A 144,179-nucleotide genomic window follows, 5' to 3' on the forward strand; every position below is an offset into this window, starting at 1 on the left:
GATCCACTCAGATCACAAGCCTCTCGTGGACGCTATTCCTAATCTGGCTAAGGACCTTCCACTGAGACATTTCCTTCATATGGACTACATCTGTCAGCACTCTTCCGACGCATGCTATATCTGCAGTGTGGAGAATGTTGTGGCAGACTACCTGTCCTGCATCTGCATGCTAACTGCACTGTTAAACTTGGAAGAGCTCGCCTGACTTCAGGCTGAAGACAGTGAGTCATTATTCTCTGTCCAAACACACATCCTACATGGTTCGACAAGCTCGGTTCTTTGAGACATCTTTACGGGCACTCCCCACCCCTGGTCCAGCATGAAGCACTACTGCCACACTTGGACTCACATGTGTGTACCTTGCCAGCATAGCAAGATTGGCAGGCATGCTCAACCCCCATTAGGCAAGTTTGACATTCCAAAAAGATGCCTTCGGCATGTCCACATCGACATCATGAGCCCCCTGCCCCCTTCCAAGGGGTACAGATACATCTTATCAATCGACGACCGTGTAACCTGTTGAGTTGAGGCAGTCCCTTCTTGTAGAATCACAGCCGAGACCATCGCTCGTTCTTTCGTATCCACATGGGTCGAGTGATTTTCAGTTGTTCTCTTTCCCTCATAACTGACCAGGGACGACAGTTCGAGTCTGTCCTCTTTGCATGGCTGTGCGAAATCTGTGATGTTGCTAAATTCCACACCATAGCCTACCACCTGAAGGCAAACGGCCTGGTCGAACAGTGGCACCACACCATCAAGGCCGTGCTTATGTACCACGGCGGCATATGGTCCGAGGCCCTCTCTTGGATCCTGCTGGGCATCCACTCAGCACTTAAAGAAGACCTGAACACATCACTTGCTGAGATTCTATACGACGAGCCCCTCCTCCTTCGAGCAGAATTTGGGGAGGACTCACTATCAGCTGATACTATGGACAGTCCGATTCTGGTTGAAAGGGTTCATGCACACGCTGCATGCCTCTGCACCCCTTGCAATGCCCTCATTCCATCCCACCTGTGTTCGTTCACAAGGACCTTGCATCATGTGAATTTGTGATGCTGTTCAACGACTCTGTGCGAGCGGCCTTGCAACCATGTAATTCGGGGCTCACCAAGTGTTATGTCGAGGTGTGAACATATTCGTAATTCATCTACATGGAGGACCACAGACCATGTCCGTTAATCGCCTGAAACCAGCGTGGTCTATCTCCAACCTGTTTTCCAATGCTTCCCATCTACCTTCTTTCGCTACCACCCCACCTCCCAATGCAGACGACCTGAGCTTGACCAATGCCTCTCCAGATATGGAGCAGTTGGCCAAACAGGACTCTTGCAGCACCGTTTCCAATGCACCTTCCTCTCGCGCAGGCTGCCGCCTACAACAGCTGCTCTGGCATGAGGATTACGATTTCGAGTGATGAAGCTTCCCTCCACCGTGCTCCGCACTGCAGGGGCGGAGGTGGGGGGGCTCTATGGCGTCTTTGGCGCAGAGCTCCCTATCCTTGACTCTTACCTCTTTGAACTGCTTTGTTCTATGTCTCTCTAGGCGCGCAACTTGTGTACTGCCATACTTTGTTCGTCTTGCTTTGTGTCTAATAAAAGCATTTGCTATATTTAAAGTGTGTTTTTACCGACCAGCACAACATGATAACCACACTCTAAACAATTGTATTTCTGTAATAAACCAACGTGTCTTTCTGTGTAAAGTCAGGCATATTCATTCAAAGGCGCATTGAACAATTGGTGCCAGTCTTTACAGTGAAAGCAAATGATGACTACACAAACAATTTAAAAATGTGGTTCGAATGCTTAATACTTATTGCTGTTGAGGAGAATTACCTATATATAAGCAGGACTTCTTGTTGTTATAAAGTTATGTTGTTTTCATGTGGCTTTGGGCTATTTAATGAAAACCATGACTGTCATGTTTTATGTCACATTGCGTTAGGACATTTGTTTCTCAGAACAGAGCAGTTATGAAATCCCCTTTGGTCAATGAATTAAGGTCAGAATATGCATACAGTTGCGCAACCAGCTGCATCATTCAACGTTCTGTAGACCACCATAAATCTGTTATCAACCTGCTGCTTTCATTGTATAAAAGCAAATATTACTGTTTAACAAGCAATAGTATTGCTTTTACAGCAGCATGCTTTCAAGAACCGTTTGATAATGGATAAAATAGAACTGAATCATTTTATTGCATGTTTTGCACTCAGATAATAAACGAATTTCTACTGAAAATCTAATAGTTATGTTGTAAAGCTAATAGGAATAAATAGAAATGAATTTAAACAAGTGTATAGTATACAGTAATCGACAAGTATAATAATAAATAGTGCTTTGTTTAGACCTACAGCTATTCGATATTAAAATGTACCTGAGACTGTATTTCTACATTAAGTTAGCCGGTTTACAAAAAGGGCTATCTTTGCCCTATACATAATATTAACTTCATGTACATTCATCTGATCTATTTTCCTTTGTCCTTCATTGATTTAGTTATGCACAAAGGTCGTAATCTATAAGTGAAGTACTGTTTTATGTGAAGCCTTATCAGAATACTGACAATGTTCCTCTCCAAAATCAGAGGTAACTATTAGGTGATCAAAAGCAGTAAATAATGTCAGTCTGTGTCCCAACATTCTAAATAGATCGAGATATAAACATACGAGAAAATTATTCCCCTCCACTGATGTTTGACAATTCCTTAACACATGTTCTGCAACTTTGAACATACACTGGGCATGGTTTATGATTCAGAAAAAATACTTTTTTTAGTTTTCGACCACAAAATGAAGCTTCTGTTGCATGAAAGGAGTATATACTGTTTGTGTAGTTTGTTGTGTTGCATTTCTCATAGCTCACGCCTGCATAATTTATGGTCAGTTTGTGTGTTTTAAACTGAAATATACTTCTCGCAGGGTACTAGGTAACACGAAGACTTGGTTGGATAGGATGTCTTGCAGAATAGAGAATAAAAACTATGTGAGTGTGTGTGTGTGTGTGTGTGTGTGTGTGTGTGTGTGTGTGTGAGAGAGAGAGAGAGAGAGAGAGAGAGAGAGAGAGAGAGAGAGCGAGAGAGAGAGAGAATTGAAGGTAAACAGGAAGTTAAACGTGTACCAAACAATGTGAAATGAATATTTATGAAGTACGGTATAAGTAAGTTGCAAAATTTGGCATGTTGTACTCAGTGAAATTTCAGCATTTACCTTAAATACATTTTCTGGTACAGAACATTTCCTTTATTTACTTTTAACACAACACTATCATTCTCATACCTTGGTTGTATATTCTACCTTACAAACAAGTCAATAAGAAATCAACAGACTGAAGGTGAACCATAATGATGGGGACAAAAAATCACAGACACACATACACACACACATGCATGCACACACACACCAAAGTAAAAATTGAGCTGCCTTTTTGGAATTACCTTGAAATTATTGTCTTTATGATTTATTTAAAAGGCATAAAATATTAGTATCTAAGATGCCATCAAACTCCTGCATGTATTTTTTAAATGAACACACCACCATTTGAATGTTTTATAGTTTATTTAAGTTCAACCCAGGTTTCGGCCTTTTATGCCATTTTCAATTATTTGATAAAAGCAAAAATTGCATAAGGTAAGATCAAATACAATTTGAAAAGATGTTTAATGTCTTGAACAATAAATGTAAATTGTTGTATAATTACGAAATATGTACTTACTTTTTTATCTGTAACATATATTGCAGGGCACTTAACATAATGTGAAGCTTAAAGTTGGCCATAAATTAAAAAAATATGCCAGATGTAAAATTAGCATCATATAACAAATCAGTAAATAATCGTGTGAGCTCATCATATTTAGTAAAAATGGGGTTATATTGGTAAATAAAAGATCAGCGCATGTTCTTAAAACATAATGACAGTGAAATGAAAGAGTGTGATAAACAGAAGATCTGAATACTAAAATGACGAAGTGTCATAGATATAGGGCTATTAATGTTAAATACATTATCTTTGGAGTGGCACTGTGCACTTCTCATCTTTGCAATAAACATGTATAAATACGATCATCAACAACTATAAGTGGATTACGTTAAGTTGGATAAGGAACTGAAGTCTAAAAGGAACAAAACGAAATAAAACCCAAAGACATTGAATCACATATAAGAATATAGTAAGTGCCATTAATAACACAAAATACGAAAGTTAACAATAGGAGTCAGTAATTAAGAAAATTCAGACACTTAACAGTGTAATTAAGAGAGAAAGCGATCGGTATCAAATCAAATCAAAGAGGAGGGGCTGAATAAAATGACAGTAGGGATGTGAGTGCAGATCTGATTAAATACTGAAGCAGGAAAAATCAAAATGACACTGAAGAGGTAGGAAGAAGTTGGGGAGGTGGATTTGGGGGGGGGGGAGAAGAAACTTCAACAGACCCACCCATAGGCAAGTGCTTTAAGGCTCAAAGTAGAGGGGGAGAGGGGGGAAGCGACAAGATATTGTGATATATAATGACAAACAATATATTGTGTAACAAGGGGGGGGGGGGGGGGCAGTAGGTGGGTGAGGAAGGGTAGTGATCCATTAGATTAGGTTGGCATAGTAATGCTGGCAGGGTGGAGAGCAGGGGGTGAGAGAAAGGGAGAGAGACCAGAAGACATGGGGGAGGAGGGGGGATGGGGAGGAGGGGAATGGGTGGGGGTTCCAAGGTGGATAGAATTGATAGAAAACATGAGACTGCAGTTACAGTGGAACATCTATGAAATATAGAAAAAGTAGGAAAATATATAGTAATTATATTATACTTATGGGAATGTAAAAATCCATTAAACTTGTATAAAATAGAGTAGTTGCCCCTTAGGAGGAAAAAACACCTAATGAAAACCACTTTGGTGTTACCTAGCATAAAGAGATTAGTGTATGTGCAAAACCTATCTTAATCACAATAGATACAGGTCTTATTTGTTACATGATCCACACCCACAAGACTCATCTCAGTTTTGGGTCTTTGGAGCAAAAACTGAGTCTAATCTAATCTAACAAGGATGTTAACTAAACACAGAGAGATGACACAACAGTCAGCATATTTGGTTAACATTGACTTGACTTAGAGACTATTTATATAAAACTTGTTCCATATTTTGTTTTTGAATTTGAGAATAATAGTAAGCTGGAGGGGAGGGAAATGTAGTGTTAGAAGTAGGCATTAGAGGAAGGGGAGGGTGAACAGAAAATGTAAAATTATATGCTTCTAACATACTATGTCTGTTGACTTACATCATACACACAATATTTAACTGTTATGCTATTTGTTACAGTAAGTAACAGTATGAAGTATTTTACTTTTATGTTTGCCCATGGTTTTTCCAGACCAGTAGGTGTGATGAAGCTATTATTAATTAATGTACACTGTTTAAAAATCATGTAAATGATTTGTATGAATATTGTATATATTGGATCCTCCATTGTGGCTTGTGCGTACAAATGCATCTATTTTTCATGCTTCTGTCATTGGCAATATGAAGATTAAATCTTCTTTAAGTCACATCATATATACAATGTTTGATGGTTTTATGTTCATTGTTAATAAGATACAATGTAAATGTGTACTGATATATTACTGCTTAGATAAACCAGAATTATTTTGTTTAGGTGTTTTTTACCTGCTAATGAGCAGTTATTGAAGACTTCTGCTGGCATATCACAGCTGTTACATACTTTTTATTTGTGTATAGTGTTACATATGCACATATGCTGCACTGTTGTGGTGCAGTTACAGTCCCTTATTCTCTATTGCCATTTACCCCCCCCCCCCCCAAATCCTTCTTTGCTCCCCACCTTTCTTATTCCCCACACTGTTTTTTTTAATCCTCTATTCACCCCCTCCTCTAATACCTACCTCCTACTACATTTACTACCCCTCCACCTCAGTGTTACCCAAACATGAAATATGTTTTACATAAATAGCCTCTAAATCAAGTCAGGGTTAATTGAATATGATGGAAATTCTGTCACCTCCCTGTGCTTAGTTAACATCCTTATCTATTGTGTTTGAGATAGGTTGTACATGTTCACTAATATATTTATGCTATGTAACATCAAGGTGGCTTGGCTAGGTGCTTTTTCCTTCTATTGGGCAACTACTAAAATCTATTTTTGTGGCCTTTAAGGCCTAATCATCATTCTCTGGTTATCTGCAGTGTAATTTAAACCTGAAATGTATGTATGACTGTATATTCATTCAGAAGTCAAGTATGATAACTTATACATGAGGACATATGTTAACTTATCTGTTCCTCTTATTTATATGATAAGAATGATGCAGCTGTGCACTAAACAACAGTTTGTAAAAATTTGGATCATTCTATATCCAGAGATACAGTGTGTGTCACGAGGAAGGGTACATGATTTGAGGGGTGATAAAAATGGTTACTTTGAACAAGGAACTTCAAATGAACATATACTCTTTTCTTAAACATATCCAACATACAGCTGTTTAAAACTCTCTGGCATTATTAGCTTATCCAGCTTCACCATCACTGACATGCGAATACAATCGAAGCGAAATTAGGCTATATAGTGTTGTCTTTACTGATCATTTAAATGCACACTTCACTTGTGCATTGTGAGGTGATGAATCCTACAAGTGTCTACATTGCTCAAGTAAACAACCTTACGAATGAGCTCCAATCGAGAACACAGTAGCTGTCTACAAGAGATGCAAAATGCATTGCAGTTAACAGTGGACAGTTTGACTGTCTTTTGTGAGGAAATGTACAAAACTAAGCAAAACATTGCATCACAATGTTTCATTTACTGTCACCTGAATTTGTACTGTTGCCCATTGTTTTCATTAGTTTTCTCGGAGACTGTTAAGAACAGAGGCCAAATATCTCACGAAATAAGCGTCAAACGAAAAAACTACATAGAACGAAACTTGTCTAGCTTGAAGGGAGAAACCACATGAAGCTATGGTTGGCCCGCTAGATGGCGCTGCCATAGGTCAAACGAATATCAACTGCGTTTTTTTAAATAGGGACCTCCATTTATTATTACATATTCGTATAGTACGTAAAGAAATATGAATGGTTTAGCTGGACCACTTTTTTCACTTTGTGATAGATGGCACTGTAATAGTCACAAACATATGGCTCACAATTTTAGACGAACAGTTGGTAACAGGTAGGTTTTTTAAACTAAAATACAGAACGTAGGTACGTTTGAACATTTTATTTCGGTTGTTCCAATGTGATACATGTACCTTTGTGAACTCAAATCCTTCAACTTTCCCCACAGAAAGAAATCCGGGGACGTCAGATCCGGTGAACGTGCGGGCAATGGTATGGTGCTTCGACGACCAATCCACCTGTCATGAAATATGCTATTCAATATTGCTTCAACCGCATGCGACGTATGTGCCGGTCATCCATCATGCTGGAAGTACATCGCCATTCTGTCATGCAGTGAAACATCTTGTAGTAACATCGGTAGAATATTATGTAGGAAATCAGCATATGTTGCACCATTTAGATTGCCATCGATAAAATGGGGGCCAATTATCCTTTCTCCCATAATGCCGCACCATACATTAACCCACCAAGGTCGCTGATGTTCCACTTGTCGCAGCCATCATGGATTTTCTGTTGCCCAATAGTGCATATTATGCCGGTTTACGTTACCGCTGTTGGTGAATGACGCTTCGTCGCTAAATAGAACGCGTGCAAAAAATATGTCGACGTCTCGTAATTTATCTTGTAGCCAGTGGCAGAACTGTACACGACGTTCAAAGTCGTCGCCGTGCAATTCCTGGTGCATAGAAATATGGTACGGGTGCAATCGATGTTGATGTAGCATTCTCAACACTGACGTATTTTAGATTCCCGATTCACCCGCAATTTGTGTGTTACTGATGTGCGGATTAGCCGCGACAGCAGCTAAAATACCTACTTGGGCATCATCATTTGTTGCAGGTCGTGGTTGACGTTTCACATGTGGCTGAACACTTCCTGTTTCCTTAAATAACGTAACTATCCAGCGAACGGTCCGGACACTTGGATGATGTCGTCCAGGATACCGAACAGCATACATAAGCACACGCCCGTTGGGCATTTATATCACATATCACAATAGCCATACATCAACACGATATCGACCTTTTCCGCAATTGGTAAACGATCGATTTTAACACGGGTAATGTATCACGAAGCAAATGCCGTCCGCACTGGCAGAATGATACCAAATACCACGTACTTACACGTTTGTGACTATTACAGCGCCATCTGTCACAAAGCGAAAAAAGTGGTACAACTAAAACATTCATATTTCTTTACTTACTACACGAATATGTAATAAAAAATTAGGGTTCTTATTTATAAAAACGCAGTTGATATCCGTTTGACCTATGGCAGTGCGTTCTAACGGGCCAACCATGCGCCATCTGGTTTCCCCCTTCAAGCTAGACGAGTTTCGTTCTTTGTAATTTTTTCGTTTGAAGCTTATTTCGTGAGATATTTAGCCTGGTCACTATCAATGGACCACCCTGTATACTAGTGTAATGAATTTTTACATTTCTGTAAGCATATTATAATACTATATATTTTCCTACTTTCACTATATTTCATGAATACGCAGTTGACTGCATTCTCATGTTTTCTATCCACTTTGGGCCATTCCACACTCTTCCCACCTGCAAAATCCCCCCCCCCCTGAGTCTTCTGGTCTCTCTCCCATTCTCTCATCCCTTGCCAGCATTAATGTACTAGTCTAATCTGATGGATGACTACCTATTCCCACCCACCCACCTGCCTGCCTCCCATTGCTCAATGCTTTGTTTGTTGTTATATATCACAATCTCTTGTGACCTGCCCCCTATTTTGAGCCTGCAACCACACGCCTATGAGTAGGACTGTAGACGTTTCTTGCCCCCCACCTCACCCCCAATCCACCACCCCAACTTTCTTCCACCTCTTCACTCTCATTTTCCTGCTTGAACATTTAATCAAATGTGCACTCATATCACTACTGTCATTTTATTCGACCTCTCCCCGTCCCCAACATATAACCTCTTCTAATACTGCTTTTCCCACAGCTATTGTCTTTTACCATTGCCCCCCCCCCCCCCATGTATTTGATTTAAAGCCCATTTCTCTCTCTCAATTACGCTCTTAACCATCTGTAAGTCTTGGCTTAACAATGTATATTCCTGTATCTCTCCCATCCCTCTTCAGCCAGCATCCATTTACCCCTCCCTCTCTTGAATTTTTAACGCCTATTGTTAACTTCCGTATTTTGTATTACCACTGACACTTACTATATTCTTATATGTGATTCATTGTCTTTAAATTTTATTTCATTTTGTTCCTTTTAGACTTCAGTTCCTCATCCAACTTAATGTAATCCACTTACAGTTGTTGACGATCGTATTTATACATGTTTATTGCAAAGATAATAGTGCACAGTGCCACCCCAAAGATAATTATATATGTCTGAACATTATAACATTAATAGCCATATATCTATGACACTTTGTCATTTTAGTATTCAGATGTTCTATTTATCACACTCTTTCTTTTCACTGCCATTGTGTCTTAAGAACATGCGCTCATCATTTATTTACCGTTTCTACTAAATGTGATGTCATTATTTACTAATCCGTTACAAGATGGTGATTTTACATCTGTCATTTCGTTGGCAGCCAATATTTTTCTTAATTTTTTGCTAACTTTGAATTTGACAACATGTTAAGTGTCCTGCAATGTTTGTTAAAGACATAAAATGTAACTACATATTTCGTAATTATACACCAATTTACATTAACCATTCTGCCGCGCGCGATTAGCCAAGCGGTCAAAGGGGCTGCAGTCATGGACTGTGCGGCTGGTTCCGGCAGAGGTTCGAGTCCTCCCTCAGGCATGGGTGTGTGTGTTTGTCCTTAGGATAATTTAGTTTAAGTAGTGTGTAAGCTTAGAGACTGATGACCTTAGCAGTTAAGTCCCATAAGATTTCACCCACATTTGAACATTAACCACTTAAGACATTTTACATCTTTTGAAATTTTACATGGTGGCACTTTATGCTATTTTTGCTTTTAGCAAATACTTGAAAATGGCCGAAACCTGAATTGTACTTAAATAAACAATAAAACAGTCAAATGGCGCAGTATTCCTTTAAAAAATATTGTGTGATTGTTGCGCGGAAACATCAAAAACTGTTTCCTTCGTGTGTGTCATTGTCCATTTCCCTACATACTGTTACATGGTCCACAACTCAAAAGACGACACAGCTGAGCTGAAATAACTGTTTGCACTTCCTGTAATCCCCAGTGTGTTGTGTGTGTGTGGCGGAGGGGGGAGGGGGGGGGACGAGTGTAGAGTGAAATGTGTCAAATATGTTTTTAATATTTGGGATACATTTGGCTTTGTAGTTCATTTAATCAGAGATTGGATTTTTTTTTCCAGTTTCTATTTAGTCTGTAACATAGTTCGAAGATATGCATTAAATGCGATCATTATATACGTCAAAGTGTTACCACTAAGCAAAATGTGTTCTAGCCTACAAGAAAGAGGAAAATACATACACGAAAACTGGAGAAAAAACGACGAAGAAGTATGTAGTATAATCGCTGATGTGCAGAAGATTCAGTACTTTTTGGGACACTTTTAAAGTCACTGGCTTACTACGAGGGCGGTTCAGAAAGTAACCTCCGATTGGTCACAGTGCGGGTTGTGGGGGGAGTAGCGACGCCATCTGTGCGTTCACGCACTCAACAGGTCAGTCGGCATCAAGCCGTGGTCGAGTGAACGTCGTACATGTGCTAGTTTAGTTTTTGTGGCAGTTTGAAATGTGTGCTGCAATAGAAAACCCCGCCAAATGTGAAGTGCGTGCTGTCATAAGGTTTTTTACAGCCAAAGGATATTCTGCAGCAGCTATTCATCGTGAGCTTTGTGCCGTGTACGGACCAAGAGTTATGAGTGAAGGAGTTGTCCGTGAATGGGTACGTTTATTTAAAAGTGGACGAGAAAACGTTCATGATGAAGAGAGGAGTGGTAGACCATCATTGGTGACTGACGAATTCGTTCAGACAGTTGATGCAAAAGTTCGTGAAAATCGACGTTTCTCAATGTCGGAGTTGTCTACTGGTTTTCCACAGATTTCTTAAGACTCTCTTGTACGAGATAGTGACAGCAAGATTGGGTTACCGTAAGTTCTGTGCACGATGGGTGCCCAAAATTCTTACCGACCACCACAAAACTCAAAGAATGGCCTCTGCATTAGACTTTCTGTCATGTTATGAGGACGAAGGAGAACCATTGTTAAACAGAATCGTGACCGGTGACGAAACCTGGATTAAGTACGTGAACCCTGAGACAAAAGAACAATCAAAGATGTGGGCACATTCAAATTCGCCTACCAAACCAAGAAAAACCTCGCAAGATTTTTCTGCCAGAAAACTGATGGCAACGGTGTTTTGGGATGCCAAAGGAGTGTTGTTGGTTGAATTCATGGAACGTGGTACGACCATTAATCAAGACGTGTACTGTGCAACAATAAAAAAGTTACGACGGGCTATACAGAACAAACGCCGTGGTATGCTGACTTCCAGTATCGTTTTTTTGCACGATAACGCCCGTCCTCACTCTGCTCGCAGAACAACGGCCCTTCTTGAGTCCTTCAAGTGGGACGTTATCAACCATCCACCTTACAGCCCAGACCTGGCGCCAAGTGATTATCACCTCTTCATGCATTTGAAGAAATGGCTCGGGTCACAGCAGTTTGATGACGACGAAGAGCTCAAAGATGCGGTCACAGGCTGGCTCCAGGCACAAGCGGGTGATTTTTATGCAGAAGGAATTTCAAAGCTTGTGAAGAGATACGATAAGTGCCTCAATCGCTATGGAGACTATGTAGAAAAATAGTGCAAAGATGTAGTTGTAAGATGTATATATTAAAATATTTTTATTTAACTTGGTGTATTTTTTTAAATCAACCGGAGGTTACTTTCTGAACGGCCCTCGTATTAAGCCGTTCTAAGATGCTATCACAGCAAAGATTTGCCACAACGGACTCAACAAAAATATGATGAAGTTCCATATAAAACCCAAAGATAGCTGTGACTGTCCCAGATATTTAAAAAAAATGAGTGCATCTGTACTGTGACACTTTTCGCAAACGAGCAAAAATGCCTCTTCGTTTTACTCTTCAAATATAGTGCGTCCGTTTTATTCCAAGTATCAAATGCAGATTGTTACGATGTTTACGAAGTGTATAAACCAAATCAATGGCACCTACGAAGGGAATCTGTTTGTTCTAGCGATGTAATGACATTCTAAACATACAAATTGCTTTCGGGCAAACCTGTGGTGTCCCGAGATCAAATGATCATGGTGGCTATGTCTGTTGACCACATACAATTTGTTCTGCGTATCCGAATGCTCGCCCCAGAGGTATTTCCGCTCCATGGTATCTACCACAGTCTAACACAACAGTCACGACACTTCGCCTCGATTTTGTTACCTACTACGCCAGTAGCGCACCAAGCGGCCAGTAAGTAAAACTGTTGATTTCGGTGCGATCGTGAAAGCGAATAGTAGTTGTTTATTTTGATTTGTACAATGGTTTTTACAAACGGAAGCGTCTATAGTGCAATAACTTGCAGCAACATCAAGAAGGAGACACCACATCTTTCTTTTTTTTAGGTTTCCTAAGGACCCTCAGAGCTATATACTGTAGGAACCGCCTTATGACACAACGAAATCGCGCAGTGGACTTTGGCGTTTATTCTATGAACAATATTATTTACGATGTGTTTATTCTTTGGTTTTGTTCTAGCGCTATGCCATCTCTTTTTATATATCTTGGCTGTGGTATTGTTCCTATGTTCAACGACATGCAAAAATAAAGTTATATTCTTGAATGCATTACTCTCTCTCAAAAATAATTATTAATTAGCCTCAGTCTAGAACAGGTACATAAACAACTTGAAGCAGATGCTGAAGATGCCTGTTACTCCAACGTCAAACACGCGTGCGGCAGTACAAACCAACAGCCTGACGGAAAACATGCAGCACGTAAAACTTCGAACAACGCAGTTACTGCCTGACAAACTGTAACTATGGTTTGCAATGATTGAACTCACGTTTGCCCAATGCAAGATCCATGATGAGCAGACGAAGTTCGCGATAAAGTTGAATGCGCTGGATGCTAGAGCAACAACTGCAGCAGAAGATGTAATACTCCGACCTCCAGCATAATGACCATATGCGGTGTTTAAAAACTTATTACTCACCAGAATGCGTAAACTGTTAAATCAACGCATACGGCAGGTGCTTAAAGAAGAAACTGTAGGCGACAGGACACCGTCGGAATTTTGGAAGCATTTGCGCGGTATCGTCAACGCAGATGAATTGTCATATGCGACACTCAAACACACCTGGCTAGATCAATTATCAAGCACGGTAGAAGCCGCACTAAGGAACTCATGGAAAAGACAACATGCAGAACCTCTTGGAGATAGCAGACAAAGTCCACGCGACCATAGGCAGTCCACAGATGGCTTGCATGGCAATCTTTAACGGGGAAGAAGCGTCAGAAATGATAGCAGCAATACAGTAGACTCAGTATGCGGACGTCAACAAACAAATACAAGAACTAACACGACAGATGACATTATTGCAGCAACAGTGAGGCGTAGCGTCGTATAACGATCCTGCCTTGGAGGCGGTCAAGTGGGAGATGTGTCTCAGAGCTATATAGTGACAGATGGTGACGCGAGACTGGACGCGCGCGTAGTTTATGTATCAGCCGATAGAGAACAATATTGGATAGGGGACTGATTTAGTTTCTATTGTGCCCACTAGAGTGCACTAAAATAACAGAATGTTTTTCGTAAGCTATTCTAGTATTTTCATAAAGTGTTATTATGTCTTTTTGTGTATGTAAAATGTTATAAATCTGTTTTAGCAGTATGAATGATGCGTGAGTGTGGATTAATGTTCAACGAGTTATGTAGTAGGATTTAGTGTGGGAACATTTCGAAGTAGTATGGATATGAACAAAGGGGATTTTTGTAGAATAGATTTGTGTGTGTGTGTGTGTGTGTGTGTGTGTGTGTGTGTGTGTGTGTTGTTTGGGGAAGGAGACCAGACAGCGAGGTCATCGGTCTCATCGGATTAGGGAAGGATGTGGAAGGAAGTCGGCCGTGCCCTTTCAAAGGAACCATTCCGGCATTTGCCTGGAGCGATTTAGGGAAATCACGGAAAACCTAAATCAGGATGGCCGGACGCGGGATTGAACCGTCGTCCTCCCGAATGCGAGTCCAGTGTCTAACCACTGCGCCACCTCGATCGGTAATAGATTTGTAAAGGAAGTTTATGGTACAGGGAAAGTTAATTCAGGTATAAATAACAATAGTAAATAACTTTATGCATAAACAAAACTTCAGCATATTAGATAATTACATCGGTAAAAAGGTGCAGTCGTTAGGCTTACTATTTTGCCATTGGTTATTGATGGAAAGCGCGGACTGACGCGCGAGCATGTTGTTTTACTATTGGCTGTTGAGTAAACTGACCAATGGTAAAGCAATATTCTTCGCGCGCCTTTCTCTGCTGGAAGCCTAGCCATAAACAGATCGGACGTGTGTAGTAGTAGTTCCGATGGAAGTTGCCGGATGTAGCAGTGTTTCATACATCAAAAGTGTTGGAAAATGACGGCATAATTATTCCGATGTGTGTGTAGAAATTTCGGAATTTTTAAGTGGATTTTGTGACGAGATAAGACATATATTCCGCGTGGCGTATTGAGCAGGTTGGTGGCTAAAAACTGTGACTGCATTTGGTACTGACAGTCTTAATATTTGGCGAGCATTACCAATCAAAAACAATCAGTATTTTTGTAGCTATTACGTTTTCGGGAAATGCAACACCATAAACTTGCTAACGTGAGTGAAAGGGATTGTGAGTGACTGTGTTAAGACTAGCACGGGCTTGGCAGTGATACTTGTTCACCTAAGTTTCAGAATATATTAATTGAGGACAAAATTTACAAGCTTTCGTTTGTGTGAAAACTTTCACCCGAAATGTAGATTAGGGACTTTAATTGTAGCCTGGTTCACGTTGAAGTACAGTAGGTTTCACTCGGCTTTCCTACTGATGATCTGCTGAGACAATGTTCACAGGTAGGCGCAGGTCCGTCGTAAAGGGACGGAAAGAACCGCGGCGCCGCAACAGGTCTCACAATTGTTACTGAATGATAACAGCAAGGCCAACGGCGAAATTCAAAAGGACGGGTATGTTGGTACCACCAACACTTGCGCGGATAGAGCAACAAAGAGTTCGCAGCCATGTGCGTGAGCGGCGGCTAGCAGTAGGAGCAGCAGGCCGTGGTAGCACAGAAGAGCGCCTGCAGCAACGAGGTGAGACAGACGCAAACTACGAACGAGTGAGTAACATCAGTAATTTTCTTACTACCTTCAAATGGCTTTATGTCAGAGATGGCAAGTCGAACCGTTGCTACCTAATAGACTCGGGATCCGATGTGGGTGTGCTCCCCTTTACTGACTATTAAGTCCGCAGCTCGTGGTCGTGTGGTAGCGTTCTCGCTTCCCGAGCCCGGGTTCCCGGGTTCGAATCCCGGCGGGGTCAGGGATTTTCTGTGCCTCGTGATGACTGGGTGTTGTGTGATGTCCTTAGGTTAGTTTGGTTTAAGTAGTTCTAAGTTCTAGGGGACTGATGACCATAGATGTTGAGTCCCATAGTGCTCACAAGGGAACCTCCCCATCGCACCCCACAGTTGGCACAGTAGATAGGCCTTGAAAAACTGAACACAGATCAGTCAAGAAAAGAGGAAGAAGTTGTGTGGAACTATGAAAAAAATAAGCAAAATATACAAACTGAGTAGTCTGTGTGCGAGATAGGCAACATCAAGGAGAGTGTGAGGTCAGGAGCGCCGTGGTCCCGTGGTTACCGTGAGCAGCTGTGGAACGAGAGGTCATTGGTTCAACTCCTCTCTCGAGTGAAAAGTTTAATTTCTTTACTTTTGCAGTTATGATCTGTCCGTTCGTTCATTGACGTCTCTGTGCATTGTAATAAGTTTAGTGTCTGTGTTTTGCGACCGCACCGCAAAACCGTGCCTCTCCAATGGGAACCGAAAACATTTGATCGCAAGGTCATAGGTCAACCGATTCATCCACAGGAAAACACGTCTGATATATTCTATACGACACTGGTGACGGCATGCGCGTCACATGACAGGAATATGTTGTCGACCCACCTAACTTGTACACTTGGCGAATGGGTAAAAAGATTCTTCTACCTTGCCTGATTTAGGTTTTCTTGTGGATGTAATAATCACTCCAAAAAAAGTGATGAAAACATAAGAGTTTGTCACATAAACTGCAACAAATGAATGCAACAGCTTCACAGTCGCACAGTTTTCCCTGTGCTCTGTCAAAACATATGTTTTTAACGTTTTCAAATTTTTCCGTATGTAGAACGTCAAATGCTGCATATGTCCAAGCAAATCTGAATATGTCCTGGAATTTTGGAGAGCGAAGTCGATTGTGTGTGCCTGAACTTTGATAATTGTCTGAAAATAAAAAATTAAAATTTTCACTGGAGGGAAGATTTTAGCCAAGGACCTCTCATTCCACAGCTGCTCACGCTAGCCACAGGACCACAGCGCTACTGATCTGCTATGCTGCTTAATGTTGCCTATCTTAAGCATGGACTACTCACTTTGTATATTTTGCTTATTTTTTTTCATAGTTCCACACAACTTCTTCCTGTTTTCTCGATTGATCTGTGTTCAGTTTTTCAAGGCCTATCCACTGTGTCAACTTATAACTAAATCTGAGGGGGGTGCGATGGGGAGGTTCCCTTGTCAGAGCCATTTGAACTGACTATTAAGGAACGGATATAACTCCATTGATGCAATTAACCGCAGCAAATAAGTTTGTTGCTCATGGCACGCGTAAAATCGAAGTCGTTTTAGGTTTCTGACAAAGCAGACAGTGGATCTTCATTCTGGCAGAGGTGTCAGAGGCGATATTGGGTGCAGACTTTCTTTGTGACACGTACATCTCCGAAATTAAGAGACAGTAGATGGCATCACGGAACGTGGCACTTACCGCGCTGGCAAGCATAACTGTGACGCGGTGTCATATGCCGTAAATAATAACACAGTCGCAGAAAAATCTGCAGTAACTCACAAAACTGTTCACTACATTTAAACCACGCCCGGTCAGCCAATACATCAACAACCACGCAGGTTAGCACCCTTTCGGCTCATGGCAGCAAAAGCAGAATTCGAGGCATTACTGGCATCAGGTGTCGTAACGTAGATCAGACAGCCTGTGGGTGTCACCCATAAATTTGGTAAAGAAAAAAGATGGGTCGTGGAGACCATGTGGTGATTACAGGAAGTTAAACGCACGTACTACACCAGATCGTTACCCAGTGCCTAATATTCGCGATTTCGCAAATCAATTAGCTGGGGCAACGATCTTTAGCATTATTGATTGTAAAAAAGCTTATCACTAGATACCGGTCGCAGAAGAAGACATACCGAAAACAGCAGTAACAACACCTTTCGATTTATTTGAATATGTCCAATTGCCTTTCGGGTTAAAGAACGCAGCTCAAACATGGCAACGATTTATTGATGAAGTGTTGCGCGGGTTGAAAGGATGCTTCGCGTATCTTGATGACATATTAATCTCATCAACGATGGCAGAAGCACACGAGAAGCAACTGTCTGCAGTGTTCGCCCGCATAAACCAGTACGGAATAATAGTCAACAAAGCAAAATGAGAACTGCGAAAATGGTAAGTGACGGTTCTAGGATATGAAGTTCCGGCGGAGGGCATACGCCCGCGAGAGGACAAGGTAGCAGTAATCGACAACACGAACCGCTCCAAGACTTACCATCAACTCAAAAAATATTTGGGCGCGATAAATTTCTATATTTCCCCCATGAACCATGGACCTTGCCGTTGGTGGGGAGGCTTGCGCGCCTCAGCGATACAGATGGCCGTACCGTAGGTGCAACCACAACGGAGGGGTATCTGTTGAGAGGCCAGACAAACATGTGGTTCCTGAAGAGGGGCAGCAGCCTTTTCAGTAGCTGCAGGGGCAACAGTCTGGATGATTGACTGATCTGGCCTTGTAACATTAACCAAAACGGCCTTGCTGTGCTGGTACTGAGAACGGCTGAAAGCAAGGGGAAACTACAGCCGTAATTTATCCCGAGGGCATGCAGCTTTACTGTATGATTAAATGATGATGGCGTCCTCTTGGGTAAAATATTCCGGAGGTAAAATAGTCCCCCATTCGGATCTCCGGGCGGGGACTACTCAAGAGGACGTCGTTATCAGGAGAAAGAAAACTGGCATTCTACGGATCGGAGCGTGGAATGTCAGATCCCTTAATCGGACAGGTAGGTTAGAAAATTTAAAAAGGGAAATGGATGGGTTAAAGTTAGATATAGTGGGAATTAGTGAAGTTCGGTGGCAGGAGGAACAAGACTTTTGGTCAGGTGATTACACGGTTATAAATACAAAATCAAATAGGGGTAATGCAGGAGTAGGTTTAATAATGAATAAAAAAATAGGAGTGCGGGTTAGCTACTACAAACAGCATAGTGAACGCATTATTGTGGCCAAGATAGACACAAAGCCCATGCCTACTACAGTAGTACAAGTTTATATGCCAACTAGCTCTGCAGATGATGGATAAATTGATGAAATGTATGACGAGTTAAAAGAAATTATTCAGGTAGTGAAGGGAGACGAAAATTTAATAGTCATGGGTGACTGGAATTCGTCAGTAGGAAAAGGGAGAGAAAATGGTTCAAATGGCTCTGAGCACTATGGGACTTAACATCTGTGGTCATCAGTCCCCTAGAACTTAGAACTACTTAAACCTAACTAACCTAAGGACATCACACACACCCATGCCCGAGGCAGGATTCGAACCTGCGACCGTAGCAGTCGCGCGGTTCCGGACTGCGCGCCTAGAACCGCTAGACCACCGCGGCCGGCGAAAAGGGAGAGAAGGAAACATAGTAGGTGAATATGGATTGGGGGGAAGAAATGAAAGAGGAAGCCGCCTTGTAGAATTTTGCACAGAGCATAACTTAATCATAGCTAACACTTGGTTCAAGAATCATAAACGAAGGTTGTATACCTGGAAGAATCCTGGAGATACTAAAAGGTATCAGATACATTATATAATGGTAAGACAGAGATTTAGGAACCAGGTTTTAAATTGTAAGACATTTCCAGGGGCAGATGTGGATTCTGACCACAATCTATTGGTTATGAACTGTAGATTAAAACTGAAGAAACTGCAAAAAGGTGGGAATTTAAGGAGCTGGGACCTGGATAAACTGAAAGACCCAGAGGTTGTAGAGAGTTTCAGGGAGAGCATAAGGGAACAATTGACAGGAATGGGGGAAAGAAATACAGTAGAAGAAGAATGGGTAGCTCTGAGGGATGAAGTAGTGAAGGCAGCAGAGGATCAAGTAGGTAAAAAGACGAGGGCTAATAGAAATCCTTGGGTAACAGAAGAAATATTGAATTTAATTGATGAAAGGAGAAAATATAAAAATGCAGTAAATGAAGCAGGCAAAAAGGAATACAAACGTCTCAAAAATGAGATCAACAGGAAGTGCAAAATGGCTAAGCAGGGATGGCTAGAGGACAAATCTAAGGATGTAGAGGCTTGTCTCACTAGGGGTAAGATAGATACTGCCTACAGGAAAATTAAAGAGACCTTTGGAGATACGAGAACCACTTGTATGAATATCAAGAGCTCAGATGGCAACCCAGTTCTAAGCAAAGAAGGGAAGGCAGAAAGGTTGAAGGAGTATATAGAGGGTTTATACAAGGGCGATGTACTTGAGGACAATATTATGGAAATGGAAGAGGATGTAGATGAAGATGAAATGAGAGATACGATACTGCGTGAAGAGTTTGACAGAGCACTGAAAGACCTGAGTCGAAACAAGGCCCCAGGAGTAGACAACATTCCATTAGAACTACTGATGGCCTTGGGAGAGCCAGTCATGACAAAACTCTACCATCTGGTGAGCAAGATGTATGAGACAGGCGAAATACCCACAGACTTCAAGAAGAATATAATAATTCCAATCCCAAAGAAAGCAGGTGTTGACAGATGTGAAAATTACCGAACTATCAATTTAATAAGTCACAGCTGCAAAATACTAACACGAATTCCTTACAGACGAATGGAAAAAGTAGTAGAAGCGGACCTCGGGGAAGATCAGTTTGGATTCCGTAGAAATGTTGGAACACGTGAGGCAATACTAACCTTACGACTTATCTTAGAAGAAATATTAAGAAAAGGCAAACCTACGTTTCTAGCATTTGTAGACTTAGAGAAAGCTTTTGACAACGTTAACTGGAATACCCCCTTTCAAATTCTGAAGGTAGCAGGGGTAAAATACAAGGAGCGAAAGGCTATTTACAATTTGTACAGAAACCAGATGGCAGTTATAAGAGTCGAGGGGCATGAAAGGGAAGCAGTGGTTGGGAAAGGAGTGAGACAGGGTTGTAGCCTCTCCCCGATGTTATTCAATCTGTATATTGAGCAAGCAGTAAAGGAAACAAAAGAAAAATTCGGAGTAGGTATTAAAATTCATGGAGAAGAAGTAAAAACTTTGAGGTTCGCCGATGACATTGTAATTCTGTCAGAGACAGCAAAGGACTTGGATGAGCAGTTGAACGGAATGGACAGTGTCTTGAAAGGAGGATATAAGATGAACATCAACAAAAGCAAAACGAGGATAATGGAATGTAGTCAAATTAAATCGGGTGATGCTGAGGGGATTAGATTAGGAAATGAGACACTTAAAGTAGTAAAGGAGTTTTGCTATTTAGGGAGTAAAATAACTGATGATGGTCGAAGTAGAGAGGATATAAAATGTAGACTGGCAATGGCAAGGAAATCGTTTCTGAAGAAGAGAAATTTGTTAACATCTAGTATAGATTTAAGTCTCAGGAAGTCGTTTCTGAAAGTATTTGTATGGAGTGTAGCCATGTATGGAAGTGAAACATGGACGATAACCAGTTTGGACAAGAAGAGAATAGAAGCTTTCGAAATGTGGTGCTACAGAAGAATGCTGAAGATAAGGTGGGTAGATCACGTAACTAATGAGGAGGTACTGAATAGGATTGGGGAGAAGAGAAGTTTGTGGCACAACTTGACTAGATGAAGGGATCGGTTGGTAGGACATGTTTTGAGGCATCAAGGGATCACAAATTTAGCATTGGAGAGCAGCAGGTAAAAATGCAAATGGAAAACGACCGTTGCAATGGAACGTGGACATGGAGAGAGCACTTCAGCACATGAAGGCCCACTTACCAAAAGCACCTCTGTCAATAATAGTCGATGCAGGTCAAGACGCGTTGGGAGCCATACTGCACCAGAAAGTAAACGACAAATGGCAGCCTTTGGGTTTTTTCTCACGAAAACTTACAGACCCATAATGGAAATGGAGCACATATGACAGAGAACTATTAGCGATATATGAAACTATCTGGTACTTTCTCTCGTATGTAGAGGCAAGAGAAGTTGCAGGATAACTTTTCTCCACGTCAATTTCGCCTCTTAGAATACATCGGTCAATTTACGACAGATATCAAGCATATCAAGGGAGACGAAAACGTAGTCGCAGATTTCCTGTTGCAGGTCTCGGTTATTTCACAAACCACAGACTACGATAAATTAGCCGCAGCACAAGCTAATGACGCACAACTCCAACAGTACTTACAGGACGTAACAACCGGACTTCAGTTAAAATTAATCCAGCCGGCAGGCACGAATTTGAAGATATGGTGTGACATAGCTACTAACAAACCCAGACCTTTCATCCAAAGGCAACTACGGAATGAGGTCTTCGACAGCATACATGGACTCAGTCATCCGGGTAGCAGAGCAACTATCAAACTACTCACAGAACGTTTTGTCTGGTCGAGTATAAGGAAGGATTGCCACGGTTGGATGACAACTTGCATGCTGTGCCAAAGGAACAAGATTGGATGGCATGTACATAAAGCAGTTGGAGATTTTTCCCCAGTAACAAAGAGGTTCTCCCACGTTCATTTGGACATTGTGGGCCCTATACAAGATGGGCAGAAGCTTCTCCACTATCGGACATTTCAGCAGAGACAGTAGCTCGAGTATTATTGGCTTCTTGAATCTCCCGTTTTGGATGTCCACTATACGTGACAACCGATCAAGGAAGAAAATTTGAATCCACTTTATTCCAACAATTATCCAAGCTCTGTGGATTCCACCATCACCACACCATCACTCAGCGAGCTATGGCGTGGTTGAGCAGTGGCACGGTACATTAAAGACAGCATTGATGTGCCATAAGGAGAGCTGGACTTCAGCGTTGCCAGTGGTGCTGCTAGGTCTCCAAACCGCCTGTAAATCAGACCTAGGTGCATCCATGGCTGAACTGGTTTGTGGAGAGAACTTCAGGCTGCTGGCAGAATTTTTCGTTGAACCAACGGAAGCGACAGTGGGCAACATGCCTTACATCTTACAACAAGTCCACAGCCACATGGCACAGCTATGACTGACACCTAGTTCTGGACATGGCACCAACACTCAATTTGTTCACAAGCAGCTTAGCAATTGCACTTATGTGTGGCTGAGGACAGACGCTGTACGAACACCTCTTCAGCCGCCATGTACTGGGCCGTATAAAGTACTCACGAGAGATGAACATACGCTGCAAATAAATCATGACGGGAAGTGACAAACAGTTTCCAATTAGAGAGTTAAACCGGTGCACATGTGGCCACCAGCTGACGAAGAAAATCAAGATACCAGTATAGAACCGCCGCCTACACAATATGACAAAGAGGTGGTGAACATCAGACGAGAAGATCTTATGAAAAAAAGACCCTGTTTACCTTTACAATAACGTTAAGTTTTGTTCGCTAATTAGAACCGAACAAGTTGACAATAATAAAATGTTGTGAATGCAGTACCCACTCTGTTCGACGTCTTAAATAAGCCACTTCAAGTGATGATGAAAAGGAAACTGTCACAAAGTTTCGACAATCCGTCTAAAGCTGTAAAACAGTCCTATGGCACAGAAGTGGGCAGTTCAACTCTCCATATATCAGTGCCAGATTCATCTGAATCGTCAACACAGACCTGTTTGACGATGAAGTGGTTAGATTAAGTGCAGTTATTTGTGTCTTGCCAAAGCGTGTGAAGTGTTGGATTGTGTAGATCGCTAGACTTCGTGCAAAACTATTACGGGACAAGGAAAGTGCCTGTCATTTGAAGTACAGACAGCAACAGAAACTGTATCAGAAGGATCAAGTGAAGAAGGACAAACAAATTTTGAATATTATAGGATTGCAAGATGGGAAGACGAACAAAAATAAGCTGTTTGCTCTAAATTTATTATACACTGCTGGCCACCGTAAATGCAACACCCTGAAGGAAGCATCCGAATCAAGTGAAATTTACACCATGGGTTTGCAGCGATGAGATATGCAACTGATTAGAATTTCAGCGCAGACGCACATCACGCGCGCCTATGGCGCCACCTCATAGCGCCATTTAAGGCTTGGCGATTTCGACGAGTGTACGTTCGGCACGTGTGTTTACCTTGTGGTTGTTTCACAAGACGATCAGTTATGCCTCGTAGACAACAGCGAACATCGTTTGATCAAGTATCCGAGTTCGACAGAGGAAGGATAGTGGCTTACTGAGATTGTGGATTATCATACAGAGAAATCGCTAGTCGTGTTGGACGAAACCAAACAACTGTAATGCGGATATGTGACCGTTGGATGCAGGAGGGTACGACGGACCGACGTGGTCGATCGCATTCACCTCGGTGCACAACTGCACGTGCTGATAGGCAAATTGTGCGCATGGCAGTGACGGATCGCTCAGTAACATCCCGAACCATAGCACAGCACATTGCGTCTGTAACGCATCGTCCAGTGTCTGCGCGTACCATTCGACGCCGTTTACAGCAGAGTGGTCTGTCCGCAAGACGTCCATTGCTTCGTCTACCATTGACGCAGAACCATAGACGTCTCCGTCGCCAATGGTATGATGACAGACGGATGTGGGCGGCAGAATGGAATGACGTTGTCTTTACTGACGAGGCACGCTTCTGTCTGCAGCACCACGATGGTCGGATTCGAGTGTGGAGACACCGTGGAGAGAGGATGCTGGACAGCTGCATTATGCACCGCCACACTGGTCTTGCACCGGGTATTATGGTATGGGACGGTATTGGATATTACTCTCGCACGCCTCTAGTACGCATTGCCGGTACTTTAAATAGCCGGTGCTACATATCCGAGGTGCTGGAGCCAGTTGTCCTTCCTTACCTTCAGGGCTCGGCCACAGCCATATTTCAACAGGATAATGCGCGACCACACGTGGCACGCATTGTCCAAAGGTTCTTCGTCAATAACCATATTGAAGTGCTTCCCTGGCCGGCTCGCTCTCCGGATCTTTCGCCGATAGAAAACATGTGGTCCATGGTTGCTCAACGAGTGACCCAGATTACATCCCCAGCTGCCACACCAGATGATCTTTGGCAACGTGTGGAAGCTGCTTGGGCTGCTGTACCCCAGGAACACATCCAACGTCTCTTTGACTCAATGCCGAGACGTGTGGCAGCGGTGATCTCCAACAATGGCGGCTACTCTGGCTACTGATTCTGGCAGGAACCACATGTCACAGACGTCTGTAAACGTAATCATTTGATACTTGGTCAACATGTTATCTACAAAATAAATTTTGTTGTGCTACCTCTTGTCGTTCTTGGTGTTGCATTTATGGTGGCCAGCAGTGTATTACAGCACTTGGGCATACAGAGTTTGCCAGAATGTGTAATGCTTCCAGCGGTGCGTACATTACAGAGGTATGTGGGAGGTATACAAATAAAATGTGGGATAAGTAGCAATATTTCCACCTTTCAAAGCATAAGGTATAGCATTTCTCAGATACTAATAAACAAGTGAATACTGCATTGGATGAAATGTCTTTAATGGCGAATTTAACATATGACGGCACTTACGATGGCGTTATTAGTTTTGGGGTCTTGGGGTTTATACGCACAGCATACAGGGCTATTACAAATGATTGAAGCGATTTCATAAATTCACTGTATCTCCATTCATTGACATATGGTCATGACACACTACAGATACGTAGAAAAACTCATAAAGTTTTGTTCGGCTGAAGCCGCACTTCAGGTTTCTGCTGCCAGAGCGCTCGAGAGTGCAGTGAGACAAAATGGTGACAGGAGCCGAGAAAGCGTATGTCGTGCTTGAAATGCACTCACATCAGTCAGTCATAACAGTGCAACGACACTTCAGGACGAAGTTCAACAAAGATCCACCAACTGCTAACTCCATTCGGCGATGGTATGCGCAGTTTAAACCTTCTGGATGCCTCTGTAAGGGGAAATCAACGAGTCGGCCTGCAGTGAGCGAAGAAACGGTTGAACGCGTGCGGGCGTTTCACGCGTAGCCCGCGGAAGTCGACGAATAAAGCAAGCAGGAGGCTAAACGTACCACAGCCGACGGTTTGGAAAATCTTACGGAAAAGGCTAAAGCAGAAGCCTTACCGTTTACAATTGCTACAAGCCCTGACACCCGATGACAAAGTCAAACGCTTTGAATTTTCGGCGCGGTTGCAACAGCTCATGGAAGAGGATGCGTTCAGTGCGAAACTTGTTTTCAGTGATGAAGCAACATTTTTTCTTAATGGTGGTGTTTAAACCTCCTCTACCAAGAAACGTGCCAGAACTGCGAGCTCGCATCAACGATGCTTTCGAACTCATTGATGGGGACATGCTGCGCCGAGTGTGGGAAGAACTTGATTATCGGCTTGATGTCTGCCGAATCACTAAAGGGGCACATATCGAACATTTGTGAATGCCTAAAAAAACTTTTTGAGCTTTTGTATGTGTGTGCAAAGCATTGTGAAAATATCTCAAATAATAAAGTTGTTGTAGAGCTGTGAAATCGCTTCAATCATTTGTAATAACCCTGTATTTCTCCCACTATTTGGCAGTTGTTTGTCCCACTTAGAATTACAAATTATTTCAGCAAGAGTGCTGAGCAACCGAGCTGACATCTTTCCTTCATCCAGTCACGAATCGAAACACTTTTCTAATTTTTTTCTTATGCAGCAATTCTGCGCAACAGGCTTTAACTCCATCACAACTCGTGCGACGTGCAGCTGCCAAAACTTTCATTTCAGACACGACTCAGGAACCCACAAAACGACGAAACTGAAGTGTGTACTGGTTTCGCCATGTCGACAGTCAAATATGAAACCATTTGCGTCCAACTCATTCCACGCAACGAGTGGCGCAACCCAATATCGTCGTGTAAACTAGGCTTAACATGACAGTCGCAACACTTCACACATAAGAAGAACCTGTTGCCACATTATATTTAATGTATCTACAGGTGACAATGACTAAAACGCAGTATGCCTGCGGAACAACAAATGGGGTGGTGCCTTTTGCACGTAGAGGTACATGTTCGTGCTTCTTACGTGTGAATCTGTGTGTTTATATTCTTTTGATATCAAAGTGGTAAGCTGCAGTTCTAACGTCGCAAGTATTTCTTCACGAATGTGTTGTTGTTTGCCACTGGATTCACGATTTTTATCCCAACTCACGCTTATTTTAGAATAATTTTTAGAAACATCTATGTCTTCAGATATTAGACAATATCTTGCGGCAAAAAAATAATTCAAATATTTCGTATATCACGTACGAAACGGACACAAAACAAACATTATGCTTACGACGCATCTAAAGTTCTCCTTTCTCGCCCCTTTCAGCGCTAGTGTCAAACGGTAACAACTTTTACAGCAGTGAGTGTTGCTGACATCTTTCCTTCATCCAGTCACGAATCGAAACACTTTTCTAATTTTTTTCGGAAATACGGAAGCGTCCGATCTAACCCGTCGGCTTTGACCCATGACGTCACAAATATAGCGGAAACGACAATTCCAATATGGCGGATATAGAAACGTTGCATACGTATCACAAAGACGAAAACACATAGAAAAACAACACACACACAAAGGTTTCACAAGAACAATCTGCTAACATTGGTGCTTGTGTAATTTCAGTGATGCTCATTATAAAAATAAGCAATATATTGCTGCCCTGAGACTTTCACGTGCAATCAGAACACAGGAAGTTTGACAATATCTGAGCTGGAGGGCAAAATTTATTGAATTAGAAGCGCATATACAACTGAATTAAGAAAAATATAAGCAAATGTCATTCTAGCTGTGGAAATGCTGTCGTCTACAAGAAATGTTCTCATCGTTCGAGTTGGCCGACTTTTTTTTAAGGAATATTGTTGACAGGAGGGAAGGCTACACAAATCAAGAAGCGGCATTCTTTATTCAATATTCACCTATTTAAAACGTCGCAACAGTGCTCTCCATTCACATATGTTTGAATTTCGAAATATTGCCAGTGTGCAGATCTATCTTCTTCTTAATGCGGCCTGTTCGAATAATGACAGCTGATAATGTTAATAACTATTACTGTTAATGTTAATAATTATTAGTGTTAATGAAAAAGTGTCATCACCAACTAAATCCGCATCTTATACTATGCCGAGTGTTCTCGATTGTAACGCCCGCAATGTGCTTTGTAATTTCAGTTTGGAGAAGTGCTTCCTGCATTACAGTATCTTTATTCCTTATCGCAAAATTAACTCTATTTAGAAGAAACGTGAACAGTTCTGGTGACATTCTAAGATAAATAAAAAAAACTTCTTGGGTCTTCCATTACAAATTATTTCAGCAAGAGTGCTGAGCAATTGTGATGGAGTTAAAGCCTGTTGCGCAGAATTGCTGCATAAGAAAAAAAGGGTCAACAGAAACATCCGATCTCACGCGTCGGCTTTGACCCGTGACATAAGGGTGTTGTGGTGTGTGACGTCATTACGGTGCGGAGTTTGGTTTGTGAGTGTGGCGTGTTTGTAGATGTTGCCTCGTTGACGTTACCTTAGTAGGAGTTTTAGGGCCTGTAATGTATAGTTTACCTTTTTACTGTACTTTTTGTTTTAACGTCGTCTATGAGGCTTTTATCAGTTTGCCATTAGATTGTTCAATCTTTATGGTCTATATGTTTTGTCGCTACTCGTTATGTCTAATGAATCAATATTGTTTTTTTCTTTTTTTTTATTTTATTTGTTTCTTTTTTTTATCTTTTGATTGACCTACACATTGATCTGTAGCGTAGCCCTGAATACGAGGTTAGGTTGGGAGTTTTTTTTTGGCCCCCCCCCCTGCCTGGCCTTGAGTACCACTTGTTTATTATTATCTTTGTTTGCTATCAATGTTAGCAGATTGTTCTTGTGAAACCTTTGTGTGTGTTGTTTTTCTATGTGTTTTCGTCTTTGTGATACGTATGCAACGTTTCTATATCCGCCATATTAGAATTGTCGTTTCCGCTATATTTGTGACGTCATGGGTCAAAGCCGACGGGTTAGATCGGACGCTTCCGTATTTCCCATGCACTTACGAATTTGTCTCTCTCTTTGATCAGTAATTTAAATGCCATGATTTTATTAACGCCTGTATATGACACGGTGTATTTAAACTGAGTGATATGGTAGAAGCACCAGTTTTTAACAGTGCTTCAGTCTTTGATACGAGACAAGAAATACATTTAAATGAGACAAACACAAAGCCCAACGTTAAGGCTCCTCTTAAATGCATGACTTGTATCATTTGGAAGTTAAGTCTAATAATAATAATATTATATTGGACTGATCCATGATGATATAGGAAGTGAAGGAACTTGTTGAAAATAACTTCGAACACAGCTGTTAATTTTAAGGCTGGGGTGTCTTAAAACTGTAATTTTCCAGTCTGACACCCAAACAATTTTAAAATTGAATTCAAAACATGTCAGTGAGCAAAATTAATTACACTTTGAATTACAACCATAGAATTCTATTTCTGTGAATCTTGGTTCCAGTCTTTGACATGGTTTCAATCACTGGAATGACTGGTTGTCAGTATACGGCCCAAGCAAAAAACAAACCTGAAAGTGAAAGCTGCAGAAGCTGGCCAGACAGGCACCCCAATGGTTGCTACAATCTGTGTGAGACAAGGGTGACATTATATTGCAAATTTAGTGTAAAAAGTTCCATATTGTCTGAATTTGTCCTATACTGACAGGACAATCTAGTCCAGTCGATTTTCTTATCTGCAAAAGTACACTAGCCGATACCAGTGGCACAAAGGTAGTGCCACATTACAAACTATCTGGTAACAACAGAAGTATTGGTGGACAATGTACAGTAAATAATATGTAATAACCTGAGAAATTCAAAATTGGTTTGAAGAAATAGGACAGTATTTGGAAAGAGAGTAACATTTTGAAAATAACAAATGACGTAAGTAGAGTTTTCTGTTATGAAAGCTCGCTTAAATTTTTTTTTCCCCTCTCTCTTTTCGATTGTCAAGGGAAAAATGTGATAACATAAAAGTGCAAGAAAGTTGTGCACAATGTTGGAAATGATGAAAAAGAAAATCTCACTATGCTTCCTCCTCCATGTGAAGAGTATTCCTGTAATAATAGCTAATAGCATACCAAGAACATGAGGGTGTCACAGTGGAGATTTGTTTTCTGGTACAGACATCTGATACAACTATTCCACAACAAAACGTACTTTCAGTAGGTGTGGTACCAGTGCACTCCCATAGGATAACAGAATATTATGTCCTCCAGGAATCACATTGGGTACACCACATACAGCATAAACTGTACAGCAACTACAGTGTTTTGTGAGCAAGTAATAACAGTCAGTATCTTTAATTTTAACATAACTCTTGACTCCCGTAATTATCTGCTTATACGTGTGCTTGTACTACAGGTTATTGGTAAAGCAAATACTAATTGAATAGGTCTTCACACTTTTAATACTTAGCAGAAATTCTGAAAAAAGTAAATTGTTTTATTACTGTATCACCTCTATGGCGAATTAAGAGGTACTGACTGGTTTCTTTGAACATTTAATAGAAGCCTTCTTTTTTACCTGCTATTGATAAAGAGCCATTCCAAGTTCCGTACAGAACAATCTCTCGCATTTTTCATGAGGTTTGTTATGAATTTGAGTTACAAACTTTTTTAAGTAGAAATATGAAGATCACAATACTTTGAGTCTGCAATAACGCAAACGTAAAATACTTTAGTTCCCTATGGGAAACTTTGTTCTTTACGTGACTCGTGCAGCTGCTTTCACTCTTAATGGAAAACTAAATGGTTCATGTTAAAGTTAACTAGCAAAAAGTGTAACCATTGTTACATAATTTCTGTGAAGTAAGATTCCTTAATGTTATTTCCTTCCTTTGTCATCATAACTCGATAATTTCAGTTCCGTATGGCACATATGAACTAACAAAATGAAATGCTTTTATTACTATGACCAAACAAAATATTTTTAACATGTAGTACACAGTTCAAGAAGTCAGCAAAAAGTGTAACCGTATAATTAAGGTAAATGTTGTTGAAAATTAGGTATCTAACATGGATACTGAAATTTCCTAGATTTCCACGTGTACCTGTAATCACTGTATTCTGTACTTTGTAGTGCTAGAAAGATAATTCTATATGATTATTTGCATTCTCTCCCCCCCCCCCCTCAACACAGGAAAATGTAATAGAAAGACATCCTAGCAAAATGAAGACAAAATTCAGAAAATTAGGTTTTGCCTGACTCAGGTCCCCTTATTCTAGAACGGTTATAAAGTAATAAGAATGCTTATGATCAACTGGAACATTGTGTTCATTATAGGAAGTATTAAAACAAGAATTAACAGAGTAACATTTTTATTGCTCTTATGTTGCAGAGTATCCACAAACATTACTGTTTGAAACATAGGGCCACTGCATACTTCATTAGATCACACCCATCCTGTGATTAAACTGTTTTCTTAAAGTGAAAAATTCAAGTTAACATAGTTATTGAGGGAAATATTTTCTCACACTGAAAGCCATCTGTCAAATAAGTCTCAGAACATTTTTTTTCATTAATTTCACACAAATCACCCGTTTTTAATGCAAGTGCATATTTTGTAACACCAAACATCTTAAAATAAGCTTATATAATAAACAATTATAATTTTGTTACAATATCTACACAGGATGTAAAGACTTAATTTTACTTCAATGTGATTCATCTTTTGAAGTTCATCATTACACAACAACAAATCTATGGACAAAATAGTTTTAAAAAATCTGTCAAAATGTCACACCCATCTGCATGGAATGTCCCATTACATAATTTTTCCAATTTGAGCACTATACATGATTAAACAATATGAGTTTATTTAACTTCTGCCTTATACTTGATTTGTTGTTTAAAATTTTCTCAGCAGGCTTTTTTTTCCACATGTTTTTAAGCGTATGCAGGAGTATAGGGATGCAATCTTACAAACAAGTTGAGTCTGATGTAAGTCCTCAATCCTAATTTCATAATGGTAATCATGACCAAGAGCAGGAAATGGGTAATCTACAAATTTATTTTTAACACAATGCAAAATCTTGGCCTGTATATATTTCTGTCACATATCCCCAGCAATCACAAACATCTGAAACAGTTTCTGAGTATTCTACAACAGAGTACACACAGACACTTGTTTTAACCAGTTTTCCCCGGTTAACAAAGTTTACAAATGCATTTTTATTGGCCATATTGGGAAAAGCATAGAGAGAATCACATTCTAATGCAGATTTAACTACTGGTGGCTTCAGTATGTGAAGACAGTCTTTGCATGTGATCTGCCTTGAAAGGCGCAATGACACATACCCTGCAATATAATAGAGTATGTTTTACTTGTGAAATGAGAACTTAAGATTATCATCAAGAAGTGCACACCACTCCTCTACTTCATTTTCTGCAGCACTTTCATCACTTTCTACTACATGCTTTCTTGCATGAAAATCATAAACAGGTGGCAAACAACACACATTAAAATTTGAGCAATTCCCATTCATTGCAGTGACACTGTTACCCAAGAGCAACTTTCTCATGGCACATTTGAACTGGTATGCATTTGGATTGTTGTTCCAACCACATCTGGACCGAATGCAGGGGAAAAAAAGCTCTATGTGGTCTTGTGACAGTTTATATGTTAGCAAATACTTCAAAGGAGATTCAACACGAAGCATACTTGTCAGAGCTATGTGCCTTACTGATTGCATACTGAAAATTATCCCTAAAGCAAAAGTATTTCTTGCATGGAGCAGCAATGGAACACCAATGATTTTTAAGCTTTTGATATAATTTTCAGTGTGTCTGAAAATACCAACGTGTTGACTGGGTGTTGTGTGATGTCCTTAGGTTAGTTAGGTTTAAGTAGTTCTAAGTTCTAGGGGACTGATGACCATAGATGTTAATTCCAATAGTGCTCAGAGCCATTTGAACCATTTTTTTTCTTTTTTTTTAAAATACCAAGCCAATAAGATTTGTTGTCAAGTCTCAGGGGGCTCTTATACCCTTTACCTAATGGATTTCTGGAGTTCAGAATATCAAAAATCCTATCAATATTATACAAAAATTCTACTGTTGCTTCACTTTCTTTAATATTTGGATCACCAACCCTCCTCAAAAACTCTATACTATCTGCCACACTAGAACTCAAAGACTGTGGAGCGAATGAAACATTCATTTTTCTATTTACATAACTTATATGTTGTCCTGATAGTTTGTTGGCAAATGTCATACCTTCTTCTTGTTGTACCTTGTTCAATTGCTCAATGAAATGCCATCTAATAATGCCAGTTGGAGACTCAATAGCAGATACTTCTGCTAGAGCATTTCTGGAAAACTTAATCATATGACATGTCCAAGATACAATAAACATTGTAGCTCTTAAAATCACCCTTGGAAAAATTTAAAGTACAGCCAAGTGAACGTCAAGTGCTTATATTTACCTTGCAGCCATCACATGTAACACATCAAACCCTAATGCCAGAACTATGCAGCCTCTCTAAAGCGGATTTTATCAGTGCGGCCAGATTATTTGCCTGTACACCGTTGATAAAGAAATATCCAATCGGGCATATAAATTTGCCTTTAATAGAGACAAGCATGAAAACCAGAGCCTCGGATGCCTCTATTACTTCTTATGACTGAGGCACTTCCCCACCAAACTCTAAAAAACCTGTGTATTGAAACTTCCTGGCAGATTAAAACTGTGTGCCCGACCGGGACTCGAACTCGGGACCTTTGCCTATTGCGGGCAAGTGCTCTACCATCTGAGCTACCGAAGCACGACTCACGCCCGGTACTCACAGCTTTACTTCTGCCAGTACCTCGTCACCTACCTTCCAAACTTTACAGAAGCTCTCCTTGCAGAACTAGCACTCCTGAAAGAAAGGATATTGCGGAGACATGGCTTAGCCACAGCCTGGGGGATGTTTCCAGAATGAGACTTTCACTCTGCAGCGGAGTGTGCGCTGATATGAAACTTCCTGGCAGATTAAAACTGTGTGCCCGACCGAGACTCGAACTCGGGACCTTTGCCTTTCGCGGGCAAGTGCTCTACCATCTGAGCTACCGTAGCACAACTCACACCCGGTACTCACAGCTTTACTTCTGCCAGTACCTCATCTCCTACCTTCCAAACTTTACAGAAGCTCTCCTGCGAATCGGGCGTGAGTCGTCCTTCGGTTGCTCAGATGGTAGAGCACTTGCCCGCGAAAGGCAAAGGTCCCGAGTTCGAGTCTCGGTCGGGCACACAGTTTTAATCTGCCAGAAAGTTTCATATCAGTGCACACTCCGCTGCAGAGTGAAAGTCTCATTCTGGAAACATCCCCCAGGCTGTGGCTAAGCCATGTCTCCGCAATATCCTTTCTTTCAGGAGTGCTAGTTCTGCAAGGTTCGCAGCAGAGCTTCTGTAAAGTTTGGAAGGTAGGAGACGAGGTACTGGCAGAAGTAAAGCTGTGAGTACCGTGCATGAGTCGTGCTTCGGTACCTCAGATGGTAGAGCATTTGCCCGCGAAAGGCAAAGGTCCCAAGTTCGAGTCCCGGTCGGGCACACAGTTTTAATCCGCCAGGAAGTTTCATATCAGCGCACACTCTGCTGCAGAGTGAAAATCTCATTCTGGAAACCTGTGTATTGCTTAGTTCCTTGGTCCCAAACTACTTGCTTCCTAAGTGCCACACTGTCTACAATTAGACATGAATCGCTGAACTGGTCCCTTACAATTGGTTTCGAATCAACGTACTTAAAAACATCTTTTAAGAAGCCAGTTTCACAGTCGACACTTGCCACCCATTTGGAAATCAATGATTTATGGGTCAGAGGCATTACTTTTTGCAGGTATTCATATGCTGCTGGTGAATAAAAGTACACAGTCATCGCAAACATTTTCACATTTGTTGTGTATCTATTACCCTTTGACGAGAGAGAGTTGTCCACTAAATTGCACACTAATTCCACTTGTGTTCCTTTCTGACGATTGAGGAAGTTATGTAACTTCATAGGAAGATGCCCCTTCTCCTTCAATGAACTTATGATGTCATCCATGGAAAACACTTTCTTCTCTCTTCTTCGAAGTTTTTCACGGACACACTTCAGTTTACGTTTTAATTCGTGTACAATGTCTGAGAAAAAATTGCAAGTTCCGACGCCTTGTCTTCCATTTCTACTTTCGACTGTATACCACAATCAATTACTTGAGAACCAACTGCACTCTGAAATAAAGAAATAATTTCGTTATATATGCTTGAAATAACTCAAGGCTTGATGAAAAAATATTACAAGAAAACTTTGGGGGTGTGAAAACATCCTTATACTAACGCTTTCGACACAATTCGTAGTTTCTGCATTGGATAAATGGGACATTTTTTCCACGGAAGAATTCTCATTGACAACATTCTCCACGCAATCAGTAGCTTCTGCAGAGGGCAAATCAAGCACGGATTCCAGGACAGAACGCTAAAAACAAAAATATGGAACTGTATTACAACATTGCTTAGACTTATACAGCCCATTTGTGTCCGTACGAAATAAATTCACAAAAGTCAAAACCACACACATAGCAAGGGAATTAAGTAGCTACCTCAAATGGAGAAGCATCGTTGTCACTCAAAATCCTAACATGTCGTCGTGGCTGTTTATTTGGTGACATCAAATGTGTCGGAAAGTCAAAAACTGATGGCACTGTTTCGGGTCTGAGACGTTTCTTCCACGTTCCAGGGCTCACTACGTAATCATCTTATCGGAAAAGGTTTCCGCAAAGAAAACTGCAAGATGTAGGTTTAAAATCTTTCCGCTTCACGGAAGTAATCCACTTCTTTAGCAGCTCTGGGTGCTTTAGAGGAAACCTGTTCAAAAACACCGAATTAGCGAACGCACTAAGTCTGTATTGTTGTCGTATTGTATCGGTAGTTCTATTACCTGTGAAATGGTAAGTCACTTTCCTTACTCCATCGCTTCGTACAATTGAAAGCGGAACAAGAAATCACCATTTCGATAATCCTTAATTCCTTATACACCATACAGACCGAGAGAAACTTCTTGGCAAATTCAAATATGGCGGGCAATACAGACGATAGTAATCAGCTGGTAGAGCCATCTATCGGTAGGTCCCGTAGTTGAGAATCCCTCATTTCGCCTAGCTTTAGACGCCTGTGGAATTTAAAGTATGTCTGAGAGTTTATGACGTATATCTTTAGCGCTTTGACGTTTGCAGGAAATGTCAGTCGAATGTTTTGGTTATATGCCAGCCGTAGATTTTGAAAAGAAGTGAAGGATGTTGTTTTGTTAATAGCTCCCACTCGTGAACGCCTAAGGGTGTTCAGTTAATTAGATTTTGGGCTCTGAGATGCCTCAAGAGGTAGCAATCTCGTAAGCACGGGTGGTAAGAAACACAATTTTCTTAATACTTCCCGCGATCTGGATAAAACGTTTAATCGTTAGAGATTGTATGACTTAAAAATGGAAATACAGCCGCAAAGAGATTAGTTTTCACATGTTTGGATCCACCAGAAATGTGGATTCTTTTTAAAAGTTTATTAGTAAATGTGCATATTTTGTGTAAGTACTGCTTTGAAAGAATCGCCATTAGTTAAGGTTAATTGTTGGTATATTCTTTTGGGTATCGAAATAAAAGAAGCTTTCGTTGGTATTTACGTGGTTAGGGAAAAGCTACCGTTTCAAGTAACGCCTCAGTTGAAATGAAGGTAATATTGAGAAGAACGTTGTTAGAAAACTGCATGTTCAGTAACTTGTATACTTCAGGAAATCACGTGTTGTGGAATATGCTATACTTGCATAAATTTGTATTATTTGACAAGAGAAAGAATTAAATATATAAGAACATAGGTAAGCCACATGGTATTTAGTTTGATTGTCGCAAAAAATTGTCCATTAAGCTTCGGCATGTAAACGTAAGAAGTCAAATCGTTTTGACCGATGTTTAGGCATGTAAAAGCAGCGGATTGCCAGGTTCGTACGTGAAATTGAGTCGTCATAGCTGTGTGTCGAAAACTAATGTAGTCTGAGCTCGTGCATTTCATGACCTTATGTTGATTTAACCGCAGCAATCGAAGTGTTGAAGAGTCCATTCTTTCCTTTACTTGTAAGAAACAGCTAACTCATTTTAGTAACCACAATAGAAGGAAGCATTAAAAATGTTTTGAGATTAGGTGTTTTTGATTAGCAACAGTGACCATCTATATTTGAAAAATTTGCGTAAAAATACACACTTGAATCGTCGACATGTAGTTGTATGTTTCAAGTTAAGCTTTTTCTGTTTTGTAAGTATAGATTTTTGCTTCTGCTAAGAAACTGATATTGTTGACACAGGTGTGGGGAAGTGTGTTGTGCAAGGTGACATATTTCTTCAGGAAATCATAATGTAATGTTTTCCTATCTACAGCTTGTGAAATCCCCAACTGTGTGAAATGCTTTCTTAAGCCAGATTTGTAAGATATTTGAATGTTGTTTATGTAATAGATCGGGCAACAAGTTCACAAGAGATGCTGAAAGTGTACTAGTTTGTCTACACGTTTCACACAGCTTCACTTCTGTGGAGACTAGACAAGTGTGCAGACAACTCAAGGCATTCAGGAATACACTGACAACACAGAAGTAAAAGCGCAAGACAAAGTTAGTGGTAGTCAGAGGATTAAAAAGACCAAGTCAGTCCTGCTTGAGAGTTGTCATGTGGAAGGGGGAATGTTTGAATTAGTAGAGAAGTCCATAGTTAAGGAATACCAGCTATCTAACAATTTTATGCCAAGTGCAGGGCTCAGTGATGTCACCTGTGATTTAGGCTCCCTGGCAAGAGATCTTGATTGTATAGTGATCATTGCAAGTGTTCGGATCATAACCTCATCTGCACAATTCAGGATGACATCAGGTCCATCGCTGGGAATACTCCTTGTACTATGTGAAAATTTTGCAACTCTTTAAGCGATATTAAAAGTCCTGTATGAAGTGTTATGTAGAACATTTAAATACAGAGCTATAAGAGTCATTCAACCGTATGGAGGGGTCACACAAGGGTGAGAGTGATGCATCACCCCTCCTGTGATTGGACCACAAACGGTACGGTCTGCAGCAGAGTCTCTGGTTATTTGCATGACCAGTTTTCCCGAAGCATTCAATGTAACCAGAACAATATCTGCACAGTCCCCATGATTTCCGAAATTTTCACTAGGTAAATGTTTCCAAAAGATACAGTAGTTGAATAACATACTTGCAGTAAAAAAAAAGAGAAACAAAAAATGGCAGAATGTTTAATACAAAGTTTAATGTATGTAATATATAACTGAACTTTTCTGCCAAAATATAAGGTTGTTCGATTGTTATATGTTTTAGCGTTAATCATCCAAGGACCATCTCATAAGTATATAGGAATTTTTATGGCAATACAGTGCAAATCACTTGCTCAGAGTATACAACACACAAAATACATAACATGCTGTGCAAGGATAGGACAGGTAGCACCCAAGGCCTTCGTTAAGGATTCATCTCTGTGTTTATGTGATTTAGCGAAAACCCAATTCTGGATGACCAGACAGAAGAACTCCATCCTTCCAAATACAAAGTCAGTCTCTTAACAGCGGCAGTGCCTCATTTGGTAGGCCTGTGGTTTTGTTCATTGTCGCACACAGTAACATCTGCCGGTGACTCGTGGACCCTAAAGATCGCACTGTGCCCCTTGCACTAACTCCAGTCTATTTAGAAAGCTGACTTCACACCTGTGCTCATTCAACTATGCTCCTCTTAGTCTTTAATTGTGTGGTATGCATTACTTATGATAAATGTTGTAGCTACTCTTTTTGAATTGATATATTTTAGTAATCTTTATTTCCTATGGAAATTTATTTTTCAGTTTCATTTACTGATAAAAATGCTGTTTTGAGTTTTTTGTATGTTTTTCCAGTGGTAATTGTAAGTGCAAACTCCCTCTTGTTCCATGAAAATGTATAGAATTGTTAGTGAAATACCTGGTAATGTTGTCCTTGACATGCACTACAGATTGGTAGATGTACTCATTTGGTGCAGTAAGAATGCCCAGTTTTTTAAATAGCTCTTTACAATGAGCCCGACTACAACTTCTAATTATTATTCTTGTGACCCTTTTCTGCAGTTTAAAATTTGTCCATATTTTGTCCCTTTGATCCCCAGAAAAGAAACACACAACTATGAATTGAGTGTATTTTAGCAGGGTATGTCACCACACAAGACATTGGCTGTTACAAACCTGATATTGAAACCCTAAGATCATAACACGCTGCTGAAATTCTTTTTGGCAGTAGTGTTGTGTTCATCCCACATCACTTGCTATTCAATCTCCATTCCTAAAAACTTCGTGTTTGTTTCACAAGCTACAGATTTATCATCTGTGTTTAATGTTACAGAATTGTTGTCCCCCTTTATGCTGATGTGTACAAGATTCATTTTCTTAATGTTCAATGTATACCATGCCGAATTCTCAACAGCCTTGAGGGTTTCAAGTGTTTCCTCAAATAGGAGCTCTGGTGTTTTATCAATGGCTGGAGATGTTGCCGTCATCAGCAAAGAGATCATGCCTTAAATACTGTCTGGAAAATCATTGATATACAGAGTGAGTCGCATAAGATGTAACACTCCTTATATTTCATGAACAGTTTTAGATACCAAAGCGAGTTTTTCGGCAAATTATAGCACACTAAGGGACACATACTCTGGTATGGTGTGTAATAAAGAATTTTAACTCTTGTATAGGTTGAATACTGGAGCAAGTATGATTTTTTAAAATGGAATGTTATGGTTTTTTTCAGCATCCCAAAGCAAAGGCAAGTACAGTGATCTCATTCTTGTTAATTTTGAGGCTTAAGCTCTTCTCAAAAGAATGTGATAAATATTTTAAAATTGAAAAACAGGTCAGCCGAAATCAACTATTGCATTGTAAACCGCCAGATGAAATTGTTGTATAAAGTCTTTTGACTTGTTAATTGCATTCACTTTAGAACTAGCAGGAACTGTGTTGTCTATTAGTTGGTCATTTTTACTTCAACATTTCTTGAATGCGGAAATATACACCAATGAGGAGAAATTAGACAAGCTACTTTTGTATGGTGAACGTCAAACAAATGCTGTTGAAATGGTACTGGAAAATTGCATGATGCAACCATAGTTCGTTTCCACAAAATTCAGTTACGGATGCAGATATGGGATAGTTTTCCTAAGCCCCATTTGATGTGTCAGAAACAAGTATTTGCTGTAGTTCCATATACAAAAATCATAGCTGACCCCATATCTATGTCATACAGGAAATGAGGTTTTATCTTCATAGCACAGGCCTGTCTTGCTGTATTTTACACGGCATAACTGACTGGCTGCGTTGCTCTCCAGTTTTAGTTCATTTCTCAGACTCTTTTGCAGAAGGTTTCAATGTCAGTACTAACAAGTGCTGTATCATTGTAATTGTCTTACCAAGAGTTATGAAAAATATAAGATAAAAAAAATATTTTCAGCATCCCAGTTCATATCAGAGCTCAGAGCATTATCCATAAAAAATGTGGGGCCCCCATCAGCATACTATCAATTGCAGAAAACCTCATTTTGATATCTGGACCTGTTCAGGAAATAAAAAGGGACTTAAATCTTACGTGACTGACACTGTATATTAAGAACAGAATTGGCTCTAATACCCTAGTCTGAAGAACACCTATGTTTATATGTTTCTTGTCTGACAATTGTATCACTAAAAATTTATCAGCAGCAGATGTGTGAACTCCACCTTTTGCACCAGTTTTTCAGGTAAGGCTGGAACCACTCATTCATTGTTCCTTGTATAGCGGAATTTTTATTCTCTTTGTGTACTTCTTGATGACTCAATGCTTAATGTGTCTGCTACTCAGTGAGTGGCCTCCTTTAGTCCTGAATTATTTAGAGAGACCACAAACATTTTTAGGTCACTAAAAAGTAGTAACCTCTTTGGTGGTGATTGTATGTTGGCCAAAATACTAAACCTTGTTCTGACTTGATAGTGCCCTACCTTGAGTTACAGTTGTAATCACTATCTCCTGAGAGATTGAAGTATCTGATGTCAGTTGGTGGAGTAGGCATTACCTGTCAAAGTAAGTTCATTGCATCTGCTTTTTAACAGAAATTTTTTGTCTCCTTGCTTGCATCTACTGTAAGGAAGAATTCATTGAATTTAGTAGTAAATGATTTTAATTTCACATTATCTATACCTTTGGTGCTGTCATCTGGTAGGTTGGTATCATTTGCCTTGCCAAGTTTATTCATTTGTGCATCTTAATGCTCCTAATTGTCCTTTGCATGTTCTTGCAATTTTTAATGTTTTGTGTTAGATTATGATTTTTGTCTTCTTGGTGACATACTGAAAAATTCTTTGGTACTGCTTACAGTGCATTTTTGTCTCCATTAGAGCTATTCCTTCACATTACATAATGCTCTCCCTCTTGCTAGCACAAGATATTCTGATCTCAGATGTTGGTCACTCATTTTCTCAGCTTCCACTGTAAATGTCTGTGACTTTGTGTGAAAGAAACTGGACTCATAGTGTTGTTGTTGTTGTTGTTGTTGTTGTTGTTGTTGTTGTGGTCTTCAGTCCTGAGACTGGTTTGATGCAGCTCTCCATGCTACTCTATCCTGTGCAAGCTTCATCATCTCCCAGTACCTACTGCAACCTACATCCTTCTGAACCTGCTTAGTGTATTCATCTCTCTCTCTCCCCCTCTACGATTTTTACCCTCCACGCTGCCCTCCAATACTAAATTGGTGATCCCTTGATGCCTCAGAACATGTCCTACCAACGGATCCCTTCTTCTAGTCGAGTTGTGCCACAAACTTCTCTTCTCCCCAATCCTATTCAATACCTCCTCATTAGTTACGTGATCTACCCATCTAATCTTCAACATTCTTCTGTAGCACCACATTTCGAAAGCTTCTATTCTCTTCTTGTCCAAACTATTTATTGTCCATGTTTCACTTCCACACATGGCTACATTCGATACAAATACTTTCAAAAACGACTTCCTGACACTTAAATCTATACTCGATGTTAACAAATTTCTCTTCTTCAGAAACGCTTTCCTTGCCATTGCCAGTCTACATTTTATATCCTCTCTACTTCGACCATCATCAGTTATTTTGCTCCCCAAATAGCAAAACTCCTTTACTACATTAAGTGTCTCATTTCCTAATCTAATTCCCTCAGTATCACCCGATTTAATTCGACTACATTCCATTATCCTCGTTTTGCTTTTGTTGATGTGCATCTTATATCCTCCTTTCATGACACTGTCCACTCCGTTCAAGTCCTTTGCTGTCTCTGACAGAATTACAATGTCATTGGCGAACCTTAAAGTTTTTATTTCTTATCCCTGGATTTTAATACCTAACACGAATTTTTCTTTTGTTTCCTTTATTGCTTGCTCAATATACAGATTGAATAACATCGGGGACAGGCTACAACCCTGTCTTACTCCCTTCCCAACAACTGCTCCCCTTTCATGTCCCTCGACTCTTGTAACTGCCATCTGGTTTCTGTACAAATTGTAACTAGCCTTTCGCTCCCTGTATTTTACCCCTGCCACCTTCAGAATTTGAAAGAGAGTATTCCAGTCAACATTGTCAAAAGCTTTCTCTAAGTCTACAAATGCTAGAAACGTAGGTTTGCCTTTCCTTAATCTAGCTTCTAAGATAAGTCGTAAGGTCAGTATTGCCTCACGTGTTCCAGTATTTCTACGGAATCCAAACTGATCTTCCCCGAGGTCGGCTTCTACTACTTTTTCCATTCGTCTGTAAAGAATTCGTGTTAGTATTTTGCAGCTGTGACTTATTAAACTGACTGTTCGGTAATTTTCACATCTGTCAACGCCTGCTTTTTTTGGGATTGGAATTGTTATATTCTTCTTGAAGTCTGAGGGTATTTCGCCTGTCGCATACATTTTGCTCACCAGATGGTAGAGTTTTGTCAGGACTGGCTCTCCCAAGGCCGTCAGTAGTTCCAATGGAATGTTGTCTACTCCTGGGGCCTTGTTTCGACTCAGGTCTTTCAGTGCTCTGTCAAACTCTTCACGCAGTATCGTATCTCCCATTTCATCTTCATCTACATCCTCTTCCATTTCCATAATATTGTCCTCAAGTACATCGCCCTTGTATAGACCCTCTATATACTCCTTCCACCTTTCTGCTTTCCCTTCTTTGCTTAGAACTGGGTTTCCATCTGAGCTCTTGATGTTCATACAAGTGGCTCTTGTATCTCCAAAGGTCTCTTTAATTTTCCTGTAGGCTGTATCTATCTTACCCCTAGTGAGATAAGCCTCTACATACTTACATTTGTCCTCTAGCCATCCCTGCTTAGCCATTTTGCACTTTCTGTCGATCTCATTTTTCAGACGTTTGTATTCCTTTTTGCCTGCTTCATTTACTGCATTTTTATATTTTCTCCTTTCATCAATTAAATTCAATATTTCTTCTGTTACCCAAGGATTTCTACTAGCCCTCGTCTTTTTACCTACTTGATCCTCTGATGCCTTCACTACTTCATCCCTCAAAGCTACCCATTCTTCTTCTACTGTATTTCTTTCCCCCATTCCTGTCAATTGTTCCCTTATGCTCTCCCTGAAACTCTCTACAACCTCTGGGTCTTTCAGTTTATCCAGGTCCCATCTCCTTAAATTCCCACCTTTTTGCAGTTTCTTCAGTTTTAATCTACAGTTCATAACCAATAGATTGTGGTCAGAATCCACATCTGCCCCTGGAAATGTCTTACAATTTAAAACCTGGTTCCTAAATCTCTGTCTTACCATTATATAATCTATCTGATACCTTTTAGTATCTCCAGGGTTCTTCCATGTATACAATTTTCTTTCATGATTCTTAAACCAAGTGTTAGCTATGATTAAGTTATGCTCTGTGCAAAATTCTACCAGACGGCTTCCTCTTTCATTTCTCTCCCCCAATCCATATTCACCTACTATGTTTCCTTCTCTCCCTTTTCCTACTCTTGAATTCCAGTCACCCATGACTATTAAATTTTCGTCACCCTTCACTATCTGAATAATTTCTTTTATCTCATCTTACATTTCTTCAATTTCTTCGTCATCTGCGGAGCTAGTTGGCATATAAACTTGTACTACTGTAGTAGGCGTGGGCTTCGTATCTATCTTGGCCACAATAATGCGTTCACTATGCTGTTTGTAGTAGCTTACCCGCATTCCTATTTTCCTATTCATTATTAAACCTACTCCTGCATTACCCCTATTTGATTTTGTGTTTATAACCCTGTAGTCACCTGACCAGAAGTCTTGTTCCTCCTGCCACCGAACTTCACTAATTCCCACTATATCTAACTTTAACCTATCCATTTCCCTTTTTAAATTTTCTAACCTACCTGCCTGATTAAGTGATCTGACGTTCCACGCTCTGATCCGTAGAACGCCGTAATGTTACAAGAATAATTTTAGGAAAAAATTATATTTCTCATTTCTTTTATGTTCTTGGTAAACTGTTGTGTTTTTCATCCTGTAAATTCTCTGTGAAAAGTGTAACAGTCAGCATTTACATTTCAGAAAAATTTTACTTCTTTCTTAAATGTGACTGACAGGGGTGTATTAGTACTGCTTAATTCTAAAGTAAAGCAGTACCATCATAAAGACTTTAGAATTATGTTCAAAATTATGACAATGTATGTTAGGAGATAATGTACTGTAAAGTATCTCCGTTATCCAGAATGAGGTTTTCACTTTGCAGCAGTGTGTGCACTATGTGAAACTTCCTGGCAGATTTAAACTGTGTGCCAGATTGAGACTTGAACTCGGGACCTTTGCCTTTTGCGGGTAAATGCCCTACCGTCTGAGCTACCCAAGCACGACTCATGCCCCATTGCAACAGCTCCATTATCATTGGAAGGGTTCTGTGATCACCATGTTGTCATACTGAAGCACATGCAAAAATTTTTTGCACATGAAATCTGGTCAAAATTTTACTGACAACGCATTTCTTTTCCTATGAGTGGCATGCCCTCTTACAGCAGGGACAGGAGGGGAACCACTGGGAATATGATCCTATTGGATCATTAAAAAAAACATGAAAATGTTCACATTTATTTCAAGACTGACTGAAAAGTGGATTGAACCTTCTTGGCAGATTAAAACTGTGTGCCGGACCGAGACGAACTCGGGACCTTTGCCTTTCTCGGGTGAGTCTTGGTCCGGCACACAGTTTTAATCTTCCAGGAAGGTTCATATCAGCAAACACTCCGCTGCAGAGTGAAAATCTCATTCTGAAAAGTGGATTACCTTATCATACCTACCTCAACACCTTTAGAAAATTTACCAAAAATTTTGACTTGTGAACCTATTCACACTTTTTTATGTTGAGAAAGGAGGAGACAGTGGGTAAGAGGGGGGGGGGGGGGAAGTAGTAAGTACTGGAAGATAATATACAGTGGCTGTGGGAGAGGAATAAAGAGGAGGAGAAAGTGGATGTGGTTGAAAGCCAGTGCTAATGAGACAGGCTATGAAAATGACAACCAGGAAGAGAGATGTAGTGACCATGAAGGGACAGCAGAAGTGGGAAGGAATGAATTAGATATTAGCAGTAAGAGAGAACATACGGAGGCAGTGACAGTGAAAGGAGGCGGTAGTGGTAGGATAGAACAAGGCGACTGTGGCTTTGAAACAGGAGCCAGTAACAGTTAGACACAGAGAGATAATGACAATGAGATGAGCAGAATGTGTGAGAATGGGCATGTGGAAATGGAAGGGTGTCAGCAACTTTCAGCGATGGCCTACTGGATGTGACTGAGTTACATTTAGGGGTGAGTTTCATGTTTAAGAGTGCGAATATGTTCACATGCCAAAATTTTTGGGGAAAACTTTTAAAGGTGCTGAAGGAGGTGGAATGAGACAACTTGTGTACCCCACTTTTCAGTCAGTCTTTTAAACAGCAGCATAATTTCCTTTTTTGTGCTCTAATAGGAGAATTTTTCCACTGGTAAAAATCATATGTATAAATTGTCCATGATGTAGTTATATTTTATAATGGCCAGTTTGTATCTTTTCTTTATCTGAAAGTAGTCTGCTTTGTTACACTCTCCTTTGATCTGCTGTAAAAGCTATAGAGGATGAATTGAAACCAGTTGTGTGTACTTCCACAACCATTTAAGTTTCACTTGTGTCCATTAAATAGTTGAAGACAGTATTTATTAAATGTGCCAAAAGTAGATTTATAAATCTGTCACTCTTCATTAATATAGACACAGATGGACTGGAAGTTGGACTACTTGTTGATTTGAAAGCATTAACATTTGACTCATTTCTAATGGAGTTTTTCATCTTTCTGTGTGAAATTTTTTTTATCTGTAGTTTTAACCATATTCCATCAGGGTCTGATATTGATTTCTCTACATTAATTATACACTTCTAGATATGATAACTGTCTTGTTGTTTACTGTTTGCATATAATATACAGTGTGCCCTGAGAATGTTGGACAAATGTGTGTTTTTTGTTGTTTAAGGCCTAATATTTGTAACTATATTTCCAAAAATTAAAATCCTGTGGTGGCTGCAGTTTTACAAATGAGAAATAATATACTTTAGTGTACTTGAAAACTGCTCTGTATTTTTTCTGGGGTTACTGCATACAGATACTGAATTGTTTCAAGCTTGGCAGTATTATAGAAACTGGCTCATTAGTTTCAATATATAAATTAAAATGTTATTAATTTAATGATTGGTAAGGTGTAAAAGAAAGAATTGTTTGAAAAGACTGTCCAGTGGAGGAAGAGGTCAAGCATTACAGAATTTAAGTTAGTATCTCACTTAGCAGAAATTGAGGGAGGAGGTATTGCTACGTTAGTCAGGAAGTGTTATACATTTAAGAACATAGACATTAATGAATTAATTACATAGAGCAGTGTATGACCACATGTACTGAAGTAGAATTTTATAACAAATCCTTTTTAATAGTACATGGATACTGAGCAGCTGGAAGACCTTTTAATCTGTTCATCAATCATTTAAAAACTATATTGGCCTATTTAGCAATTATTTGGCAGAAATTGTGGTTGCTGGAAATTTTCTTAAAAAAACTGTTCCAGTAAAATATTATTTACGTTGGTAACATCATCATTCAACTAAATTCCTTCCATAAACTTTCCAACTAACGTAGCTGACTGCTCAGCACACCTTTTATAATATCTTTATATAAAGGTCCGATGAACGCCAATAGTCATTGGCCGCTGATTATGAGATACAGTTTTCCCCCTGCAGGTCTGGGTGTTACAATAGGGCCGAGGTATTCCTGCCTGGCATAAGAGGCGACTAGAAGGAGTCTCACATGTTCCAGCCTTTATGTGATGGTCCCCTGTAGGGTTTCACCTCCATTTTTCACAATTTTGCTGAAGAACGAGCCAATTTGGGAAGGGCCCCCTTACATGGTGCATAGTGTCCATGTGCTGCGACCTCTAGCAGCCTTCACAAACGTGGATCCGCACCTCCACTCATTCTCCAGCTGTTGGGTGAGGTCACCCTCCTCGGTACGTTTTCCTCCATCCTCTGTGCAGCATCACTTTCTGCGCTGTCGACTATAATGGACTTCTTACAGGGTGTATACGATCCGGGAAAAACCTGGGAATTTTTTCATCTGGGAGAAAACAGAGAGAAACACCGGATTTTTTTAGAATTCCGGGAATTTTTCATTGTTTTAGTTTTCAGTTAAATTTTTGTAACTGGTAAGAACCAATACTCTAATAAAGAATATTACTTTATCTTACTATTGCAGAATAATACTGTAGCAATAAAACATGAACAAGAGGGGAAAAAAACAATAACTTAAGTTGCAAAGGAAACGTGCCAATACAACAACAAAACACAGTGCTCATACAAGTGTCTGCCAACAGCAAAATGTGTCAAAAGGCTTTAGGAAGATTATGCAATGTTTCATAACAACAAATTGCCTCTGATGAGCTTGACGTCACAACTGTTTACATTAAGGCTAATTTACACGACAATATTGGGTTGCGCCACTAGTTGCATGAAATGAGTTGCACGAAAATGGTTTCATATTTGACTGTCGACACAGTGAAACCAGTATACACTTCAGTTTTGTGGGTTCCTGAGTCGTGCCTGAGATGAAAGTTTTGGCAGCGACACATCGCACGAGTTGTGATGGAGTTAAAGCTTGAGTGGAATTGCTGCATAAGAAAAAAATAAGAAACGTGTTTCGATTCGTGACTGGATGAAGAAAAGACGTCAGCTCGATTGCTCAGCATTCTTGCTGAAATAATTTGTAATGGAAGACCCAAGAAGTTCTTTTAATTATCTTAGAATGTCACCAGACCTGTTCGCGTTTCTTCTAAACAGAGTTAATTTTGCGGTAAGTAATAAAGATACTGTAATGCGTGAAGCACTTCGCCAGTACTGAAATTACATATCACATTGCGTGCATTACAATCGAGAACACTCGGCATGCTATAAGATGCAGATTTAGTTGGTGATGACACTTTTTCATTAACACCAATAATTATTAACATTAACAGTAATAATTATTAACATTAACAACAGTAATTATTCGAACAGGCCGCATTAAGAAGAGAATGATTTGCAGACTACTCTCTTGAAGATGTGTACAGTGCCAATATTTCAAAATTCAAATATGTGTGAATGGGGAGCATTGCTGTGACATTTTAAATAGATAAATACTGAACAAAGAATGCAGCTTCTTGATTTGTGTAGCCTTCCCTCCTGTCAACAAGATCCCTTAAGAAAAAAAGTCGTCCAACTCGAACAATGTGATTTTAGTCTTGTAGACGAGAGTATTTCCACAGCTAGAATTACATCTGCTTGTATTTTTCTTAATTCAGTTGTATATGTGCTTCTAATTCAATAAATTTTGCCCTGCTGCTCAGATATTGTCAAGCTTTCTGTGTTCTGATCGCACGTGATGGTCTCAGGAGCAGCAATATATTGCTTATTTTTGTAATCAGCATCACTGAAATCCTACAAACACCTGTGCAAAGCATAGCTATCCAAAAAGCAAACATTCTCATTTCCTCACTGAATATTTCAGTTTATCTTCAATCTACGAACACACACAGCCTCAAAACTCGTGCAACTAGTGTTGCCAGAGTTTGAACACGCCGAAAGTGTTTAAGCGTAGTTTACACGACGACACTAGGTTGCAGGCAAATGCGCTAACGGCCACTGCGCATGCACGCCGAGCGTTTGTGCAGCTCGTCAGGGAAACTAAACACTTTCGGCGTGTTCCAACTTTGGCAACTCTAGTTGCATCAGCTTTGAGGTTATGTGTGTTCGTAGAGTGTAAACAAACTGAAATATGCAATGAGAAACAGAGAATAATGTTATCTTTTTGGATAGCTATGCTTTACATAGGTGTTTGTAGGATTTCAGTGACGCTGATTACAAAAATAAGCAATATATTGTTGCTCTTGAGACCGTCACGTGCGATCAGAACACAGAAAGTTTGACAATATCAGAGCGGCAGGGCAAAATTTATTGAATTAGAAGTACATATACAATTGAATTAAGAAAAATGCAAGCAAATGTAATTCTAACTGTGGAAATGCTCTTGTCTACAAGACTAAACTCCCATCGTTAGAGTTGGCCAACTCTGTTTTTTAAGGGTTATTGTTGATAGGAGGGAAGGCTACACAAATCAAGAAGCTGCATTCTTTATTCAATATTCATTCATTTAAAACGTTTCAGCAGTGTCCCCCATTCACATATGTTTGAATTTCAAAATATTGCCACTGTACAGATCTATCTTGAAGAGAGTAGTTTGCAAACCATTCTCTTCTTAATGTGGCCTGCTTCGAATAACTACTACTGTTAATGTTAATAACTACTACTGTTAATGTTAATAACTACTACTGTTAATGTTAATAACTACTACTGTTAATGTTAATAACTACTACTGTTAATGTTAATAATTATTGGTGTTACTCAAAAAGCGTCATCACCAACTAAATCCCCATCTTACAGCATGCCGAGTGTTCTCAATTGTATTGGACGCGATGGGATATGTAATGTCAGTTCTGGCGACAGTGCTTCATGCATTACAGTATCTTAATTCCTTATTGCATAATTAACTCTGTTTAGAAGACACTTGTACAGTTCTGGTGACATTCTAAGATAATTAAAAGAAATTCTTGGGTCTTCCATTACAAATTATTTCAGGAAGGGTGCTGAGCAACAATTTTCTTCATCCAGTCACGAATCGAAACACGTTCCTCATTTTTTCTTATGCAGTGATTCCTCACAACAAGCTTTAACTCCATCACAACTCGTGTGACATGCAGCTGCCAATTTCACCCCCCCCCCCCCACACACACACACACAGGCACTACTCAGGAACCCATAAAATGACGAAACTGCAGTATATACTGGTTTTGCCATGTCTACAGTCAAAGATGAAACCATTTACGTGCAACTCATTCCACACAACAAGTGGCGCAACCCAATGTCATCGTGTAAACAAGGTTTTGATTGATTGATTGATTGATTGATTTTAACAGGGGGGGGGGGGGGGGGCTAAAACAGCTTAGGTCTGACCCGCCACTGCCTGCACCGAAACTAGGTTTATTGTGCAGTATCGGTCCCTGTATATATCTAGTAAAGCCAACCAGTGCCCTTAAATAGTGCAAGGAGTCCCTCTACCAGTTCTTTGTTAGACACAATTTCTTCAGGTCTAGCTGTCCCAAAGATTCTGTATCTTTTACTCTCCAATGCCATGCATTTGAAGATTAGGTATGATGCAGTTTCTTCACCCTCATCACAGATCCTACGTTATGTTCCTCTTCCATTATACCCATTGTGTGTAGGTGTGTTTTGAAATTCCCATGGCCGGTCATTAGTCCAGTCATGAGTTTGATCTCTTTCCTGTTCATCCCAGGATTACAGAGCTTCTTTTAAAACATGGCTTGGGCATCATTACCTAACCATTTTTTTTTTTTTGTTTATTGACCTTGGTCCAATATCCTATGTGCTGTTTCCTAAGCCAAATCCGTAGTTCTAATTTGATCATAGCCTTATTGATTGTCAGCATAGGTTCCGGTCCAATAAATGGAGTTGTTGTCCCCATCCTAGCCAATCTATCGGCTTGTTCATTGCCACAGATCCCGGAGTGGCCAGGCACCCACACTAGGTTCACCCTATTGCTTCCCCCTAGCTCCACCAGAGCCCTGTGACAATCTACAACAATCTTAGATCTTGTTGCAGGAGCTGCCAATGATTTCAGGGGTGCCTGGCTGTCTGAATAGATGTAGATGCTACGATCATTGTAGCACCTATGCATATTCTCCTCCACGCATGCCCTGATTGCAGTAATTTCAGCTTGGAATACACAGGCCAGTTTCCCTAGAGAGATGATGCTCTCCAGTCTTGGCTGAACCCCGTACAACCCTGCCCCAACGCCTTGGTCTGTTTTTGACCCATCGGTGAACCAAACGATGACCCCCGTACGGTGTCGAACTGTTTTCTCCCACTGCTCCATACTTCCAATTATTATGATGTAAGGCTTGTCGAAGCAGTTGGGAGTTATTATATAGTCGGCAGGGATTTCCCCAGCCGTACCTATATTTAACTCACTCACTATGTTAGTGTGTGATTCTGGATATCCGAATGAGACCCAGTTTTGGCCAGTTTTAAGTCTGTGTGTCTGTTTGCCCCAGTTGCTGTCTCCTTTTTGACCCAAAGGTGAAGTGGAGGCATATCCAGCATGGCTTCCATTCCAGCGGTTGGTGTGCTGCTAATTCTGCCCGTTATGGCTAAGCAGGCCAATCTCTGCACCTTAGCAACCTCCTTAGCAGTAACCTGCTGTTCCACCTTCTTCCACCACACTACGGCCCCATAGGAAATCCTAGGTCTAACCACTGTGGTGTGTATCCAGTGCATACCCCTGGGTCTTAGGCCCCGGTTTTTGCCACAAGCCCTCCTAGTACTCACTAAAGTACTTTTTGTGTTGGAGCAGATGCTCTTAATATGAGGAGTCCAAGTTAACTTCTCATTCAAGGTTGCCCCTAGATATTTCACTATCCGCTTGACAAGTAGAGTTTCATCGAAAAGCTTTAGATTCCAACTTGCGTGCTGAATATGTCTTCGTAAATGGCACCAGAACAGTCTTCTTAGGATTAACTCTCAGATCCTGTTTAATGCACCATTTTTGCACAATATCCAACCCTCCTTGTGCCATATTCCTGACTGTGTCAGTGAATTTGCCAAGTATTACTATGACAAGGTCATTTGCTTATCCTTGGCAGAAGCATTGTCTGGAAGATCAGTTTGGATTCCGTAGAAATATTGGAACACGTGAGGCAATATTGACCTTACGACTTATCTTAGAAGAAAGATTAAGGAAAGGCAAATCTATGTTTCTAGCATTTGTAGACTTAGAGAAAGCTTTTGACAATGTTGACTGGAATACTCTCTTTCAAATTCTGAAGGTTGCAGGGGTAAAATACAGTGAGCGAAAGGCTATTTACAATTTGTACAGAAACCAGATGGCAGTTATAAGAGTCGAGGGGCATGTAAGGGAAGCAGTGGTTGGGAAAGGAGTGAGACAGGGTTGTAGCCTCTCCCCGATTTTATTCAATCTGCATGTTGAGCAAGCAGTACTGGAAACAAAAGAAAAATTCGGGGTAGGTATTAAAATCCATGAAGAAGAAATAAAAACTTTGAGGTTCACCGATGACATTGTAATTCTGTCAGAGACAGCAAAGGACTTGGAAGAGGAGTTGAACGGAATGGACAGTGTCATGAAAGGAGGATACAAGATGAACATCAACAAAAGCATAATGAGGATAATGGAATGTAGTCGAATTAAGACGGGTGATGCTGAGGGAATTAGATTAGGAAATGAGACTTAAAGTAGTAAAGGAGTTTTGCTATTTGGGGAGCAAAATAACTGATGATGGTCGAAGTAGAGAGGATATAAAATGTATACTGGCAATGGCAAGAAAAGCGTTTCTGAAGAAGAGAAATTTGTTAACATCGAGTATAGATTTAAATGTCAGGAAGTCGTTTCTGAAAGTATTTGTATGGAGTGTAGCCATGTATGGAAGTGAAACATGGACGGTAAATAGTTTGGACAAGAAGGGAACAGAAGCTTTCGAAATGTGGTGCTACAGAAGAATGCTGAAGATTAGATGGGTAGATCACATAACTAATGAGGAGGTATTGAATAGAATTGGGGAGAAGAGCAGTTTGTGGCACAACTTGACGAGAAGAAGGGACCGATTGGTAGGACATGTTCTGAGGCATCAAGGGATCACAAATTTAGCATTGGAGGGCAGTGTGGAGGGTAAAAACCGTAGAGGGAGAGAGAGAGAGATGAATACACTAAGCAGATTCAGAAGGATGTAGGTTGCAATAAGTACTGGGAGAAGAAGAAGCTTGCACAGGATAGAGTAGCATGGAGAGCTGCATCAAACCAGTCTCAGGACTGAAGACCACAACAACAACAACAACTGGTGATTGTGCGGTTGTCCTGATATGATGTCACTATGGTCATTTCCTCAAATTCTACTGGCTTCCTTACCGAGGTTTTAATTTCCGATAAGCCTAAGTCAAGGTCCCTCCTATATGTCTCCCCATCTGTTTTCCAGGGATTCCTATTGGTCATGGTCTGTCTGATCCCTATTTCAACCTTGAATTTAATGTACATGTGGTCTGATGAGAACGGCTCCAACACCAAATGCCATTGTTCGACATAGCTACTCATCGTGATGGAACCAAATGTTATGTCAATTACTTCTCCCCTTCTGCTATTCCTGAATGTAAGTTCATTGCCCCTATCCAGGACCTCTAAGTTGTTAGCTAAAAGAAATTCAAGAAGGTACTCACCTATACTGTTAGTGTCCTTGCTGCCCCACACCAGGTTGTCGGCATTGGCGTCGCATCCCACCAGCAGTAGATCACCTTGCCAATGGAAAGTCTCTACCAGTCTCCTCACCTCCAAGGGAGGAGGAGAGCTGTCTTTGTAAGGAAGGTATGCTGAGGCCAAAATGATTTCCCTCGTGATACCTTCCTCACATTGCTGCATTTTAATGGTCACTAATGCCCTAGAGCAGAAATGCATCATTGGCATGAAAGAAATGCCATTTCTTACATAGATGCATATTCTGGAGTTTCTTAGATTCCTAGCATAGATCAGCTTACCTCCAGTGCCTCTGAGGCCCGATACACTCCCTTTGTAGAAATAGAGCTCTTGTATCAGTGCCATGTCCACTTCCTGTCTCCCCAGGCAGCGGCTCAGGGCAGCAGAGGTCCCTTTACTGTGCTGCAGATTAATCTGCAGCACCTCCAGGCACCTTTCTTTGAGAAGCCGGACAGTGACCTGCGAGAACCCTAAAAACAGTTTCAGGTCCTTCTCCCGCATCACCTTCAGGGACTTCTCACCAACCACTACCACCAGGGTTTGTCCTTGCGGAGCAACCTTCAGGTTAACCACTCTCCAGTCTTCTGTCGAGACTTTTGGCTTCTGGGCCCCTATATTCCCCGAACAGTCTTGGGAGAGACTTCCTTAAGGATCTTAGGTACCCATAATGATATCTTTGCAGTCTTAAGAAGCTCTGCTGCCATCTTGACCAGCAGCATCGCATCTCCCCATGGGGATATCATGGGCACCTTGTCCTTGAGCACACTCTACTGTGTGCACCCCCTCACAGACGAAAATGAGTGCACCACGATCTAGATAGACTCTCCTGAAGTTGGGACCTGGGCCAGTGTCCCTGCCAATCTTTTCAAAGAGGGCCATCTGAACTAGTTCCTCCTGCTGCGAGGTGATGGCCACCAGTGGATAACCTTCCTGGATAACTGCCATCTTAAAAACTGAGACTACAGTACTATAGGCCTGTTTCCCTATTTCTTGCCTCAGTTTTCTGTGGACTCACTTATCCAGGGAGGACGGAGTCTTTGATTCCTCCCTTAACCGCTTACTACCTGTCTTCGACGTTGTGGGGGTCTGCATGTCCCCTTCAACCTTAGACAGATTTTTCTGGGATTCTTAGGTTCTAGTCCCTTTACTTCCCTCCACTTGTTTTTAGGAAGCCATTATTTCCCTTCCTTTTTCCTCTGTTCCCTGAGTAGCTTCCTCCTCTGGGCTCCAGACAAGCCTTTGATCTTAATCTGGTCTACCTTCCCGGTTACACTTCCCAGTTCTGGCTCAGGTCTAGATGCTGATTCAGTAGTGGAAATGCCTTCCATCGGTTCTGTCCCCGATGTTTGGGTATCTGAGGTCTCAATTTGCCCCTCAGTTTATTTTTCTTTATTTTCTATAATCATGTCCATATTCGTCCCATGAGATTTGGGGATCTAGAAGGTCCACACCACGAATACCCCGCGCGGTGTAAGGCTAATTACTCAGTGAGGTCGCCCGGTATCCCTGAGGCTTCGTTTGTGACACATCATCTTATGTGCCACGCACCCCTCAGCACGGATCGCATCACAGCTTGGGTTGGGTCAGGGAATAGGGTAGGACTAGGAGTGGATAGGGAAGATGGAATGTTTTGGGACACTCTTAGCCTGATCCATCGACTGAGGCCTTTTCGTCAGTAAGTCCTCTACCTTCGGCATAGCCCTCAGCTTCCCGCGGATACGCAAGCCTCTCCACCCACACGGACAGTGCTTCGTCAAGGTGACTGACGAGTTGCGCGAACACGCAGCGTGCTTGCACAGTGACTGGTTGCACAGTTGCTTGCAACCTGGTGTCGTCGTGTAAACTAGGCTTATTGATTTGTATGAGTGGTTGTGAGCGAGCTCATGTGCTTGCGCAGTTGAGTCGCCTGTGAGTAGTACCTTCTCCTGCTTCTGGCTGCAGAAGTGTGGCAATTAGCTGTATAAGCAATAGCTGTAGGCAGCCAAATGTGGTCTGAAAAAATTTTACTGGTACGCCAAAGCTGGCAGATTCATGTATGTGCAACAGGCCCAGAGCTAGGTGGGGCGGGGGCAAACTGGGGTATCTGCCCCACCCCGGGTGGCAATTTCAGGGGGGGGGGGGGCACCAGATTCATAGTATTGAGGAAAAGACCTTGTTTCACAAAGCACCTAGCATCCAGCACACGTTGGTCTATCAATTATTCATACGATTTTGAAACGCATCCCTGTGGATTTTTGAACAAATTCTAAGTTGATTTCTGAATGAATAGTAAGTTGATTTTTTGAATGTGTGCATAGTGTACATGATGTCTCTGCCAGGTGAATCCCCGTCACATCTAGAAATAAACTTTCCTGCAGACAAAAGGGGACGGGGCTATACGAGCTGTGCTGAATATGCTGAACGGGTGAATGACAATCGCTGTTTATATGGATCAGTGTTGTTAAAATTACTACCGAAATCCACAGATTTAGACTACCAGAGTGGAAATAAACAACGAACAGGAACAACAGGTAACAAAGATTACACATTATCTTCTCCGTGTATCCAAGAAAATGAAATTTTGACAAATTTTTGGCCACACCGCTACAGTACTAAGGGCCAGTTACACAGTCTCCGGCTAGCAGCGGCTAAAATTCTATTCTGGGATTAGTGTGAAAAACGCTTTGTATGAACACGTAATAACACCTAACTGGAGAATAAACTCGGGATAACTAAACCAGTAATTGTGGCAGGGTTAGTGAAGTTAACCAGAGAATAAGTAATGACACTGGCAGGAATAGTTACAAAATTAGTGATAACAATATTGTTTGTTAGAATGAGGAAGGAGAAGAAACAGGGACTCTCACAAATTATGGAAGAATATGACAATTCCAAATTTATATAAAAATTTTGTACTACTACTTTTTGATCTCATGCTTTAGAAGCTAGAGAGTATGAATGAAATGTGAAGATATTTCCTAACATAAAACTTTTTGCCTGTAGTTGGCCTAATAGGTGTTTGATATTGGTACTTCGTGAATTATATTCTTTTTTGTTATAAAAATGACCATTTGTGCCAAAACAGTCAAGTTTATTTGGTGTGTGTAACAATTGCTGCAATATTAGGCTGGCCTATTACATTTTATCTAGCAGAAGTGACAAAATACATGTAATCGTCAGATCGAGAAACCTCACCAGTCTTGGAGACTATTTGTAATTATAGCTTTACTAGTATTAGACAACATCATTTAGTTTTTTCATGTAGCAAATCGTTGACAAACTTTGATGAGGTAATAGATTCTTTCCCAGAAAGGAAAGTACGTCATATAAAGCTGTGGCAAGTTTAGAGAGAGGGAACAAAAATGCTAGGACTTCAGGATTGTAGAAATGTGTACTGTCTTGCTTGTCTCTTGTCTTTGCTGGTTTTATGTATCCCATATTTAATTTTACGTCGCACAGAACAGCACATTTTTAGCTAATAGGCAGTAAAAACTGGAAATTTTCTGAAGAGTTCTTGTTCTGTTGGTTACAAATAATCCCTTCCAGTGTTAATTGCGAGGCGTAAAAAAAAAAAATAGGGGGGGGGGGCAGGATGTCAAACTAGCCAACTGGGAGCAGGAGAGGCACCACAGGACATTTTAATTTCCACTGTCCTGAATATAGGTTGATAGCACCCGTTACAAAATATTACACGTTTGAATTCCACAGTGCGAAATACAGAGATGTGCGATGGAAGAATGCTGTGTGAAGAGGCGTGGCACTGCACTTTGGCACACTTACGACCAAATAACATGTCTTACGTTCCATCGAACATACGTTTTATGTATCGGACTCTTCAGAAAGATGTGCATTTTTGAGAAGTCGATTTTTTTAATTTTTGGCGTCCGACCTCAAATACTCGGAGAGGGGGAGCCCTGGTTTGGAAATATCGTAGATCTGGACCTGATGCACAGAGTGGTCGGAGTTGTATTGGGGAGGTGGTAGTCTCGATGTGACCCATGTTTATGTTAAGTGATTTTGCTGTTCCCTCTTTGTTTATTACTTTCACGTCAAATGAAAACAAAATGGTTTTCTGTGACTGGGAGGCATCAAGTGAATTAAAATACATTCACATAATTACAGAAGGCTACAATATGTTATTTGTTTCAGATTTGGTTTTATTTCCACCTTTCTGACAGTCAAGCATTAATGAAGTTATTTTTGACGGTTTGTTAAAGAAATTTGGCTTTAATTAACCTTTTCTGTTGGGCAGTTAATTTATTTTAAAAGAAGTGTTTAATTCCACGCTGTTGGCTAGTTTCAACTGTTTGCTGCATTTCAATTGCATGTTTTCATCTTCTAGCACGTATGGCATTATGCCATAATAAAGAACCAAATATGAGATAATACAGTAATGGTACACCAAGAAAATTTACATCCGAATCTGGACATACGAATGTGCACTATAAGTCGAATTATGCATTTAAGTATGGTTCTCAAAATTACCATGCTCTTTGAGTATCCTCTGATGTCTTGTTTCTTTTATGACATAATGCAAGATCTTTTAATGTTTCACATGTACAAGCATATGGGTTTCTTGTGTCATCGTAGCTGCGCAAGCGCAGTGATGCCTGTTATCTGGCGCTCTCTTGCATCTTAGAGACCAATATTATACGTGAAAGCTTTTCTTTTCTTGTAGCAACGCTATGTATATTAATTTAAACCATTACCATTTCCATTTCCAGGGGCAGATGTGGACTCCAACTACAATCTATTGGTTATGTACTGTAGATTAAAACTGAAGAAATTGCAAAAAGGTGGGAATTTAATGAGATGGGACCTGGATAAACTGACTAAACCAGAGGTTGTACAGAGTTTCAGGGAGAGCATAAGGGGTAAAATACAGTGAGCGAAAGGCTATTTACAATTTGTACAGAAACCAGATGGCAGTTATAAGAGTCGAGGGGCATGTAAGGGAAGCAGTGGTTGGGAAAGGAGTGAGACAGGGTTGTAGCCTCTCCCCGATTTTATTCAATCTGCATATTGAGCAAGCAGTACTGGAAACAAAAGAAAAATTCGGGGTAGGTATTAAAATCCATGAAGAAGAAATAAAAACTTTGAGGTTCACCGATGACATTGTAATTCTGTCAGAGACAGCAAAGGACTTGGAAGAGGAGTTGAACGGAATGGACAGTGTCATGAAAGGAGGATACAAGATGAACATCAACAAAAGCATAATGAGGATAATGGAATGTAGTCGAATTAAGACGGGTGATGCTGAGGGAATTAGGTTAGGAAATGAGACACTTAAAGTAGTAAAGGAGTTTTGCTATTTGGGGAGCAAAATAACTGATGATGGTCGAAGTAGAGAGGATATAAAATGTAGACTGGCAATGGCAAGGAAAGCGTTTCTGAAGAAGAGAAATTTGTTAACATCGAGTATAGATTTAAGTGTCAGGAAGTCGTTTTTGAAAGTATTTGTATGGAATGTAGCCATGTGTGGAAGAGAAACATGGACAATAAATAGTTTGGACAAGAAGAGAATAGAAGCTTTCGAAATGTGGTGCTACAGAAGAATGTTGAAGATTAGATGGGTAGATCACGTAACTAATGAGGAGGTATTGAATAGGATTGGGGAGAAGAGAAGTTTGTGGCACAACTCGACTAGAAGAAGGGATCCGTTGGTAGGACATGTTCTGAGGCATCAAGGGATCACCAATTTAGTATTGGAGGGCACCGTGGAGGGTAAAGATCATATAGGGAGAGAGAGAGATGAATACACTAAGCAGATTCAGAAGGATGTAGGTTGCAGTAGGTACTGGGAGATGAAGAAGCTTGCACAGGATAGATTAGCATGGAGAGCTGCATCAAACCAGTCTCAGGACTGAAGACCACAACAACAACAACCATTTTCCTATTTGTATGATCACGCTACTTAACAGTGATGTTGCTATTGGCTGACTACATCCCATGTCCTATGCTCGAAATATCAGCTGTCATCGGCTGGCAGGGTCACTTGACAGGAGCTACGACTGGCTTACAAAAGCGCGTCGCAATCTTGATTATAGTGCTTCAGAAAGTAACATGCGGTGTTTGGTGGAATTCGAATTTATACTTTCTTACTACGAAAATATGCAGTGTACATGTAAGACATTGTTCCAAAACGGTTTCCCCCCCCCCCCCCCCCCTTCCTGAGTTTCGTTTTCTAAAGTGCCAGGCAATTCTACGTCGGTGTATAAAACCACAACCATTGAAAGAAATGATAAGTTCTACAGTTATGAGGAAAAGTATAGTGTCACTTAACAAGGAAAAAATGTATTTTCATATGGGAGAAAGTGTATTTTTAACCGAGAAAAATCGGGGAATTTTTTTCCCTCGTCCACGTATACATACTGTCTTAGCTTGTTTGCACCTGATATCCATCACGGTAGCCTGTCCGTTATGGTGGGGCTGCCATGTACCCTGTTGGTTGTAGCCCCCTGACCGCACAGGGATCACTCTGCTGATGCCTGCGCCATTAACTCCCCAAGTTGCCAAGGAGTAGATGGCTGTCACCCTGGGGTATCAGGACTCATGGCAATGGCCGTTGTGACAGGTGGCCTTTGCTGCAGCTGGGTGGCGCCCGTGGGGAGGGCCCCTGGTGGGGGAGGGTGACACATAATGGCGGATGACATGCGATGAAGTGTAGTCCATCATCTCCTGCTGGTGGTGAAACACCAGCAGTCACTAAGTGTTCACAAGCTCAATTCAACGTACAGAAATATGACCCCAAATCGTTCCCCTCCCTGGACGCACCATGGGAGGAACATCACACTAAGGATGGCAGCGTATCTTATTCACCCCGTACCTTGTATGTTCGAGAGCTGATCGGGAATCTTTCATGACGATGAAGCCTCATTTTCTTGTTGAGCATTTAGAGGACAAGTTTGGGGAGGTGGAAGGCTTGTCCAAAATGAGATCTGGGTCAGTCTTGATCAAAACAGCATCCTCTGCCCTGTCACGGACTTTACTCACTTGTAACAAGTTGGGGGATGTTTCTGTCACCAACATGCCACATAAGAGCCTACACATGTTCCAAGGTATTATCTTCCAGAGGGACCTTCTTTTGCAGTCCAACGATGAGCTACACACCCATTTAGAGCAGCAAGGTGTTCATTTTGTGCAACGTGTCCATCTGGGTCCGAGGGATAATCAGATTGCCACCGGTGCCTTCAAGGGTGACACCTTACCCGAGAAGGTCAAGTTGATGGACTAATGCTGTGATTTCAAGCCGTATATCCCTCTCCCGATGCGGTGCTTTAAGTGCTGGAACTTCGGCCATATGTCTTCCCGCTGTACTTCAAACGTCATATGTCGAGATTGTGCACATCCATCACATCCCAATAATCCAAGTGCCCCACCTCCCATCTGTGTCAACTGTGGAGAGCATCATTCACCTTGCTCACCAGACTGCAGGATTTTACAGAAAGAGAGGAAAATCATGGAATAGAAGACCCTGGACTGACTGACCTACAATGAGGTTAAGAGGAAGTTTGAGTGCCTACATCCTGTGGCTACGACCTCCTTATACACCACCTCTATGAGAACAGTTATAGCCCCATCAGTTCCGCGAATTCCAGTCAGCTCTCAGAGCCAGAAGGCTACACCTGCTCCCTTGATGGTGAGGGGCACTCCCCCCCCCCCCCCTCCCTGTTGCCTCCCGCATCACCTAGCTTGAGAGCACTGCCCCCCAACCATGAGGGACACCAGTCCCCACTTCTCAGCCGGTGAAGTGTAAGTCTTCTTCGGTTCCTTTCACTAGAAAGGGGTCCCTTGGGCCACTCCCTTCCCAGGTTTCTGCTAATGGGAAAGATGACACCTGCCAGTGGCTGAAGTGCCTAAAAGCAGCTGGTCATAGGGCTTCACGATCATCTTAAGTCCCGGAGACTGAATCAGTGAAACCCTTCCAGCCAGAGAAACCCAAGGAGCAGTGAGAGAAGTCCAAGAAGAAGATCCCTAAGACCAAGGAAATTGCTGTGGCACCCACACCACTGCTACCTACAAGCTCTGCGTCTGTGGATCAGGTGGAGATTCTGGCGTCCACTGAGGACCTAGATTGCGATGGACCCACAGACACAATAGATATAGACTGCTCTGGCAATAATTCTGTGGCAGCAGGTGACTCTGGGGTGTAAATTACCTCTTTGAATGTTCCATGCCTTCCCAGTCTCACAATGACATTGTCCTCCAGTGGAATTTTGGCAGTTTTTTCCACTGCCTGGATGAGCTATGGCAACTGTTAAGCTTCATACCTGCTTTCTGTGTTGCCCTCCAGGGAACCTGGTTCCCAGCAATGCGGACCGCTCCCCTCTGTGGCTATAAGGGATATTATAGGAACCGTAGCGACTATAATCGAGTGTCAGTTGGAGTTTGTGTTTATGTCCTAAACTCAGTCTGTAGTGAAACTGTGACCCTTCAAACCCCTTTTGAAGCTGTGGCTGTCATAGTAAGGACGACACAGGAAATAACTGTCTGCAGATGGTACAGTACCCATGAATGTATTAGCTGCACTAATTGATCAACTCCCTAAACCTTTCCTACTTTAGGGAGATTTTAATACCCATATCCCCTTGTGGGGTGGCACCGTGCTTACTGGCCAAGGCAGATATGTCGAAACTTACCTGTCTCAGTTCGACCTCTGCCTCTTAAATACTGGGGCTGCCACACATTTCAGTGTGGCGCGTGGTAGTTACTTGGCCATTGCTCATTTGCTCTCCAGTTGATAGATGGGAGAAGTCATGGGCTACAAATGGATAAATCAATGGCCGAGTAACTACCACGTGCCACACTGAAATGTTCCCCCTGCGGGTCCGGGGATTAGAATAGGCCCGAGGTATTCCTGCCTGTCGTAAGAGGCGACTAAAAGGAGACCATCCCCCTCACGGGGGTAGTTAGCGCCTGCGTCCGGAGACGGACGGTTTCCCGACCTATAATCATGGTCTTTTTGGTTTTTCGCTTCTCGTTTCTTCATTCCTTTTGTTGGTTCCTTTCTTTGCTCTTCTCCACTTCACTGTCTTCCTTACTCTTTCCCTTGACTTCTCCTTGCCTTCTCATTGCCTTTTTCTCCTTGCCTTCTCATTGCCTTTTTCTCCTTGCCTTCTCATTGTCTTTTTCTCCTTGCCTTCTCATTGCCTTTTTCTCCTTGCCTTCTCATTGCCTTCTTCTCCTTGCCTTCTCCTTGCCTTCTTCTCCTTGCCTTCTCTGGTCTCCGCCTCGGCGTTTGAGACAGTCTGTCCTCTTTCTCCCTCTCTCTTCTTTTTCCTCTTCTTCCTTCCTCCCTGTGCGTGTCTGAAGGCCGACCCACGCGTTCGCACGCGTAGCCGGTGACGGGGTAACGCGTAAGTCCCCGCCCTGGGTAGACATGTAAGGCACGCGCGTACCCCCTGGTAAAGGCCAGGCCCGGGGAGGGGTGATTGCCTGAGCTGATACCTTCTGACCATGCCGATTGGTCCCTCCGTCTGTTTCTCGGGAGGTGTGACCTGAGGTGTAAACATTCACCTAAGGCGGGAGTGCCCTCTGAGAGGGTCCCCACAAGGAAGGAGCGCGCCATCGGAGACGCTGGCAATCATGGGGGATTCCTCCGCAATGGATTCTACTCCATCGCTTTCGACTTCGACCCACAAACGGAAACGTGACCAGCCAACAGTGACAAAAATACTACCGCCTGCCCCACAGTTCCTCGTAGTTTCTCGATCTGAGGAAGGAAAGGATTTTTCCTCTGTCAACCCTTTCGTTATCCAGAAGGGCGTCGATGCCATAGCTGGATCTGTCAAATCTTGTACCAGATTGCGTAACGGTACCCTATTACTCGAAACTGAGAGCGCCTTTCAGGCACAAAAACTGCTTCGGGCCACACTCCTTTACACATTCCCTGTCCGGGTGGAGGCTCACCGAACTTTGAATTCGTCTCGTGGTGTGGTCTATACTAGATCCCTCGACGGCTTGACTGACGAGGAGATTCAATCTTTCCTCGCTGAGCAGGGCGTGACGGCTGTCCATAGGGTCATGAAAAAGGTCAACAATGACCTTGTACCGACCCGGACACTTTTCTTAACCTTCGATAGTGTTAAGCTGCCATCGCGCATCAAGGCGGGCTACGAGGTCATTTCAGTTCGCCCCTATGTCCCGACACCTACGCGCTGCTACCAGTGTCAGCGTTTCAATCACACTCGACAGTCTTGTTCCAATGCGGCTAAATGTGTCACTTGTGGCAGGGATGCCCATGAGGGTGACTGTCCACCTCCGTCTCCTCGTTGTGTGAACTGTCAGGGTGACCATGCCGCATCCTCCCGCGACTGTCCTGTCTATAAGGAAGAACGCTGTATCCAGGAAATTCGAGTCAAAGAGAAAGTGTCCACCTCGGCTGCTCGCAAGCTATTGGCTAGTAGGAAGCCCACGCTGCTCCCAGCGGGGAAATACAGCACTGTCCTCGCCTCTCCTCGGACTACCCGGGAGGTAGCAACCCAGACATGCGATCTGACCTTCAGCACCACGGTCGTCCGTTCGGCCAGTGCTAAGATCGCACGGTCGACGTCTCCTCTTCCTCCCATCACCCCACAGACACCAGCCACTTCCTCAGCTTCTGCTCCGTCGAAGACCCCGAAGTCAGATGCACGGGCCTTCAAGAAGGAACCATCCCGTGCAGACTTCCTCCGTTCCTCGACCTCCCAGCCTTCGACCGGTACTTCCACCAAACGTCCTTCTAAAAAGGCGCATAGGAAGCACAGTTCTCCTTCTCCGCCGCGGCGCCTTTCTTCTCCTGCGCCACCCAGCGGTTGCCGCCCCAGGCCGTCATCCGTTTCGCCTGGCCGCACCGCTGGTCGCCGAACATCTGGCCGTTCACCGGCGGAGGAAGCTCCCCCTCCCGGCCATCCTCCTGAGATGGCCGATGACCCTATAGACCCCATGGACGATGACTGTCTGCCTCCTGCTAGCGGCGGCAGTGCTCGCTCGAAGCCAGGCCCTAAGCGGCCTTCGAGGTGACCCCTTCTCTCATCTTCCTTTTCTTACGATGGCACTTATTAACTGGAATATTCGCAGCATTCGCTCCAACCGAGAGGACTTGAAGTTGCTGCTCCGCTCGCATCGTCCGCTCGTCGTAGCCCTCCAGGAAACGAAGCTACGCCCATGCGATCAAATTGCCTTGGCACACTACACCTCTGTGCGTTTTGACCTACCCCCTGTGGTAGGTATCCCAGCTCATGGAGGGGTTATGTTGCTGGTCCGGGATGATATTTACTACGATCCCATCACGTTGCACACCGGCCTGCAGGCAGTAGCCATCCGCATTACTCTCCCCACTTTCACGTTTTCCTTTTGTACCGTTTACGCTCCATCGTCATCTGCCGTTACCAGGGCAGACATGACGCAACTTATTACTCAGCTACCTGCACCATTTTTGTTAACTGGAGACTTCAATGCCCACCATCCTCTTTGGGGCTCTCCAGCATCCTGCCCGAGGGGCTCCTTGTTAGCAGACCTTTTCAACCAGCTCAATCTTGTCTGCCTCAATACTGGCGCCCCTACTTTTCTTTCGGACACATCTCATACCTATTCCCATTTAGACCTCTCTATATGTACTCCCCAACTTGCACGCCGGTTTGAGTGGTATGCACTTGCTGATGCATATTCGAGCGACCACTTCCCATGTGTTATCCATCTCCTGCAGCATACTCCCTCTCCGTGCTCCTCTCGTTGGACCATCTCCAAGGCAGACTGGGGGCTCTTCTCTTCCAGGGCGACCTTTCAGGATCAAACCTTCACAAGCTGCGATCGTCAGGTCGCACACCTCACGGAAGTCATCCTCGCTGCTGCTGAATATTCCATCCCTCACCCTACTTCTTCTCCACGTCGCGTACCGGTCCCCTGGTGGACCGCAGCATGTAGGGACGCTTTACGTGCTCGTCGACGTGCTTTACGCACCTTTAAACGCCACCCTACAGTGGCGAATTGCATTAATTATAAACGATTACGTGCTCAGTGTCGTCGTATTATTAAAGAAAGCAAGAAAGCCAGCTGGCCTGCTTTCACCAGCACCTTCAACAGTTCTACTCCTTCTTCTGTTGTCTGGGGTAGCCTGCGCCGGCTATCTGGTACTACGGTCCACTCCCCAGTTTCTGGCTTGAAGGTCGCGAATGAAGTCCTTGTGGCCCCTGAGGCTGTCTCCAATGCCTTCGGCCGCTTTTTCGCCGAGGTTTCGAGCTCCGCTCATTACCACCCTGCCTTCCTCCCCCGCAAACAGGCAGAGGAGGCGAGGCCACCTAACTTCCGCTCCTCGAATCGTGAAGGTTATAATGCCCCATTCACCATGCGGGAACTGGAAAACGCACTTGGCCGATCACGGTCCTCCGCTCCAGGGCCTGATTCTATTCATATCCAGATGCTGAAGAACCTTTCTCCTGCGGGTAAAGGTTTTCTTCTTCGTACTTACAATCGCATCTGGATTGAGGGACATGTTCCCGCATGCTGGCGCGAGTCTATTGTTGTCCCGATTCCTAAGCCGGGGAAGGACAAGCACTTGCCTTCCAGTTATCGACCTATCTCGCTTACCAGCTGTGTCTGTAAAGTGATGGAGCGAATGGTTAACTCTCGATTGGTTTGGCTGCTCGAGTCTCGACGCCTACTTACCAATGTACAATGTGGATTTCGAAGGCGCCGCTCTGCTGTCGACCATCTGGTTACCTTGTCGACCTTCATCATGAATAACTTCTTGCGGAAGCGCCCGACCGCGGCTGTGTTCTTTGATTTGGAGAAGGCTTACGACACCTGTTGGAGGGCGGGCATTCTCCGCACCATGCATACGTGGGGCTTTCGCGGTCGCCTCCCTCTTTTTATTCGTTCCTTTTTAATGGATAGACAGTTTCGGGTGCGTGTGGGTTCTGTCCTGTCCGACACCTTTCGCCAGGAGAATGGGGTGCCACAGGGCTCAGTTTTGAGCGTCGCTCTCTTCGCCATCGCGATCAATCCAATAATGGATTGCCTCCCAGCTGATGTATCAGGCTCCCTTTTCGTGGACGATTTTACCATCTATTGCAGCGCGCAGTGTCCACGTGTCCTGGAGCGCTGTCTTCAGCGTTCTCTTGACCGTCTTTACTCTTGGAGTGTCGCCAATGGCTTCCGTTTTTCTGCCGAGAAGACGGTCTGTATTAACTTCTGGCGCTACAAAGAGTTTCTCCCACCGTCCTTACGACTCGGTCCCGTTACTCTCCCACTCGTGGAGACAATCAAATTTTTAGGCCTTACCTTTGACAGGAAACTTAGCTGGTCTCCACATGTGTCATATTTGGCCGCCCGTTGTACCCGTTCTTTAAATGTCCTCCGTGTTCTCAGTGGTATGTCGTGGGGAGCGGATCGAACCGTCCTACTTCGTCTATATCGGTCGATCGTCCGTTCCAAGCTGGATTATGGGAGCTTCGTATACTCCTCTGCACGGCCATCCATCTTACGCCGCCTCAACTCCATACAACATCGGGGTTTACGACTTGCGATCGGAGCATTTTATACCAGTCCCGTAGAGAGTCTTCATGCTGACGCTGGCGAATTGCCACTCACCTACCGGCGCGATATACTGCTTTGTCGGTATGCCTGTCGGCTACTGTCAATGCCCGACCATCCTTCTTATCGTTCCTTTTTTGACGACTCTCTTGACTTTCAATACGGGTTGTATGTCTCTGCCTTGCTACCCCCTGGAGTTCGCTTTCGTCGCCTCCTTCAACACCTTCATTTTTCACTCCCTGCAACCTTTCGAGTGGGCGAGAGCCGCACGCCACCTTGGCTCCAGGCTCAGGTCCGCGTTCACCTCGACCTCAGCTCGCTCCCAAAAGAGGTCACCCCCGGTTCGGTCTACCACTCCCGTTTTTTGGAACTTCGTTCGAAGTTCAACAACATGACTTTCATTTATACGGATGGCTCTAAGACCAATGACGGGGTCGGGTGTTCCTTTATTGTCGGGGCACAAAGTTTCCAATACCGGCTCCATGGCCATTGTTCGGTCTTCACAGCTGAGCTCTTTGCCCTCTACCAGGCTGTTCTGTACATCTGCCGCCACCGACATTCTGCTTATGTCCTCTGCTCAGATTCCCTGAGCGCCATCCAGAGCCTCAGTGATCCGTACCCGGTTCACCCTTTCGTACACCGGATCCAACGCTCTCTTCAGCAGCTGGTGGACGTCGGTACGCTGGTTAGCTTTATGTGGGTTCCTGGCCATGTCGGTATCCCTGGGAACGAAGCTGCAGATGCCGCGGCCAAGGCTGCGGTCCTCCAGCCTCGGACAGCTTCTTGTTGTGTCCCTTCGTCCGATTTTAGCAGGGTCATTTGTCGGCGCGTTGTGTCGCTATGGCATGCCGATTGGGCTGCACTTACCGACAACAAGCTTCGGGCCTTAAAACCTCTTCCCGTGGCTTGGACGTCCTCCTCACGCCCTTCTCGGCGGGAGGAGGTCGTTTTAGCAAGGTTAAGAATTGGACACTGCCGGTTCAGCCATCGCCATCTGCTGACGGCTGCGCCGGCGCCGTTCTGCCCATGTGGGCACTTGCTGACGGTTAGTCACATTTTAATGTCCTGTCCCGATCTTAAAACACTGCGCCTCGATCTTAACCTGCCTACTACTTTAGATGCCATTTTAGCGGATGACCCACGAGCAGCTGCTCGTGTTCTTTGTTTTATCAATTTGACAAACCTCGCTAAGGACATTTGATGATGTTTTTTAATCCTATGCCTGTCAGTCTGTCTTTTATTGTGTTTTCCCTTTTAGTTGTTGTTGTCAACTTGTGCCTCGCGGTGCATTCTTAGAGTAGTCAGGGCGCTAATGACCATTGAAGTTGTGCGCCCGAAAACCACAAAAAAAAAAAAAAAAAAAAAAAACACTGAAATGTGTGGCAGCCCCAGTATTTAAGAGGCAGAATGGGAAACTTCCACCTCTGCGGTCACCGTTGACTCTCCCCCACATGGTAACATCGATGTGATGGTTTAGCAGGTGACTACAATAATGATTACTGTGGCGGAAAACACGATCCCTCACTCTTTCGGGTGCCCCCAGCGAAAGGCGGTCCCTTGTAGGTTGCTGGAAGTCGCTGAGGCAATTAAGGAGCATCGGCGAGCTCAACAATGGCATAAGTGGCACCCTTCCATGGAGCACCTCATAGCCTTTAAGCAGCTCCGTGCCTGTGTTCACCAGCTTACCAAAAGACAGGAGGAGGAGTGTTTGGAGAGATATGCCTCGACCATTGGGTGCCATGTCACCTTCCCAAGTCTGGACGAGGATCAGACATCTTTTTGGGTACCAGACCCCAACATGTGTCTGCGCCATTAACATCAATGGCGTGTTATCTAACGATGCAAACATGATTGCTGAGCACTTTGCTGAGCACTATGCTCAAGCCTCTGCATCGGAGAACTACCCCCAGCCTATCGCACCCTCAAACGGCAGATGGAAAGTCCTCTCATTTGCTACACGCCACAGTGAACCCTGTAACGCCCCCATTTACTGAGTGGGAGCTCCTCAGCACCCTTGCACATTGCCCCGACACAGCCCCTGGGCTAGATCAGATCCACAGTCAGATGATTAAACAGCTCTCATCTGACTGCAAGCGACATCTCTTCATCATCTTCAACCGGATCTGGTGCGATGACGTCTTTCCATCACAATGGCGGGAGAGCACCATCATTCTGGTGCTGAAACCCAGTAAAAACCCGCTTGATGTGGATAGCTATCGGCCCATCAGCCACACCAAGATTCTTTGTAAGCTGCTGGAACGTATGGTGTGTCAGCAGTTGGGTTGGTTCCTGGAGTCAAGTGGCCTACTGGCTCCATGTCAGGGTTGCTCTACCACTGATAATCTTGTGTTCCTAGAGTCTGTCATCCGAACAACTATTTCCAGATGCCAACATCTGGTTGCCATCTTGTTTGATTTACGAAAAGCGTATGACACCACCTGGTGACATCATATTCTTGTCACATTATACGAGTGGGGTCTCCGAGGCAGACTCCTGATTTTTTTTTATCTAAAATGTCCTGTCACTTTGTACTTTCCATGTCCAAGTTGGTGCCTCCCATAGTTGCCCCATATCCAGGAGAATGGGGTCCCGCAGGGCTCCATATTGAGTGTATATCTATTTTTAGTGGCCATTAATGGTCTAGCAGCAGCTATAGTGTTGTCCGTCTCAGGTTCTCTGTATGCAGACGACTTCTGTATTTCGTACTGCTCCACCAGTACTGATGTTGCAGAGCGGCGTCTACAGGAAGCCATCCACAAGGCACAGTCATGGGCTCTAGCCCTCGGTTTCCAGTTTTTGGCCGCAAAGTTGTGTGTTATGCACTTCTGTCGGCGTCGTACCATTCATCCAGAACCAGAACTTTACCTTAGGTGATCCCCCTAGTCGAGACATATTGATTCTTAGAACTGGTTTTCGACGCCCGATTGACTTGGTTTCTCACCTCAGTCAGCTTAAGCGGAAGTGCTGGCAGCGCCTCAGTGCCCTCCGCTGCCTGAGCAACACCAACAGGGGTGCAGATCGCTCTACGCCAATGCAGCTCTACAGAGCCCTTGTTCAATCCCGTCTTGACTATGGGAGTGTGGTTTATGGTTCGGTGGCACCCTCAGCATTGCATTTACTTGACCCAGTGCACCACTGTGGCGTTCGCCTAGTGACAGGAGCTTTTAGGACGAGTCTGGTGACCAGCGTCCTGGTGGAGGCCGGAGTACCTCCATTGCAGAATAGGCATGGGCAATTGCTCTCCAGTTACATTGCACACGTTTGTAGTTCTCCTGCACATCCGAATTATCATCTCCTTTTCCCGCCCACGGCAGTTCATCTCCCGCACTGGCAGCCCAGATCTGGGCTTACAATTGCAGTTCGTGTGCGATCCTTTCTCTCCGAACTGGAGTCCTTGCCTTTACTACCTATACTTGAGGTTCATTCGCGAATACCTCACACCTATGCCAGAGCTTTGCCTGGACCTTTCATATGCCCCTAAGGTGACTCTTCGCCGTCACTTCTTCTCGATTCTGGACATGTACGGGAGCCATGAAGTGGTTTACACTGATGGCTCGACGGCTGATGGTCACGTTGGCTTTGCCTATGTTCATGGAGGTTACACAGAACAGCACTCCTTGCCTGATAGCTGCAGTGTTTTCACTGCAGAGCTGGCGGCCATATCTTGTGCTCTTGAGCACATGCGCTTATTCCCAGGCAAGTCAGTTGTCCTGTGTACTGACTCCTTGAGCAGCCTACAAGCTATTGACCTGTGCTATCCTCGTCATCCTTTGGTAGCGACCATCCAGGAGTCCAACTATGCCCTGGAATGGTCCAGTCGTTCAGTGGTGTTTGCTTGGACCCCAGGTCATGTCTGAATCCCAGGCAATGAAGTTGCCGAAAGGCTGGCCGAACGGGCTACGCAGAAACCACTTATGGAGATTGGCTTTTGTGAAACTGACCTGAGTTCAGTATTATGCCGCAAGGTTTTGCGGCTTCGGGAGACGGAATGGCATAACCTCAGTACGCGCGACAAGCTGCGTGCCATTCTACATCTGCATCCATACTCCGCAAGCCACCTGACGGTGTGTGGTGGAGGGTACCTTGAGTACCCGTCGGTTCTCCCTTCTATTCCCATCTCGTATTGTTCGTGGAAAGAAAGATTGTCGGTATGCCTCTGTGTGGGCTCTAATCTGTCTGATTTTATCCTTATGGTCTCCTTCGAGATATACGTAGGAGGGAGCAATATACTGCTTGACTCCTCTGTGAAGGTATGTCCTCGAAACTTCAACAAAAGCCTGTACCGAGCTACTGAGCATCTCTCTTGCAAGGTCTTCCACTGGAGTTTATCTATCCTCTCCGTAACACTTTCGCGATGATCTTGTAATGAAGCGCGCTACTGTCCGTTGGATCTACAAATGTTTGGAAGACCTCCATGCAGGCCTCTCGCAGGGACTCTGTTGTTCTGTTAGCTCTGCATTGGCCATGCTTGGGTGACACGCGGCTACCTCCTGTGCCATGATGACCCGCCTCAATGTCAGTGCAGTGCCCGGCTGATAGTGGCCCATATCTTTGTGAGCTGTCCTTCTGTGGCTGCCCTGCAGTGGACTCTTCAGTTACCAGACTCGTTGTCATTAATTTTAGCTGACAATGCCTCACCGGCTAATTTAATTTTATGTTTTATATCTGATGGTGGGTTTTATCATTCTGTATAAGTTTTCGTGCATGCCATTTGTCCCTCTGTGTCCTCCACCCTAGTGCTTTTGGGGTGAAGGTTTTAATGTGTTGCAGAGTGGCTGGCTTCTTTTTATTCTCATGGTCAGCCAGCCATGGTAATCTGCTCTCTTGTTTTGCTCTTTTCTTCATGTTTCTCGCATCTCTCTGTGGTTTACTTCTCCGATTTTGTGCATTTTAGTGTTTGTTGCCCTTCTGCCATTCTTGTGGTTTTCTCCTTTCGTACAGATGTGTTTCATATGTCTCGATTATTTTACTCCCATCCTTGTGGAATTATTTTAATCGGGACAAGGGACTGATGATCTACCAGTTTGGTGCCGCCCCCCCCCCCCTTCTTTTAAACCAACCAGCCAACCTATAACACGCAGTTCACCATTTAAATGGTAATATTGATCAGGATACAGAATCTACTAACTCTGAGTTCAAGGGGATAATTAGTAAGCAAGAAATTATTCTAGGTAACTCAATGACATGAATTGGACTGATGTATACAGTGCTCATGACATACATGAAAAATACAACACATTTATGAAGAACATCCTCGCCTCATTTGGAAACAGTTTTATCCAAAAAGCAATCCAGATTAGACCAAAGGCTACAAAAAAATGGGTTACTCATGGAATAAAGGTATTTTGTAAGACAAAAATAAAATATTTGTCATTCAGGTACAGCACTCATGTTGATTTTACAGTTCACTACAGGTAACAAAATAGACAGCATGGGATATAGTAAGGTGTCAATATTTTCTAGACCCAAATTTGAGACAAATTACAGGTTATGATAGCACAAAAAAAATCTTAATTAAATATATTAAATACAAAATATAATTGTAATTTGTTACCAAGGCCAGGCAAATTGCATTTATCAATGCTGTGAATTCTTCAGCTTGTCTGTATTCTTAAACAGCATGTGAAAAAAAAAAAATCAGTGTAGGTTTCATTGTACTTCACCCCAGTCACTAATATTGCTTTCATATTTTGCACAGCTATGTGTGTTGTCAGTGGTCCACGCATTATTCATGTGGGGAAATTAGCCTTTCAGTAGCAGCATAGATAGTCCACTAACTTCAGTAAATATGAAAATGGCACATGATTCTGGCCGAAATAGGAAATAATTTCAGTCCATCTCTGAACTGGCAAAATGTTGTTCATAGTGCATTCACCGATTTGTTTCATGGGTACAAACTTTTTGATAAAGACATACTAATCATAAGTTTCACTTTCTCTATACTGAACCCATGACACAGTTCTGATAACTGTAGTAGTTCTTTCAATGTCATCTCAAAAGATATTTGTTCAGTCTTGGAATCTTTCTTCCATCCATTTTTTAAGTAGGATACCCCAGTTTCATAGGAATATAGTGCAGCACCGTGCAAACATTTTACCTCTGCTGGAAGCAGACCCTCCTCTGTTGAAAGCTTTTCAACAATTATTCTAACACAAGGGAAGAAATTGGTCTTGAAGTTTGGACTCCAAGGTAGTTTTTGACTTAACTAATACGATTAGTCACTTCAAATAGCGACTGTTTGTCCTCCAACTTTTTTTTCAGTGATTCATGAAATGATGTTTGCCTGTGAACCATAATTCAAAAAAGTTGTGAAAGAAGTTTTAAAGGAACACTAGGCATTCCTTTTTTGATTGAAAGTATGATTTTAGTAGTTTAAACATTTCAATGACTCATTCAACAGGAGGCAACTGTACTAGCCTCCTTGTTTCAACATAGCCCAAAATCCAGAAAGTTGCAAAAGCCCTTGAGAGTTTCAGCTCTCAGTGTATAATTTAAAGTATAGAAGTATTTTAGAAACTTCTATTTCTACATCTACATCAAAATCTGTAGCTGTTCAAACAGTATTATGCAATATATGAGCAGCACACCCAACCCCTGTCAGTCCTTGGCAGAGTTGCACTTATAATTTGTAAAAGCATTGTCCTGACCTTTCCTTTTAGAGCACTTCCAAATCTGCAGTTAGTATTAACAACACACAGTCCAACAACTTTTTCTTCTAAACAATTTCTGTGAGGCATCTGTTAAATAGTCTCTACAGTATTAGGTGCATCCACAGGCAATGATTTTAATTGGTAATATTCCTATTTTTACACCAGTTTTGTAACTGAAATGGCTAACAAGGAGAGGAAACATCATAATCTTTGTGTTCATATGTATGTCAAAAGTGAAATAAATGTCAAATTTTTCAAATCACATCATGGCATACACTGTGATCAAAAGTATCCGGACACCCCTAAAAACACATATTAGGTGCCTTGTGCTGCCACCTACTGCCAGGTACTTCAGTAGTCCTTAGACATTGTGAGAGAGCAGAATGGGGCACTCTGTGGAACTCACGGACTTCGAATGTGGTCAGGTGATTGCGTGTCACTTGGGTCACACGTCTGTATGTAAGATTTCCACACTCCTAAACATCCCTAGGTCTACTGTTTCCAGTGTGTTAGTGACTAAGTGGATACGTGAAGGGACACATACAGCAAAAAAGCATAAAGGCCGACCTCGTCTGTTGACTGACAGACCGCCGACAGTTGAAGAGGGTCGTAATGTGTAATAGGCAGACATTTATCCAGACCATCACACAGGAATTCCAAACTACATTAGGATCCATTGCAAGCACTGTGACATTTAGGCGGGAGGTGAGAAAACTTGGATTTCATGCTCGAACGGCTGCTCATAAGCCACACATCACACCGGTAAATGCCAAACGACACCTTGCTTGATGTAAGGAGCATAAACATTGGACGACTGAACAGTGGAAAAATGTTGTGTGGAGTGACAAGTCATGGTACACAATGTGGCGATCCCATGACAGGGTGTGGGTATGGCAAATGCCCAGGGAACATCTGCCAGTGTGTGTAGTGCCAACAGTGAAATCTGGAGTCAGTGGTGTTATGGTGTGGTCGTATTTTTCATGAAAGGGGGCTTGCACCCCTTGTTGTTTTGCGTGGCACTATCACAGCACAGGCCTACATTGATCTTTTAAACATCATCTTGCTTCCCACTGTTGAAGAACAATTTGGGGAAGGCGACTGCATCTTTCAGCATGATCGAGCACTGTTCATAATGCATGGCCTGTGGCAGAGTGGTTACACGACAATAACATCCCTGATCTGCACAGAGGCCTGACCTGAATCCTATAGAACACCTTTGGGATGTTTTGGTATGCCGGCTTCGTGCTAGTTCTTACCACCCAACATCGATACCTCTCCTCAGTGTAGCACTCCATGAAGAATGAGCTGTCATTCTCCAAGGAACCTTCCAGCACCTGATTGAACCTATGCCTGTGGGATTGGAAGCTGTCATCTAGGCTAAGAGTGGGCCAACACCATATTGAATTCCAGCATTTCCGATGAAGGGTGCCACAAACTTGTAAGTCATTTTCAGCCAGGTGTCTGGATACTTTTGTTCACATAGTATATCTGAAGCATGAGGAGTTAACACATTCAGGATTTTGTACATGCAAAGTTTCTCAGATTTAAAGACTGACTTTAATGTTGTACTAATGCTGCTACAGAGACTTCTCTTTTATGTTTTTCGCAGTATAAAAGAAGTTCTATATCTCAAAGTGTACTGTGGCTTAATGAGGAACTAGGAAGACACATGTCTCATCTCAGTTGAGTCCAAAGATCTAATCTGATGAATGGAAATTCTTTTTGCCGTTGTTCATTGAAGGGGCACTTGCACTTCTGTGAGCCCATTCGTGCTGGGAAGTATGATTACTGATGAATAAAAACTACTAAATTTAACTAATACAGTATACAGTGAGGTGACAAGTTGTGGGACAGCGATATGCACATATACAGATGGCGGTAGCATCACGTTCACAAGATATAAAACGGCACTGCATTGGCAGAACTGTCATTTGTACTCAAGTGATTCATGCGAAAAGGGTTCCGACGTGATTATGGCTGCACAATGGGAACTAAGACTTTGAATGGGGAATGGTAGATGGAGTTAGACACATGGGACGTTCCATATCAGAAATTGTTAGGAAATTAAATATTCATAGTTCCACAGTGTCAAGAATTTGCTGAGAATACCAAATTTTAGGCATCATCTCTCACCACGGGCAACCCATGGCTGACAGCCTTCCCTTAATGACTAAGAGAAATGGCATTTACATAGTTGTCAGTGCTAACACACAAGTGACACTGCATGACATAACTGCAGAGATCCATGTGGGAAGTACGATGAACATATCTGTTAGGACAGAGAGGTAAAATTTGATGTTAATGGGCTATAGCAGCAAACAACCAACATGAGTGCCTTTGCAAATAGTGTGATATTGCCTACACTGTCTCTCCAAGGCTTGTGACAATATCAGTTGGACCCCAGATGACTGGAAAAAGTGGCCTGATGAGATGAGTCCAGATTTCAGTTGGTAAGAGCTAATAGGGTTACAATGTGGCACAGACCTCACAGGCCATGGATCAAAGTTGTCAACAAGACACTGTGCAAGCTGGTGGTTGTTGTGTTTATATGGAATGGACTGGGTCCTCTGGTCTAATTGAACTGGTCATTGACTGGAAATGGTCATGTTTGGCTAGTTGGGGCCATTTGCAACCATTCATGGACTTCATGTTCCTAAAGAATAATGCGCCATAGCAGTGGGCCACAATTGTTTGCAATTGGATTAAAGTACGTTGTGGGCAATTCAAGCAAATGATTTAGCCATCCAGATTGCCCAAAATTAATCCCAATGAACATTTATTGGATATAAAAAGAGATCAGTTCATGCACGAAATCCTGCACTGTCAATACTTTACTTTGACTTATGGACAGCTCTAGGGGCAATATCAACATGGCTCAGTATATCTGTGGGGGACTTGCAACAACCTGAGAGTCCTTTCCACATAGGGTCAATCTATACCAAGTGATCCAAGAAAAAAATAATTGTTTGCTTGACCAACTCAGAAAAATTTTTAATTTGCTGGGTGAATTCCCCCAATGTTTAGTAGCCACAAAAATATTTTTAAAAAAATTTATTGTATATATGGTTCTCGGGCGAGGCGTCGGATGTCCTAGTGAAAACTCATCAATATTTCATCAGCGCAACTGGCCGACATCTTCAGGTGCAACGAACACACTGCTAAGGCATGACTAGAGCCCCCTATTTATGCCAGTCTCAGGCAGGAAGTGCGCATGCGTGGAGGCGCCAAATTCGATGGCCAGTAGCGACGATATCAACCGATAGCTGGAAGCTTCATCTTGCAGGTGGCGTTGCTGTACTTCAAGCTATTGGTTGATATCGTCACTATTGGCCATCGAATTTGGCACCTCCACGCATGCGCACTTCCTGCCTAAGACTGGCATAAATAGGGGGCTCTAGTCATGCCTTAGCAGTGTGTTCATCGTACCTGAAGATGTCGGCCAGTTGCGCTGATGAAATATTGTGGAGTTTTCACTATGACATCCGACGTCTTGCCCGAGAACCATATATACAACATGTCCGTCGGGAAAGCCTCAAGCAACACAAAAAATGTATTGTTTATTATTTTGAAATTATTTGTTCCATGCTGCATGTGTTTTTTTGTATTTGCAAGTATCTGCATTTTTACAATTATTCAGTAGTGGATTGTCCTAAGCCTTTCAGATAAAATGCACTTAGTTCATCACACTCTGGGCTACAAATTAACATCATTATCACTTAGCTGAATGTGTTCTTTAATATATTTTTAATAGTTCAAAGTTATCAGACACAAATTAAGATAACTCAATTTTTGAACAGTAGTTTTCCAAAGAAAGAGTAATTTCTCAGCTTCAGTATTTTTTCTGCTATTACACTGTATACTTTTTATAGAGTATCAATGGTGAGGAGCTTACACTTTAAAAAATACACTCTTTTAAAAGTGGATTTTCTAAAATTTTTCCATTTTGTGGCCTGCAATATCTTTGTTGGGGGACCAGATAAAAATCTGAAAATTTCACAGTTAATAGACCTTTATGATATTAAACTTCAGTATATAAATTTCAACTTTGAGATTCGATTGGAAGTTACGGAAAAAACATTACAAACACAAGTCAAAAATATGTTTTTTAACATCTGCGATATCTAGGCTTATGGAATAAAGTATATCGGTTACAGTATATATAATGTAATCATGCCTATGATTACTTACTTTTTTATTGAAAATAAGCCTTCTAATTACATTATATTGTTCTGTTGTTATTTGTTTTTAGTACATCGCTCATTGAACGTTAGAGAAATTTGTTCACTCAGATTGGGTGTTAGATTATAAGTTCGCCCGATCACAGTTGTAAAGTCCATGGGAGAAAGCTTCCTTAGTACATTTTTAAGTGGCATCCAAACTTGGTCCTTCTCGTGTTTTTTTAATAAATATGTCGTTGGTCCTGCAGGGTGATAAAATACAACATTTACATCTTGGTTTTGACAGTCAGTATTATCAACTTCGCCAATCCACCACTGTTCATTGTAAACACGAGCCACTATGTCTTTATTTTGAAGAACCAGTTGTACAAGTTTTCCACACTGATGAAGTTCACTATCAGGTGAAGTTGATGTGATCTTACACTTCAGTAAGTTGTGTGAATGGGGTACAAAACAATGAAAAGATAGTGCCTTTAATCTTCTGACAAGTGTTGTACCTTTCCTTCAAGACCCTGTCATAAACTTCTTGTATTTCCTCACATTGTACAAAAACATAGGTGATTCCTCTGATATGTTTTTTACAGAATTCAAACATTTCTTGAGGCGTTATAATATGATTGTCATCGGTCCGCTGCAGACTTGCTTTTGTGACAGCTCACTTTGTTGTACCCCTGACACCATCACAAGCATTCTTCCCATGGCATGAAGCGAAAAAGTGCCATTCTTCATCAAACCCAAAATCTTCTTTATGAAAGGAGATGTTAATATTTTTTTTTGTTTTGATATTGACTTGCTGCCCCGTCCGAAAAGTAAATCAGATTTTTTTTTTACGGAAGGGTGAAGCTGTTTAATGTAGTTTGTTAATTTTAGTTGAAAAATGTGCACTGCTGTAGTGTTGTGTTCAAGGTAATCACTTGTGACACAAAAGTTGTGGCTCATTAGTTTATCTTCATCTTTATGTGGGAACTGTGGCCTGTTTGTTTACCCAGTGGTGCCCTTGTACTTCATCTTGAACAATGTAATTTTTCCTCCTATCTACGTAATTCTGTAGCTCTCAATTCGTTCGAGCAATCAATCATTCATGATAGGAAACACAGTCATAGCTCAGTCACTCAAAATGATTCTGAAATTTTACTTGTTAGAATGAAATCAGGCGATGATTCTTCTTCTCTGCAGGCTCGTGCTTTTCGGCAGTCTGCTAATCTGTACAAATAAAATGCCTCGTAATTTTGGGAACGTTGTATAATCAGTCGGAAAACCTCAGATCAAGCGGATATTTGGCTTTGATGAAGTTTAACCTTCCGAAGAAGTAATAGAGCTCTTGGATTATTAAATGCAGGTTCGTATCCAGTCTTTCGGAAGTTCCCTTCTGATTAACAACTACGCAATATATCGATGAATATCATTAATTCTCAAATGTCAAATACACACCTTTTGTGTGAAGGAGCCATATATATTTCACTTTTAATCGTACAATTTTGTATCCATTATCTTCTGTCATAAATCTCAATAATCAGATTACAGTTCTTCAAACAAAGCTCAGGCTAATCGGCACGAAGACAATCTCGGAAGCTCCCTTTCTTTTTTTTTTTTTTTCTTTCTTTCTAACAACCACTAGAGAGAGTACTACAAAGAATACTTATGCGCTCATGGCATAGCTATTGTATGAACTACTTTTCACATGGATTCTGCGAGTATGAAGATAGAAAATTAGTAAACGTCATTAAAGGGTAGAATTCTATCTGAATAATTCATCGAATATAAAGAGATATTACAATTGCCCCTCGCAGCGAGCAAAGTTAGTGATAATACACTTTGCGAGCTAACAGAAAAAATTTGTTGGGTTGTTTATTCAAAAGAGGAATATTTTGAATTAGTAGAATTTTACTATAGAGAGTATGGGTAACATGTTAAGACAATAAGTTATGAGAATACCTAAGCTGTAGCTTTTACATGTACCGGGGTATACCCGCATCCCGAGTACATAACCAGGGAAGATGTAGATTGGTGTAATTATGAAAAAGGTCACCCATTTGGGAACTGGCCTTCACAGGGAAACCCTGGAAAACCCAGAAGAATAGACCCCCAGCTAAGGTATTAAAGAAGATAGGAAAGCCTAAATCCAGTAATTTTGAAATATATAGAAGCTCCATAGATTAGATCGAAGGAAAAGTGCCTCATAGCCAAAAAAATTTTACAATATTGCTCAGAAAAAAAAAATTTTCAAAATTCTTCTTTCGACGATGTAGCCGGCGATCTCGTTGTGAAGTCGATAGAACAGGAACACTGGGTATGGACACTGGGTAGGCGACGTACAGCGTTTGGTGGAGGCGGCATGGAGGACAGGCGATGGCTTATGGTACAGGATAGAAGCTGGTAATGTGCCGTAGAAACAGGAAGATGATCTCAGGAACAGATGGTCAGGGACGTGAACATGAAACAGGTTTAAAGTGGAATAAGAAAAGGTTCTGACTGAATAAATCCCTGGAAGAGAGTGGATTAAGGCAACGAAGTCCATATTTCATCGTTGAACTCAAAATCGGAGTGGATTCTTATATTCTTCCATTTGTACTAGACTGGAACATCCATCAGTCCTGACAATCGCGAATTTTTTTGTAGTCCTCAATACCAAAGTTGTTTTGCATTACAACTGCTGATTGTCCAAAACATTGCCAAATAGACTGTGGGCATTTAAATCGAATGTATTCCTCTCAAATTTTTTTCTAATCTTCGTTTTGTTATAGTGCAGGTGGAAGTAGAACATTGAATTTGTCCGAGGTTTGCTTTCAATTACGAAATTATGGATAAAATTTAAGTTTACACCTGATGAAAAATTTTAAACATAGGCATATGACACTGACTCCACAAAAGGAATAATTTGAAAAATTTTCATTATTCTTATAATTAATTGACTTTTAGATCCACTTGCAAATAAATATCATTAATGATGATGTAAGTTCATTTAACAAATCATCCAATCGCAGAATCTTCTTCATCCTCTCATGAACATTTATGGAAATATATTTCAACAATTATGTCCATAATATGAAACACACAAACTGCTATTCTTAAAAAGTTAATTAAAATTCTTAAATTAATTCTGGTACAGAAGGCATAATGAAAAATCTAAAAATTATAATAATTTTCTCTCACGCAACCAGAGAGTTTCTTCAATTGTTTGCAGCAGTGACGTTATCGACTGTTGCTCCATTTCACAGTTCATTTGTTTTCTCCCGCGAACAGCGCACATCATACACACAGCATATTTACACACATATCCCGCACTCTTCAAGTTTCACACGCAATTCTCACATAAGTGCCGTGTCTTGGGGAAATGTAGATGCACTTTCATTGTATATCACTATGGCTTCTGCTCATAGTGCACACTTAAAAACACTAGTATTTAACAATTTCTTCTACCTATCTTAAAATTTTGTGCTAAACTATCACAGGAACAATCTCACTGTCTCTTAACCTATCACAGGAGCAATCTCACTGTCTCTTAACCTATAGACAACATAAACTTCTTGATATTTATATACACATTCGACTCAGTCAAATTCCACTCTAAATTCTTCTCCATATTTGGTATCACAGATCTACGAACCTTCAAAAAATTACTTAATATCATTATGCGGGAATAATCCCTTTATTCTTTTCGATTCGTGATATGCCAACAAGTATGATCCAGGATTTGGTATATTTACAATAACGTATGGTCCGGTATAAATATGTGTCGCTTCAATAAAACCTTTTCTCCAAGATGAAACATCTGAATCCGGTGAATCCGTTTATCATATGTCAATTTCCGTTGTATTGCCTTTTTAGTTAAATTGACAAGTGCGAGTCGAATCTTTTTCTCCCATTTTAAATTCTGGTCTTCATAGTTTTCTTCCGTTGCCTCCAGGTTTTGGAACGACTAAGAGTGGAGAACAATATGAACTAGTTGATGGCTCAATCAAGTTCCATTCCAACATTCTATTTATCTCCCTTTGAACAGATTGTTTTAAACGCCAGGGGATCGGATAGTGCGTGTAACAGTAAGTCTGAAGTGGCTTCACTTGTAGGTGACAAATATACCCTTTAATAATTCCTGGTTTCTCATCAAAAATCTCTTCATATGCCTCTAACAAATAATGAAGCTGCTGCCTTTGTTCTCCGGTAAGCTGATTTGATTCACTAGCTTTTATCATTGTTGTTTGGTTAAAGTCCTCCTGTTGTATCAAATCCTTTGAAAGCTCCTTCCAACGACCGTTTGTAGTGTCAATTAACTGAATTATGGCACCGCGACAATATTTCTCATGCACCGTTTCCTTTCTATTTAAATCCAGTGCTATCTCTTCTCCATTTAATCTAAATTTAACTATTCTTTCCAAAAAATCAATCTGACCATCGTACTCCTGCATACTCCCAATACCAAGAATACAGTCCACTAATAACTTCTCCACTACAAGGAACGTGCATTTTATTGCTACATTTCCCATTTTCATCTCTAATTGTGTTTGTATTTTGACATTGGGAGAGCATGCTCCAACAGCTCCAATGATTTTGCAGTTCTGTACCGGCAAAATTGGTACCTTCTTCTTCCTAATAATTCTCCTAAAAAGAGTGCCTGAGAGGACATTGGCGGAAGCGGCGGTGTCTAATATCACATTCGTTGGAACTTCCTCTATTTCAACAAATACTTCAGATACCAGAACACTCGATCTGTCATTATAACACGTTATTAAATCCTTTGTTACCTCTTCAGTCAACAGCTCACCATCATTATATCTTAACAATTGTAATTTTACTGTTTCGCCCCTAACAGATCCCCTTACCGCTCCTACGGGGCACGATGCAGTCATGTTTAGTTTGACTGATTGTTGGTCCGATTGGTATTTGTCTCCTCAGATACTTCAGTGATTATCGGTTGTTGTGGTGAATTTTGTCTATATTGTCTTGCTTGATTCGTGTAATTATTGTTGTTCTGCTGGTGTTGGTAGAACTGTCCTGTGTTGCCATACATTGGATTATATCGATTAAAATTCCTACTGAATGAGATTTTCACTCTGCAGCGGAGTGTGCGCTGATATGAAACTTCCTGGCAGATTAAAACTGTGTGCCCGACCAAGACTCGAACTCGGGACCTTTGCCTTTCGCGGGCAAGTGCTCCCGAGTTTGAGTCTCGGTCGGGCACACAGTTTTAATCTTCCAGGAAGTTTTTAAAATTCCTACTGTTCCTAAAATAGCCCCTCGCTGCACCATTACTAAAGTTTCCATTATGGTAATAATTATTGTTTGCATTTTGTCCATTGCTAAGTCTCCTCGGAGAGTGTAATTGGTTATGATCATTGTTACTGCTACCATTACTGCCATTCCCACTAGAGTTGCAGCTCAGATTCGCTTCTTTTGCTCTTCTTTGATATGACATTTCTCTTGCCCTTTTATTGTCCTCCTCAATTATATCAATATGATCAAGCGTAGTCATAAATGAGTCTATATCCTTATCATTTATGTATAGCAGCTGATTCCTTATACTGGTGGGTAGTCTGGACTTGAGTATTCTAAGTATATCCGGCAAAGGAATCGGTACATCCCAATACAAAGATTTATTAATGTATTTCTCAAAATATCTCTTTAGAGATCCTCTAGAAAATGAGGGAGGCTCAGGATATAATACTTCTTGCCTAAGTCTTTCTTGTACTCCAGCAGACCAATATTTTGCTAGAAAAGCCTACTCAAATTCTTTGTAACATTTACAAGAAGATGTTTGTTCGGATGCCCACAATGCTCCTGATCCTTGTATATATCCAGATACAAAACTAATCTTTTGCCATTCTGTCCAAGATCGTGGAAATAGACCTCTGAAACTTCGAATAAAGACTACAGGATGAACATTCTTTTTGTCAGGGTTAAAGATTTGAAATTGTCTCTGTTTAATCATCTTTTCCTCAACGGTACTAAGATTCCAAAAATCATCCTGTTCGTACTTTTCCCTGTGGCTATCCGTTATATCGAATCTAACGTGTGATGTTCCAGTTCTGTCTACATCGGATCTTGACGTGGACGGAATGTCATGCGCAGATTGAGAATTTTGTTTCCTACTTCTCGCTGTTTCTAAATCCTCCTGCGAGAGATTTAGTGATCTTTCGATATTTCCTTTCCAACGCGAGAATTCTTCGCTAAGTTGTTCACAAACTTCCTTTAACCCTTTGTTGAAAAAATTCTCCTCGGAACTCTCTGAAATTGACTGTAAAGCTACTTTCACAGTTTCTTCTATGGTTTCCGAAGGAAAATTGTGCTGCTCTAATGTCATTTCTGAAAACTTTCCCGCAAGTACATTCATTCTATGTTCCACTGTCTCCTGTTTTTCCTTCACTTCGTCAAATTGCTTCTTTAGATTATCTTGGGATTCTATAATTTCTGGTATCATAGCTACGGAACACTGTATGTCCTCTTGAGCTTGTATTACTTGAGGGAACAGTTCTACTTGTTTTTGTATCGTGTCAATTTTGACGGATACATATTCGGTTAGTTCCGCTTTTAATTTACTATTGTTTTCTTGGCATTGTTGGCGGACCTGCTCAATTTGAGCAATAAGATTCTGTTCGGTCCTTTCTGCCTGTTCTTTTATTTCCTGTGTCTGGGTATTTAATCTCTGATCTAATTCAGTAAAGGTTGCTCTTAACTGATTTTGTAATTCTGTTTGATTTTCGGCTAATTGATTTTGTAGTTCATGTTGTATAACGGATAAGTCTCGTTTTACCTCCGCTTGGCCTTCGGCTAATAGAGACAACTGTTGCATAATAACAACTAATGTGTCAACAACAGTCTGATCAGCTGTTGTATGAATGTTTTCTGAACCAGCGGGATTATTTATATTGCTACCGCTAGCCACAACAGTCTCAGAATTGCTATCCATGGCCTCTGCTCCTGCGCAAACAGCTGAAGGCTGTTGCACTTCTCGTTGCTGATTCAATGACATTTTAAATGCTGCTCTAGTCAATACCATTAAATAACTGTCAATATCAGGTTCTAATCACTAAATACAGTTTCAAATTTACTGTCGTAGACACAGTTAACTTTCAAATTACTTCACAGATGGTATAAAGTTCAATGTCCAGATACGAAAATCACACACTATACAGTTCTACAATCTAACTACTATCTGGAAAAAAGTTCTTTCTAAATTGATTTCAAACTATTTTAACTACAGGATAAAAAAATTAGATTTCTCTGGCTTTGTTCTGTAGTCTCGGTGTTGTCCAATAGTTGAAATCGTTTCTTGGTATCAGCAATCTTTTACTATGGGCACCAAATCTCTCTTCAGATTAGTTGCCTCTCGTTCTCGTTGGTTTTCATGAAACAAAAAATACATATATTATATAACAATCCAAGAGAGTCCTGTCACACTGGCGCCACTTTAATTTTTCCTCCTATCTACGTAATTCTGTAGCTCTCAATTCGTTCGAGCAATCAATCATTCATGATAGGAAACACAGTCATAGCTCAGTCACTCAAAATGATTCTGAAATTTTACTTGTTAGAATGAAATCAGGCGATGATTCTTCTTCTCTGCAGGCTCGTGCTTTGCGGCAGTCTGCTAATCTGTACAAATAAAATGCCTCGTAATTTTGGGAGTGTTGTATAATCAGTCGGAAAACCTCAGATCAAGCGGATATTTGGCTTTGATGAAGTTTAACCTTCCGAAGAAGTAATAGAGCTCTTGGATTATTAAATGCAGGTTCGTATCCAGTCTTTCGGAAGTTCCCTTCTGATTAACAACTACGCAATATATCGATGAATATCATTAATTCTCAAATGTCAAATACACACCTTTTGTGTGAAGGAGCCATATATATTTCACTTTTAATCGTACAATTTTGTATCCGTTATCTTCTGTCATAAATCTCAATAATCAGATTACAGTTCTTCAAACAAAGCTCAGGCTAATCGGCACGAAGACAATCTCAGAAGCTCCCCCCCCTTTTTTTCTCATGGCATAGCTATTGTATGAACTACTTTTCGCATGGATTCTGCGAGTATGAAGATAGAAAATTAGTAAACGTCATTAAAGGGTAGAATTCTATCTGAATAATTCATCAAATATAAAGAGATATTACAACAACAAAGGAATAATTTTCCGAAAAGTCAGCAAGAACTAAGCATTCATTGGCTGCCAAGATTTGCTTTTTGTCTTTCAAAAATTTACTTTGAGCTTTTGCACTAAAATGATACATTTCAGATTTTCAAGGTTAGCCACCAACACTTCAGAAAACTCTTGTCTTGATTTTATGAGTGTCACCATTTCAGTTCTGTCTTGTCACCCATTGTTTGCATTTTATATTGTCAGGCATCAAATCGTCTTCTTCGAATTCTTCAAACATATCAAGTAAGGCTTGTTTGCCTGGACAATCTTCAAATTTTCCTTTGATCATACAATTGTAACTGTCAATATTGCATACCATAACTTCCAAAAGGTCTTTATAGTCAACTCTAAGATTGGCTCCATCCATCATCAACTTTACATTCTGATGATACACAAACACAAACATTATGGGTGCCAGATGCCCCTGCAACAATACACCATCTTGGTCTCAACACGCCAAACTTTGATCTTCCAATTTTAATGTCAGGATTTTCTTTTTTAAATTCAGTGAATAGTTCATTTAAATTACACAATATTAACCTTTTTTGTCTTTGAATCTTAGAACCAATTTCTTTCACAGAAACAGTCCTTTTTTTTTTTTTTTTGCCAGACATCAAATGGCTGTTATTGTCATAGTCATAATACTTAATAACTTTATTGATTGTGTTTTCATCTACCAAATTAGATGCACTTTTCTTTTGTAATGCTGGTAAAATTCCATGTTCTTTTACTAATTGCCTTGTTAACTTAACAAGACGTTCCGACACATTAAATTCACACTAACTTTTGCTCGACTCCAAGAATTCGGCATTAAACTGATAATCTTAATTTTATCCTCTTTGTTTGAAGTACTGCATTTAGTTTGTTTTTCTATCAAATCAACACATTCGGTTTGTGAAGTTTTATAGCTTCCATCTGTCTTAGTACAAATTGTATTTTGAAATGAAACTTCCAAATTCTTTTTGACTGTAGCTGCCATTTCTCAATTTTTGTATTCAAGGCACTTGGTCTATTATCTTAACTTAGTTTTCTAATTTTACTAACAGGTGATATACCCAGGATTTCACAAGTTGTATCTACTTTTTTAATGGTTGCTGATAAGTCACAAAATTCTGTATCTGAGGTTTCACTATCCTTTCTCTTGTGAATTACAAATATCTTTCTAACATGTTGGACACAATGATTTTCCTGGTATGAGATTGACAAAAGGGCTTTTATTTTTAGAATAATGATCAAATGTTATGTTAAAAAACCTATTCTGACTCGTGTTTGTAATCTTTTTTCCATCACTTCCAATTGAATCTCAAAGTTGAAATTTTTGCTGAAGTTTGATATCATAAAGGTCTATTAACTGTGAAATTTTCAGATTTTTATCTGGTCCCCCGACAAGGATATTGCAGGCCACAAAATGTAAAAATTTTAAAAAATCCATCTTTAAAAATAGTATATTTTCTTAAGTGTAAGCTGCTTACCATTGATACTCTATAAAAAGTAACTATACTATACAGTGTAATAGCAGAAAAATATTAAAGCTGAGAAATTAATCTTTCTTTGGAAAACTACTGTTCAAAAATGGAGTTTTTTTTTAATTTGTGGCTGATAACTGTGAACTATTAAAAATACATTAAAGAATACAGTCGGTTAAGTGATGATGATGATAATTTGTAGCTCAGAGTATGTTGAACTAAATGCATTTTATCTGAAAGGCTTAGGACAATCCACTACCGAGTAATTGCAAAAATGTAGATGCTCGCAAATACAAAAAACACATGCGGCCTTGAACAAATATAGCCACCATTTCAAAATAATAAACAATGAATATTTTTTAAATATTTTTGTGACTACTAAACATTGGGGAATTCACCCAGCAAATATAAAATTTTTCTGAGATGGTCAAACAACCAGTGCTGGACTACTTGGTATGGATTCACCCCATAGAGATGCTGCACTACGGAGCTACACTAGACAAAAGGAGATTCAACACGATACTAGTAGGTATCCCATGACTTTTGTTACCATGCATTATATTCTCTTTCACTGTTTAGAAGTCTGCCAATGCTGGGTAACTTTTTGATTCCATTAATTTAGAAATCACATGGTTTTTAGGTGGAGAAGTCATCAAACGATGTTCTTAGTGCATTGTCATCCAGAGAGTAAGTTCCTCGAAATGTGTTAGGCAGAGTGGAAAAGGTGAAAATCCGATGATGCATGATAACGTGAATAAGGTGGTTACAAAATAACTTCTCAAGCCAACTTAGTATCGTGTCTTTTGTCAGCCTACCAGAATGCATGAGGGCATTATCCTAGAGTCTTCCTGGTCGTTGTTCTTGGATTACATCTGCAAGGCATCTAAGTTCTTGATAATAAACGTAAGCAGTGATGGCTACACCTCGGGGAAGCAATTTGTAGTACGCCAAAGTGTCGCTGTTCCACCGGCATGTGTAGATGAAATGGTTTGTTTACTGAGGTGTCACGCATAGTTGCTGGCTGGGTGCAGCTGAGGTATGTGCCTCACTTCCCTACTCCCTCATTCCTACTGCTTCTCCCCCTTCCTACCCCTCCCCTCAGCTTGCAGCCAGTGCTTCCACCACTTCTTGCCACTAGCCTAGCAGCTGGCAACAAGAGGCAGGGAGGTGTGAGGAGTGGTTTGTTTGGATCTGATTCTCAGAGACTGTAGACACAACAGCTGGATACAGTGGTCGTGTGTACCTCAGTAGGGTTTGAGTGATTTTTGTGTGCGCGCGTGCGGGTGCGCATGTGCGCTCTCGTTTCCTGACAAAAGCTATGGCTGAAAATTTAGTTGTGACAGTGTGATGGAATTTTCTACGTGCTTGTCTATGGCTCAGCTATCATCTTTACAGTGAGCTGCTACCTATCCTCATTATTATTGATTCTCAGAGTATTTGAACAAATTATCTGTTGCATGGACTGATCACCATGGACTCATTACATCAACATGCTGTCTGTGGCTCGTGAAAAGCTGGTCACATGAATGGATTTCTGCAATGGGCCAAAACCGGACGTCGTTTCTGCGGTTATCTGTAATGGATCAGGCCTGCCGATCTGAAGCCATTCAGTTCCCACTAATGTGCAGGACCTGCCTGTCGGATCTAGTCTCACCAATCTGCCTGCAGGCCAGGTCTGTTTGCTTATTGCATAATGCAGCGGATTTTCGTGATATATCCATGGACCCAGGACTGCAGGCTCCTCAGTAGGCCAGAGGCTATGGGCGATGGATTTCAGGAATTGTGACTGTCTCACAGCAAGTACACTGTACAGTGTAGTGTTTTATTTGTTGTAGTACATTTTAGCACTTCAAAAGTAGATTATATGTAGGAAAGTATGGGTTGTAAGAAGAAAATTGTCAGTAATTGGTGGTCTACACTATTATTGGCGGTCACCTGCAGTGTTGGTTTACATAATTCTTTCCCATCTTATACAATTCTTTCAAGATGCCTACTTGTTTCTAAGGTTATTTTTGAAATCAGTGAAGGTATTTTAAATCTGTCCTGGGACTCCAAGGAAATGCGTATTTTTCTCACCAAATGTGCTTTGTTTTGTTGAAATAAAATAATATCGCTGGTCTTAATGAAACACGTATACCGTATCACTTGCTTTCTCCATCTAAAAACAATTTGTTACAAAAGTTGTTGATGTTAGTACTTAAGATTTTTGCTTACATCAGGTAATGCCACCTGCTTGCAAGTTTTTACAGATATTTCCTCGTTTGTACTATTGCATCTTGTACCGTAGCTGCAAAGACAGATTGTCAACTTATGTCTTAACTTACCCTTGAGATCTCAAAAGTCAGGGAAAAATGCTAAAGCTTGTCTGGAAATCAGGGAATTTCACTTTGGGAAACTTGTGGCAACCCTGTTACGGAATTCAAAATTCTTGGCCATCTGTTGTACTCAGAGGCCCAGCTGAAATTTGGCTCTCTCTACCTGGTATCTTTAATGTCTACCTTTGCTGCTGTTTCCTCCTCCTCCTCCTTCCTCCTCCTCAACTCCAGCCTGTCCGCCTTCCGTTTCCTCCTCTCTGATTATTCATGGTCCCTTCCCCTATGGAACCACTCTTTCTCCTCTGCTGGAGAAGAAACCCTCTTCTGACACCTGCTGGGGATGGGGCTTCCTCTAGAACCCCTTCCTCCCCCCCCCCCCCCCCCAGGCACCTCGAGAACCCTGTTACTTTGTCAGATGCAGGACCTGCACTCCGTGGCCCTCAAGGCACTTGTTCTGTTTCGGATTCTGATATTGCTGTGATTTTCTCTCTTCCCAACCTCAGCTCCTCTCGCCCTCAGGAGGAGGAGGAGGAGGAGGAGGAGGAGAAGGAGAAGGAGAAGGAGGAGGAAGTGGTGGTGGTGGTGGTGGTGGTGGTGTAAGTCTCAGTACTAGGCCTCCCACTGCCCCCCCCCCTCCCTCTTCCCAACTTCCCAGGGGGTGTCGCCCCCTCCCTCTCAATCAGGGTCTGATATTACATTCATGGCTGTCACTCCATCCTTACCGGTGACTGACACTGACTTGGCACAATGAAAGGTTTTGGCTTCTGGCTTGTTTGACAACCATCCAGCCTCTTGAACTACTCCCCTTCAGTGGAGCTGTAGTGGCTACTATTGCCACCTTCCAGAACTGCAGTCTCTTCTTTCTTTCTACTCTGTTGCTTGTGTTGTATTCACAGGAATCTCATTTTGTGGATACTGATTTGACGACTCTTTGTGGTTTCCAAGCCTTTAACCAAACCAGGCCAGCCCTTCACAAGCCTCCAGAGGTGTTTGTAATTTGGTCTGCACAGACACCGTTAGTGCCTGGGTTCTGCTTCATACTGTGATGGAAGTGGTGGCCGTTCAGACCTATTTGGATTCTGCGATAACTATATGCAATCTTTACCTCTGCCCTCCCGCCCTCCTTCCACTGCCCCCAGACCGACCTCCTATGTATGCTTTCTGCTCTTTCTTGGCCTCCTTTGACAGCTTCTGCCCCCCTTCCTTCTCCTTGGAGATTTTAACTCCCATAACCGTCCGAGGAGTGGAACTGTGACCACTAACCAGGGCAGGGCTTGATCTGTCTCCTCAATGCTGGAGCCCACATTCAGTGGGCATTTCTTGGTTGTGCGACAGCAATCATTTCTAGTCATCTTTTCTTTTCTTTAGCATCACTTGCCTGGATGCCCTCCAAAGTCAGCCTTTAATAATGCGGACTAGGATGCCATTTTCTCAGCTGCCATCCTAATCACTCCACCACACAGCAGCATTGATGAGTCCATACAGAGTTTAACTGAAGTGATCCTTTTGGCACCTGCTTTGGAGATTCCTTCTTTCTTGGGTTCTACCCAGTGAATATTTTCCTTTGGTGTCGCTCATAATTTCTACGGTTATTAAAGACCGCCGTCTTACCCTCGAATGCTACCATCTCTCAACCACTCCTGATCTTCAGATGGCATCGTGCTCGGGCCCGTTATCTTCTTAAATGCCAGAAACGAATTTTTTGGAAACAATATGTTGCTGTCATAGGGCCACATTCTTCCTCTTTGCAGGATTGGGCAAAGGTCAGAGGCATTTTTGGCCGCTGTTGTACTGGTGCCCCTTGAATTTCCCTGAGTGGTGTTATCCTCACCAGCTCGTAGCCGGCCGCGGTGGCCGAGCGGTTCTAGGCGCTCAGTCCGGAACCGCGCAACTGCTACGGTTGCAGTTTCGAATCCTGCCTCGGGCATGGATGTGTGTGATGTCCTTAGGCTAGTTAGGTTTAAGTAGTTCTAAGTTCTAGGGGACTGATGACCACAGATGTTAAGTCCCTTAGTGCTCAGAGCCATTTGAACCAGCTCGTACTCTATCACTTAGCATTTTGCTGGGGATTTCATGCAAGCCTCAGTGTTGGTCCACTATCTGTCCATGTTCCATCTTCTCAAACAGTCTGGAACAACTACCTTTAATTCTCTGCTGCATGGAGCCTTTTAATGCCCCATATAGTGAGTGGGAATTCACCAGCATCCTTGCTCTCTGCTCAGACACAGATCCCGTACTGGATTGGATGCACGATCAAATGCTTCAACAGTTATTGGTGATAAGCCAACATTATATATTTGCCCTTCTTAAGTGTCTCTGGAGTGAGGGGAATTCCCTTCTCAGTAGTGAGAAAATGTCATTGTTCCGGTTTTGAAATTGGGTAAACTGTCTCTTCAGATGGATGTCTATCATTCATCAGTTTAACCAGTGTCCTCTGCAAGTTACTTGAATGCATGGGGAGTCAAAGGCTGTATGGGATCCTTGAATTTAGGGGGGGGGGGGGGCGGCTTCCGGTTTTGATCCAGGGTGGTCTTCACTGAGGCAACTCTTTTGCAATTATTTAGTCCACCTGAAGTCAATCCAGACAGCTTTTACCCGGCATCAACAACCTTGTTGCAGTCTTCTTTGCTCTTTGTAAAGCTTATGAGACAGTGTGGCACCACCACATCCTTACCCCCCCCCCCCCCAGGGGGCTTGCCGATCTTTGGCAGGTCCGTACTTGGCTACCACGGGGCTGCAGCCCTTGCAGCATCTTTTCCCTTCTGTGCTGTATGTGTATCCTCATGCTATTCTTTTTCCCCTCCTTTGGGAAACATGTGTGGGATGTTTTTGGGAATGTTCTGCATATTCAATAGCCTGACACCAGCACACACTCCACTGGTTTTTCGTTCTTTTTTCGTTCTTCATTTCCCCTCTGCTGCCCTTTCTCCGCTTCGACCTTTGAGGTTCTTTTTTTCCTTGTTCCTTTCTGTGCGTTCCTGAAGACCAGCCTACACAACTGGCGCATAACAGGTGACTGGGTAACTCGTAATGCCCAGCCCTAGGTCAACAGGTAGGGTTCACGTGTATCCCTTGTTACAGGCCAAGCCCAGGGACAGGTGATTGCCTGTTACCTTCTCAAATTGCCAGTTGGTCCCTCTGTTAGGTGTTCAGGAGGTGAGACCTGAGAGATGTGAACAATTACCTAAGGCGGGTGAGTCGCATTCTGAGTGGGGCCCCCAGTTGTAAGGAGCTCGCCATCGGAGATGCTGGCAATCATGGGGATTTTCTCGTGATGAGCCAAACATCATCTTCTCAGTCTACGTGGATTAAATCTAAATGGAATGAGGGTAACAATTCAAAGACCCTCCAGCTGCACCATGGTTCCTCATGGTTTTATGTACTGAAGATAGTCAGTCCTTTGCTATGGTAAATCCATTTATTATTTAGAAAGGTATTGATGCAGTTGATGGCCCTGTGAAATGCTGCTCTCTGCTCTCATTTACGCAATGGCACTTTGCTTTTGGAGCCAACTTCTGTTTCTCAAGCACAACTGCTTGCAGCTTTGCTCTTCCACTGCTATCCTGTTTGTGCCAAGGCTTATTGAATGCTGAGTTCTTCATGTGGTGTTATTTACACTAGGCTGCTCGATCGTTTGACTGAGGCAGAAATCCCAGCCAAATGTGTAATCTGTGGTAGGGGCGATTGTCCGCCTCCTTCTCCCCACTGTATCAATTGCAGTGGCGACCATGCAGCGTCCAGCCAAAATTGTCCTGTGTATCTTGATGAGCAGGCCATCCAGGAGATCTGGATGAATGGAAAACTGCCTTGCCCTGTCACTCACTGTTGGCTTGTCGGAAACTCTGCATCTTACCATCTGGCACTTTCAGTACCGTTCTTGCTACATCTTGCTACATGAAGGACATGGCCAAGCAGACACGCTATTCAAATTCGGCACCACAGTTGCAAAATTGCCCAATGTCATGGTAGCATCCCTGTCTCCTCCTCCTCCAGCTGTACAACAGCCCACCAAACTTTTGCCTCACACGGCAAAATCACCTGCAAAACAACCGGCAGGCAGGAAAGGACAGAAGGAATACTCTAGTGGAGACTTTTTATGTCCCTCCAGCCAACAAACATCTGAATAGTCATCTGCCAATCGCAGAGGCTCCAAGAAATCACTGACTCGGAAATCCTGTTTAATGGTGTCACTGTGTGAGACCCTCACCCGGCTGACCTCTGTGTTGCCGATGTGCACCACCAACCATTTTTCTGCCCTGGACTACACAGACCAACCAAGGGAGAGTGCTGATGCCTCTTTAGATCTCATGGAGCAGGATCCTTCAGCCTCTGCGCCTTGTAGCAGAGTCTTCAAAGGCTGGCACTCGGCAGCTGCCGATGTGACACCCCTTCATTTTTCCTTCCTTTCCTTTCCTCATCATGACTCTCCTCTAATGGAATATCTGCCGCCTTAGATCCAACAAGGAGGAATTATGGCTGCTCTTGGAATTGCAGTGTCCACTTGTTCTCTGCCTCCAGGAAACTAAACTGCGTCCTCACAACTGCTTTGACCTCTCACATTTCTTTCCAGTTCACTTTGACCTTCACCCAAGGATGGAATTCCATCTCATGGGGCAGTCATGTTGTTCATCTGGGTTGACATTTTCCCTGAACACCTCGATTCAAGCTGTTGCAGTCCGCATTTTCCTTCCTCACTTCACCTTTTCCTTTTGTACCATTTATGTCCCTCTGTCATTTGGTGTCACCAGGGTGGACTTTCTCCAGCATGTTAGGCGACTCCCTCACCCCTTTTTGCTGCTCGGTGACTAATGCACCTGTCAGAGAGGTGCCCTCTTGGCTGACCTTGTCAATCACCTCAACCTCATGTGCCTTAACACTGGAGCACCCACATTCCTTTCAGACTCCAAACACATCTATTCCTTCTAGGATCTCCCATTCTGCACTGCCCATTTTGCCCGTCATCTTGAGTGGTCCATTCTCCGTGACATATACTCAAGCAACATTTCCTGCGTGCTATCTGTTTGCTGACTCCTACCCCACCTACGTGGACTCCCAAATGGTGACTTCCTAAGGCCGACTAGAGGCGACCTTCGCCGAACATCATTTCCCCAGTTGTGATGACCAGGTAGAATATCTTACCAATGTTATCATTACCGCTGCAGAATTGTCCGTTCCTCGCACTTCATCTTTACCGTGGTGTGTACCAGTTCCTTAGTGGACTGAGGCATGTTGTGATGCAGTTCACATGCAGAAACGTGCTCTCCGCATTTTTAACAGTCATCCTACGAAGGCAAACTGTATTCATTATAAACAGTTGCGTGCGCAGTATTGTTGTGTTCTTCAGGATAGCAAAACAGCTAGCTGGATTTCCTCTACTAGGTCCCCCCAGGGGCTCAGCATTCATTTGCTGAGTACGGGCTTGGCGACCCCGGGGTCCTGAGCTGGGGACTGGTCAGCGCCGCCAGTCTCCTGTACCGTAACCCCCGGACATGCTTCAGCGACCACCGTATGGCGCGGCGGTGGAATGTTGTGTGCTGCGGGGAATGATGATCTTGGCTTGACCGCCTGGATTGCGAGGAAGGCCAACCTCTATAAAAACCCCTCAGTCTTCCGGTGTGCTCCGCGCCTATGAGATGCATGGCTGTTGAGGTGGAACAGTCGCAAGCGGGCAACCTCTGGGGCACCTGCCACACCCCAGTTGTATACGGCTTACTCAGGCACGCGGGGCTCTGTCTGAGCGGACCTTTAGTTCCCTAGCTGCTCGTGGGACCGCAATGGACCCTTCGACCTCTACATTTCCCCCTACCAGTGGCTTGGATGGGCCACTGGTAAGAAAACACACCCCATCAAAGAAGCGACTTCGTGCTGCGAGTCCTCTGGCGCCTAGTGTTGATCGAGATTTATCGGACTGTCGTAACAGAGCACATGCTGATAATCAGAATGTGTTTTTGATTATTAAACGGAAGGAGGGTAGCTTTGAGAGGGTTTCTCCCTTTTACATCCACAAGGGTCTTGAGGGAATTGCAGGAACACTTAAATCTGTGAAGCGACTGCGCAATGGGACTCTGTCGGTTGAGACATCTAGTTCCCGTCAAGTCATTTCTCTTCGGAAAGCAACCTGTCTCGGTGAGTACGCTATCGAGACCGAGCTCCACTCCACTCTTAACTACAGTAAGGGTGTTGTGACATGTAGGGACTTGATGGATATCCCCACAGACGAGTTAAAATCTGAATGGGCTGATGAAGGTATTGTTGACGTGCAGCATATTATGAAACGAGTAGATGGGAACCTAGTCAAATCCGACTCGTTTATTCTCACGTTCAGTTGCCCACGACTCCCAGAGCATGTTAAAGCGGGGTTCTTACGTTTGCCAGTAAGGCCCTATTTCCCCAACCCAATGCGCTGTTTTAAATGTCAGCGCTTTGGGCATACTACGTTGGGGTGCAATGGGATAGCCACTTGTGGTAAATGTGGTCAGCCTGCCCATGAAGGAGCTGATTGTTCATCGCCTGTGAAGTGCGTGAATTGCTCTGGGAGTCACCCTGTCTGGAGCCGGATCTGCCCCGTCTATCTCGACGAACGGAAGATCCAGGAGATCAAAACATCTAAGCGCATCCCCTATGGTGAGGCCAAGAAGATCTTTAAGGCCATGCAACCTCCTGTGTTTACGACGTCTTTCGCTTCCGCTCTGAGAAAACCAGTACAAATGGCCACTGTTGCTACGCAAACGGAGGTTGCTAGTGTTAGCACTAATACCTGCGTTTGCCAGTGCACTTGTGCTGCTGCAGTTGTTTTGAAACCTGCGGCTCTGCCCGCAACGTCGGACAAGGCCGTGGTTGCTGACATCGGGGTACTTCCTGCCTCTTCCCATATGGCGCCTTCTGCCAAGGCCGTTACAGCTCCACCTGCTGCCAAAGCTCTGCCTTCTCAGCCCCCCAAGACAAAGACGCCGAAGGTGAAGGTTTTGCCACCTGCGGAGACTGGTCAGGGTCAGTCCGATGACGAGGCCATCGTACTGTCTGACATCTCCCGTGGGTCGTCATCGGAGTTGATGGACATTGATGTTGACCGGGGGCGATCTTCTCGCCCCAGGAATAAATCTCCGGCCAGTACGGGCTCTCCTCCAAAACACAGAGGCAGGGTGAAAGTTCAGCCACCCTGATCACTGGCTCCCATATTGCAGTGGAACCTGAATGGGTTCAGGACGCATGTGGCCGAATTACAACTCCTTGTACGAGAGTGCCCTTTGTGCTTATGTCTCCAAGAGACACATTTTCGGGCCACTGATGCTCCTTCTTTACGGGGCTATACCGTATATCGGAACGATGATCTGACGGGGGAAAGGGCAAAAGGTGGTGTTGCGGTTTTTGTCTGTGACATGCACCCCTCATCTGAGCTCCCTCTCATTACAGACTTGCAAGCAGTTGCAGTTGACATTCTTGTGGGTCGGAGGCTCACAGTCTGTTCCCTTTACTTACCACCTCAGGATGCGATGGACTCTGAGGCTCTCGCAGACCTTATTAGCCAACTCCCCCGCCCATTTCTTCTTCTGGGGGACTTCAATGCTCATAATGTCTTATGGGGCTCTTCGACTACTTGCCCCAGGGGTCGCCTTCTGGAAAACCTCATGATGTCTGAAGAACTGTGCATCCTCAACTCTGGTGCTCCCACTCATTTCTGTACTGCTTCTGGGTCGTCATCAGCTATTGACCTTTCCTTTTGCTCTCCAGCACTCGCGGATTCTGCTCTGTGGGAGGTTGCTGCAGACCTCCATTCTAGTGACCACTTCCCCCTTTGGATTCGCCTCCTGGATGAGGCTGTGGCATTACCAGTGCTGCCCAGGTGGCACCTCTGCAGAGCTGACTGGACACTTTTCAGCCAACTGGCTGTTTTGGAACACCGTGCCAGCGTCCACGAATGGGTAGACCATGTTACAGCCGTGATCTCCCATGCTGCTGAATTATCAATCCCACGGTCATCCGGTCATGCCACGAGGCGTCCTGTCCCTTGGTGGACCACTGAGTGCTGCTCAGCCATCCGAGCCCGCCGTGCAGCTCTGCGCCGCTTCAAGTGCAGTCCCTCCGCTGACAATCTTGCGGCCTTTCGGGTGGCAAGGGCCAAAGCGCGGCGAGTGATTAAAGAGAGCAAACGACGGTCATGGCAATCGTTCTTGAACTCCATCTCCCGTTCCACTAATTCTACGAAAGTATGGGAAGCCATCAGGAGGATTTCCGGGAAACTCGGCCAGCTACCTGTCACGGCATTGCTGCATCAGGGAAGTCTCCTCACGGCGCCGAGAGACATTGCCCAGACACTGGCCATGCATTTTGCGGAATCTACCGCTACTATTACCTGTGATCCAGATTTCTGCCGCTACCGCACTGCCATCGAGAGGGTCACTTGGACTTCCGGTCTCCAAATTCTGAACCCTACAACTGCCCCTTCACAATGTGGGAACTGGATTCGGCGCTGTCTGTGGCTCGTGATACTGCGCCTGGCCATGATCAAATCCGGTACAGCATGCTGCAGCACTTGTTACTGCCTTCCAAGGAAGTTCTCCTGAATTTTTTTAATATGATATGGTTATCTGGCACGTACCCTGACTCGTGGAGGGAGGCGATTTTGATACCCCTCCTCAAACCGGGGAAGGACCGAACGCATCCCAGTAGTTATCGGAGTATTGCTTTGACGAGCTGTGTCGGGAAGACGTTGGAACGCATGGTCAACCGTCGCCTGGTTTGGCTGCTCGAGTCCAGGCAGCTCCTTAGCCCCTCTCAGTGTGGCTTTCAGAGATGTCGTTCCACCATCGACAACTTGACCCTGCTTGAGGCGGCCATCCAGCAGGCCTTCCTGCGTAACCAGCATTGTCTAGGTGTCTTCTTTGACATTCATAAGGCGTATGACACTACTTGGCGCCACCATATCCTCAATCAACTCCATGAGTGGGGCTTTCGTGGCCGTCTCCCCATCTTCATTCGGTCCTTTCTTTCCCACCGCCTCTTTCGATATAGGGTTGGTAATGTGCTATCTAATTTGTATGTGCAGGAGAATGGTGTTCCTCAGGGAAGCGTTATAAGTGTCACCCTCTTTGCCGTCGCCATTAACAGTATCACGTCCACTGTCCGGAGTCCTGCCCAATGCTCGTTGTTTGTGGATGATTTTGCTGTTTTCTGTTCTTCCTCCAATCTTGTCACTGCTAGTCGGCAGTTGCAGCTTACGATACAGCGATTAGAGGCATGGACTGCGAAGACGGGTTTTACCTTTTCTGCAGACAAATGTGTGTGTGTGTTCATTTTAATCGTTCTCGACGTCTTTTTACCTCTCCTGAATTGCGTCTGAGGGACACCATTCTTCCTTTTAGAGACACTGTGAGGTTCCTGGGCCTCACTTTTGATTCCAAGTTGTCATGGTTGCCTCACCTTAAAGACCTCAAGGTGCGGGCCCTGAAGGCGCTGACTATTTTGAAGTGTCTGAGCCATCGGTCCTGGGGAGCAGATCGGGCGCGTCTGCTGCAGTTTTATAGGGCTTTCGTCCGATCGCGTCTTGAGTATGGTTGCATCGTGTATGGGTCCGCAAGGCCTTCGTATCTGAAGATCCTTGACACAGTACACCATGAGGGTATCCGGCTGGCCACTGGTGCCTTCCGTACCAGTCCCATCCCCAGCCTGTGTGCTGAGGCAGGGGAACCGCCGCTCGCCATTCGGCGGAAACTCCTCATGGTGCGACGGGTGTGTCAATTCCTTGCCTGTCCTACCTCCCCTGCGTACCCTACCGTTGCCCGACCGCCTATGGAACGTCTCTTTTCCAGTCGTCCCAGGGCAACGAGACCATTTGGGATTCGTGCCAAGCATTTGCTTGAGTCCCTTGGTGTCGAGCGTCTGGACCCCCAACGACAAGGTTTTACTCGCCTGCCTCCCTGGTTGCTACAGAGGCCCAGCGTCCTTTTAGACTTGTCGGAATACCGGAGGAGCTGCACTCCTGCGTTTGTTTTTACCTCCTTATTTTATGATATTTTAAACCAGCATCCCGACCATGTACCAGTATTTACGGATGGCTCTAAACAGGGGGACTCTGTTGGTTGTGCTGTTGTTTTCCCTGGTCGAGTCGTCAAGTTACGGCTTCCTGCGGCGTTTACCATCTTTGATGCCGAATTGTTTGCGATCCTGCGGGCATTGGAGCAGATGAGATGTGTTCCCAGTCGTAAGTTCCTCATCTGTTCTGACTCCCTGAGTGCCCTTCAGACCATGCAACACTTGTACCCAGCGAATACGGTCGTCCAGAACATCCATGATGCCCTACTCCACCTGCAACGGCAGGGGAAGGAGGTTTCCTTCTGCTGGGTGCCGGGGCACGTAGGTATTAGGGGAAACGAACTGGCGGATGTGGTTGCCAAAGATGCGTGTTCCCTCCCTCACGTTGTTGCATGTGCCGTCCCCCTCCATGCTGTTACCTCCCTCCTGCGTTTTCGCGTTCTGCGTCAGTGGGAAGAGGAGTGGCTGGCAGTCGGTGAAAATAAGCTGCGTCTGGTCAAGGCCACCACGCAGCCATGGCGTACGTCCTACCAGTCATGCAGGCGGGATGAGGTTCTCCTCACTCGCCTCCGCATCGGGCACAGTCCCTTCACGCATGGCTTTTTACTCCGGCGGGAGGACCCCTCAATCTGCAGTGCTTGTGGCGTCCAGATTACTGTCCGCCACATTTTACTTGACTGTCTTTTATTCTCTGACCAGAGGGCAGTGGTTTCTTTGCCACCGGATTTGCCCTCTATTTTACAAGATGACGCCACTACTGTAGTTAAGGTCTTACGGTTTTGTGTCCTGTCCAATTTGTTGCCTCGGATTTTAGGGAGAGGGTTTTAATGTGCTGCTGGGTGACTGGCTCACCCAGGTTTTAGGTAAGAGGTCAGCCAGTCACGATTACCTCCTTGTTTCCCTTCGGTTTCTGTTCTCTTTTCCTTGTTTCCCTTCCTTTTTCGTGTGTTCCTTCTCCTCTTGTTTTGCCTCTGTATGTGAGGATTTGAAACTGCGTCAGGTCTGTCTCTTTTAGCCGTACTCCTTGTTCGCTGTCCGTCTTAGTCCCTTCGCTGCATGTGTTCCTGTTTTTATGCGTTTGGGCGCTGATGACCCCGCTGTTTAGCGCCCGTAAACCTCAAACACACACACACACACACACACACACACACACACACACACACTCTACTAGGTCTGTTAACAGTTACACTCCTTCTGTTATGTGGGCCAAGGTCCATTCCCAGTTTTATGGCCTGACTGTAGCAGATTATGTCACAGTAGACTCTATCCAAAACTTCAGGCCACTATTTTGCAGAGATTTCAAACTCCACACCCTATCAACTTGCTTTCCTCCATGGGAAACGAGTGGAGATGGCTCGGCTGATAACCCTATCTTCGCAGAATCGTGAGAGCTACAATGCCGCTTTTACTATGAGGGAGTTTGATTATGCTCTGAATTCACACATGTTGGAGGACTGGTGTCCTCTGTGCTCTCTAAACATGGGACTTCCAAAGCCACCTGACCCGTTTCCTTCAGCAATATTTAATAGACAAGAGTTTTCAAGATATATGTTGGTTCTGCCTTGTTGAACACCTTTATCCAGGAAAACAGTGTGCCTCAGGATTCAGTCCTTAGCATTGTGCTCTTTGCTATCGCCACTAACCCAATTATGGCCTGTTCCCCGCCGGGCATCTCTGGCTCCAGTTTTGTCGATGATTTTGTGATCTGTTACAGTTTTCCAAGGACTTGTCTCCTTGAGCGGCATCTTCCACATCGTCTGGATTGTTTTTACTAGTGGAGCATTGACAATGGGTTTCACTTTTCCCCTGACGAAATGGTTTGTATGAATTTCTGGCGGTGCAGTGGATTGCTTCCGCTCTTTCCGTCTTGAACCTGTTGCTCTTCCATTCATTGAAACTACAAAATTCGTGGGGCTCATGCTCAATATGAAAGTTTCTTGATCATCCCATGTCTTACCTGGCCACCTGCTGTACATGGTTCCTCAATGTCCTACATCGTCCTCAGCAGTACTTCCTGGCGAATGGATCAGACCCTCTCCTCCGTTTGTACTGGTCCCTTGCCCATTCGAAACTAGATTATGGGTGTTTTGTTAATGGCCTGCACATTCTTCCCTCTTACGCAGTCTGGCGCATTTCACACTATTCCGGTTGAGAGTCTGTAAGCAGAAGCTGCCCTACTACCACTCTCATACCAATGTGATGGTCTCCTCAGTGAATACGCATGCTGTTTATTTGCCATGCCTGGCAGTCCTTCCTATGTATCCTTCTTTGATGACTCCATTGATCCTGTTACCTCCTGGAGTTCACTTACGGCTGTTGCTCCAGCAGCTTAACTTCATACTACGTGCCACTTTCCCGATGGGTGTGAACCCATTGCCACCTTGGCTTTGTTTGGTTGCTTGTGTTCACCTTGGCCTTCATTCACTTCCAGAGTGGAGATTTATCATTTCTTAGGACTGGTCTTTATTTTTCAGTTGACGTGGATTCCCTATTTCCCCCAGCTTAAGCAAAAGTGCTGGCTGCACCTTAATACACTTCGCTGCGTGAATAACACCAGCTAGGTTTCAGATCGCACTACCCTTCTGCAGCTTTACAAAGCCCTGACACAATCCCACTTAGATTATGGGTGTCTAGCATATGGTTTGGCATCACCCTGAGTATTGCAGAGACTGGATCTGATACACCACTGTGGGGTTCAGCTTGCGACAGGAGCCTTTCGAACTAGCCCTGTGAGCAGCTTACTCATGGAGGCTGGGGTCCCTCCATTGTAGATCAGGAGCCAACAGCAGCTTGTCAATTGTGCTATACAAATTCACAGCTGCTCTAAGCATCCGAACTACTGCCTCTTCTTTCCAAACACGGTAATCCATCTCCTGCAATGGCGGTGCCGATTAAGAGTTTCAATCACAATCCGCATCTGGTGTATCCTGTCTGAACTTCAGTTGTTTCCTCTTCCACCTCTCCTGTGGATCCAGTACAATACACCTTTGTCGTGCATCCCTTGACCACAGCTTCGTCTTGACCTATCACAAGGTCTGTAAGACCCAATCCATCCCTAGACCCTCCACTGCCAATTTTTGTCTATCCTTGGAGCATCCCATGGTTCAGAAGTTATCTACACTGATGGCTCGATGGTTGCTGGTCATGTAGGCTTTGCTTGTACTCGTGTAGAAAATACTGCTCTCCTTGCCAGATGGCTGTATATCCATTCCTGCATTGGTGGGTCCTTTCGCATCTGCAGTGACTCCTTGAGCAGTTTGCAAGCTCTCGACCAGTGCTACCCTCGCCATCCCTTGGTCATTGCTATCAGAATTTCCTGTATGCCCTTGAACAGTGTGAACGCTCAGGGCCCTTCGTCTGGACGCAGGGCCATGTCGGGATTCCGGGGAATGAATTCACTGGTAGCCTGGCCAACGGTCTCAGAGTAGAGTATCTGTGGTAAGTGGCGGGGGCTGGGAGCTGTATGTCCCCTCATTGCACTCTGCTTTCAGGGGCTCCCGGCTGCTCCCTAGGTGGGGCAGCTTGCTTGCCTTGCTTCCTCTGTCTCCCTTTTTTGTTTTTGCCCCCTTTAATACACTAAGCAGATTCAGAAGGATGTAGGCTGCAGTAGGTACTGGGAGATGAAGAAGATTGCACAGGATAGAGTAGCATGGAGAGCTGCATCAAACCAGTCTCAGGACTGAAGACCACAACAACAACCACCTCAGCTTTGCAGACAGTGGTAGACCTTGGGGTTTTCTTCCCCTGAGTTTTGCGTGGTAGGCTCCGTCGTGATCTACAGTCGTATAGACCTGCCTGTTCGAAGACAAAGGGACCGATGGCCTAATAGTATGGTCCCTTTAAGCATCCAACCCCCTCCCCCCCCCCCCTCCCACAAACACACACACAGTCAAAATTAATTTGACATTGGCAAAAAAAAAAAGATATTTGTAGACACATTTTGAATTGTTCCAGAGAATAAAATGCCAGGTTGCAAACAAGATACGTAATGCATTGCTTAAATTTATGCCACATTGAATTCATAATCTAATAATGCATGGGCTTTGGCTCTCATTTCCGTTTGAAATTTTGATGTGTTGCTGCAAAAGTTCAGTTGGTGTTCAGACATCTTGCTGTACACTGTGAGCTGCATGTAAAAATATTTTTGTGTGGAGCTCATGGTGTACAGCAAGATGTCTTTTAACAACCATACAAGTTAAGTTTGTATTCTTAATAGTGTGTGTCTTTTCTTTTTTTCAGAATCTGAATGACATATTTCAAAAAAGAATTCTCATAAAACATTTTAGAGACATGGGCTAACTGGTGCTGATAAAGTGTATAAATCCATAATCCCATGTCTCTTTGCACGTAAATGAAATACTTCAAGATGGTAACTCTGGAGGGTTGCAGAATATTGGCAGATATTTAAAATAAAGGTTAGTGTGTGTGTGTGTGTGTGTGTGTGTGTGTGTGTGTGTGTGTGGTGTGTTTTTGTATGTGTGTGTGTGTGTGTGTGTGTATGTGTTTTAGTTACAAAATTTGCAATCAATTACTTTGTTGTATTTGACTGAGAATAAATAAAGGAAGTGTATAAATAAATTGTTCATGTTTTCTTCATACAGGTCCTAACAATTCCATTTATAATGTCAATCAGTTTGGATGATGTGCCAAATGAGATACTACTGGAAATATTTTCACGATGCTCAGTGGAAGATCTGGTGCTGAACATACAGCATGTGAACTCACGCTGGAGGTCTCTGGCCAGACACCCAAATCTCTGGCAGAACCTTGCATTTTTTCCTGAAAGGAGTACATCTGTTAAAAAAATTGTAACAGTTCTAAGAGCTGCCCCATACTTGCATTCAGTTATTTTGGTAGCTAATGTTGAACATTCTGTTATTGAAACACTGTGTGAATGTTGCCCGAAAATAAAAAGCCTTCAGTTTTATGATACAAGACCAGTAACAGTGGTTATGCTGAAAATGTTGTTGGCTTCTTTGCCGAATATTGAATACCTGACATTAAGAAGCATGGATATTGATTCAGAAGATTTTGGTTACATACTAAGTAAGTTTGATAAAGTTCGGTATTTATCATTGCTGCATACATTCTATACTGGTTCAACTTTAATGCGCCATTTAGCAGATGGCTGTAAGTCATTAGAGTATTTGCGACTGGATGGAATTGAAGTAAGAGATGATAGCATACTGTATTTTATTGCAAAGAAGGGGAGTCAGTTGAAAGGACTTGTGCTAGATGGTTATGGGTTTGGATTTACTGCTACTTCTCTTACACCAATCAAAATTTGTCAGAAGCTAATAAAACTAAGGTTTTATGACTGTTCACAGTTGACTGAGGAGTGTTTCCAAAATATTGTGCTCTTACCAGAACTGCAAATTTTACAAATACCAAATGCATCTCATATATCGCCTTCTGCTATAAAATGGACTTTTCGGCGAATACATTATCCAAGAATTGTTGAGATTGACTTGACAAACAGCAGACTTGATGATAGTTGTGCAGAAATTCTGTCTCAGAGTTGTCGTAACCTTCAGAGATTGTGTGTAGCCATGTGCAAAAGTTTGACAGATGAAGGCTTGAAGTTCATCTGTAGGTGTCATAAACTGCAGCAACTTAATGTCAAAGGTTGTAATATTACTGATGAGGGAATGCAGTACTTACCACAGTTGCCAAGACTGAAACATTTGAATATTTCTAGAAATGATATTACAGATGAAGGTATAAATTATGTTCTCAATTGTAAACAACTTGTTATACTCAAACTCAATAATTGTTCTGTGAGTTACACAAGTATTTTAAATTTATCTTCACATCTAAATGAGCTCATGTATCTGAGCATTTTGAACAATGCTCATGAAATGGATTTTGGTTCGCTAGAAAAAATTCAAAGTCAGAAGAACTCTAAGTTGAAAATACACATGTCGTACAGTTAATTGTGAAATAATATGAGTTAATTAATGTGACTGCTTGTGAATTTTTCATTACCAGTTCATTTACCTCAAATGTGATTGAGAAGTTTGTATCAAGATTTGTAATTGGAAAGTACTCAGAAAGAAAAGCTTTAGCAGCTTCACTGTGATAACTAAATATTTACAATGCCATGTTCATGTGATGAAAACTGCCCCAGTTTTTTATTGTTATTGTGCAAAGGAAGCAGACAAGGCTGCTTACATGACGTACAAACTGCTTGGAGGACAATAATATGAGAGTCAAGAAGTAAGATTGATTTCTTCATATGAAATCTGAGAATTTTTGTAGCAGACATAATTTCATCAACTGAGTACGAAATTATTTGTGAATGTTACCATAAAGGAAAACAACAAATCTGCGTTCTTGACAGCCTACCAAACATCATGCACTTCTCTTTTACAAATATGAGTTGTAAAATAATCTAGTAAAGTTGTTTGTATTTCTTGTTGAGCATAGTGGTGAACAAATAAAATATTCATAATATGTATTAGAAAGATGAAACAAATCACTAATGAAAGTATATATTTATACCATCAAAGAAATTTTCAAGTTAATTTTTTCCCCTTACCTCTGATTTTGTCTTGGTGCATTATTTCTGTAGATTGTTTGCATCATTTTTAAACTACTGACTTTAACAAAAGTAACTAAGATAAAAAAGCAGAACATCAATGAAATATTCAAAAACACATGGTTGTTAAGTACAACTTCTTGTACTTCAGAAATACACATTTAGTTGGTGATCCTGTTTAATAGGAATTATCCATAAAAGATGAAAGTTGAAAAATAGTATATATTCTGTGTGTGTGTGTGTGTGTGTGTGTGTGTGTGTGTGTGTGTGTGTGTGTGTGTGTGTGTGTCCGTACCTACCTTTTCTTGATGATCCTAATTTCTTCAATCTCAGGAATGTTCGAGCAGGCAATTCTTTTTGGCAGGTTTTTTCATAATACAAGGTGTACATAAAGTCTGAAAACACTTTCAATTATTTATTGATTTATTGCTTAAGTACTAATCGTTGTACAGATGTCATATGAACTGCATTTTGAAGAGAAACTCTGAAAGTTGTTGTTGTTGTTGTGTTTTTTTTTACATACAAATATTCGATATGCGAACCATGAGAGACCTGGCAGGTGTCATTACGGTAATCGAATTCTTGCCACACCCATCCCAGCAGGACATCGTCGACTGTGGCAATCGCTTCCTGTATTCTCTCCCAGAGCTCTGCTACATCATGTGATAGAGGTGGTACATACACCAGATCTTTAATGTGTCCCCACAGAAAAAAGTCACACGGAGTGAGATCTGGTGATCGGGATGGCTATTTCATGAAACAGCTGTCCCCGACCGATCCATCGATGTGGCAGCTCCGTGTTCAGGTATCCACGAACTTCACGACTAAAATGGAGTGGACCCACATCCTGCTGAAAGATGGAGAGTCTGATTGCATTTGAGGCATCAGCCATTGCTGCAATGTCTCTCGTATGCGCTCCACATTCACTTCACTCACACTGGGACATCCACTTCTCTTTGCCGGCCACAAGCAACCTGTCATAACAAATTTGTTGTGCCAGTGGTAAATGGCCTTCCTAGTTGGTGGCTTCTTACCGCACTTGGTTCTAAACATCTGTTGAACAGCTGTAGTACACTCCAACACACAGAAAGCTCACTCCGCACCTGAACTCACCATGTTTGCGACTAGCGCTTACTATCGGCAAATTACACAGAGGCGGTATACATGAAAAACAACTTTCAGGGTTTCTCTTCAAAATGATTCATGTATGATATCTGTATAATGTTTGGTTCTTGTGCAATAAATAATTGAAAGTGTTCCCAGACTTTATGTACGAGGGCCGTTCAGAAAGTAACCTCCGGTTGATTTAAAAAAATACACCAAGTTAAATAAAAATATTTTAATGTATACATCTTACAACTACATCTTTGCACTATTTTTCTACATAGTCTCCATAGCGATTGAGGCACTTATCGTATCTCTTCACAAGCTTTGAAATTCCTTCTGCATAAAAATCACCCGCTTGTGCCTGGAGCCAGCCTGTGACCGCATCTTTGAGCTCTTCGTCGTCATCAAACCACTGTGACCCGAGCCATTTCTTCAAATGCATGAAGAGGTGATAATCACTTGGCGCCAGGTCTGGGCTGTAAGGTGGGTGGTTGATAACATCCCACTTGAAGGACTCAAGAAGGGCCGTTGTTCTGCGAGCAGAGTGAGGACGGGCGTTATCGTGCAAAAAAACGATACCGGAAGTCAGCATACCACGGCGTTTGTTCTGTATAGCCCGTCGTAACTTTTTTATTGTTTCACAGTACACGTCTTGATTAATGGTCGTACCACGTTCCATGAATTCAACCAACAACACCCCTTTGGCATCCCAAAACACCGTTGCCATCAGTTTTCTGGCAGAAAAATCTTGCGAGGCTTTTCTTGGTTTGGTAGGCGAATTTGAATGTGCCCACATCTTTGATTGTTCTTTTGTCTCAGGGTTCACGTACTTAATCCAGGTTTCGTCACCGGTCACGATTCTGTTTAACAATGGTTCTCCTTCGTCCTCATAACGTGACAGAAAGTCTAATGCAGAGGCCATTCTTTGAGTTTTGTGGTGGTCGGTAAGAATTTTGGGCACCCATCGTGCACAGAACTTACGGTAACCCAATCTTGCTGTCACTATCTCGTACAAGAGAGTCTTAGAAATCTGTGGAAAACCGGTAGACAACTCCGACATTGAGAAACGTCGATTTTCACGAACTTTTGCATCAACTGTCTGAACGAGTTCGTCAGTCACCAATGATGGTCTACCACTCCTCTCTTCATCATGAACGTTTTCTCGTCCACTTTTAAATAAACGTACCCATTCACGGACAACTCCTTCACTCATAACTCTTGGCCCGTACACGGCACAAAGCTCATGATGAATAGCTGCTGCAGAATATCCTTTGGCTGTAAAAAACCTTATGACAGCACGCACTTCACATTTGGCGGGGTTTTCTATTGCAGCACACATTTCAAACTGCCACAAAAACTAAACTAGCACAGGTACGACGTTCACTCGACCACGGCTTGATGCCGACTGACCTGTTGAGTGCGTGAACGCACAGATGGCGTCGCTACTCCCCCCACAACCCGCACTGTGACCAATCGGAGGTTACTTTCTGAACCGCCCTCGTACATCCCATATTTTAACCACAACAATATTTGATATAGGTATCTGGGATACTAAATTGTAGTCATTTGTGAGAAAGAGAATGTTCTGTTGTCTCTTACATTAAAAAACAACATATTCCAACTATAAAGTGTTAGCTTTTTACTTTGCACCTTTGCACACCCACAAATAACAAAAATCTTTAACCAGACTTGTACAGACAAAAATGGAAAAAAACTATAAAGTAAAATGTATAACTACTCCTACCATCTAACTCCATTGGCCCATGGTCATACGATCCATAAAAATTGCAATACATATTTGTTTACATACAACTGTGTACATTCCTTTGTAGTGTTTACACACATCTTTTTATACATAAAGTTGCGACAGGCAACTCTATAGTTGAAGACAATCAAAGATAGAAATATGAACACAGATGTGTTTGCTCTAGAACACTATATTCACTTGTATGAAGGGTACACTCTACTTAGTACAAGGGGAGTGGTGCAGACGCATGATCAATAACCTCCATTGCATCTGATTCAGATTGTAGCCATTGGACCATTATGTAATCATTAGCCAAGGTCATCCTCTGAGCACAGGAAGTGTCCACAAATTGACAGGCATTGAAACATAATAGGCAGCAGTGTCACATAATAATACATATCATAGCTGTGGCACCATCTGCTGGAACATGTGTATTGTGGGAAATTTCACCAATATTTTCCGATGGGAGAGTAAAGTGATGTGGAAAAAATAAATTCCAAGACAAGTCATCCAAAATGAAGCAATTGAAGTTCTACTATTATCCATGTCAGATTTGACAGTAGGTTTTGAACGAAAAGTTGGAAATTGATACTTTCTTTTATAAAGGTAACATTTGGATAATGCAGTGTCGAAATGGAAGCTGTAAATATAGCAAGACTCTAGAGCAGTGTGTGTGGATTTTGGTGATGTAATGATCTAAAAACAAAAAAGGTGAATTTTATAACAAACAATGAACAATGGAAAAAACTGGGATGGAATGTAACAATATAATGTAAACAATAGTGCCTACTCACGATATAGCAGAGGTGCTGAGTTGCAGAAAGGCACAACGAAAAGACTGTCAGAATGTTGGCTTTTGGCCAACACCCCCCCCCCCCCCTCCTCTCTCTCTCTCTCTCTCTCTCTCTCTCTCTCTCTCTCTCTCTCTCTCTCTCACACACACACACACACACACACACACACACACACACACACACACACACATACATTCAGCATAGGCTTGACACTGAGATTCAACTGTTCAATTTGCGCTTCTAGATCATCTGACATCGCGCCAACTGCTTGGTGCAAACGTCTCTGCAGTGACCTTGGTGTAGTAAACGAAGCACTTCAGGGTGGAGAGCCACAAGGCAGAGAACACAAGGTGTTCAAAACAGTTTCACACTGCCGCCTAATGAAGAAGACAGCTGTACATAGTATCAGATCAGCTTTGTGATAGGATTGAAGAGTTCCTGCCAATAGGACACAGAACATCATTCATATGGGAGAGAAATCTTTAGATGTAAAATTAATTTCAGGCACACTCCAAGGGAGCTCTATAGGACTTCTACTGTTCACAGTATATGTAAACGACATAGTGTATAACGTTGGAATCTGCATAAGGCTGTTGGTGGATGGTGTTATACTGGAGAATAGGTGCCCAACATGCAGAAAGATATCCAGAGGGTGGATGTTTGGTGCGGGGATTGGCAGTTGACCCCAAATATAAACAATTGTAATGTATTCCACATAAATAGGTAAAAAAATCCATTATTATGAGCACACAAATGCTGAACAAGCACTGAAAGCAGTCACATTCATTAAATATCTTGGAGTACATGTACAGAGTGATTTAAAGTGAAAGAAACACACAAGACTAATTTTACACCTACTGCTATATTCTGCAAACCACTGTGAAGTTCATGGCAAAGGGTATGTTCCATTGCACCATTTATTAGGGTTTCTCCCCTTCCATTCACACATGGGAAGAATGATTTTTTAAATGTCTCTGTGACAGCTGTAATTAATGTTATCCTGCCCTTCTGATTCCTATGTAAGCGATATGTAGGGGATGGTAGTATATTCTGAGAGTCATTGTTTAAAGCTGGTTCTTGAAACTTCATAAGTAGGCTTTCTCAGGATAGTTTATACCCATCTTCAATAGCCTGAAAATTCCGTTTCTTCAGCATATGTGTGACACTCTACCATGGGTCAAACAAACCTATTACCATTTGTGCTGCCCTTTTTTGCACATGTTAAATGTCCCCTGTTAGTGTTATTTGGTATGGATCCCATGCAGTTGAACAGTATTCTAGAATGGGTCACAAGGGTGATTTGTAAGCAATCTCCGTTGTAGACTGATTGTATTTCCCCAGTATTCTAGTATGCATCCAATAAACTGATGTCTACCCCACTTGCTTTACCCACAATTGAGCTATTGTGATCATTCCATTTCAGATCCCTACAGAGTGTTACACCCAGTTATGTGTGTGACTTGGCTGATTCCAGCTGTGACCCATTGATATTATAGTTACAGGATGCTACAGTGTTTCATTGCACAAGTGCACAACTTTACATTTCTGAACATTTAAATCAAGTTGCCAATCTTTGCACCATTTTGGAATCTTATCAAGATCAAACTGAATATTTATGCAGCTTCTTTCAGGCAGCACTTCATTATGGATAACTGCAGCATCTCCAAAAAAGTCTTGAGCTTACTATTAATATTGTCTGCAAGGTCATAAACAGGCAACATGAACAGCAAGGGTCCCAACACACTTCCTTGGGGCATACCCAAATTTACTTCGTCTTGGCAATGACTCCCCTCCAAGACAGCATGCTGCATCCTCCCTATCAAAAAATCCTAAACCCAGCCACAAATTTTGCTTGATACCCATATGATCACACTTTTGAAAATATAGATGTGGTACTGAGTCAAATCCTTTTTGTAAATCAAGACATACATCATTTACCTGTCTGCCCTGATCCAAAACTTTCAATACGTCCTGTGAGAAAAATGTGAGTTGGGTTTCACACGATTTTTTTTTTTAGAATCCATGCTGGTTGGCATGGCTGGTTGGCATTATGCTTGAGCTCAGAATATGTACAAAGATTCCAGAACAAATTGATGTCAAGGATATTGGACGGTAGTTTTGTGGATCACTTCTATTCTTCTTGTAGACTTGTGTGACCTGTGCTGTCTTCAAACTACTGGGTGCAGTATTTTGATAGTGCTCTACAATAGATTACAGTTAGAAGAGGGACTAACTCAACTACAAACTCAGTATAGAATCTGATAGGGTTTCCATGCCATATAGCATTGTTCAGTTGTAACTACTTCAGCTGTTTCTCAGTGCCAGAGACACTAATTGTTCTGTGCAACTTTGTACACAATGATAAACAGAGGTGGGCTACAGAGTGGTGTGGCAACTGTCATTGTAGGAAATCTGGACAGGAACAGAAACGGTTAACCTGGACAAGAGCCGAGACAGTGCAAACTGTTCACTCAGTGGCAACATATTGAGGTCCATTGTCAGTCACAATTACGTCAGGCAATCCCTCGAGGCAAAAGATCAACAACAAGAACTGTATTGTGAATGAGCCATAGTAGAGTGCAAAGGAAATGTGAAGGGAAATTTGCTGAAAGCATCAACAACAAGCCAATGTATATAACAGTAAGGACATTTAAAGTCAAAATGCTTATGTTGCCAAGGTGCCTGAGGTTTGGGCCATACAAAGAATTTATGTGGCAGGGCTGACTGATGTTCAGCATAGGCTTGACACTGAGATTCAACTGTTCAATTTGCGCTTCTAGACCATCTGACGTCGCGCCAACCGCTTGGTGCAAACGAGTCTGCAGTGACCTTCGTGTAGTAAATGAAGCACATCAGGGTGGAGAGCCACAACGTATGAGTGGTCATTATTGGTGTGAAGCAAAATGACAACCCTGGTGAACTGCAGCGATGTGGCGATGGTAGAATGTGGCCCACCAGTGCAGATGTAGTGCAACAGAATCTGCAAATCAGGATCAGCTGCTGTGGCCTGGACAAGTATTCCAGCAATTAAGCAGAAAGCAATGCAAAGCATCAGTGTCTTGTGCATCAGTTCAGCAACAAGAAGCAGAGCCTCATCAAATCCAGAATCTGAGCCACCAGGGGACGAGAAAGAGCATCTGTGTTGGTATGCTTAGAAGTGACCCAATACACAATTCACAGAGGTAATTTGAGAAAAGAAGAGCCCACCGCTGCAGATTCTGGGCTGCGAAAGTTGGGACTGAATGAGAAGGGCTAAACAAAGATTGTAGATGTTTATGGTTAGTCACCAAGTAAAATTTTCTGCCAAAACGATACTGCTGAAACTTAGTGGCACTTTAAGGCAGTAGTGAAAGCCTCCTTTCCAATTTGCAAATAATTACATTGAGCTTTGTTCAACAGCTTCGAAGTAAAGGCAATTGGCCTATCAACACCACCAAATGTATACGACAAAACTGAACTGATGCCTTAAGATGAAGCAGCCACAGCCAAGACCACTGGTTTGGGTGGATCAAAACAAATAAATCATCAATCACTAAGCAAGGCATCTTCCAACTTGTGGAAAGCAGATTGACACTGTTCTCTTGTGACCGAACAAAAGGAACATTCTTTCTGTGCAAGTGATGCAAGGCAGCTGCAATTTGATTGGTACTAGGAATAAATTGGATGTAAAACGTGAGCTTCCCTAACACAGACTAATTCCTGCACATTGCATGGGGTGGGAGGTCACAGATAGCAGGCAAATGTGATTGCAATGGGTTGACACCATATCTATTAATGACATTTTCTAAGTACTCAGGTTCAGTCTGAAAGATCGCACATTTGTCTCTGTTGCATTTGAGACCAGCTGCAGACAACACTTGAAACAGTGTGTGATGATTGATAATGTGTTCATAAGGAGTGGGACCAGAGATGACTACGTCATCTAAATAATTTGAGCAAAAAAGAACTTTTGCAGTCAGCTGCTGCAGAAAATGCTGAAATATGGTGTGTGTGGAAGCAGTGCTGGATGGCAATTTTAAAAATTCGAAGAGGATCAGATGAGTATAATTGATAAAAACCTCTTGCAACTGCTTATCCACAAGGATCTGCAAGTAAGCATTGCGCAGTTTAACTTTTGGAAAAATAACAACCAGCACCTAGTTTATCCATCAGCTCTCTGCGCACGGCAAGGGACAGTTGTCAAGGACTGACTGAATATTCACAATTTTCTTAAAATAGGCACACAGCAAGAGTCAGCTGCACGGCTTTTTTTATAACAAAAAGGGGAAGTCCACTGACTGGTAGTAATGAGTGCTACAACCCCACTGTATTTCAGAGCAGTAAACTCCTGAGCCACCTGTTCTCGAAGAGCCTAAGGGACAGGACAATCTCTAATAAAACTTGGCTCTCCATTGTCCTTCATTGTGACATGGGCAACAAAATTATTGGCTTTGCCAAAACCCTTAGAAAACATATCCTGAAAGTCTGCACATAACTTAGGAACACTGGCCCAAGGAACAGACCCAAACAAATCAAAAGACTGTAGGCCAAAAATATTACACTGTCTCGGGAGGTTACCACTATAAATGCCACTGTTTTGTCAAATTTCAGAAAGTTGCAGGAGGGCTACAAGTGCCTGAGACAGGAACATCTTGGCATATATGCCATCAGTATGGTGCTTTGTGATGTGTCGGCAGCTGGGCCAACACCTTGTAGATAGAGGTGGCTTAACAGGCACGCGAGACTAACGCAGACGGGCGTGAAGTACTGGAACAGGATACGTAATTAATGCTATGAAGAAAAATACGTAGCTGGTATAATACTTATCTTTAATTTCTTCTTGTACATCTCTATGGTGAACACAAGTGAGACTCTAATTACAATCACTGTAAGGCTAATGGCGCCTTGCTAGTTCTTAGCCATTAACTTAGCTAAAGGCTATTCTGTCTCTCGGCTAATGAGAGAGAAAGGCTTCGTACGTCTAGTCGCTAGCTCTGTCGTCCGTACAACTGGGGCTGAGTTCGAGTCAGTCTCTCGAGACCTGCCTTGTGGTGGCGCTAGGTTTGCGATCACACAGTGGCGACACGCGGGTCCGACATGTACTACAGGACCGCGGCCGATTTAAGCTACCACCTAGCACGTGTGGTGTCTGGCTGTGACACCACATTCCTCCCCCGCAAATCGGCGAACGGTCGTGAGATAAGGCTTCCGCCCGCCGTGGGGAGGACCCCATGTTGACGTATGCGATGAGGTGGGGAGCCTAACAACAGGCGAGGCTGTGCCACCCGCACCCGGCCATTCGGTCCGAGGGGAGCTAGGAAACGCCTGAAAACCTAGTCCAGGGTGCACGTCAACATGCGGTGTATGCGCCCGTAAAGAGACAGGAGGGGCCGAAGGGTCGACCTCCATGTGGTCGGAGAATCCAACGCGCGATGACGACATCTGGTCCGCAGCGGGCAAGAGTTCCATGGCGGAGGACAGCTGGTCACGGGAAGCGTGACCCAGGGAGGCGCGTGGCGGCTGCAGCGAAGCGTCCACTGCGGGCGGCGCCGGAGGCGGCGGCGGCGCGACGCCATGAGGCGAAATGGAAGGCAGCGTCGGTAACAGCTGGGGATGAGGCGAGCCAGTAGATGGGTCCCCAGGGTGCCGACCTGACGGCTCCGTCGCTGAAAGCAGACGGGGAGCAGCAGAACCCGGGTGACGACAGAGGCGCAGCTGATTGAGATGCCGACGCACCTCACCAGAGGCCCCCAAAACCAAATACATCGCGCGGCCGAGGCAGCGAAGAATGCGCCCTGCGAGCCAACGCCGTGAACCGCGATAGGTGCGATAGAAGACAACGTCGCCAGGAGCAAAAGCAGGAGTCTGCCGCTGCACAGGAACCTGATGCGGCGGATGCAGCAAAGACATCAAGGTTCGATGAGAACGACCATGGAGCAACTCAGCCGGCGAGCGACCATCGCGGGGCTGAGAGCGATACGAGGACAAAAAGAGCAATAATGCGTCCTCCCGAGAATGCGACTCTTTCAGTTTCAACATCTGTGACTTGAAAGTCCGGACCAATCGTTCCGCGGCACCGTTTGACTGAGGCGAAAACGATGCGGACGTCAGATGTTGAATACCATTGGCCTTGCAGAAGGACTGAAATTCTGCGGACATTGTCGGAAACAATAGTCTGCGGAAGACCTTCAATGCAAAAGATAGCAGACAAGGCTTGGATTGTGGCAGAAGACGTCGTGGAAGACATCCGGACAACAAAAGGAAAATTACTGAAAGCATCGACCACAACCAACCAACGAGCATTCCAGAATGGACCAGCAAAATCGATGTGCAAGCGTTGCCAAGGGGAAGTGGCTTTCGGCCATGCAAAGAATTTCCGCGGCGGTGCGGATTGTTGTTCGGCACACGCCACGCAAGAGGAGCACATATTCGTAATCGCAGCATCGATTCCGAACCAAGTACAGTGCTGACGAGCAAGTTGTTTCGTACGCACTATACCCCAATGTCCGTGGTGAAGAAGCCGTAAGACAGAGGACTGTAACGAACGTGGGACCACGACTCGGGACTGATCATTATCAGAACGCAACAACAAAACACCACGTCGTACAAAAAGTCTCTCCTTGTGAGCAAAAAATCGGCGAACCAGCGGATCCTCGATCCGTGACTTGGACAAGGGCCATTGCGTAGCAACAAAACGCAAAACAGTAGCAAGGACAGGGTCAACAGCTGTGGCCGTAGCTACACGACGAAAATCAATCGGAAACGATTCGACCACGTCATCGGTTTCCGCATCAATGAACATGCAAGCAAGTTCGGAAGAATCGAATGCTTTATCCTCAGCAACAGGCAAACGGGACAACGCATCAGCGTTTCCGTGCTTAGCAGTGGACCGATACAAGATATCGTAGCGGTACTGCGAGAGAAAAAGAGACCAGCGAATTAATTTCTGCGCTGTACGCGGAGGTACCGGCTTGTTCGGATGAAAAAGCGATGTCAAAGGTTTGTGGTCCGTGATGATGGTAAAGGGACGACCATACAAGAAACCGTGAAACTTAGTAACACCAAACATGAGAGCTAAAGCCTCTTTCTCTATCTGTGAATAATTTCTTTGCGCAGATGAGAGCAATTTTGACGCAAAGGCAATAGGGCGATCATGCGATCCATCTTTGTGCGCAAGCACAGCACCGATCCTGAAATCCGATGCATCTACCATCAACAAAAGGGGTTTTCGGGGATCGAATGGCGTAAGGCAAGTATTTGAAAGTAACGCCGATTTCAACTGGCGAAAGGCGCGTTCGCATTCTGTTGTCCAGACGAACGGAACACCTTTACGGCGTAAGCGATGAAGCGGAGCTGAAATGGAAGAAGCATTGCGCAGAAATGTATGATAATAATTTATTTTACCCAGCACACTCTGCAGCTGTTTCAAGTTTTGCGGTGACGGCAAATCCTGTATGGCACGGAGGTGCTCTGGACTCGGATGTATTCCTTGGGCATTGAGGACATGGCCCAGGTAGGGTAAATCCCGAGCAAAAAACACACATTTGTCCTTCCTCAAGCGAAGACCATTTGTCGCAAGACCTGAAATAACGTTCGGAGATTTTGCAAATGTTCGGCTTCTGTCTTTCCGGAGATCACAATATCGTCCAGATAGTTCGCAGCAGTAGGGACCGACGCACAGACAGTTTGTAAATATTGCTGAAACAATGCAGGTGCGGACGCACACCCGAATGGCAGTCTTTTGAAGCGATACAAGCCAAGATGCGTGTTTACCACCAAGACGCGCTGGGATTCTTCGTCCACAGGTATTTGCAAGTATGCATCTACTAGGTCCAACTTTGAAAAATATGTTCCCGGGCACAGTTTGTCAAAAAGATCTTCCAGGCGGGGCAAAGTAAAAGTAGCAGTCACTAGTTGTGGATTCACAGTTGCTTTGAAGTCCACACAAAGTCTCAATTTTCCGGAAGGTTTTGGCAAAATTACTAAGGGTGAGGCCCAGAGAGAAGCCTGCACACATTCAATTACACCTTGAGATTCTAAATCGTGTAATGTTCTGGCGACCTCATCACGCAATGCGTGGGGAACATTGCGCGCTCTGAAAAACTTCGGTTGCGCGTTGGCTTTTAGTTCCAAATGTGCTTCATAGTTCTTAGCGCAACCAAGGCCCGGAGCAAAAATGTCTGCAAATTCTTCACAAAGACTAGCAACACTGGCGGAAGGCACAGTCTGATTCACTGATAGGACCTGATTACGATAGACATGTTAAACAATTGAAATAAATCTAAACCAAACAAGTTCACTGCAGTAGAAGAACGAAGAACGTAAACTGACACAAGTTTTGTTTGTCCCTTGTATGTTGCAAGAAGGCTGCACTGTCCTAACACTGGTATTTTCTGGCCTGAGTAACTATTGAGCTGAACATTTGCGGCACGCAACGGAGGTTTGCCCAGTTGGTTGTATGTGTCGTGATTGAGCAATGAAACTGCAGCTCCGGTATCGAGCTGGAATGGTATCACTTTGCCTGCAAAGTCTAAGTCTACAAAAAGTTTATTGTCCTGCTGACGACAAAAGCGACTGTGTTGTGCAACTGGAACAGACACTGGGACAGAATCACGTGCGACGTGACGGGACTTCCGTCGACGTCGACGCACACTTTTTGTGGAATGAACACTGTCACCGGACGGGGTGGAATGAACTACATGAATATCCATGGGCGAAGGTTCACGAACCTGAGTGACCTTGGTTCGATTCCGGCGCGAAGCAAAGGGCCTGGAATTGGTGTGAGTGTCTGATCTGAGCTTTTTCTGGCAAACACTTTGGACATGTCCTTTCTTATGACAGTAAAAGCAAATAGCTTGGCGTGACGGGCAATTTTCACGCGAATGTCTGGTTGCACACCGCGGGCATGATTTCACTACATTAGCGTGCTTACGCGGCGCACGTGTTTGCGAGCTAGGCCGCTGCTGCGCCAACGGGCGCGAGGGCCGCTGAGCGTCCCATGCAGCGGGCCCGGCGGGCCGGTTAATGTGACACACTGCCAGCGAAGTTGCAAATGAGTCCTGAGCAAAGTCAAGTGTGTCTTGCCTATCCAATATGTCTATAACTTGTTGAAGGGAGGGATTAACTAGTTTCAAAATCTGTTCCCGTATGCGAACATCAGAAACGTTCTGTGCTATTGCATCACGCACCATAGTATCTGAATAAGGAAGTCCACATTCGCATTCAAACGCACACTCCCTAGTAAGTCCTTGCAATGTTGCAACCCACTCCCTATTAGTCTGACCGGCCGTACGTTTTGTACGAAAGAACGTATACCTTCTTGCAACGACATTTACTGTTTCCTTGAAATAGGCATCTAAAGCAGACAAAAGTTCTTCGTAGGACAGAGTTGCTACGTCGCGCAGGGGAAACAACTTCACTATCACTCGGTAGGTGGACACACCGACACAAGAAAGCAAAAACGGCTGCTGCTCATTACCTTGAATTCTGTAGGCTGCTAGGTGGAAGGCGAATTGACGGGACCACTCTTGCCAGGACTCGTGGGTTGCGTCAAAGGGTCTGAATTGAGGTGCAACAGCATGTTGTGGCGGCGGTAGCGATGAAGCGGCGGCGGCCGCATCGGTGTGCAGCGCACGTTGACCCTGGACGAGCTGTCCAAGAGCATCCAATAACGCCTGCGTCTGCTGATTCTGCAAGCAATAAAATTCGGGCAGTACATCTGGAGATTGTGGCGAAGCCATGACACAAAGAAATTAGGGCAAAGTAAAACACAAGATCCTTTGTAGACTCGTCGCCATGTGATGTGTCGGCAGCTGGGCCAACACCTTGTAGATAGAGGTGGCTTAACAGGCACGCGAGACTAACGCAGACGGGCGTGAAGTACTGGAACAGGATACGTAATTAATGCTATGAAGAAAAATACGTAGCTGGTATAATACTTATCTTTAATTTCTTCTTGTACATCTCTATGGTGAACACAAGTGAGACTCTAATTACAATCACTGTAAGGCTAATGGCGCCTTGCTAGTTCTTAGCCATTAACTTAGCTAAAGGCTATTCTGTCTCTCAGCTAATGAGAGAGAAAGGCTTCGTACGTCTAGTCGCTAGCTCTGTCGTCCGTACAACTGGGGCTGAGTTCGAGTCAGTCTCTCGAGACCTGCCTTGTGGTGGCGCTAGGTTTGCGATCACGCAGTGGCGACACGCGGGTCTGACATGTACTACAGGACCGCGGCCGATTTAAGCTACCACCTAGCACGTGTGGTGTCTGGCTGTGACACCACACTTTGTGCAAAACTTAGGTTTTCCAAATAAATGCTTCATTTGAGCAATGTCATTGAAGCACCAATGTCAAGTCACAAACAGACCATTGTCCAGAAATAGTAAGAGAGACAAAAAGTTTGTTGTCTTTATGCAGCACTGCAGATGTGGTGGGAGCCTTTCCTGAATGGCTGCTATGCTGTTGTTTTGCACCAATGTCACTGTGGGACTTTGGAATCACACTACACACTGTTTGTACTTAGATCTGCATGAAGGAGTAACAGGAAAGAGTGCCTTTTGCTTCTGTAAGCACACAGACTGTACTTGTCCACATCTTCCACAAAAAAAGCAAGCCGCTTCACACGAGGGAGCAAAATCAACAATCGTGTGCTGTTAACACAGCGAGGGCATGACTTCACACCTTCTGCTGGAAGCACTGTGGCTGTGGCCAACCGGGCCGCTGTTTGCGAGCTGACTGCGAGGCCTGTTTGCTGTGTCTGTCTCTACTGAAAAAACAGGCATTACCTCAAACCTGTCTGCTGTGCTTTCGCAGGAATCTCGATAGTCTGGAATCTGTAGAATCAATTGCAGGGAAGGGTCTGAGTATTTAAGAATCTGTTCCCGAATTCGAGAGTCACTGAATTGTGCTTGATGGCATCACAAATTAGTGCATTGCTGTTTTTGCCACAGTCAAATTTGAATCTACACTGTCTATAAGACCTTGGAATTCAGTCACCCATGGGCAGTATGTCTGTCCTTCTTGCTTGTGCAACCTAAAGAACTTGTAAAGGACAGCAACCACTAATATTCTGTCCTTATAACACTTCGTGGGCACCTGCAGTAGGTTCTCGTATTGTACCAGTTCAGGGCACAAAGTGGGTGGGTGGGGGGGGGGGGGGGGGGGATTTTCACACACAAGCAATACAGTCACTCCTGCCATGCCCAGGAAATAAGAATGCTTGTCAGTACTTTGTATGTGATGCGCTGCGATGTGTGTGTTGAAGTGTGCGAGGTACTTTGTCCAGTCTTCCTTCGCCTTGTTGATCTCAAGAAATGGCAGTACATATGCAGGTGGTGGAGCTGCCATTGTGTCCGGCATCTTGTGTGAAGTCATCTGCATCACCAAGAAGCAATTCATCACTGCAATCAGTTGCGCCATTTGTTGACTCTGAAATTGAGTGAGTGCGGCTTAGTAACCATAGTGACTAAGCATAGCACAAAATTACAAGACAAATAAACACAGGGAAGGGGTGCAAAAGCAGCAACCATGGAACCTATAACATAAAGAGCAAAAGCAAGGCAAATACTGAGGTCACAGAAGACAATCAGTAACACCGAAAACCAATCAAAAAGGTGACAGAACAGGAAGCAGTCAACTTGAAGGCTGCTACACACAGGAATGACTGCTCGTCACCAGGTACGTCGTGTACGACTTTACACACAACAGTAAGGAGAGGTGGCCTACAGAGTGGTGTGGCAGCTGTTGCCATAGGAAAGCTGGACAGGAGCAGAAATAATTAGGAAACAAGTTAATACAGTTAACAGAAGATTTACTTTACTTGTATCTTTCTAAACGTACAAAAACTCATTACAAATAATGCAGCAAGAAATAGAGTCCAGTTAATACAATAGCAAAAAGGATGAAGCTCTCGGAACCAAAGCACAAACAATGGTGTCAGAGCCGCAACTAGGCAGCATCTGTGTAGCTTCATGTAGCGAAGAGGGTCCAAGTGTGAGTAGCTGTCTGGCTGCCACCGGCTGTCCTACATCACAACAACAGAAACTGCTTGTGGTACGGAGCTGCTGGAGGCAAGGCTGAGTGGGCATGCTCCATTGGGTCTGCCAGATTCCATATGATCACTGTCGGTATCTGATGGAAACTTGTGTTGCATTTACCAACTGTGTGACACGAGTGGGGGGTGGAATCAATATGTGATACAACACTAACATCCATTTCATTCATCTTTCCAGTGGTAAGAGAATTAAACTGAGGTAATTCCTCCGTGTTTTCCTTTGTGAAGGAACGTGCTTTGCTACCCTCAATTTTAACTACTGTCTTATTCATGAGACTGGGCACAAACTGTGATGCCACTATTGGCTTTTACATACGAATTTCTTTGGGTTTTACGAAAGATCATTTGACGATATTCTGCTGTGGTATAAAAATAATGTTTGTTATATGAAGTGGGTTAAGACCAAATATTAAATTGTTGTGCCATATCTAAGTACAGCAGAGCCATATTGAGGGATAGATTGTGTTCTAGTGGACTGATTGGTGGCAGTGGGAGGGAGTGAGTTGGAAGGTAGAAGTGTGAAGGAAGGCAGGTCACCAGCTTGAGGTCACTTACTTGTTTTTGTGTGTGTGAAACGAAGGGCGAGCAAGTGAGTCCCCACTCTCTCTACACGCTACGTCACTGGAAACAACTGCACACTGTTCCACTATCATACTGACCCTTTCGTAGCACACTTTGCAAATTATTGATGACAAAGTGCACAAACACACCTGGAGAGTGTTTATTTTCCTCAAAATGCTTTAATGCCAGGTGGAATACAGGTATTAGCTAGTAATAAAGCTACACATACGAAGAGAATGTACACTCTTTGACATAAAACTCGACCGGCGGCCGGCCGCTTCAGAGGCTAAGTCCGCGCCGATCGCGACATGGGACAAAAAAACTGGCCAACTCGCTAATTCTCTAAGTCCGGTTATCTGCACAATCTGGCAACACTGTAGACTGCGGCACTTCCTGGAGGAAAACTTGTCCCAAGATAGAGAAACTGTAGGCTGATTACGCCTGTGGTCTAGCGGTAGCGTGCGTTGTTTCTGTTCATAATGTCAGTGGATCGAGAGCAGCTGGCATAAAATATTTTTATAGCCTCTTCTGTCTGAATGCTGAAGACGTGAATGTAATGGTAGCGCAGATTCAATCTATTTGGCTTTGTGACACACCGATATCAAAATTTTATCCAGTAACGATTTTGCGGCAGATTTCCTGCAGACTGTCCTCCTCTGGACGCCGTATGCGGCAAAGCTCCGGGATCCATTTGCTGGCTACTGGCAGCGGCCGTGGCGACAGCAGCGGCGCTGCACTCCCCCATTCTTTATCGAAGGCGCCTGCTACCGCTCATCGCTTTTGATGATTTAAAACGCTTTATTATTAAATGTTGCTCCACAGAAAATTTCTACAATTTCCATTCACGCTCAAAAGCAACGGAGACAGACGCCCTGATTAGTAGGCGGGTAATCGGCAAGAGCTGAGTATGGCCCGAAATTAATTTTATAGACTGGGACGAAATTAAACCACCTCACTACATTCGATGAATTTATAAATGTTTCATACCTCGTTTCTTTTCCTTTCAAACTTAATTATTTGTGCAACTTTTGGTCAATGTTTGGATGTTTTCGTCAAGCCAGAGTGAGCGTCTGTGGTGTAAAGTGTATTACAGTTCTTGTTTCATTCCTTATGGTAAGTCTATGCGATAAACTGTGTGAATACCTTACAATGCATGCTCTGTAGCAGTGCAGGCACACTGCACATTTGGAGTTCCATGTGTGGGTTCATGAAGTATTTATTGTTGATCGGAAGTGATAGTTAAGATCATCAGATTTAAACCAGAAAAATTTGTCGTTTTGAAGGTTTCAGAGAACGGAAAGGAATTGCTAACGCCGGTGTTAGAAAACGTCTACAGTTAAATGCTATTGCAAAAATTTAGAAGAAGGGAACTATATTAATGAACATGTGCACTTCATAAACAACCTTCTGACATGTTAGACCTATATGACGAACAAAGCTCAAATTTATATCGTTGACAGTCGGTTTGAATCTTTTCAGGACCTATTTTACAGTGAAGCACCTTGGAATTTGCAAAGCAGAAATCCATGATATTAACTTAATTTACTAAGTCGAAATCGGACGAAGATTGATGTTTAAAGGCATTCTTCAGATTTCGCATAAGAAATTTTTACTAGCAGTTTGCAACTCCATTAATTAAAATGGAAAATAAAAGGTTGTAGTCAGCGGCTTCTACCGTGATTCGTAGTACAAGCACTGCAACGCACGAGGTAACCTCTGAGCTAACGACACACTGGCGGCCAGAGGCGGACTATAGTCACTGCGATGTTGCCTGAGCCTCAAAACGCAACCTTAAACACACAAACAGAGGAGGTGGAGATTACTGTTTTAACGTCCCGTCGACAACGATGTCATTAGAGACGGAGCACAAGCTCGGATTAGGGAAGGATGGGGAAGGAAATCGGCCGTGCCCTTCCTAAGGAACCATCCCGGCATTTGCCTGTAGCGATTTAGGGAAATCATTGAAAACCTAAATCAGGATGGCCGGGTGCGGGATTGCACCGTCGTCCTCCCGAATGCACACACAAACAGGTGTTACTTATGTGAAGAACGCCGTTCTTGGAGTCCAGAAATTAAATATACTTTCTAATTTTGTCATCTTGCAGTGGATTATATCGTACGAGTCTTCGATGTGGAAAACGAATGTCAAGTGAATTTAGCGAGGTAACGCCGACCTACAACCGGAAGTAAATGCACTATCAGAGTGTTTACAAATACTTGCTACGACGCTGCCATTTCTCGGCTCTCTGACGAGGCAGCTCTTCAGCGAAATGCTTGCCGTGATTCTCCGATACGGTTCTTCAGAGTGGAGACGCGCGCGCACGTTTGGTTTTTATGCGGCGTTCTCCCCTGATGGTTTTTGACGTCGCCTTGTGGGCTATGTATACATATGAGACATTCAATTATCATTAATCCAGAATGATACAAGTTTCAGCTTCCGGCGTGGAAGAAGGCTGTTGACGCCGACATTATATCATTTCAACGTAGGGAAAGCAAAACGGATCATTCAATGTTTCTCATTCAACATAAAGCATGTGAGATAAATTTCCGTAACGTTCATAATCATCTAAAAATACAAACGAAGTAAAAATACACCGGAAGCTTATTCGAATTGAATATAATGTAAGATACCAAACGCTTTGCACCTCGATGTCGAATTTGTCCACTTGCAATCGTTTGCAGCATGCACATAGAATGTCATGATTACCACGAGAATGAAGAAATATGTTGGTAAGGATGGAAGCAAGAAGAGACGCAGTCAACAAATATTCTATTCCTCATGGCATTCATTTCATTTGACACGTAAGAAGAGGTAAAGCGGGAATTTACTTTCGTTAACACGAAAGATATGCCGCACATATTGATAACGAGGAAGTCTGCGTCTTCATACGTTTCCTCCTTGAAATCTGTATGCTCTATTATATACTAAGTAGCCCGATCATTGTTTCAGTAATGTTACCCTCTTGTTTGACCCCGTAACGATGAACAGATTCCAAATGCATGTCTCTGCGTGAAAGTAGCTGTTCGAAACCTTCCTGGGTTGTTTTTTGTGTTTTATTGCTTGGAATTCCTGAAGCAGACCACTGTGCCCCCCCCCCCCCCCCTCGTGGGTTAGGTCTCAAAACTAAACCGCTTTGTATCCAATGGCATAATTTATTCATAAAGCATCAGCATAAGACTCTTGCGAGTGAGAGAATGACAATAACAATCGTAACAAGAAAAAGCAAATAATGAATGATGTTTATTCCAACGCAGAACGAGAATGGCTTTAAATATAAAAATCTATATCTATATCCATATCTATTGATCTTTGAGTTGGCACAATGCAAATATATTCTTAGCATTTAGTTACTGAATTTAGTTCTGGATGTTTGCAGAGAAAAGGAAAAGTCGGTACTTCTCGCTAGTGTAATATAATGTGAACCAGCAACTACCCTTTCCTTAGAACACGACTCAAGCAGGTCCTCAAGTAGGCACTGCTGCATTCTGTTCCCTGACATTGCTCTGATGACGGTTAATGCAGATAGTTCCGATTATGAAAAAAATGGTTCAAATGGCTCTGAGCACTATGGGACTTAACATCTTAGGTCATAAGTCCCCTAGAACTTACAACTACTTAAACCTAACTAACCTAAGGACATCACACACACCCATGCCCGAGGCAGGATTCGAACCTGCGACCGTAGCAGTCCCGCGGTTCCAGACTGCAGCGCCGGAACCGCTAGACCACCGGGGCCGGCCCGATTATGAAATACAAAACGTATTGCAGGTTAGTTCCTAGGATAGTAACATTAAATTTGCGTTGTAGACGGCACATGAACGTGACGACTATTCATATTACTCATCAATATAAAAAGACAATATTTTGGGAATTTAGCAGGATTACTCAAAATGAATTCTGAAATTGGGTGACTGACCGCACAGGTGCTAAACGTCGTCAAGAGTATACGATGTCCTAATCGCATTAGGAATATGAAGATCGTCTTCGACAGCTCGCAACTTTCACACTGCTATCTCCACCCTACTCCAGACAGCTCTCGGTGGAGTTGCACTACGTTGCCGATGTTATGGAAGGCCTTCAAACGGACAACAGACCACATATTGAAAAATACAAGCGAATTCTCTTGCAGCGTAAGCTTATTGTAACTAATCTAAAAATTATTGGAGAGGAACATTGTCCTATTCAAAAAAAGTAAAATGTTACACACTGTTGACGTCAAACGGACATTATCTATGTCCTGTCTTGTGTCCTACTCATCTATAATATCAAGTGTACTATGAAAATGATTATATATAATGGATTATAAGGTAATGCATTGATACCAGATGGTGGGGGCCGGCCGATGTGACCGTGCGGTTCTAGGCGCTTCAGTCTGGAACCGCGTGACCGCTACGGTCGCAGGTTCGAATCCTGCCTCGGGCATGGATGTGTGTGATGTCCTTAGGTTAGTTAGGTTTAAATAGTTCTAAGTTCTAGGGGACTGATGACCTTAGAAGTTAAGTCCCATAGTGCTCAGAGCCATTTGAACCATTTGAACTATTTAACACAAAATGACACTAAAAATTTAAGTTATTCACGAGCAGCTAGTTGAGAATATGTATGAACATTAAATGACACGACGAACCGTCTTGTTCTGCATATGGATTCAAACCCAGCTCATGCAGACTAAGCAAAGATTTCGTGACTGACGGAAACTAACAGTCATTCCTGATTAGGCATACAGAGAGTGATATACCTCGATTTTAGACAGTATCAGTTAGCAAATATCAACTTTAAATTGCATAACGCAAACATTTTTAACAGACGCGAATTCCTACCCAGCATCTATTGTCCCTGTTAACGAACTACGAGAGATGTTAAATATTGCTTCTTCACAAGTAACTTACTTGAAATGCCGTGAGGTAAAGCTGTGTGTTGGACACGGATTCGAACCCGGAACCTAATCGGATTGCTATCGAAGCACAGTCAAATGTGACATATCGGAATTTCGCGGCAGTAACTAGATGTTTTAACTGAAATGACGAGACGAAACATTTATTTTTTCCTTCCCAGGACTCCAACCCGGCACCTATCGCTGTTATATTCTAGAGAAAACGAACGTTAAATATGGGTTTGTTGCACCAGCAGTGACATGTGAGCATGTTTGAACTGAAATAATATGACGAAGAGTTCAGCGCTCACTGGGAATAGAGCCCCACACATATCGTTGTTGACTACACACAAAGAGACGTCAGCTACCGAATTTTTCTCCACCAGCTGCTCAGAATAGCATCTTGAACTTACAGTCATCTCGCAAATAGTTCTGTGTCTCACTGGGAGTTAAAAACGTCATCGTTAGTGTTGACAGCGAATGAAAATACATTAAAAATCAAAATTATTATCCACCAGCAGATAGGTGTTCTCATGCTAGAGCTTGATAATACATAATTAAATCTTTAGTGCTGGGCCAGGATTCGATCCCATTCACGCATAATATGTGAAGGTGTTGAGGAATCTGCAGTTTTGAACAAACAACAAATTGTAGCCGAGCTGTATTGCCACGAAGGGATCAAATTCCGCGTTAAGGGCGGTCTGAGTTGCATTCCCAGTTCAGAACCAGTTTTATCGACATACAGAAGCTCAAATAAAAGATGGAATAAGTGTCCTGTGACCATACATAGCGTTTGTGGCGTCACTTGAAATAAATAACTAGTATAAGAAAGGTTACTGGTGATAGAGTTTCTACATGTCGCCACTCCAGACTTTATTGTGGTTCAACCTACCGTCTACTTGGTAAAGAAGGAATATCATCTTTAATGTGAATTTTCAGACCACGCAGCCATTATATCTCCTTCACTTGGTGTAGCCAGGAGAGAATGGAATCTGTCTCTCCCTATCTAAAATCATTGACAGAAGTGGGAATCGAACCCAGACCATAGGTATAACAACCTACCATCCGTCCAACAGACCACGAAATCCTCTTCTCTGCGAGTCATTTTTCTATCGTAACGCAGTTGCGCCACACTGGATGAGAATTCTGACACACAGGCTCCCTGTAGTAATTTGCAGCATGTTCAGTAAATTCATTTACTTGGTTGACCGAATCACCATGAACTAGCTGCCTCGGCTACCCAGTGCATACATTCGACTATTTTGTAATCACAGAAATAAAATCACGTAACTGCCACCTACACACAACTGCCAACATTGTAGGATGCAGAAGTTTAAATAGGAAGTGTTCCTTTCCACTTGAGCTATTCTATTGCGCTATCTGTTACTAGAAAACGTCGTTCAGTCCAAAAGAAGAGCTGTAACTGTTTGTCTCTCAGAAGTCAAGACCTGGCCATATGCATAATCTCACAGTGCTGTGGAATCCAAAAGTTCTGGAGGAATAGTTGTCGAGCTCTGGAGCTGTTGTAGCTACGTGTCAGCTTGTAGCATAGATAAGATGTCGCGAGTTCGAATACATTCAGTGCTACATTTTTTAAAACACAATTCTGCTCTCTGCTGAAGTTATCAATCTAATGGAACTTTGAACATAATTCCCTTCACTTCTCAACCCAAAGTAGTCGCATGTGGAGAAAGGACTAACTACTGTGACATTTTGTTCTATTCAGGTTTAATAGACAGCAGGCAGCAGATGCATCTCGAAGATGTGCAGGGAGAGCGCATTGTGCCATAGTATGTCAGAAAAGTATTTTCTACATTAGCCGTCGTGTGGTAGTGATATTTTATTCTTCTTCAAACTTTGATTGACAGCTTTAACTCAGAACACGTTTTCTACATGCATGTAATCAATAAACTGCATGTGCATTGTCAGACTGTCATAGGTAACATCAGAGAATTCGCATATATCGTTGATGATTAATTTCTCTCTCATGTTTACTATTGTTTTAACAACACTAAAGGAAACCTTACGAAAATTGTGCACTGTATTATAAGAAATGAATTAAAACTGACCATGATAACCTTACGACGAAAGTATCTGTACACAAGCATGCCTCTATCGACACGAATTAGTAAAATACTACTCACTTAGATTTTGATTGGGTCTGTGTTTAATTGGTATGCTGTGTCATACTCAAGAGGTATGCAAATGTGGCATTTCATAAATATAGTTACGTATTCCTAGAAACCCAAAATTCGCTTGTCAGCAGCGGAAAGAGGCGTTACCTGTTGTGCAGCATTGTAAGTTTTTCAACATTGCACTATGAGCTGAAAGCATTTTCTTGCGATTTCCTTATTGATGTTTGATCTGACTGCTTGTAGCTCTTTCACAGAAGGGATAAAAACGTTACAGTCAGTGAGACTGGAACTGCAAACCATAACAGACGCTGTTTCACAGGTCAGCACGTTACCACACAGCTGGCGAGGAGGTATGGGTCTCAGCTTCCTATTGCGACGGCAATAGTAACTAGAACTCGTAAACCGCTATTTAAAGGTCGAGATTAGTTGCGATTTCCACCTGCAACGACTTTCCTGGGCTGAAAACCGTAAATTTTCAATCTTTTGTTACCCTTCAAGCTATAATAACTCAGATTATTCAATGGAAATGACAGGTAAAATCAAGTGAACTTTGAGGCTTAATTCCGTGCACACCAGGAAGTAACTCGTCGATCACAGAGTTGCCAAACATACGTTGCCTTGTTGCCAAATCTCAGTTACAGTACCAGCAGGAAGAAGATGAACCGATGTGATCCTACAGCGGTCTGGGAAGTGACCATAGCTGGTGTCTCCAAGTCGCGGCTGCTACGGCCTGGAATACGTAATGCGTCTGATTCGCTTTCTGTAACTAGGTTTAGGGACTGGAGCGTAGTTACTAATAATACTCAGAACTGACTGCAAACTGAGCATCATAAATCAGTAACTCTCATTGTTGTTTTTATATTTCTTTCGTAAGTGCACTCAAAACTAAGAAAGTCATTCACAGGCGTTTTCGTGCCTCGCCGATAGTCGAGCACAACACACAAATAAAAATAAAAAAGAATGTGTGTGTGTGTGTGAGAGAGAGAGAGAGAGAGAGAGAGAGAGAGAGAGAGAAATAAAAAGCAATGAGAGAGAGTGTAAAAAATTGTTGTAAAGAAATTGAATCATGGTATTTAAAGAAATCTTTCATTAAAATGACACGTTCCACATCATTACGAAATGTCGTATTCATGATCTATGGAACAAGAGTTAATCTAATGTAATCTAATCTAATCACATCATGTTGATGATTAGCCATGAAGAGTCATGAATTACCGAAATTTTTGCCAATACCAGTAACCAAATCTAAACTTGAAAATAAAAGACGACAATTTTTGTAATAAACCGTGACTCCTATCAAGACCCTTTCATCCCTGTTATCTAACCACGAAAGATGTCTGATATACCTCCATTCTGAAGTAACAAAGTGTGGATGCATTTAAAGATGAAGTGCATGATGTGAAGTTCTGTGATGGAGATACGAACCCAACACGTAATCCGATTGTTAACTAAGAAAAATCAAATGTTACGTATCGGTTTTTCTTACGAGCCCCGCTAGGTGTCTGAATCTAAAATAAGGATACAAACTTTTGTGCCTAAGCGACAATCGAACTGCACACCTACCGTGCATCCACGAATATAGCTTAAGTATCAGTTGCTTACTCATGAACAGTAAGATGTGTGCGTGTTTGACCAGAAATAACGACACCTGTTGTGATTGTTGGCAACACATGAACAGACATTGAAATTGCGCGTTAATTTTCACTAGCAGGTGGGTGTGCACTTGATAAAGCTAGAAATGAAATTATGAATATTTTTGTACTGGATCAGGTTTCAGACCCACATACTTACCTTTGGAGGAGACCTAGAGAAGATTGCAGTCTTGGGAAAAGGAACGAAATGACTGAACTATACTGTTCCGAGAGATTCAGATCCTCGAAAGAGGAGATACGAATTCGAATCACAGTCCAGCACCAAATTTTTAAACATCTCTAGTTCAATCAAGTACAAGTAAAATAAGAGCCCGGTCCCTTTAAATGGCTATCGGTTCATCAAATAAAATAAAATGTTCTAATGTAAGTAAGCTTACTGGCGACTGTATTTCTGTTTACCATGACTTCCGCTGTGTCATTTCCCAACGTAAACCGGCTCTGCCCAGTTGGTAATGAAGGAACATGATTTTTAATGCGGATTCTGGATTATAACGTCTTTCTCTTGAGGTTACCAGAGGTAAAATAAACCTGTTTGTGCCTCTTAAAAGTAAATGCCTGAACCCACGCATTGCACCTGTGATAGCTCGTTCCACCAGACCATTGTGGCCACATTACCCAGCCCCAGGAGTGTGCTGTAACGGATGATGTGCTTAGCTTAGAAAATTAGTCATGGTGGATAAAATGCGAGTCTATTAAATGGTCAAGTAGAAGCAAGCTTCTGACGCAGAGATTATGCTATTCTCATGTCAGCAGGATGTAAAGACTCTTCTAGGCATCATAGGCTGGATGTGAAGCCATTTTGATTTTTCACAAATTCAGCAAATTTCTTAGTTCGAGAAAATTCACTGTGAAGTGTGAAGTTGCCGGATAATTCGATTATTACTGTTATTATTAATATCATTTTATTCATACCGCTGCTGTAACACAAGTGCTTGAACATCATTTAGTGCCTTTTGGTCACTATAGAAGGAGTTTCCCAAGAACAGGTTCTTTCCCTGTCTACGGAATCCTTTTCATGTTAATATCAAACACCAGCAATTACTCGTAGATTACATTAAAACTAAAGTAATTGACGAAGACTTTACTTGGTAACAAAAACGCACTGCCTTTCTTCATTTACTTTCGCCTAGAAATGGCAATCGAGTACTGACAAACCAAAAGGCAAGAGATCTTACTGCCTTCCGATATACGTTGCTGTTAGTGCTTCCACATGATTTGGTCGACATGACCTGTTTCAAGTAGTGTATGACAGACAGTGTTTTAGAAAATCTATTGTTTCCCTTTGCAATAAACAGAAGTATTTTCATTCTAAGCTGTCCAAGTACAAAATTTTCGCAATATTAGTTCAAATTTAATATTCGCTTCTATAATGTAGGAAAGTATTTCACAGTCGCAAAACTCGCATCCGAAACATTGACCTGACCATAAATTCTAGCTCATAGTGACACCAGTTTAAATAACCTCATGTAGCGAAGACTGTTTGCCAGTGCTCTTTCTCACCGGAAAATACGCAATTGACTCATTTGGCTCCATAAGTACACTGTAACAGTAATTTCTGTGTGAAATTTGTCAGTAAGCTTTCGCCTTCCAACCGGCAAAATACGGAAGAGTACGGCCGGTAAACAATTCACAAACCACGATTTAGTGCCGATAAGACGATTTCTTTAAACATTGTCGAAGCTGAGGGAATTTAGTTTCTGCTTAAATCGTCTTAAGCAGCAACGTTCACAGATATCTCAAATAGGAAAAAGCTGAATATCCAGGTACGAAGGTTGTAAAACAAACTTCCCACAGTTTGTGTCAGGTTGATCTTTTCGTCTGATAACACTGCTTAAGTATTTTGTCTAAGAGGTATCACAAGTAGTATCCCTGTAGCTGTGGGAATCATTGGTTGAAAACGAGTTTAACACCAATGGGTACAGTGCTGCTACATTTTCAAAATTATTATCAACCTAAGTCTGAGTTCATCCACAAACTGAGGCGTATTTATAATATTGAAGCTAGACTGTGTATCCTTGTCTTTCTTGAGTGGTCATTGGAAGGCGTTTACACACACGTATACAATACTATGAATACTTCGAACGCTATGGTTCACGTTGCTCTCATAAAATACTTTTTTTTTTTAATTCTTCTGGGTCTTAAGCGTGCAATATGGGTTGTAGATACAGTCTCAGACCAAAAAATTGACCGCCGAGTCGTTCACGTAAGGTGGACAATACAGTCATGCTCCTCTCAGAATTCTATGTCTGGCAATATGCTCGATCTAGCAACATGTAGACTGCGGCACTTCCCAGAGGAAGTCTTGACTCCCGTCTTAGTACATTACTCTTGACTACGACCGTAGTCTTGAGGTAAAACGCGAGACCAGCTAATATGATATTGTAGATTCGCTTGAATTACACTCATAGCTTCAGCACCGAGAGGAAAGGGGCGAAAAAATTTTGTCGATATGTGCTTTCGGTCGCCAGACGTCATATTAGCTGGTCTCGCGTTTTACCTCAAGACTACGGTCGGGTTCCATCAGCGGTATGAATAAAATGATAGTAATAATAACAGTAATAATCGAATTATCCGGTAACTTCACACTTCACAGTGGATTTTCTCGAACTAAGAAATTTGCTGAATTTGTGAAAAATCAAAATGGCTTCACATCCAGCCTATGATGCCTAGAAGAGTCTTTACATCCTGCTGACATGAGAATAGCATAATCTCTGCGTCAGAAGCTTGCTTCTACTTGACCATTTAATAGACTCGCATTTTATCCACCGTGACTAATTTTCTAAGTTAAGCACATCATCCGTTACAGCACACTCCTGGGGTTGGGTAATGTGGCCACAATGGTCTGGTGGAACGAGCTATCACAGGTGCAATGCGTGGGTTCAGGCATTTACTTTTAAGAGGCACAAACAGGTTTATTTTACCTCTGGTAACCTCAAGAAAAAGACGTTATAATCCAGAATCCGCATTAAAAATCATGTTCCTTCATTACCAACTGGGCAGAGCCGGTTTACGTTGGGAAATGACACAGCGGAAATCATGGTAAACAGAAATACAATCGCCAGTAAGCTTACTTACATTAGAAAATTTTATTTTATTTGATGAACCGATAGCCATTTAAAGGGACCGGGCTCTTATTTTATTTGTACTTGATTGAACTAGAAACGTTTAAAAATTTGGTGCTGGACTGTGATTCGAATTCGTATCTCCTCTTTCGAGGATCTGAATCTCTCGGAACAGTATAGTTCAGTCATTTCGTTCCTTTTCCCAAGACTGCAATCTTCTCTAGGTCTCCTCCAAAGGTAAGTATGTGGGTCTGAAACCTGATCCAGTACAAAAATATTCATAATTTTATTTCTAGCTTTATCAAGTGCACACCCACCTGCTAGTGAAAATTAACGCGCAATTTCAATGTCTGTTCATGTGTTGCCAACAATCACAACAGGTGTCGTTATTTCTGGTCAAACACGCACACATCTTACTGTTCATGAGTAAGCAACTGATACTTAAGCTATATTCGTGGATGCACGGTAGGTGTGCAGTTCGATTGTCGCTTAGGCACAAAAGTTTGTATCCTTATTTTAGATTCAGACACCTAGCGGGGCTCGTAAGAAAAACCGATACGTAACATTTGATTTTTCTTAGTTAACAATCGGATTACGTGTTGGGTTCGTATCTCCATCACAGAACTTCACATCATGCACTTCATCTTTAAATGCATCCACACTTTGTTACTTCAGAATGGAGGTATATCAGACATCTTTCGTGGTTAGATAACAGGGATGAAAGGGTCTTGATAGGAGTCACGGTTTATTACAAAAATTGTCGTCTTTTATTTTCAAGTTTAGATTTGGTTACTGGTATTGGCAAAAATTTCGGTAATTCATGACTCTTCATGGCTAATCATCAACATGATGTGATTAGATTAGATTACATTAGATTAACTCTTGTTCCATAGATCATGAATACGACATTTCGTAATGATGTGGAACGTGTCATTTTAATGAAAGATTTCTTTAAATACCATGATTCAATTTCTTTACAACAATTTTTTACACTCTCTCTCATTGCTTTTTATTTCTCTCTCTCTCTCTCTCTCTCTCTCTCTCTCTCTCTCTCTCTCTCACACACACACACATTCTTTTTTATTTTTATTTGTGTGTTGTGCTCGACTATCGGCGAGGCACGAAAACGCCTGTGAATGACTTTCTTAGTTTTGAGTGCACTTACGAAAGAAATATAAAAACAACAATGAGAGTTACTGATTTATGATGCTCAGTTTGCAGTCAGTTCTGAGTATTATTAGTAACTACGCTCCAGTCCCTAAACCTAGTTACAGAAAGCGAATCAGACGCATTACGTATTCCAGGCCGTAGCAGCCGCGACTTGGAGACACCAGCTATGGTCACTTCCCAGACCGCTGTAGGATCACATCGGTTCGTCTTCTTCCTGCTGGTACTGTAACTGAGATTTGGCAACAAGGCAACGTATGTTTGGCAACTCTGTGATCGACGAGTTACTTCCTGGTGTGCACGGAATTAAGCCTCAAAGTTCACTTGATTTTACCTGTCATTTCCATTGAATAATCTGAGTTATTATAGCTTGAAGGGTAACAAAAGATTGAAAATTTACGGTTTTCAGCCCAGGAAAGTCGTTGCAGGTGGAAATCGCAACTAATCTCGACCTTTAAATAGCGGTTTACGAGTTCTAGTTACTATTGCCGTCGCAATAGGAAGCTGAGACCCATACCTCCTCGCCAGCTGTGTGGTAACGTGCTGACCTGTGAAACAGCGTCTGTTATGGTTCGCAGTTCCAGTCTCACTGACTGTAACGTTTTTATCCCTTCTGTGAAAGAGCTACAAGCAGTCAGATCAAACATCAATAAGGAAATCGCAAGAAAATGCTTTCAGCTCATAGTGCAATGTTGAAAAACTTACAATGCTGCACAACAGGTAACGCCTCTTTCCGCTGCTGACAAGCGAATTTTGGGTTTCTAGGAATACGTAACTATATTTATGAAATGCCACATTTGCATACCTCTTGAGTATGACACAGCATACCAATTAAACACAGACCCAATCAAAATCTAAGTGAGTAGTATTTTACTAATTCGTGTCGATAGAGGCATGCTTGTGTACAGATACTTTCGTCGTAAGGTTATCATGGTTAGTTTTAATTCATTTCTTATAATACAGTGCACAATTTTCGTAAGGTTTCCTTTAGTGTTGTTAAAACAATAGTAAACATGAGAGAGAAATTAATCATCAACGATATATGCGAATTCTCTGATGTTACCTATGACAGTCTGACAATGCACATGCAGTTTATTGATTACATGCATGTAGAAAACGTGTTCTGAGTTAAAGCTGTCAATCAAAGTTTGAAGAAGAATAAAATATCACTACCACACGACGGCTAATGTAGAAAATACTTTTCTGACATACTATGGCACAATGCGCTCTCCCTGCACATCTTCGAGATGCATCTGCTGCCTGCTGTCTATTAAACCTGAATAGAACAAAATGTCACAGTAGTTAGTCCTTTCTCCACATGCGACTACTTTGGGTTGAGAAGTGAAGGGAATTATGTTCAAAGTTCCATTAGATTGATAACTTCAGCAGAGAGCAGAATTGTGTTTTAAAAAATGTAGCACTGAATGTATTCGAACTCGCGACATCTTATCTATGCTACAAGCTGACACGTAGCTACAACAGCTCCAGAGCTCGACAACTATTCCTCCAGAACTTTTGGATTCCACAGCACTGTGAGATTATGCATATGGCCAGGTCTTGACTTCTGAGAGACAAACAGTTACAGCTCTTCTTTTGGACTGAACGACGTTTTCTAGTAACAGATAGCGCAATAGAATAGCTCAAGTGGAAAGGAACACTTCCTATTTAAACTTCTGCATCCTACAATGTTGGCAGTTGTGTGTAGGTGGCAGTTACGTGATTTTATTTCTGTGATTACAAAATAGTCGAATGTATGCACTGGGTAGCCGAGGCAGCTAGTTCATGGTGATTCGGTCAACCAAGTAAATGAATTTACTGAACATGCTGCAAATTACTACAGGGAGCCTGTGTGTCAGAATTCTCATCCAGTGTGGCGCAACTGCGTTACGATAGAAAAATGACTCGCAGAGAAGAGGATTTCGTGGTCTGTTGGACGGATGGTAGGTTGTTATACCTATGGTCTGGGTTCGATTCCCACTTCTGTCAATGATTTTAGATAGGGAGAGACAGATTCCATTCTCTCCTGGCTACACCAAGTGAAGGAGATATAATGGCTGCGTGGTCTGAAAATTCACATTAAAGATGATATTCCTTCTTTACCAAGTAGACGGTAGGTTGAACCACAATAAAGTCTGGAGTGGCGACATGTAGAAACTCTATCACCAGTAACCTTTCTTATACTAGTTATTTATTTCAAGTGACGCCACAAACGCTATGTATGGTCACAGGACACTTATTCCATCTTTTATTTGAGCTTCTGTATGTCGATAAAACTGGTTCTGAACTGGGAATGCAACTCAGACCGCCCTTAACGCGGAATTTGATCCCTTCGTGGCAATACAGCTCGGCTACAATTTGTTGTTTGTTCAAAACTGCAGATTCCTCAACACCTTCACATATTATGCGTGAATGGGATCGAATCCTGGCCCAGCACTAAAGATTTAATTATGTATTATCAAGCTCTAGCATGAGAACACCTATCTGCTGGTGGATAATAATTTTGATTTTTAATGTATTTTCATTCGCTGTCAACACTAACGATGACGTTTTTAACTCCCAGTGAGACACAGAACTATTTGCGAGATGACTGTAAGTTCAAGATGCTATTCTGAGCAGCTGGTGGAGAAAAATTCGGTAGCTGACGTCTCTTTGTGTGTAGTCAACAACGATATGTGTGGGGCTCTATTCCCAGTGAGCGCTGAACTCTTCGTCATATTATTTCAGTTCAAACATGCTCACATGTCACTGCTGGTGCAACAAACCCATATTTAACGTTCGTTTTCTCTAGAATATAACAGCGATAGGTGCCGGGTTGGAGTCCTGGGAAGGAAAAAATAAATGTTTCGTCTCGTCATTTCAGTTAAAACATCTAGTTACTGCCGCGAAATTCCGATATGTCACATTTGACTGTGCTTCGATAGCAATCCGATTAGGTTCCGGGTTCGAATCCGTGTCCAACACACAGCTTTACCTCACGGCATTTCAAGTAAGTTACTTGTGAAGAAGCAATATTTAACATCTCTCGTAGTTAGTTAACAGGGACAATAGATGCTGGGTAGGAATTCGCGTCTGTTAAAAATGTTTGCGTTATGCAATTTAAAGTTGATATTTGCTAACTGATACTGTCTAAAATCGAGGTATATCACTCTCTGTATGCCTAATCAGGAATGACTGTTAGTTTCCGTCAGTCACGAAATCTTTGCTTAGTCTGCATGAGCTGGGTTTGAATCCATATGCAGAACAAGACGGTTCGTCGTGTCATTTAATGTTCATACATATTCTCAACTAGCTGCTCGTGAATAACTTAAATTTTTAGTGTCATTTTGTGTTAAATAGTTCAAATGGTTCAAATGGCTCTGAGCACTATGGGACTTAACTTCTAAGGTCATCAGTCCCCTAGAACTTAGAACTATTTAAACCTAACTAACCTAAGGACATCACACACATCCATGCCCGAGGCAGGATTCGAACCTGCGACCGTAGCGGTCACGCGGTTCCAGACTGAAGCGCCTAGAACCGCACGGTCACATCGGCCGGCCCCCACCATCTGGTATCAATGCATTACCTTATAATCCATTATATATAATCATTTTCATAGTACACTTGATATTATAGATGAGTAGGACACAAGACAGGACATAGATAATGTCCGTTTGACGTCAACAGTGTGTAACATTTTACTTTTTTTGAATAGGACAATGTTCCTCTCCAATAATTTTTAGATTAGTTACAATAAGCTTACGCTGCAAGAGAATTCGCTTGTATTTTTCAATATGTGGTCTGTTGTCCGTTTGAAGGCCTTCCATAACATCGGCAACGTAGTGCAACTCCACCGAGAGCTGTCTGGAGTAGGGTGGAGATAGCAGTGTGAAAGTTGCGAGCTGTCGAAGACGATCTTCATATTCCTAATGCGATTAGGACATCGTATACTCTTGACGACGTTTAGCACCTGTGCGGTCAGTCACCCAATTTCAGAATTCATTTTGAGTAATCCTGCTAAATTCCCAAAATATTGTCTTTTTATATTGATGAGTAATATGGATAGTCGTCACGTTCATGTGCCGTCTACAACGCAAATTTAATGTTACTATCCTAGGAACTAAGCTGCAATACGTTTTGTATTTCATAATCGGGCCGGCCCCGGTGGTCTAGCGGTTCCGGCGCTGCAGTCTGGAACCGCGGGACTGCTACGGTCGCAGGTTCGAATCCTGCCTCGGGCATGGGTGTGTGTGATGTCCTTAGGTTAGTTAGGTTTAAGTAGTTGTAAGTTCTAGGGGACTTATGACCTAAGATGTTAAGTCCCATAGTGCTCAGAGCCATTTGAACCATTTTTTTCATAATCGGAACTATCTGCATTAACCGTCATCAGAGCAATGTCAGGGAACAGAATGCAGCAGTGCCTACTTGAGGACCTGCTTGAGTCGTGTTCTAAGGAAAGGGTAGTTGCTGGTTCACATTATATTACACTAGCGAGAAGTACCGACTTTTCCTTTTCTCTGCAAACATCCAGAACTAAATTCAGTAACTAAATGCTAAGAATATATTTGCATTGTGCCAACTCAAAGATCAATAGATATGGATATAGATATAGATTTTTATATTTAAAGCCATTCTCGTTCTGCGTTGGAATAAACATCATTCATTATTTGCTTTTTCTTGTTACGATTGTTATTGTCATTCTCTCACTCGCAAGAGTCTTATGCTGATGCTTTATGAATAAATTATGCCATTGGATACAAAGCGGTTTAGTTTTGAGACCTAACCCACGAGGGGGGGGGGGGGGGGGGGCACAGTGGTCTGCTTCAGGAATTCCAAGCAATAAAACACAAAAAACAACCCAGGAAGGTTTCGAACAGCTACTTTCACGCAGAGACATGCATTTGGAATCTGTTCATCGTTACGGGGTCAAACAAGAGGGTAACATTACTGAAACAATGATCGGGCTACTTAGTATATAATAGAGCATACAGATTTCAAGGAGGAAACGTATGAAGACGCAGACTTCCTCGTTATCAATATGTGCGGCATATCTTTCGTGTTAACGAAAGTAAATTCCCGCTTTACCTCTTCTTACGTGTCAAATGAAATGAATGCCATGAGGAATAGAATATTTGTTGACTGCGTCTCTTCTTGCTTCCATCCTTACCAACATATTTCTTCATTCTCGTGGTAATCATGACATTCTATGTGCATGCTGCAAACGATTGCAAGTGGACAAATTCGACATCGAGGTGCAAAGCGTTTGGTATCTTACATTATATTCAATTCGAATAAGCTTCCGGTGTATTTTTACTTCGTTTGTATTTTTAGATGATTATGAACGTTACGGAAATTTATCTCACATGCTTTATGTTGAATGAGAAACATTGAATGATCCGTTTTGCTTTCCCTACGTTGAAATGATATAATGTCGGCGTCAACAGCCTTCTTCCACGCCGGAAGCTGAAACTTGTATCATTCTGGATTAATGATAATTGAATGTCTCATATGTATACATAGCCCACAAGGCGACGTCAAAAACCATCAGGGGAGAACGCCGCATAAAAACCAAACGTGCGCGCGCGTCTCCACTCTGAAGAACCGTATCGGAGAATCACGGCAAGCATTTCGCTGAAGAGCTGCCTCGTCAGAGAGCCGAGAAATGGCAGCGTCGTAGCAAGTATTTGTCAACACTCTGATAGTGCATTCACTTCCGGTTGTAGGTCGGCGTTACCTCGCTAAATTCACTTGACATTCGTTTTCCACATCGAAGACTCGTACGATATAATCCACTGCAAGATGACACAATTAGAAAGTATATTTAATTTCTGGACTCCAAGAACGGCGTTCTTCACATAAGTAACACCTGTTTGTGTGTGCATTCGGGAGGACGACGGTGCAATCCCGCACCCGGCCATCCTGATTTAGGTTTTCAATGATTTCCCTAAATCGCTACAGGCAAATGCCGGGATGGTTCCTTAGGAAGGGCACGGCCGATTTCCTTCCCCATCCTTCCCTAATCCGAGCTTGTGCTCCGTCTGTAATGACATCGTTGTCAACGGGACGTTAAAACAGTAATCTCCACCTCCTCTGTTTGTGTGTTTAAGGTTGCGTTTTGAGGCTCAGGCAACATCGCAGTGACTATAGTCCGCCTCTGGCCGCCAGTGTGTCGTTAGCTCAGAGGTTCCCTCGTGCGTTGCAGTGCTTGTACTACGAATCACGGTAGAAGCCGCTGACTACAACCTTTTATTTTCCATTTTAATTAATGGAGTTGCAAACTGCTAGTAAAAATTTCTTATGCGAAATCTGAAGAATGCCTTTAAACATCAATCTTCGTCCGATTTCGACTTAGTAAATTAAGTTAATATCATGGATTTCTGCTTTGCAAATTCCAAGGTGCTTCACTGTAAAATAGGTCCTGAAAAGATTCAAACCGACTGTCAACGATATAAATTTGAGCTTTGTTCGTCATATAGGTCTAACATGTCAGAAGGTTGTTTATGAGGTGCACATGTTCATTAATATAGTTCCCTTCTTCTAAATTTTTGCAATAGCATTTAACTGTAGACGTTTTCTAACACCGGCGTTAGCAATTCCTTTCCGTTCTCTGAAACCTTCAAAACGACAAATTTTTCTGGTTTAAATCTGATGACCTTAACTATCACTTCCGATCAACAATAAATACTTCATGAACCCACACATGGAACTCCAAATGTGCAGTGTGCCTGCACTGCTACAGAGCATGCATTGTAAGGTATTCACACAGTTTATCGCATAGACTTACCATAAGGAATGAAACAAGAACTGTAATACACTTTACACCACAGACGCTCACTCTGGCTTGACGAAAACATCCAAACATTGACCAAAAGTTGCACAAATAATTAAGTTTGAAAGGAAAAGAAACGAGGTATGAAGCATTTATAAATTCATCGAATGTAGTGAGGTGGTTTAATTTCGTCCCAGTCTATAAAATTAATTTCGGGCCATACTCAGCTCTTGCCGATTACCCGCCTACTAATCAGGGCGTCTGTCTCCGTTGCTTTTGAGCGTGAATGGAAATTGTAGAAATTTTCTGTGGAGCAACATTTAATAATAAAGCGTTTTAAATCATCAAAAGCGATGAGCGGTAGCAGGCGCCTTCGATAAAGAATGGGGGAGTGCAGCGCCGCTGCTGTCGCCACGGCCGCTGCCAGTAGCCAGCAAATGGATCCCGGAGCTTTGCCGCATACGGCGTCCAGAGGAGGACAGTCTGCAGGAAATCTGCCGCAAAATCGCTACTGGATAAAATTTTGATATCGGTGTGTCACAAAGCCAAATAGATTGAATCTGCGCTACCATTACATTCACGTCTTCAGCATTCAGACAGAAGAGGCTATAAAAATATTTTATGCCAGCTGCTCTCGATCCACTGACATTATGAACAGAAACAACGCACGCTACCGCTAGACCACAGGCGTAATCAGCCTACAGTTTCTCTATCTTGGGACAAGTTTTCCTCCAGGAAGTGCCGCAGTCTACAGTGTTGCCAGATTGTGCAGATAACCGGACTTAGAGAATTAGCGAGTTGGCCAGTTTTTTTGTCCCATGTCGCGATCGGCGCGGACTTAGCCTCTGAAGCGGCCGGCCGCCGGTCTAGTTTTATGTCAAAGAGTGTACATAAATCTCTGCACACTGCCTTGTACTGCTAGTAGGAAAATTGACTGTTAGTCATCCCCTATGACTGTTGTCATAAAGGTCAGTTCCCCAACCACGAGAATCACTCTTCAGTTTACACACAGAATAGTTGACTATACACTATCAAGCATTTCCTGTCCAGTTCTCGTATGTGAGCAGGCAAAGTAACTTCACTGTGCTCATGTTTAAATAGTGGAGCGACTTCCAGTTTACAAAGTGAGTACTTATTTGCCACAATTAAGAGAATTTTTATGTAAAATATGAATAAATAATCACTGAGAAATTTTAATCTGTGTGAGAGATGTTCTCAGTGTGAAGTGAAACCAATGCTATATCATTGTAAGATGTACAGAGGTGAGCGAGTGTGCCGGGGCTTACCCCAGTCCACTACTACCAGTGCCATGTTGTCATAATGTGTCTGTGCTTAACAAAGGATTGCACCATAATCAAAGAGTGAAATTAAAATAACTTTTCCAAACTTCGTCAGTGTATGTCTAACTATATAAATGCTAACATCGTAAAGTCTCAGAATAATCAAGTGAATACGTTAGGCAAAATGTATGATTTTAAGAAAAAAAAAGTGGTACTGAATAACATGACTACAAAGCTAAAAATTATTCGGAATATGCAAATGTATATCACAATTAGAAGTTACAAGTCTCAAATTGATAAGAACAATATTTTGCTCAAAAGTGGCATTTTTTAAAACTGAAGTCATTAAATATTACACTCAAAAAGATGAATTGGTATTTAGACTCAGTTTGATGTAAAAACCTTAAATATGTGACACCAATAAGCTACCTCTATTAGTTTTCAAGTTATTTACTAAAAACCAAATTTGGTATCAAAAAGTCATTATTCATCATACATTAAGTACCATTTGTATTTTTAATAGAAAGTTCTAATTATGGCACTCGGATTACATTCAAGCAGTAATACAACTGTACCAAGTTTCAAGACTCTATTGTAAATAACAGGGGTTACAAGCAGTAATAAAGAATCAGTTCAGAGGTCATTTTCTACAGTCAGTTTTGTTCAAGAAGTCTAGCCGGCAAAGTTTAAATGGAGTAGAGCTAAAAATTTTTCAGTAACTAAAGCAAACTTAACTCTGTGTATATAAAAATTAAGAAGACTGTAAATTTTTAAACAACAGAGCTATTAATTAATGT

At 42.5% G+C, this 144,179-nt stretch overlaps 1 protein-coding gene across 2 annotated transcripts; it reads left to right on the forward strand.

Annotated features, from left to right (window-relative positions):
• Positions 1–35,664: 35,664 nt before the first annotated feature.
• LOC126194831 (dynein regulatory complex subunit 6-like) lies at positions 35,665–105,824 on the forward strand. 2 transcript variants are annotated; one of them, XM_049933166.1, is made up of 3 exons: positions 35,665–35,706; positions 103,931–104,106; positions 104,293–105,824. In XM_049933166.1, the coding sequence occupies exon 3, from the start codon at positions 104,314–104,316 to the stop codon at positions 105,622–105,624; it is 1,311 nt and encodes a 436-aa protein (XP_049789123.1). In that variant the 5' UTR covers positions 35,665–35,706; positions 103,931–104,106; positions 104,293–104,313; the 3' UTR covers positions 105,625–105,824. The 2 variants fall into 2 exon arrangements, with proteins under 2 accessions (XP_049789123.1, XP_049789122.1); XM_049933165.1 differs by lacking the exon at positions 35,665–35,706 and adding an exon at positions 35,719–35,924.
• Positions 105,825–144,179: the final 38,355 nt, after the last annotated feature.

Source organism: Schistocerca nitens, chromosome 7 (assembly GCF_023898315.1).
Source record: "Schistocerca nitens isolate TAMUIC-IGC-003100 chromosome 7, iqSchNite1.1, whole genome shotgun sequence".
NCBI classification, from domain to species: Eukaryota; Metazoa; Arthropoda; class Insecta; order Orthoptera; family Acrididae; genus Schistocerca; species Schistocerca nitens.

Coding starts and splice junctions, on each gene's coding strand:
- LOC126194831 (XM_049933166.1), top strand. CDS start 104,314: ATGTCAATCAGTTTGGATGATGTGCCAAATGAGATACTACTGGAAATA.